The sequence below is a fragment of the Chelonia mydas genome, chromosome 1 (genome assembly GCF_015237465.2).
Source record: "Chelonia mydas isolate rCheMyd1 chromosome 1, rCheMyd1.pri.v2, whole genome shotgun sequence".
NCBI classification, from domain to species: Eukaryota; Metazoa; Chordata; order Testudines; family Cheloniidae; genus Chelonia; species Chelonia mydas.
In genome coordinates this window covers 8,699,913-8,821,808 of record NC_057849.1, presented here as the reverse complement: position 1 = coordinate 8,821,808, position 121,896 = coordinate 8,699,913, and the positions used below count along the sequence as shown (strand labels likewise).

General features: G+C 52.5%; 4 protein-coding genes across 14 annotated transcripts; 2 read left to right on the top strand and 2 right to left on the bottom strand.

Annotated features, from left to right (window-relative positions):
* Positions 1-1,044: 1,044 nt before the first annotated feature.
* On the top strand, positions 1,045-27,175 carry LAMTOR1 (late endosomal/lysosomal adaptor, MAPK and MTOR activator 1). Its single transcript, XM_037913095.2, has 5 exons — positions 1,045-1,300; positions 16,830-16,975; positions 21,900-21,977; positions 22,843-22,969; positions 26,402-27,175. Exons 1-5 carry the CDS (start codon positions 1,259-1,261, stop codon positions 26,492-26,494), a joined length of 486 nt encoding a protein of 161 aa, XP_037769023.1. The 5' UTR covers positions 1,045-1,258; the 3' UTR covers positions 26,495-27,175.
* A 6,172-nt stretch (positions 27,176-33,347) lies between these two features.
* On the bottom strand, positions 33,348-46,771 carry LRRC51 (leucine rich repeat containing 51). Of its 2 annotated transcripts, none has more exons than XM_037912999.2 (5): positions 46,631-46,771; positions 41,508-41,605; positions 39,689-39,894; positions 37,276-37,424; positions 33,348-35,919 (listed from the first exon to the last, which is right to left on the bottom strand). In XM_037912999.2, exons 2-5 carry the CDS (start codon positions 41,590-41,592, stop codon positions 35,778-35,780), a joined length of 582 nt encoding a protein of 193 aa, XP_037768927.1. In that variant the 5' UTR covers positions 41,593-41,605; positions 46,631-46,771; the 3' UTR covers positions 33,348-35,777. The 2 variants fall into 2 exon arrangements, with proteins under 2 accessions (XP_037768927.1, XP_043383043.1); XM_043527108.1 differs by having other exon boundaries at positions 46,580-46,763.
* Positions 46,772-46,919: 148 nt separating this feature from the next.
* On the top strand, positions 46,920-107,048 carry NUMA1 (nuclear mitotic apparatus protein 1). 9 transcript variants are annotated; one of them, XM_043526939.1, is made up of 28 exons: positions 46,952-47,045; positions 49,377-49,474; positions 51,280-51,338; positions 69,713-69,785; positions 71,681-71,766; positions 75,919-75,998; positions 76,880-76,962; positions 77,464-77,544; positions 78,189-78,273; positions 79,427-79,556; positions 80,715-80,872; positions 82,543-82,660; positions 83,650-83,767; positions 86,306-86,446; positions 87,475-87,597; positions 88,392-92,015; positions 92,887-92,928; positions 95,393-95,461; positions 96,072-96,182; positions 96,276-96,494; positions 97,410-97,567; positions 97,834-98,083; positions 98,680-98,965; positions 99,309-99,445; positions 102,544-102,756; positions 103,390-103,497; positions 103,778-103,951; positions 105,176-107,048. In XM_043526939.1, the coding sequence occupies exons 4-28, from the start codon at positions 69,744-69,746 to the stop codon at positions 105,209-105,211; spliced, it is 6,672 nt and encodes a 2,223-aa protein (XP_043382874.1). In that variant the 5' UTR covers positions 46,952-47,045; positions 49,377-49,474; positions 51,280-51,338; positions 69,713-69,743; the 3' UTR covers positions 105,212-107,048. The 9 variants fall into 9 exon arrangements, with proteins under 9 accessions (XP_043382891.1, XP_043382885.1, XP_037768229.1 ...); XM_043526956.1 differs by lacking the exon at positions 49,377-49,474 and having other exon boundaries at positions 46,920-47,045; positions 97,837-97,918; XM_043526950.1 differs by lacking the exon at positions 49,377-49,474 and having other exon boundaries at positions 46,920-47,045; positions 97,837-98,083.
* Positions 107,049-107,854: 806 nt separating this feature from the next.
* On the bottom strand, positions 107,855-119,714 carry LOC102945076 (interleukin 18 binding protein). Of its 2 annotated transcripts, XM_037912895.2 has the most exons (7): positions 119,151-119,714; positions 114,209-114,374; positions 112,893-112,955; positions 111,954-112,019; positions 110,908-111,037; positions 110,123-110,347; positions 107,855-108,418 (listed from the first exon to the last, which is right to left on the bottom strand). In XM_037912895.2, exons 3-7 carry the CDS (start codon positions 112,948-112,950, stop codon positions 108,286-108,288), a joined length of 612 nt encoding a protein of 203 aa, XP_037768823.1. In that variant the 5' UTR covers positions 112,951-112,955; positions 114,209-114,374; positions 119,151-119,714; the 3' UTR covers positions 107,855-108,285. The 2 variants fall into 2 exon arrangements, with proteins under 2 accessions (XP_037768823.1, XP_037768757.1); XM_037912829.1 differs by lacking the exon at positions 119,151-119,714 and having other exon boundaries at positions 114,209-114,487.
* Between the last annotated feature and the right edge of the window lie 2,182 nt (positions 119,715-121,896).

Here is a 121,896-nt window from a genome sequence, read left to right as displayed (position 1 = left end):
TCCGGGCCCCGTGTCGCGGATGGGGGGGGTTGGAACGGCGGGGGCGGGTCTGGGTCCCATGGCTGGGGGGGGTCGGAAGGGCGGGGGAGGGGGGGTCCGGGCCCCGTGGCGGGGGGGGGGTCGGAACGGCGGGGGCGGGTCTGGGTCCCGTGGCTGGGGGGGGTCGGAAGGGCGGGAGAAGGGGGGTCCGGGCCCCGTGTCGCGGATGGGGGGGGTTGGAACGGCGGGGGCGGGTCTGGGTCCCGTGGCTGGGGGGGGTCGGAAGGGCGGGGGAGGGGGGGTCCGGGCCCCGTGGCGGGGGGGGGGTCGGAACGGCGGGGGCGGGTCCGGGCCCCGTGGCTGGGGGGGGTCGGAAGGGCGGGGGAGGGGGGGTCCGGGCCCCGTGGCGGGGGGGGGTTGGAACGGCGGGGGCGGGTCTGGGTCCCGTGGCTGGGGGGGGTCGGAAGGGCGGGAGAAGGGGGGTCCGGGCCCCGTGTCGCGGATGGGGGGGGTTGGAACGGCGGGGGCGGGTCTGGGTCCCGTGGCAGGGGGGGGTCGGAAGGGCGGGAGAAGGGGGGTCCGGGCCCCGTGGCGGGGGGGGGTCGGAACGGCGGGGGCGGGTCCGGGCCCCGTGGCTGGGGGGGGGGTCGGAAGGGCGGCGGGAGGGGGGCCCAAGCCCCGTGTCGAGGATGGGGGGGGTCGGAACGGCGGGGGCGGGTCCGGGCCCCGTGGCGGGGGGGGGTCGGAACGGCGGGGGGGGGGCCAGGCCCCGTGTCGCGGATGGGGGGGGGTTGGAACGGCGGGGGCGGGTCCGGGCCCCGTGGCTGGGGGGGGTTGGAAGAGCGGGGGGAGGGGGGCCCAGACCCGGCCCGTGTCTCAATTCCCCCATCACGCGCTGCGGCTACGCTCTTCTCTGAGCGCTGATTGGTTCCCCATCCCCGCGTGACGTCAGGGAGCCGCTCTCTCCGAGCTCCGCCCTGTCGCTGCGGCCCTCCCCCCGTCCCGTGAGTGTCACTCGGCGCTTGATTGGCTCGCCCTCGTCACGTGCTCCGGGGGCCCCGGGTCCGCGCTCGCCATTGGCGCTCCGAGTCACGTGTCCGGAAGCGGCGAACGGGAAGGGCGAGTGAGCGGCTGCCCCCCTCCCTGCCCGCAGGGTTGTTTGTTGGCTGGAGGGGCGGGCGCCGCTGCTCATGTGATCGGCGCGGCAGGGCCCGAGCCGGACACCGTACCGCGTCCCTCCCCTCCCCCTCCCCGCAGACCGGCCCCGCCGCGCCCGGCCATGGGGTGCTGCTACAGCAGCGAGAACGAGGCCACCGACCAGGTGAGGGGCGGCGGGGGGGCCCCGGGGATGGGGCGGGGGAGGCCTGGCTGCCCAGGAGGGGGGGCCGCGGGTAGGGTGTGTGGAGGGCGGGCCCTGGGAGGGGCCAAGTGGGGGTCCCTGGGAGGCGGGAGGGGCTAGGCGGGGGGGTCCAGGGCAGGGGGTCACTGGGGGGGAGGGGCTAGGCGGGGGGGGGGTCCAGGGCAGGGGGTCACTGGGGGGGAGGGGCTAGGTGGGGGTATTGGGGGGGATCCCTGGGAGGCGGGAGGGGCTAGGCGGGGGGGTCCAGGGCAGGGGGTCACTGGGGGGGAGGGGCTAGGCGGGGGGGTCCAGGGCAGGGGGTCACTGGGGGGGAGGGGCTAGGTGGGGGTATTGGGGGGGATCCCTGGGATGCAGGAGGGGCTAGGTGGGGGGTCCAGGAGTGGGGGTCACTGAGGGGTCTTTGGGCAGGTTCAGGGTGTCAGGCGAAGCAGAGCTGTGGTGAGGAGGGGAGAGAGCAAGGGGCTGGAGGAGAAGAATGACCGGGGGCCACAGTCGCTAGGGAAGCAAAGGGTCAGAGAAGAGCTGGGGGTAGGGGTGGAGCCTGCTGTGGAAGAAGAGGGCCTGGGGAGAAGGTGAGTGAGGGTTGGGGAGAGGGTGTTCCCTTGCCAGGCTGTGACTCTCCAGATATGGGGTCACTCTCCCTGCCTATTGGGAGTCCAAGCGGCATTGTGTTTGCTGACTGGCCTGACCTCTTTCCAGGGGAGGAACCAAGCGGGGGAAGAAGGTCCCAGTGTGTAACAGGGAGTAGGGGATCTGGGAGAGTAGGTATTTCATAGGACGGGGGAAGAGAAGTTGCTTTCTGTCTGTCCTTTCCCCAGGTGGGTTTGGGTGGGGAGGGCATGGGAGTCAGGGTGTCTGTGGGGAGAGGGGTCCATTGGGAATGGTCTGTTACAAACCAGCTGAAGAATTCTGTGCCTGATGAGGATCTGCAACCATCCTTTTGGAAGGTTCCTGGGGTTGGTTCCCCAGCATCTGAACTCAAATGGTCCCTCTGGGGAAGGCAGAGGGCAAAGGCAGGACACTAACTGGTCTGTCCGGTTCCTGGGAAACTTCTTTGGTTCGTGGGCTCCTGGGTGGGGGAGGGAATCTGCCTCTGTCTTATGATTTGGCTTAGCTAATGAGTTACCAGTTCCAGGAAATGGGAAGCCAACTCTTTCCAGGGGAAATTACTGCCCTTGGGGCCATTTGTCACCCTGTTTGGACTGGGTTTAATGGCTATCTCCAGCCAGCAGCCATGGGTCTCCAATAGTACGCAGTCTCATACTGGTGATGGGTTGGGAATGAGTTACGGAGCCTTTCTCCTCCAAAATCACTAGTGCAAATTAGCACAGTCAGTCAGGTCCCATCTGGTGGTGGCTGGTTCGTGAGCTATGCAGAAGGCTTAGCAACCTCATTGAAATGTCCACTGGACTGCAGTTGACCTCCAAAAACCTACCAGCATAATTAATACTGTAACTGTTCCCCCTGCTGCCGGTTTCCGCAGAAAGGCCATAGATAGAATGAACCATGGAAACTGAATTTCCATCTCATGCTCACAGCTGGTTTTCCCAGATTGGAGCTGAGCCAGCGGGCAGGGTGTGGGACTGTGTCCCATGCTGTCTCCATTAGGTGGCTAAAGTGCTGTTCACCTGCCGCTTTTCACCATCTGGAAATGCACCCCCATGCACATGAGACTTTGGAGGACCACAAACAGCCACTCCAGGGGGTTTATGGCATGTCTCATTCTTTGGCCTGTTCCAAACCATAATGACTCAATCTCTGTATTTTGTCCATCAGTGACTCTAGATCCAATGTAACTGGGTACCAGGGTATCCCTTGGGAGTTTCTGTGTTGTTGAAACATTCATCAGTATGTTTTTGTAAGGGCCTGAGGCTAGACACACTTTTGGAAAGAAGTCACTAAAGATCTCAGAAAATGCTTGGTTTGTGAAGACTGTCTCTTGCCAGAAAGATGATAAAGGAGGGGCCTGGAGGGTGGGGTGAGAAATGGAAGAGATTCCCCACCCTGGGGCTGATTTTGTTGCCTGCAAAGCCAAGGGCCTCCATCATATTCTTAGGAAATGGGGCCTTACGGACTTGCAGTGAGCTCCCCACTAGGGGATGACTGGAGGGAGGATTTGGGCCAGGAATGAGGGCCAACCCTTGGGACTAGTGAGGGGGTGTGTCAAAAGGCATGGATGGAGCTTGGCCTCATCCCCTGGGCTTTAAAGGACATGGCTGGGTTATTAGGAGTTAAGATTTAACAGTGTGGGCTCAGAATGTGTTTGCTAACCAACATATTCGAGAACTTGCAGGGCAGGGCAGGCTTTAACACGTGCTACGGTGTTTAAACTGAAGTCTAGGCACTCCTCTAGGCTTCTACTCAACCAGCTTAACGCGCGCTAAGCACAGCTTGCCTTGCCTATGTTAGCGTTCTCGAGCGCGCTCGCTAAGACTTTCCACCAACAGCCCTTTAAACCCTAGTCTAGACAGAGCCCTGGCTGCTGATGTAGGGCAAAGAGATTCAGGCCTTGTCTCCGCTCAGGTGGTCAGTAACGACGTAGCTACGTCAAAGCCCTGTTGTGGGTGTGTTGTACTAGTGTATGCCCAGAGCAGCAGGTGAGTGAGGCTGTCCTGGTGTGGGAATGAGAACCAGTCATTCTGCCTTCAGAAACTTTCGCAACAGTGGACAGGCAGGTGCGACTAAAATGATCTACTGAATTCCACAGTCCTCTTCCGTCTAGCTCTGTCTCATCCCCAATTGCCGTTCATCGGTTCTCAGCCCAGGCGTCACTACACGCAGCCATCCAGTGGAAGCCAAAAGGTTGTGGAGTTGCCCGTAGGACAGCTATTAATAGATGAACTTTAGTGAAAGAGTCTCATCCTTGGCCACTGAGTGAGCAGCTGCTCCTCAGGCTTTGATTACTTCCCCAACTGATGCTCCCTGTCCCTGGGCCTTGGGGGTCTAAAGGGAATCTTCTGTTTTCGAGTGCGTGTTAAAACGGTTTACTTTTGCTGGGGTACACAGCAGTCACCTGCTGAGAATGCAGCAGAATCACCACATTCAGCCACGGAGAACTGGCTTTTTTGCAGTACATGGCAGACTGGATCTGAAATCAGGTACAGAAGCCTAGAAATAAGAGTAGAGGCTTATGGGATGCTTCATGCCCCACCTGCTCTGGTCAGTGTCAGATTATTCCCTGCAGTGTAGTTGCTCCCATCTTGCCCAGTCTAATCTAAGGGCTTGTTTTGAGTAGGATGTGGCTAGCATGTGTTGGCCAGAATTGGTCTTTTCCCTTAGTCACATGAAAACTCAATTGTCTCAAGCAATGGAGTTGTCACGGCTTCACCTAGGACACTAGTGTCCAGCTGACCAGATCTCCTCCTTAGGAAAGTTCTCCCTGAGATTCAGCGTAAATCTTCTTTCATGTCATTATTTTAGCCCTGAGGAATCACCATGGAAATGTATCCGGCCAGGCACTCACCCTTTGCCGTGATTAAAAGCCAAGGCAGCTTAGTTGATTGGTTGAGTCAGACGTGCCGGACAAATGGATGAGTAGAACTTCCCATGGCATCTTTAGTCTGGGGTTGTAACCCCAGGTGCCTCTGCGTTCCTGTCCCTCCTGGGGTTTACACCGTTCAAATAGTTGTTTTGCATTTATCATGTGAAACCACGGCAGACCACTCCCCCTTCCCCCCGCACCCTCTCATTTAGCCAAGCTGTGCGCACTTATGTCTGGCTCCTTCTCCCATTGAAGGAAATGGCAAAGCTTTCGTGAATCTGGCCTTTAGTCTTTGATCTCGCCTCATAAACTAGCCTCTCCCTTAATCACCTTGTTCTCCTCTCTGTCAATCTTTCCGGCGTTGTCCAGACCGGAATGCAATCTCATTGGAACTGTACAGACTGGGGTGCTGGGGACTAAGTGTAAGACGCATTAATCCCACAGGTACCGAATGCAAAATGCGGCACCAGCCGTGAACTAAGGGTGTAAACAGGTGCAGAGGACTAGCCAGGCAGGTGTCGACAGACTTCTCTATTGTTCTTCAGACTCTCGGCCTTCATCTCTAAAACAGACAAATCTCCGGCTGGGCAAAACCTCTCCAAACTGTGAGGTGAGCATTACAGATGTCTTCCTGAGTTTGCAGAAGGCCTGAAACAGGAGCTCTGAGGTGTGAGCTGTCCCAGGCCTATCTCAAGGGCCACTGGCACTTTACGGTAAGCTCTTTCACAGCTCAGCTGAGCATGGGAGGAAGGAGAGGGAGGAGCGTGCTATGAAGAGCTACACCAGTGTTTCGCAAGTGAGGAAGAGGAAAGCCTAGTTACAGAGGCACAAAGGAGGTCTGAGATAAGATGGGTAGGTCTAGTGTGGGGTATGATTGCTTCAAACCCTCTTCTTACAGGTGGCTCAGCTGTGGAAGCTTGGCCTTGGGGGCTGACCGGCTCCTCTGATGCTGCAGGCCTCTAATCACCCACTGGCTGCTCCAGACCAGGGATTTCTAAGGCGCCCGTTGCTGTGCTAAGGTGGTGCTGTTCCCTCCTCACGCTGGGATGCTGCCTGGGGACTGTGCTGCAAGCCTGCCTAGCCAAGGGTAGCTCAGCCCTGCTCTCCCATGCAGCACAGCAAAGCGGAGAATCCCCCGCCATCCTGAAGATGGGGAACGTGATGGCGAAGAGTTGCTGATGCGTTTGTCTGTAGTAGCTTGACAGCTGACACTCTGCAGGAGCCTGAGCTCGGCTGCCTGGTGGTTCAGAATCTTCCTTCTCCATCTGTCAGGTTCTTGGAAATAATTTGAATTGAATCCAGAAGTCAGTCCAGCCTCCAGGCTGGAGGAAGCTGACTCATGGGAATTAGAGCAGAAAAGGATCTAACAGTTCATCTGGTCCAACTCCCTGCAAATGCAGGACTGATCCCTACAGCATGAATTCCCCCTCTGACCTCATCCCTCATCTAACCCAAGTTCCACTGACCTCCCCGCTCCTTGGTGTCTACACCTCTTAGCTACCTGCCTCTTTCTCCCTTAGACATTGCTCAGCCAAGCTGATGTGTTTAGCTAGCTTCACCTTCCTTCCTAGGGTCCCTCCTGCTCTCTGATCACGTAGGCGCTCTTCTGCAATTTCAGTGGTTTCCTGGTAATGAGGTGCCCTGTGGTAGTTGCCTGCTTCTGCAGGGCCAATCCTGAACGAATGCCAATGCGGTGGTGCTGCTGGCAGTGGGCAGATGCCACTGGTAGCTAGCACGAAGCTGGAGGGGAAGGGAAAAAGACAAAGCTTGAAGCAAGGCTAGTCGATGCTATAGTGAGCTGTCATAGACCTGAAAATGGATATTCTTCTTACAGCTTGACTGTGGGGTTTGATTTTCCAGTTTACACTATGAATCCATCTGCAGCAGTATCCACTGAGCCTTAGAGAGGCGGAGAATATAATGCAATACCATGCTACCAGGTGGGGAAGGGAGAGGGGAATGTTCACCCCTGGACATTGTTTATGCTGACCATATAATATAGAAAGGAGTACTTGTGGCACCTTAGAGGCTAACGTGCATCTGATGAAGTGAGCTGTAGCTCACGAAAGCTTATGCTCAAATAAATTTGTTAGCCTCTAAGGTGCCACAAGCACTCCTGTTCTTTTTGCGGATACAGACTAACACGGCTGCTACTCTGAAACATATTATATAGAAGACATTAAATTCTCCATCTGCAGTATTGGACTCTGCACCCTGTGGCAGGGAGTTCCACAGGTAAGGGAGTTAGAGGCACATCTGCCTTTCTGTCCCTGGTTCAGAGGAGAGTCATGGAGTTCAGTAGCTCACTGTCTAATGTGAACAGCTTTTATTTTTCAGCTGAGATTCAGTTAAAAACAGAGATCCAAATTCTTGGACAGCAGTTCTCAACCAGGGGTCTGGAGCCCCTGGGAGGCCTTGAGTAGGTTTCCAGAGGCCCTCCAAGCAGGGCCAGCATTATACTCACTGCGGCCCAGAGCGGAAAGCTGAAGCCCCACCACCTGGGGCTGAAGCCGAAGCCTGAGCAATGTTGGGGTGGGGGTGGGGGCTCAGAAAGAAAAAGGATGAGAACCCCTGTTCTAGGACAGTGGTTTTCAAACTGTGGGTCGCGGCATGTAAGGTGCTGGCTTGCCTTGCTCTGGTCAGCACCGCTGACCAGGACATTAAAAATCCCGTTGGCGGTGCTGCCCGGCTAAGGCAAGCTAGTCCCTACCTGTTCTGACACTGCGCTGTACCCCGGAAGCAGCCAGCAGCGGGTCCGGCTTATAGGCAGGGGGGCCACGGGGACCTGTCCCCGAGCACCAGCTCCGCATTCACATTGGCCAGCAACCGGCCAATGGAAACTTGGGGGGACCGTGCCTGCAGGCGAAAGTAGGGCGGAGCCGCTTGTGCACCTCCACCTAGGAGCCAGACCTGCTGCTGGCCGCTTTTGGGGTGCAGCACGGTTTGTGGTGCACCCCGGTTGCACTGCTGACCGGGAGCCACCATAGGTAAGTCCACGCCCCAGCCCTGAGCCCCCAAACCTGGAACCCCTTCCTGCACCCCAAACCCCTCATCCCCAGCCCCACCCCAGAGCGTGCACCCCCAGCCCAGAGCTCTGACCCCCTCCTGCACCCTGACCACCAGCACAGAGCCTCCTCCCACACCCTGAACACCTCATTCCTGATCCCACCCCGCAGCCCTCACCCCCGCACGCCAACTCTCTGCCTGAGCCCCTCCCACACCCCAAACCCCTCATCCCCAGCTCCGGTGGGTCGCGAGCATCAACAATTTTCTTCAACTGGATCCTCAGAAGAAAAGTTTGAAAACCACTGGCCTGGGACACCTAAAATCAGGGAAGCTGTGCTGAATTTTTAGAGAAGTGCAAGCGCCCCCTTGTGGGCAATACTTCATCCGGGAAGTCTGCACTTTAATTGCAATTCAGCAGGGCTCACATGTTAGTCAGCTGCTGGGGAGAAGGGTGCTGGAATTTCTAGGAGGGCGCTTTCCCTGGGCTCCATCTCCTCTCTGCCTCTGGCTAGTCATTGTCTGATACCTCTGAATTTCTGCATGCCTCTAGTCACTGAAGGAGCTTTCTGCCTTGTCCTCGGCTACTTCCAGCAGGGTGAGAGGGGGTCTCATACTTGCAATTGGCTTTTCCAAGCCCTGAGCCGGAGATCACCTGTATGTATAATTTAGGGCACAGTGAATGGGACTCATCAGTGTCAGTGGTGAGAAACATGCGTAATGAGCCCCCCGGCAGTGACCTCCCAGGGACCCTTCCCAGCAAAAGCCACGGGGTAGGAGCTGGCTCTTCTAATGACTGCGGAAAAGGCCCTTTCTGAAGGCAGAGCTCCCTGGGGAAGGAGGCTGGGATAGTGCCAGCGTGAGCCCTCGAGGTGCTCCCGCTGTCTTATGCTAACAAGATTGAAACTGCGGAGAGAGGAAACCTGAGCACCCCTCTGGAGCAGGGTGCAGAAAATTCTGCTCCACAGAGCAGCTGCACCAGTTGGTTTAGAAACTGATCTAGTTTGTGTAGATGGAGCTTGAGGAAGCCAGGTGAGAGCCGGATGGCCCCCTGGGGAGGTCAGAGGAGGTCTTACGGGAGAGCAGGGAAGGAAAAACAGATGAGTGATCTTGTCCAGCTTCCCCTCCCTCAGAACACAACAGGCCCAGCCTGTCGCTGAGGATCACCCAGGTGTCCGTTCTGGGCGGAGGGACTGCCTCACTGACATCCCGATTGTTCCCTTGGTGGCTGCCCGCTCTGCCTCTGAGCTCCTGGGGAGAGGGAGCTGCTGCCCCAGGTGCTGTGAACACTGCACCTGGCTCCCCTTGCTGCTGCCACTGCCTGGCCAGTCTCCTTTTCACTCTTCTCCTTCCCCAACCCCAGCCGTGCTGTCTAGCAGCCGCAAGCTCGGTTGCTGGGCTCCCAGGGGTTTTGGCTTCCCTCCCTGAGTTAGCCCCTAGCTGCCCATTGCTTAATCCCTCCCTCACTTATCTCCCTTTCCTCACCCAGCAGTCAGTCTCCCAGCCCCAAGCAACAGGCCTGATCCCAGTGAGGGCTGAGATCTGGGAGTGAAGGATGGTTTGTGTGGGCACTGAGTTCCAAGTTGGTGGAGGAAGAAACTGGGGGTGTGGTTACTACACTGTCGGTCTCTCTGTCTGCCAGGGGAGGGGGAAATCTCCCCCTCCCAGATCTGAACACAGCGAGGAAGGAAAATTTTGCTGCATCGGATTTGATGGGCTGTTGAACAAATCGGACCACAGTCAACACAGGCAAAAGGGCTTGGATTGCATTCCACAGGAGCAGTTTGGCGTCAGTGTCTCTTCCCAGTGCTGAGTGGCCTTTCCTGAAGCCCGTGATCCGCTTGCTAGCGGGTGTGCGCAGCTCTGCCCCAACGGCTCTCGAGGCAGAGGAGTGTGTCCAGTTAGAACGGCAGCATGTAGTCTGACTCACTCTGGGTGTTTGATATCCGTCCCCAGAGACCTGGGGAAGCTTGGCGTGGGGCCTGAGATGGTGGTAATCCTGACGAGCAGGTTGTGCCCTTTCTTTTGGTGGTTGGCTCATCCGTCATGCACATCCTCGGTGGGATGTACTGTCATTACAGCTCCCCTTCTCCCCTTGCTAGGGGTGGGACATCTGCCCACAGGCCCAGTTGCTGCTGATTAACCTGGCTTGCTTCAACAAGGTCATCAGAACCTAGATGTGGGGCAGTCCCATCCCAGGCTGCCCAACTCCCAGTGGTAGAGGGACCCGAGGGGCCGGTATTTAAATTGTTGGTGCCGCTGGATGTGAACTATTAAGTTAGAAGTGGAAAAAGCCCATTGGGGCATCTCCCAGCGAGCGCCGGATTGTTCCATGCAGTTTGCTCTCCAGCGTCTTGTTCCACAGTCTCGGAGCTCAGGCTGACACATGCTTTACATTTCCCTTTCTTCAGTTTTTCCTCTACTCCTAATTACAGGTTAGTGTCTCACCCCAAATTCCATATGCCCTTCAGAGCTTACCAGTGCTTCTAGCTGGCTGTCTCCTGGCTCCATGTTGTTTTTGTGGGGCGAGGTACACGTCTAATCGTGTATTAATCAGATTAATTTGACACCAGCAGTACAGCTGCCTGTTCTGCCCTGTGCTGACTGCAGGAGTGGCCCCGCTGGATATTTACAAGGGTTTTATCCAGCCTTCTTTCAGCTGTCTCCATGCCTTGCCTTAGAAAGATGTTCTTCGCCATCTAAACTCTCTGCAGTGTAATGTCGGAAGCCCTGTCTAGACTAAGGAAATCAGTCATGTTTAAAACATAAAATTGTAGGACTGAAATGACCTCGAAGATTTCTTGAGATCCCGTCCCCTGCACTCAAGGCAGGACTATCTAGACCATCCACCGTGTTAACTAGCCCTTTTGAAACACTACTTTACAACCGGTGTAAGTAGTTGAACACCCTAAAATATGTTATCTGGTCATGGCTGACCCTAGGACAACCCTTCTCCCCAGTCTAGACAGGGCTGTCTTATTGCCCGTAACTGCCCTGGTCTGATTCAGATTCCCACCATGCATTCCCTTGCGTATACGTAGGCTTCTCTCAGATATGTGGGTGCCTTTGCTTAACCGTGTGATCTGCTTATGTGCATAAGAATTACAGGTCCCCGAGACAGCCTGTTATCTCCAGGAGTGGCTACTCCGACTAGCTGCATTCCTCGCTGTTATAGGCCTTGGATCAGCCAACAAGTGAGGCCCCCTCTCCCTGGGGGATACTTCCCCATTTGAATCAGTGGAGGAACTCTGGGGAGGGCCCCCACCTGCTGGCCCTGGGATGTGCTCTCCACAGCCTGCAAGGCTGACCTGGCAGGGGTGGCTGCAGGGATAGCAGGAAAGGGAGGCTCTTGGTTCATTGCTTGTTGGGATGGTGCTGTTGGTGGGTTGGGGCATCCTTACATTTTAACGAGTCGGTTCTAATTGAGAGTGATGGGCTGGTACCAATCAGAGTAGAACAAAGTAGCAGAGAGCAGGCATGCTGTTCTCGACTGCACAATCACTCCGGAGCAGCTGGCAAAAGACTCGTCATTTCTTTAAATAGCTGCTGGCCCATGTGGGGAAGCAGGTGATGTAACTGGGACTCTCACCAAACATGGCTGCTATCAAACCTTCGGAGGTTAGCAGAGATTCTTGGGTAGTTGTGTTCCCTAAAGGCCTCACTTTGGGGAACGGCCTACCCAGCTTCTGGACATGTTTGGGGAGCCAGCTCCTAGTCATGCTTACTGGTGGGGCACACTGTTCTGTATCCAAGCTAGAATGAGCCCAAGAAACAGGGTGGATTCATGTAAATCAGCAAGCAGGAAACTTTTAAAATCAATTTTAATCTTGCTTTGCATTTGTATTTTTGAGTTTTTTGCCAAAAGAGGCTGATTCTTGTTGACTGGTAGAACTTGGTACTTTTTGCTATACTCTCTCGACACACTTATTTAAGAACTTATGTAGACTAACATCAGTTTACCCTCTGATCCCACTGAGGGTTACCAAAAGAAACTACACCATCTGCTCAAGAAACTCCCTGAAAAAGCACAAGAACAAATCCGCACAGACACACCCCTGGAACCCTGACCTGGGGTATTCTATCTGCTACCCAAGATCCATAAACCTGGAAATCCTGGACGCCCCCATCTCAGGCATTGGCACCCTGACAGCAGGATTGTCTGGCTATGTAGACTCCCTCCTCAGGCCCTACGCTACCAGCACTCCCAGCTATCTTCGAGACACCACTGACTTCCTGAGGAAACTACGATCCTTCGGTGATCTTCCTGAAAACACCATCCTGGCCACTATGGATGTAGAAGCCCTCTACACCAACATTCCACACAAAGATGGACTACAATCTGTCAGGAACAGTATCCCTGATAATGTCACGGCAAACCTGGTGGCTGAACTTTGTGACTTTGTCCTCACCCATAACTATTTCACATTTGGGGACAATGTATATCGTCAAATCAGCAGCACTGCTATGGGTACCCGCATGGCCCCACAGTATGCCAACGTTTTTATGGCTGACTTAGAACAACGCTTCCTCAGCTCTTGTCCCCTTATGCCCCTACTCTGCTTGCGCTACATTGATGACATCTTCATCATCTGGACCCATGGAAAAGAAGCCCTTGAGGAACTCCACCATGATCTCAACAATTTCCATCCCACAATCAACCTCAGCCTGGACCAGTCCACACAAGAGATCCACTTCCTGGACACTACGGTGCTAATAAGCGATGGTCACATAAACACCACCCTATACCAGAAACCTACTGACCCCTATACATACCTACATGCCTTCAGCTTTCATCCAGACCACACCACAAGATCCATTGCCTACAGCCAAACTCTATGATACAACCACATTTGCTCCAACCCCTCAGACAGAGACAAACACCTACAAGATCTCTATCAAGCGTTCTTACAACTACAATACCCACCTGCTGAAGTGAAGAAACAGATTGACAGAGCCAGAAGAGTACCCAGAAGTCACCTACTACAGGACAGGACCAACAAAGAAAATAACAGAACGCCAGTAGCCGTCACCTTCAGCCCCCAACTAAAACCTCTCCAACGCATCATCAAGGATCTACAACCTGTCCTGAAGGACGACCCATCACTCTCACAGATCTTGGGAGACAGGCCAGTCCTTGCTTACAGACAGCCCCCAACCTGAAGCAAATACTCCCGAGCATCCACACAACAGAATCACTAACCCAAGAACCTATCCTCGCAACAAAGCCTGTTGCCAACTGTGTCCACAGATCTATTCAGGGGACACCGTCATTGGGCCTAATCACATCAGCCACACTATCAGAGGCTCGTTCACCTGCGCATCTACCAATGTGATCTATGCCATCATGTGCCAGCAATGCCCCTCTGCCATGTACATTGGGCAAACTGGACAGTCTCTAAGTAAAAGAATAAATGGACACAAATCAGATGTCAAGAATTATAACATTCAAAAACCAGTCGGAGAACACTTCAATCTCTTTGGTCACTCGATTACAGACCTAAAAGTTGCAATTCTTCAATAAAAAAACTTCAAAACCAGACTCCAACAAGAGACTGCTGAATTGGAATTAGTTTGCAAACTGGATACAATTAACTTAGGCTTGAATAGAGACTGGGAGTGGATGGGTTATTACACAAAGTAAAACTATTTCCCCTTGTTTGTTTCCCCTCCTACTGTTCTTGTAAACAGCTGGAAATGGCCCATCTTGATTATCACTACAAAAGGTCGGTCCTCCCCCCCCCCCCCCCCCCCCCCCCCCCCCCCCCCCCACTCTCCTGCTGGTAATAGCTCACCTTACCTGATCACTCTCGTTCCAGTGTGTATGGTAACACCCATTGTTTCATGTTCTCTGTGTATATAAAATCTCCCCACTGTATTTTCCACTGTGTGCATCTGATGAAGTGAGCTGTAGCTCACGAAAGCTTATGCTCTAATAAATTTGTTAGTCTCTAAGGTACCCCAAGTACTCCTTTTCTTTTTATCAGGTTATTCAGTGTCCTAGTTTTTACTCTGTTACAGTAGAAGATAGTGAATAACACTTAATTTTTTTTCTGTGTTGAGCTGCATTGGGATGGAATTGGAATTCAGTTAATTCCGTAAACAATATTTTCAAATTGTTTGTATTCAATAAAACTACTTTGAATGTCCTGGATACATAAGAGGAAAAAGTAAGTGTCAAAACCTCTTTTGCGCTTACAGCTCCTTTTAATGAAAGGAAATATGGTATTAACTGTAGTTACGGAATTTCACTGTTTCTGGTCACCCTGTTCTGCAAGTTTTTATAGCTGGCAGGTCTCATCTCTCTCACCTTGTTTCTGCTCTGAGATTGGCAGAGGGAAAACAAGCTTTCTGCCTTTTCAACCCCCAATAGGTTTCTGGACTTTGAATGAACTGGTCATTGAACTGCATTAGTTGAATGAGCTGAACTGATGAGAATATTCTCTGCATCTCCACAAGTGGCGACTGCTGTCAAAAACTGGTTTAATGCTTCAGCAAACTTTGGTTCCTGGTGCTTCGCCAGTGATTTCCACCAGTTCAGTGGTTTGAGTTTGGCAGCAAATGTGCTGTTTTTGGATATTTTTTTAATGCTTTGAACAAGTTTACATTGTAAAGTGTCATAATTTCACATTTAATTTTAAATAGGGTTATTTTTTAGTATTGAAATAAACATTTTTTTTTAAATCAGTGTTTGCCTGCCTAGGCAGTGTCAGAGGAAGGAGGAAATGTCTCCATGTGAGACAGTCTGTGCTTCCTAGAGCTGTTTTCATTGGCGAATGCGAGATCTGGGATTACGATGCAGTTTTGTATGCTGGGAGGGATCTCCCCTCCCCTCCTCTTGGGTCCTGTACAGTGTTCCCTCTAATTTTTCCCATCCATGTCCAGAATGAATTTTGTTATGTGCACCAATATGGAGGTGATATGTAACGCCTGACCTCCATATTGGTGTACATAGCAAAATTCATCTGGTGGGGATAGGGCCGAGGGGTTCAGAGTGTGGGAGGGAGCTCGGCTGTTAGGGTGCAGGGGTGAGAGGGCTCCGGCTGGGGGTGAGGGGTTTGGTGTGCAGGAGGGTGCTCCAGGGCTATGTAAAGGAGAAAGGATCCCCCGCCCCAACAGCACCTGGGCTGGGGGCGGGGAGACGAGGTCCCTCTCCCTACTGTGGCAGTTCCGAGGCTGGGGCCACAGGATAGGTGCCCCTCTCCTGGCAAGTGCGGGCCAGGGGAGGGGCGCCCCGGTCATGGCTGGGTCAGGGCTGGGGGCCAGGCTAGGTGGGCCACAGCAGCTTGGGGGCCAGGCTAGGTTGGGGCCGGAGGAGGGGCGCCCCTCCCCTGGCTGCAACAGGTCCCCCGGGCGGGTTCTCTGAGCGCCTCCGTGACGTGAAGAAGGCTGCTGCATGGCCGTGCAGCTTACAGGGAACTTGGGTCCTGTACTATTAGGGCTGCCAACCCCCCAGGAATGAAAGATTAATCTTGAATTCAAGATTATGTCCTGTGATGAAACCTCCAGGAATACAGCCAGCCAAAATTGGCAGCCCTATACTGGATACTGCTTCCAGATCACTCCTGCGCTGCATCCCTCTGAGCCTAGCAGGAGAAGGGAATCTGGCTGCTGGAGCTTTGGTTGTCGCTGTACAGGCTGGGACTCCCTGGCCAGCTGGTCTGTTCCAACAGGCTTTCCATAGAAGCAGCATCGGTGCCAGCAATGTGGCTGGCACAAGGACTGGACTGACGTGGGGCTAGTGGAGCTTTTCATTCGTAAGCCCCCAGCCCAGGTGCTCAATGAAAGTTAGAACCATCTGTTAGCTTAGGTGAAACAAGTTGATGATCTCCATCCAGGTGGGGACACATCCATTGAATCGGGGGACAGGGAGGCTTGCTCTCTTGATGCCCATGCTGTATCTGAGCTGTGGGTTCTGGACTTGAGTCTCCAGAGCTGTCAGCTGACCCCTTTTAGCTCAAATCACTGACTGAGACCGGGTCTACAATTGCTGATACAGTGATGTCTGTTAGAGGGGTGATGGGGTTTTTTTAAGCAACACTTCACACAGGCGAAAGCGCTAACATTGACCCAGCAAAAGAGTTGGGTGTATTTATACTGGCAAAACCCTCAAAGGAGTTACTCCAGATCACTGCCCCTCCTGAGTGGCTTAGATAAGCAGTGATCGTCTGTAACATCCCGTCTGGTTGGCCACGACCGCTCCTGTAGCCTCCTAGACAAATTCAGACTGGAAATAAGGCATAAATTTATAATAATTTATAGTGAGGGCGATTAACCATTGGAACAGTTTACCAAGGTACATGGTGTATTCTCCATCACTGGCAGTTGTTATATCAAGACTGGCTGTTTTTCTAGAAGGTCTGCTCTAGGGATTATTTGGGGGACAGTTCTCTGGCCTGTTATGCAGGCGGTCAAACTAGATCAGTGGTTCTCAACCTGTTTACCATTATGGGCCACATACGCAGCTCCCTAAGTTACGTGGGCCGCATCCACACAATATATATACTGCCTGTATGGCCCGGAGGATGTCACGTGGGCCGCAGCTGTGTGCTGATTGGGCCGTGGGTTGAGAACCACTGGACAAGATGGTCAGTGTTTATCAGGCCTGGGAGTGGATGAACCTCCCTGGGGACTGCATGGTTCATTACTGGCAGTGGGGGCAGCCTGTTTTTTCCAGTTGCATTGGTGTGGATTGCAAAGATCTTCAGGTACCCAGAGAGCATGAGGGTAGCTTTCTTCCTGCCACTGAAGCGGATCTTGGGGGGCTGCTAGAGAAAATGGCCCCGGCAGGAGGTAGGATGGCAAAGTGATTCTGGTGGCAAGGAGAGAGGCATTGGACGTGTTGGGGTGGTCGATGTAATCCATATATAAATGTCCTTTGTATAAAGTAACCCATTCAAGTGGCTCTGGGAGGGTTGCTTCAGGATCTAAGCTGTTACTCGCATCTGGAACAGGTGAGTTTCCTCTGAAACCAGAGCTGATTCTCCTACTCCCCTTCCTCCTCACCAGGAAGAGGAGACGAAGCGGCTGCTGGAGCCTGCTGTCAGCCCCCCGAACAAGGTGTTAAATGGAGCTGAACAAAATTATCACAGCCTCCCGTCAGCCCGCACGGATGAGCAGGCCATGCTGTCGTCCATCCTCGCCAAGACGGCCACGTAAGTCACAGCGTGGAGCCGCACCCCTGCTTGTGGGGTAGAGGTGTATGCTGGCTTGTGGGGCCGTAGTGGAGGGGCCTCTTCTGGCAGCAGCCAGGGCATGTGCCAACAAGGTGCTTTCCTCTGCCGAGTCAGGGAGCCTGAAGCTAACGGATGGCCGAGTGCTCGGACATTACTCCCATGTCTCTCTGTGGCAGGTTACTTAGTTTGGTGTCAAAATGCTATCAGGACACGTTATCCTAGCATGTTGTGGCCTGGTGGTTGGAGCCAGGACTGTAGGTTCTGGCTTCACCTCTGCCACTGACTTGTGTGGTCTTGAGTATGTCACTTAACCTCGCTGTGGCTCGGTTTCCCTGTGTAGCCAATGGGAGACGGAGAGAGGTTGCCACCTATAGGGGAAGTCGCATTGACTGATGAATAGAGCACTGGGCTGGGAAAGAACAGGTTAAAGACTAGTAAGATAAGTTAAATGTATTCATGTCGGCAGGGCCTGATGGAATTCACCACCGGGTACATAAGGAACTAGCTGAAGCAATCTCACAACCATTGCTAATCATCTTTGAGGACTCATGGAGGATGGGTGACATCCCAGAGGACAGGAAGAGGGCAAACATAGTACTGGTTTTCAAAAAGAGGAACAAAAATGACCTGGAGGATTATAGATTGGTCAGCCTAACTTCAATACCTGGGAAGATACTGCAACAAATTAATAAACAATCAATTTGTAAGCACCTAGAATATAATAGGATTATAAGGAATAGCCAACATGGACTTGTCAAGAACAAATTATGCCAAGCTAACCTAATTTCCTCCTTTGCCAGAGTAACTTGCCTAGTGGATAGGGAGGGAAGCAGTAGTGGTGATAGATCTTGATTTTAGTAAGGCTTTTGACACAGCCCCATGTGATATTCTCATAAGCAAACTAGGGAAATGTGGTCTAGATGAAATTACTATAATATGGGACACAACTGGTTGAAAGACCACACTCAGAGTAGTTATCAGTGGTTCATTGTCAAAATGGGAGGACTGGTATCTAGTGAGGTCTCGTGGGGTTCAGTCATCGGCCCGGAACTACTCAATATTTGCACTGATGACTTGAATAATTGAGTAGTGTGTATGCTTATAAAATTTCCAGATGACACCAAGCTGGGAAGAGTTGTAAGCACTTTGCGGGGCAGGGTTAGAATTCAAAAGGACCTTCTCAAATCAGAATTGGTCTGAAATCAACAAGAGGAAATAGAGTAAAGACAAGTGCAAAGTACTTCACGTAGGGAGGAACAATCAAATGCATAACTACAAAACAGAGAATAGCTGGCTAGGTGTAATACTTCTGAAAAGGATCCTAGAAGGTTATGGTGGATCAGAAATTGAGTGTTGTAACTGAAACACATTGTTGACTCATTCAAGAATTACATTAGCCTTTTTTTGTATGTAAGAGACAGTAGGTAATTGTCCCCCTCTACTCAGCAGTAGTGAAGCCTCAGCTGGAGTACTGTGTCCGCTGAAACACACCTGCTCAATGACAATTCCCCAGTAGGTCTCAAAATGTAACGAAGCAGTTTCTAATCCATTGAATGTGTACCGTGTTAAATTTTATATTGAACTAGTTTTGTAATCAAAATGTCGTGCGGCACAAAGTCAAAGGCTTTACAGAAATCGAAATATGTTATGTCAACATTATTACCTTTATCAACCAACTTTGTAATATTTTTTTATATCAAATTAGTTTGACAAGATTTATTTTCCCTGAACTGATGATTTGCATTAATTAAGTTACCCTCCTTCAGTTCATAATTAATTGAGTCCTGTATCAACTGCTCCAATATCTTACCCAGGACTGATGTCAGGCTGACAGGCCTATAATTACCCAAGTCATCCCATTTAGCCTTTTTAAAAATTGGCCCAACATTAGCTTTCTTCCAGTCTTCTAGAACTTCCTCAGTGCTCTGACTTACTGAAAGATCAACATTAATGGTCTAGCGAACTCCTCAGCCAGACCTTTTAAAACTCTTGGAAGCAAGTTATCTGGACCAGTTGACTTAAAAATGTTTGTCTTTAGTAGCTTCTGGTTTAACATCCTGCAGAGATACTAGTGGAATGGACAGTATATTATCTGCATCATCTGTCTTCCCCCAAATACAGAAGAGACATATTTATTGAACATCTCTGCCTATTCTGTATTAATATAGATAATTCTACTATTTCCATCTAGCAACTGACCAGTACCATTGTCAGGATTCTTTTTGTTCCTAATATATATTTTTAAAAATCTTTCTTACTGTCCTTAACTTTGCTGGCCATAGATTTCCCCTGTTGTCCCTTGGCTTCCCTTATCAATTGTCTACAATTCCTAACTTCTGACTTATATTCATTACTCTCAGCTTCCCCTTTCTTCCATTTGTTATATATACTTTACAGAAGCCCAACCTGCTCTGCTTCAGAATGGCATCCTTACTACTTTATGGAGGCTTAAATTGTGCAGAACACGGAAATTGTGCAAAGACCCTACAGTTCTCTGTAACTTCCCCTCTGACTGAAACACAGCCTTCCAAGCTGGGTCAGACCAAGCCCCTGGCATGTGTAGTGCCTGACTCTGATGATGACAAACACCTGTCCTCACAGCATATGCTAATAGGCTGCCGAGCTCCTTGAGTGTACGGAAGGGAGTTCTAACCCAGCAGAGGTGCCCATCTTTGTCTCAGTCTAGCTATAATGTAGTCTCCAAGGCGCTTTACCATCAAAAGCAACAACTGTAGACAATGCATCAAATATGACTCCATTGTGGGCTACAAAACTAGGGCTGATTTGGCTCATCGCACTGTGTCTGGAGGAGGATTTTATAGCTACAGAGCGTAGTTACTGAAGGTTCTAGACCATTTCTGCTTGGTAAGCAGGGTATACTTGCTTGATCGCCAGCTACCATGAGACCAGCTGCGGGGATAAGGCAGCAGAGTGGCTGAGCTTGGATCTGCGCTGTTCACACAGGCGCTCACGGTCCCCCAAGAGCAGGCTCTCTGCAGGAATCACTGGGCGGGATTCTCTGGCCTGCTTCCTGCAGGAGGTTGGACTGGATGGTCGTGCTGGCCTGGATCTGTGAATCTCTTCTACAGTCCTGGCCACGGTGCGAGAACTAACCAGGTCTGGGAGTCAGGAACCTCTGAGCCCCTCTGGCCTTGGCGAGTTGCTTAATTCTTCCCTACCCATCTGTAAAATGGAGGGAATCTGAAGATGGTCCTGGCTCAAAGGAAAGCTTGCACTGGGTTTAAAGCACCCCCACCCCCGTGCTGCAAGCCGCCAGTGTAGGAATGCAGGGGCCAAGGGGTGTAATATGGTCACAGGCTCCAAATCAGTGCACAGGCATCCCTTTGCTTTCCCCACTAGCTGCAGGTGGCAGAAAAGCCCTGTTAAGAGGATGTCAGGGACTGAGCCTTGGTACTGAGCTCCCTCTTAGTAAGGAACTAGATAATGGGAGCTCGTCACTTCCCATCTATACCTTAGCACCTTCCATCTGAGGATCTCAAAGCGCTTACTCCTCACAACCCTTGTAAGGGAGAGAGAAGGATCGCCCCCACTTTGCAGTTGGGAAGCTGAGGCAGAGGTTAAGTGACGTGCCCAAGGTTACAGCATTAGGCTGTGTCAGAGGCTGGAGCAGAACCCAGGTCTCCTGACTCCTAGTGCGCTGCTTTAGCCATCGAGGGCTGCAGGCTGAGGCTGACTCCAGAGCTAGTGAGAAGTGCGGTCAGCTCAGTGACGCATCCATGCAGTGAGCTCATGGACTGGAATGGGTCTCACTGTGAGTCAGCCACTTCCATGCCACTTGAAGACACTTAGCTTCATAGAATCATAGAATATCAGGGTTGGAAGAGACCTCAGGAGGTCATCCAGTCCAACCCCCTGCTCAAAACAGGACCCACCCCAACTGATGAGGTGGCTCTGCAGGCTGGGGTGTTTGGGGTGCAGGAGGGTGCTCCAGGTTGGGACCGAGGGGTTCAGAGGGCAGGAGGGGGCTCTGGGCTGAGGCAGGGAGTTGAGGTGCAGGGTGGGGGATTCAGGGGTACAGGCTCCGGGTGGTGCTTACCTCAAGCAGCTCCCAGAAGCAGTGGCATGTCCCTTCTCCAACTCTTATGCAGAGGTGTGGCCAGGCGGCTCTCCACACTGTCCTGTCTGCAGGCGCCAGCCCCGCAGCTCCCAGAAGCAGTGGTTCGCAGCCAATGGGAGCTACAGGGGGCAGCACTTGAGGCGGAAGCAGCATGCGGAGAGCCCCATGGCTGCCCCTATGTGTTGGAGCTGAAGCGGGGACTTGCTGCTGCTTCCGGGAGAAGCGCAGCAAGCCCCTGACCCTGCTTCCCAGCTGGAGCTCAAGGGCCAGATTAAAAGGCCTGACGGGCCGGATGTGGCCCATGGGCTGTAGTTTGCCCACCCCTGGTTTATACCTATCTCTGACACTGCTCCAGTCATGTGTGTTTCCCCACTCAGTCTCTGTTATTCCAGTCACATCCTAGTTCTTTGACTGTGCCAGGATGTCCAGTTCTTCCTGCTTGTTTCCCAGGGTGCTTGCGTTCATGTACAGGCACCTAGGATAACTAGCTGATTGCCCTGCTTTCTCATTATGAATCAGGAGGCCTCCCCTGTTGCACCCCCCTCCTTGTGTTTCCTCGCAGTATCCCACTTGCCCACTTACTGCAGGGCTTAGGTCACCGTCCCCCTTAGATCATCATCCCTTAATAGAACCAAGCTGGCCCTGCCACATCAGGGATGCTGCCCCCATCTTCAAGGGGGAGGGTATTCACCAACTGTGGTGCCTGGCACCGGCGAGTGTTTGCTCCAAGGGCGTGGGTGGGCCGCGATGGCTCAGGGAGTTGGGGCAGGAGACGAGAGCCACCCACTAACAGCAGCCGAACCTGCATCTTGTATCTTTCCCCAGTAACATCATTGATGTGTCGGCTGCAGATTCCCAGGGAATGGAGCAGCATGAGTACATGGACAGAGCCAGGCAATACAGGTAATGGACTGTTCCGGTGCGGGATGACTGGGGCTTTGTGCGAGAGGATCCCCCAGGGCTGCCCAGTTGTAGGCGGAAGAACTGGTGGTGTAATGCGCCCTGCGTTCCATCCATTACTTGCTCCCGAGGCACTGGGGGGAGCAGTGGGTGCCTGGCCAGGGAATCCCAGCTGCGTGTCCCGGGGCTGCCCTAGGGTAGTGGGGAGGCATCTGAACGTGCCAGCAAAACCTAATGTGTGACAGGAGACGTGGCACCTCGTGAGGAGTGGGGGAGAAGGTCTGCTCCCATCTAGCAACCCACATCCCCTCATGCCAAAGAAGCCAAAGATTGCACTGGCCTGCCTTCCTTGGGCCCCTTTACAGCGTGTTGTGATACTGGTGAGACCCAGGCCCTGCCGTCTTCCATCAACTGCTGTCCAACCCACTTCCGCAAAAGCTCAGCTCTACTGGTGTCTTCCTGATGGAAGCAAAGGCCCCAGGTTCCCTGAGCCATCTAGCTCTACCCTAATGAACTGGGTATTTGGCAGCTACGCTTGGCTGGCCCTCGGGACAGGCCTCGTGTGCCGGGCATTGGGATGTTTAAATACTGCTCCTGCGTGAATAATGTCTGTGTTCCCCGTCTGAGGGAAAGACGGGGAGGCTCCAAGTGGGCCCCCTCCACAGCTGGAAGGCTGGTTGGGTGTGCGATACCCCCCCAGCGATCCCCTTCCTGGGACTGTCCCCACATTGTGTGAGCACAGTCAGACTCCGTGTGACCCGCGTCCCTTTCCCTCGGGCTGCCCTGCAGGGGGGCGCTGACTGCACTGCAGGGGCCTCTGCCCGCTGGGAGCTCACTGCCGGCTCTCTCTGCTCTCCCCTGGCTCTAGCACGCGACTGGCGATGCTGAGTAACAACCTGACGCATTGGAAGAAGCTCCCACCTCTGCCGTCTCTGACCAGCCAACCGCATCAAGTGCTAGCGAGCGAGACTGTCCCCTATCCAGACTTGCAGCAGGTGAGGAGCCTGGGGCGTGCCCTCCCTCGTGCCAGGCAGGGATACCAAAGACCTTCGAGTGCCCTTGCCCGTCCCAGGGCCAGGCAGGCTGGCTCCCTGCCCCTTCCCCTGTGGTCTGTTCAGTTCTAACGCTCCAAGCACAGGGGATCGCCCTGGGAGATGATTCCTCTGTCCCAGAGATCTTGCTCTTGGCAAGCTTTCCCTCAGACTCCGCCTCAATTTTCCTTTGCTCGGTTTCATCCCATTCCTAGTTTTACTACATGAAAGCCAAACTTTCCTCTCCTTCCCGGCTGGTTACACCACCCCAGTACTGGGTGGTGGCCCTGCTCCTCTTTAGATGCTTTGTCCAAGCTCTACAGATCCTGTTTCTGCTCATCCCTCCTGTCGTTCCCCCCCCCCGCCCCAAACTTCAAAATGTGGATCTTCTGACTGTAAAAGTTGCACCGTGGCCTCAGGGTTCCTGTCCACTGCAGGTCAGATTTGTGCAGTTGAAAAGTTAGACGGCTCCGACTGCTGTCGCCACACACTGCCCTGGGATGGGAGCGCCAAGGTGGGCTGCTTGTGCCTCACGTCCGCTGGTGCAGGCTGTGCAGAGTCCAGGACTGTCAGTGGGTTTGCGCAGGTGTAACGGGAACTGGGCAAACGATTCTCTCGCTGATGCCCAAGAAGGAACAGACCCCAAAGCTGGATTGGCTCAACAGGACGAAGAGGAAAAACGCTGAGGTCGCTCGTCAGCACCTCAGACCTGCTCCGTGTGTGTGACTTGAAGCTGGCAGAGTTAAGGCGGTCCTGTTTCGGTGCCTTCCCAAACAGCATTTCCGTTGCTGTCTAGGTCAGAACACGAGAACCAGTGTGATGCGAATGCCGTGGTGGCAGCGCAACCCTCCATCGGCCACATTGGCCCGGCTAGTAAAGCACGTGGGGTTGGGCAGAATGACGCCAGCTGTCCCTGCACTGCCTGAGCCCAGCTGAGCGTGTAAAAACATCCTGGGTTTTAGATGGCCCCTACGGACACATTAGCATTTTAAACCACACGTGCCCATGCATCCGTGCATGGAGTAGTGGCACGCCAGCTGCCCCGGCACGTAGCGGGTTTTATTCCCTTCCCAGCTGGCTCAGTAAATCACTGTGCACTGCCGGTGCCCCCCAGCATGCCTGCTGCCTAGTGCCTATGGATTTCTCTTGATCTGTACTTGGGCACAAGCACACAAGGAGACCGCATAGTCTCTCCTTTCTAAGCCCCGCTGCTACTTGCCACCAGCTGAGGCTGGCTAGCGGGAGTGAGGTGCTGGCTTGTTAAGGGCCAGGGTTCAGGAATGTAGACACTTTCTTCCACCGAGCCCTCTTGCCATCAGCTCAGCTAAGCAATGGGCATGACCTCACTGATTAGCCGGGACTTCTAGAACTACAGACACGCTGAGTCCGTCCCACCTCGGGCTCTGCTCTAAGCGGATTTCCTACCTCACCAGGGTTTGGCCGGTAACTGGACGGGAACAAATGGTGGTGCCATCTTAGGAGATGGCATTTGTTGTGCGTCGGTTCTGAATCAGTCCTCCAGCACGGAGTAAGCGGCGCTGCTGGAGACGTGTCCTTGGGGATAAGTTAAAAACACTGCGGCTTTGACAAAAAATGGGCCGTGTGAGTGTTGGCGCCGATGTCCAGGGCGAATTCCAACTCTGGCAACTGCTTCCAGTTCCATTTGGATACATTGTCCCCTCCCATCCTGTGCTGTCCTGTGCAGAACTAAATAGCTGCCCCATCCCACTCCAGAGGCAGCTGCATTCTTGTCGTGTGTGAATGCACTCCCTGGGGAAAGCTTGTAAGTCGGTAAAGCCCTTGGGATGAAACGCTTAATTTTCCCATAGATAATCTTCCAAACTAAGTTGCTGCTGTTCCTTGGAAACGTAGCTCCAATGGAGTAGCAAGCTGCCATGGGATGTAGTGTCCATAGTGAGCACACCTCTTGAATTTGGTTCCAAGATCCCATCACCTTGGAGGTCTCTCTCCCTTTAGTGGTGGTTGGAGGTTCTCTAAAACGAGCCTCTGGGCACTGAACTGTCCGCTAGTTTTGTGTGATGTGGGGTCAGTGTGGTTTACCACTGGAGCTGTTGAAAAGCTCCTGCCAAAAATCATGATAGTCTGTTTTTTTTTTACTATCAACACAATGTCTTGCAGCAAATGTCTGCTTTCTGTGGGCAACTTCAGCTCTTGTTTAAAAAGTCAGAGACCTGAAAACCAAAACTTCCTATTCAGAAATGTCTAAACATGATTTGACGCTTTTTGATCAACACAGTGTTTTGCAATTCCCAAATCAGCATCTTTCTCTTAATTCTGTTTGATGCTAAACTGCATTCTTCTGAGCTCCCACAGTGTCTTATGGGAGTTGTAGTTTGGTGCCTTGTACCCCCATTTTCCTCTGTGGGCTGAACTCCTGGGCTGGACTACATTTCCCAAGATGCATCACAGGGGGGTCAGCAAGAGGGAAGACTGATGCATCATGGGAAATGTAGTCTCACCAGGCAAGCCAGACAATGGAGGCACCCAAACTGTAACTCCCATGAGGCTGTTCAGATGGACCCAGTCTAATGTCAACCTGACTTGAAACCAACCTGGCGATTTGGTGTGACAAATGGAAGTGTTTTCATTTGAGCTGACGCAATGGGATGTTCACTCTGGTTTCTGGCACAGCTGAATTTTTCCAGGGGGCAGGAGGGACGCTTGTTCTGACCAGCTCCACTAACCACCGGTAGAAGACTCTCAAACTGCTGCAAGCCCTAGAAGTTAAAGTGCGCGTCCGGTCAGCTTTGTGACTAATGCCTTGGGTGGGTTCTCCTTTCCCACAGTTCTAGGGAGCTCCGGAGGCCTCTTGGGCCGGTAGCCACATGGAAACCCTGCTTCAGTTGCCATTTCTGGAAGGTGGGGGATGGGGAGGAGCATACAGTGGGGCATCCCCGATTCAGAGCTTTGTGGGGCGATCCTGGCGTTGCCGTGGCCAATGGTAGCCCCAGGTTTGTTTGTTTGCCTTCACTGCGGCAGAGTGTGAATGCTATTGGATCGCATGCATGCGTCCGGAAGGGGAAAGGTGATCTCTGCGCAGGGAGCGCACAGCTGGGCTCCCTGCCTCTGGGCTGGAGCCATCTTCACGCCCGCTGGGGCCTTAGGCTTTCCAGTCTGTCTATAAATGGAACATCCCTGGGGAAAAGGTGGCTCTTTGTGACGGGGGCGGCCGGAGCATGGGCAGTGCCGACTTCCCCCGTGCTGCCCTTCCGGTGTGCCGCAGCCTAGACTGGCTTGCTCAGCGGCCCCTGCTGAGATGAAGATGGTGGGGGGGGGCTCTTCGGGACGGGAGCCAGTGGCTGTAATGGCTTTAGCTGGTGGGTGATCCCCCTCCGAGCTGTCACTCACGCTGCTGCCCCTGGTTCTTGCCCACAGGTCTCCCGGATAGCCGCCTATGCCTTCAGTGCGCTCTCGCAGATCCGAGTGGACGCGAAAGAAGAACTGGTTGTACAGTTTGGGATCCCGTGAGCACGCTCGCCCGAGAGCACCTCTTTCACTTGTTTTTTTCTTTGCTTTTTTTCCTCCCTTCAATCGGCGTCTCGCCGCTACGGAACTTGTACATAGCCCAGATGACCGACTAATCACAAAGGAGACAATAACCACCACTTAGGCCAGCCTGCTCCAGGCTTTCCCTTTCTCTTGTGTGGGTGGGGCAGGCCAGGCCAGCATAGATGGGTTGGGGGGAGGGGCTTTATCACATAGGAAGCCTTTATTGCACAGTGTTGACCACAAAGAGAAGAATCTCTCTAGTCACTGGAGCGGCCCTGGGGAAGGAGTAGGGGTAGCGCGGCCGCCTGGCTCTTCAGTCAAGGCAGATGGCAGTATTTGTACCTAGTTGCCACCTGTAATATTATCGGTTGGGGGAGGGGGAAATGGTTGCGTTCACGGTGACACATTGGAAATTCACCCTGCGTAGCATTGGTTTAAAAGCTTTCCCACGACGATCATGGTTAGTTTCAGGGGTGGGGCAGGACCGAGTTATATTTTTAAAGGACACACCGCAACAAATCGTGGCTGCCGGGGTCTGAGGCTCTGCTCGCAGGACTGGCTGTTTCTAACACCACTTGTTTTTACATGGTTGAACCTTTGTATTTTAATTTTTTTTTTTTTTTTTTTTTGGGCCATAATAGATAAAATACATTCATCCAACCCCCCAGTCTCCTCTGTCCCTTCTTTTCAAGCCACATCCCAGGAGCTTGTGTGGAGATCTTGGGTGAGAAGGAGCTGGCAGGGTCTGCCAGGAGGATCTGGTCTTGTCATCAAGCATAGAATCATAGAATACCAGGGTTGGAAGGGACCTCAGGAGGTCATCTAGTCCAACCCCTTGCTCAAAGCAGGATCAATCCCCAACTAAATCATCCAGCCAGGGCTTTGTCAAGCCTGACCTTAAAAACCTCTAAAGAAGAAGATTCCACCAACTCCCTAGGTAACCCATTCCAGTGCTTCACCATCCACCTAGGTAGTGTTTCCTAATATCCAACCTAAACCTCCCCAACTGCAACTTGAGAGCATTACTCCTCGTTCTGTCATCTGCTACCACTGAGAACAGTCTAGATCCATCCTCTTTGGAACCCCCTTTCAGGTAGTTGAAAGCAGCTATCAAATCCCCCCTCATTCTTCTCTTCTGCAGACTAAATAATCCCAGTTCCCTCAGCAATAATGGAGCTTGGAACCAGTTAGTGGCCTGGGTTGTGGTCACACACATGCGATGGGCTGTGATTTAGTAGAGGGGTGGAACAACCCAGCTCCATTGCCGGCACTGTCTGACTTGGTCTCCCTCCCTCACCTTGCACCGTTGACTTGTTCCCTGAGCTCTCTGCGATAAGCTCTTATAAACGCTAAGACTTCCAGCCGCATGGTGGTGACGAACGCCCCTGGTATAATTCATACTTGAGGCCCTACCAAATTCACAGCCATGAAAAACATGTCATGGACTGTGAAATCTGGTCTACCCCCATGAAATCTGGTCTTTTTGTGTGCTTTTACCCTATACTATACAGATTTCATGGGGGAGACCAGAGTTTATCAAATTGCGGGTCCTGACCCAAAAGGGAGTTTCAGGGGGATCACAAGGTTATTTTAGGGGTGTTGCCACCCTTACTTCTGTGCTGCCTTCAGAGCTGGGCAGCCAGAGAGCAGCGGCTGTTAGCCGGGTGCCCAGCTCTGAAGGCAGCTCCCCTCCAGCAGCAGCCCAGAAGGAAGGGTGGCAATACCAGACCAGGCCTCCCTCACTTCTGCACTGCTGCTGTCAGAGCTGGGTGGCCGGAGAGTGGTGGCTGCTGACCGAGGGCCCAGCTCTGCAGGCAGCAGCGCAGAAGTGAGGGTGACAATACCAGACCGGGTCTTTGCCTTTAGAGCTGGGATCTTGGCCACCGCTCTCCAGCTGCCCAGCTCTGAAGGCAGCACCGCCGCCAGCAGCAGTCAGAAGTAAGGGTAGCAGTACCACCACCCCCCCCCCCCCTTATACTCTGTGCGTCAGGACCCCTACAATTACAACACCATGAAATTTCAGATTTAAATAGCTGAAATCATGAAATTTACTATTTTTAAAATCCTATGGTTGTGAAATTGATGAAAATGGACCATGAATTTTGTAGGGCCCTATTCGTACGGAGTCCTTTCCTGCAGCCCTGTGTTCATGAGTGCTACTTGGCTCAGCTTGTATCAAATGTGAATTGCCTGGCAAAGATGTCTCAACTGTGTTGACCAAAGGTGTCAGGAATGGTCTCCCGTGCAGAGTGGTGGATCTCTCCCTGCGGCTCTGGGTCTTGCATTCCCACCCACGGACCAGCAGGACTTCTCAGGGATGTACTTGTCTCTGCTAATGCCCTAGGGGCGTGACTCCCTCGTAGGTACTGACCCAGGGCCTACCTGGGCCAAGGCATGCTGTGTGGCTGGAGGTGCACTCTCCCAGACGAGATGGCCACCTGTCACTGAAGAGACCACTGAGTGCACAAGAGATGAGTTAGTTCTGTTGTCCTGCCCTAAACTGTAGCTTGGCTCACTGCAACCTGCTTCTCTAAATTCCTCTGCCATAAGGTCTCCTCACTCTGCCTAAACCGAGCCTGCAACCTGTCACAGCTGCCCTTGCCCATCCTCGTTGAAGGCAAAGTGACCACCTGATGGGGGTACTTGTAGTTCAGAATTCAAGGCCAGCTTTCCCCTTAGGGCCCCAGTGCCTACCAATTAAATAGTTTGCCCTACTATTGCACAGCCTAGCTAAGGCTATCCAAGCAGCTTTCAACTCCCTGCATGCAGTAGGTCCGTATTAAACACTGTACAGAGGGGAAACTGAGGCACTGGGGTTTAAGAGACTCGTCCAAGCACACTGACTCCCAGTCCTGGGCATGATTGCCCATCCTCCCCAAGGACAAGTTGATGCCAGCTGACTTGCTCTGGTTTGTGAAGACCTCACTGAAAGTTCTTTCTGCCAATACGCTGCTCTAGGGAATCACAGAGCCACCCTGTCTGTAGAGCAGGCTGTGGGGCTGGATCAGCTCCCTGCATGTAAAACTTGTCTTGGGACAGTCTTTAATCTAACAGGCGCCCATTCTGGTCATCAAAGCAGGCAACTGTGGGCAATGTTAGTTTCTAGCACAGCTCTAGCCTTACAGGAAGGATTTTAAAATCTTCTCCTCTGACCCTGGCCAGATGCTGACTCTGGACTCTGTTTCCTTCTCAGCTTTGGGGAACTGCTTATCAAGCTGCCTCAAAGTAGCTCCCAAACAACCCATGCTGGCTTCTTCAAATGCCACCCTGGCTGCTGCTGCCTGCCACCAGAAATGAAGGGGAAGGGAGTCCAGGAGAGCTGGCTGTATTTCAAGGAATCCCTGTTGAGGTTACAGGGACAAACCATCCCGATGAGTCGAAAGAATAGTAAATATGGCAGGCGACCGGCTTGGCTTAATGGTGAAATCCTAGCGGATCTTAAACATAAAAAAGAAGCTTACAAGAAGTGGAAGGTTGGACGTATGACCAGGGAAGAGTATAAAAATATTGCTCGGGCATGTAGGAAAGATATCAGGAGGGCCAAATCGCACCTGGAGCTGCAGCTAGCAAGAGATGTCAAGAGTAACAAGAAGGGTTTCTTCAGGTATGTTGGCAACAAGAAGAAAGCCAAGGAAAGTGTGGGCCCCTTACTGAATGAGGGAGGCAACCTAGTGACAGAGGATGTGGAAAAAGCTAATGTACTCAATGCTTTTTTTGCCTCTGTTTTCACTAACAAGGTCAGCTCCCAGACTGCTGCGCTGGGCATCACAAAATGGGGAAGAGATGGCCAGCCCTCTGTAGAGATAGAGGTGGTTAGGGACTATTTAGAAAAGCTGGACGTGCACAAGTCCATGGGGCCGGACGAATTGCATCCGAGAGTGCTGAAGGAATTGGCGGCTGTGATTGCAGAGCCCTTGGCCATTATCTTTGAAAACTCGTGGCGAACGGGGGAAGTCCCGGATGACTGGAAAAAGGCTAATGTAGTGCCCATCTTTAAAAAAGGGAAGAAGGAGGATCCTGGGAACTACAGGCCAGTCAGCCTCACCTCAGTCCCTGGAAAAATCATGGAGCAGGTCCTCAAAGAATCAATCCTGAAGCACTTAGAGGAGAGGAAAGTGATCAGGAACAGTCAGCATGGATTCACCAAGGGAAGGTCATGCCTGACTAATCTAATCGCCTTTTATGATGAGATTACTGGTTCTGTGGATGAAGGGAAAGCAGTGGATGTTTTGTTTCTTGACTTTAGCAAAGCTTTTGACACGGTCTCCCACAGCATTCTTGTCAGCAAGTTAAGGAAGTATGGGCTGGATGAATGCACTATAAGGTGGGTAGAAAGCTGGCTAGATTGTCGGGCTCAACGGGTAGTGATCAATGGCTCCATGTCTAGTTGGCAGCCGGTGTCAAGTGGAGTGCCCCAGGGGTCGGTCCTGGGGCCGGTTTTGTTCAATATCTTCATAAATGATCTGGAGGATGGTGTGGATTGCACTCTCAGCAAATTTGCGGATGATACTAAACTGGGAGGAGTGGTAGATACGCTGGAGGGGAGGGATAGGATACAGAAGGACCTAGACAAATTGGAGGATTGGGCCAAAAGAAATCTGATGAGGTTCAATAAGGACAAGTGCAGGGTCCTGCACTTAGGACGGAAGAACCCAATGCACCGCTACAGACTAGGGACCGAATGGCTAGGCAGCAGTTCTGCGGAAAAGGACCTAGGGGTGACAGTGGACGAGAAGCTGGATATGAGTCAGCAGTGTGCCCTTGTTGCCAAGAAGGCCAATGGCATTTTGGGATGTATAAGTAGGGGCATAGCGAGCAGATCGAGGGACGTGATCGTTCCCCTCTATTCGACACTGGTGAGGCCTCATCTGGAGTACTGTGTCCAGTTTTGGGCCCCACACTACAAGAAGGATGTGGATAAATTGGAAAGAGTCCAGCGAAGGGCAACAAAAATGATTAGGGGTCTAGAGCACATGACTTATGAGGAGAGGCTGAGGGAGCTGGGATTGTTTAGTCTGCAGAAGAGAAGAATGAGGGGGGATTTGATAGCTGCTTTCAACTACCTGAAAGGGGGTTCCAAAGAGGATGGCTCTAGACTGTTCTCAATGGTAGCAGATGACAGAACGAGGAGTAATGGTCTCAAGTTGCAATGGGGGAGGTTTAGATTGGATATTAGGAAAAACTTTTTCACTAAGAGGGTGGTGAAACACTGGAATGCGTTACCTAGGGAGGTGGTAGAATCTCCTTCCTTAGAGGTTTTTAAGGTCAGGCTTGACAAAGCCCTGGCTGGGATGATTTAACTGGGACTTGGTCCTGCTTTGCGCAGGGGGTTGGACTAGATGACCTTCTGGGGTCCCTTCCAACCCTGATATTCTATGATTCTATGATTCTATGATTCTTGATATAAAGGTGAGACCCAGAGGCCTTGTGACTCCAGCTATATCTACATGTGCTGCAGTCAAACCTTTGGTTGCAGTGTAGACGTAACTGGGCTACTTTGATCCAGCTAGTTTGAGTAACAGGAGCATACTCAGTATCTCAGATGGGTTACGCAGTCCACGCTGCCACAGCTTTCCCCATATTGTCTGAGCTAGTGTGATCAAAGCTAACTCGGGTACATCTATATGGGCAGCAGTCATAGGTGCTGGAACAAGGGGTGCCGGGGGTGCTGCTGCACCCTCTGGCTTGAAGTGGTTTCTATCCTATTACAGGGTTTACAGTTTGGTTCGATGGCTCTCCGCACCCCCACAACACAAATTGTTCCAGCACCCTTGGCAGCAGTCACAGCTCTGAGTGCAGCAGGGACATACCCTCCATTGTAATCAAAACCCATGTTCTGTGTGGCACAATCGATCTAACAAGCATTCAGATTGTCGAGTTGATATGGATGAGCTGCACTGGCTTCAGATCAGATCGTCGGTGGAAACGATAGAACAACTGCATTTATCTGTAATACCGCTCCGGGATGGGCTGCTTTGCAATCTAGACATCATGTGACTGCAACAAAACAAGGGTATGAAACCGCACTTCCTCAAGGCAGCTGGAGCAGTCCCACCAAAAGCTGTGTAGTCTGAATTTTTTTCAGTCCAGTAAGCTTCTTGGAATGAAAAAATCCACGGGTTTTTCACTCGTTTGCTCTGCTCACAATTTGGATCCCTGAGATAAGGTGCCGATTTTTAACAGAGAGGGCAATTGGAACATCCTCCCTTGGGCTGCGGCGGATTCTGCACATCATAATCTTTAAACAGCCATTGGTTGGCTTTCTAAGGCTATGTCTACACTACCGCGGTAAGTTGACCTCAGCTACATTATTCACATATCTGGAGTTGTGTAGCTAAGGTTGACTTACCGCGGTAGTGTAGACATAAAGTCGACCTTAGCTATACAACTCCAGATACGTGAATAACGTAGCTGGACTTGACGTAGCTGAGGTCGACTTACCCCGGGGTCCAAACTCCGCTGGGTCGATGGGAGACATTCTCCCGTCGACTTACCTTGCTCTTCTCGTTTGGGGTAGAGTACCGGGGTCGACTGGAGAGTGATCTGCGGTCGATTTGGCGGGTCTTTACTCGACCCACTAAATCAACCCTGGTGCATCAATCCCCAGAGCGTTGATGGGGGGTGAGGGGGTAGTGTAGACATAGCCAAAGAGATGCTCTACTCAACCACATGTTACTGGCCTTGCTGTAGGACCACAGGGCGCAGTTCTCTAGCCAGGGCTGTGCACGTCAGCCTAGATGATCCGTGCTCTCATCAGGTCTGAGCCTATGGAAATCATGGAGCCGTGTCAAGAAATTGGACCACTTTCAAAAACTTGAAATTCCACGTGGGAAAGAGTTGACGTGTTTAATAGTGCGCCAGCAAAACTGGGGCAAGGACCCCTCAGATCATTAACCCCAGAGTGTCTCTACCACCTGCTCTTGGCACAGCTCGTTGAGTTCATTCCTGTTACGACGGCCAAGGGATGGGGATTTCCAGGCACAAGGGGAAGGACTGATGCAGGGTGATTGCCACCCCCAGTCACTCTGGTTTGTGGAGCTGGCCTGAGCATCCCAGGCAGCCGTGGTTTTGGGTGGCTGGCTCAGCAGCATTAACACATTAGGGTCTTTAGGGAGAGGATCACAACTCTCTCCCTCCCCCCCCCCCCCCCATATCATCACTAAAGGGGCTGTCTTAAACTTCTGCTTTAGCAAGGCTGGCAGCTGCTTGGGTCTTAAGTGCACTGCAGCCCCCGGGCAAGCACAAGGAATGTGGGGGCAGGGGCTTGTGCTAAAGGAGAGCTGGGAGAGGGCGGTGCGGCCTTGCCAGGCTGAATTTCACCCCTTTGCCACCATTTTTCCTCAGTCTGAGGAGACACTGTCTTCAGCAAGGCACATCTGCTGGGCTGCATGTCCCTGCAGGTGGGAGAGCCTTCAGGGGTGGAGAAGCAGGTTGTGTGCCACTTTGCCCCAGGGCAGAGGGGAGCCAGGCAGGTGCTGTGCTACACCCCTCCCTTGTGTGGCCAGTGGCTCCTTTGGCATGGTTAGAGGCTGGTGTCACTTAGAACAGCCCTGAGGTTGCTCTCAACTATGCCAGACCCAATGTAGAACTAGCCACAGATGGAACCCTGGCTCCCTCCCCACACTGTAGTTCCCGGAGAAGGGAGCTCCTGGGCCTGATCTGTAGCACCATAGTATCTACCCAATTGGGGCCTTACCGAAGCCTCTCTAGTCACTGAAGTGGCCCTGGGGAAGCAGTAGGGGCAATGAACAGCTGGAGGTGGGGGAAGATGCGTCTGGGAGGGGAATGGGTCTGACAGCACGGAACCAGTGCTAGTCCCAGGCCCTCACCTAGCCCACTGGGCATGCACTATCAGTTAATGGTCAGGGATCGGATTGCAGCTCTACCCTAGCGGCACCCATGCCTGGGCTGGCTCGAACATGCTTTGCCTCTTATCAGCCGAGCTTCTGATTTGCCTCTGGGCAAGCTCTGCCTCTGGGAAGACAAAGGGCGAGGTGACAATTTCCTGTTGTGGGGGAGGAGGGAGCGAAGAAAGGGGCTGGAGCAGTTGTGCTAGAAGCCTCTTGGGGAAGTGATGACAGTGGCAGGCAGGGACTTGCATGGGGATGACGTGACTAGCTCAGGACCCTGTGGCACAAGGGAAACCTGGCTGGCTCAGCTGGGAATGACTCTGAGCATTAAACACTAAAGCCCAGAGGGCAGGGCAGAGTAGCCCCAGAAGCTGCAGGCCTCATGACTGATGGGAGCCCATGATCAATCAAATGGTCACGTGGGACAGTCACTTACCAGCTTTCTTCCCACAAAGGAGCCAGGGGCCTTCAGGCTCATCCCACCCCTACCTGGCTGACTGCCTCCTCTGCTTGTTAGTAAGGAGACCGAGCGTTTGGAGGTGGGCTGAGCGCGTGATGAGGTCAGTGCCCGCAGGAGCGACTGGGCTCACGCTGCAGAGCCTGCCTGCTGGGGCCAAGGGAGGCAGGTGGCGTGGAAGATGGACAGTCCTGTTGTATGTAGCACTTTGAGCTGTTTGCCTCCCCGGGTAGGGGCCCCTCTCTTTGCCCCTGGGCTCTAGCTGGGGGCTCTGCTGGGACGGTTCTGTGACCTTGCTCCTGCCTGGCTGGCTTTGGGTTTGATGTGCTGGGCACCGGGGGTTGCACTTTACAGTCCAGCCGTAGAGAAACCCCGTGAGCAAGCCAAGCCTGGGGCCCGAGCCTCCGGGAGCGGTGCTGAGAAGGAAGCAGCCGGCGTAGGATCGCTAGCACCCCCTGACCACAGATGGACTCTCGCTGGCAGCCTCAGCAGGAGCTGGCTGGGGGGCGGGGAAGGGGCTGGAACATCTTAAAGGAGCCCAGCATGGCAAGGCCAGCTCATCCAGTGCTGGGGCCACAACCGGGTCTTGGTGTCAGACGCCTCCTGGAGGCCCAGGGCCCCATTTCTTCCCCACCAGCTGCCTGCCGATCACCGGAGAGGAGGAGAGGCATTTCTCAGCCCCTCAGGAGAAGCTGGTGGAGCGAGCTGAGCACAGACCCTCTGTGCCAACAATGGCAGGCGTGTACCCGGCCCGCTGCCATGGCAGCCCTCCCTGTCCGTTTCCAGTGATGACCGAGCCCCATTCCTCGTAGCGATTCATCGTCCTACCCCACAGAGCTCTAAGCCTTTATTCCTAAGCGAACACGCGGGCTTTCCGCCCCCACAGGCCACGGCCCTGGGCCCCGTTGAATGGTGCAGCTGCTGCTTCATGCCGTGCCTCAAAGGCCCCGTCCCCTCAGTAGTCATCCCGCCTTTTCTTGACCTTCTTGGGTCTGACGTTCATGCGTCTCCAGATGGTGGCGGTGGAGCGGTCTTGCTTCGTCACGCCACTGAAATCGAAGGACTTCAGCTGGGGCAGCACGGACAGCACATAACTCCTGCGGGAGAGCGGCCGGTCAGGCCCGAACGGCGTGGGCTAGCAGGCCAGGGCCACTCCCTGTCCTCTGGCCTCCCCACCACAACGCCCGGGGGCGGGGGGTGCTTCTCCTCCCCTTCCCCCAGCTCACGCTGTACCCCCCAGCTGGGGCCTAGAGAAGCCCTTGGTAGTAGATCGAGGCACTGCTTCCTCTCGCAAGGGGGGCAGAGCTAGCTGCTACAATCAGTGCTGCCCAGGAGCCCCTGGTCTGCCTCCTTGCACCTCTCTCCTCGGGCCAGACACAGCCCATTGTGTTTGATCGGGGCGCCTTTGAGATCATGTTGGCACTAGGCCCCGCCGCAGCTGGGCACTGGAGCAGAGCAGATTGTATAAAATCAAGGGCAAGACCAGCCACGCGCTTCCCGTGGGCTTCTCCCTGGCTGGGTGGATCTTGGCATCGATGCTATAAGAGACTAGACCTGAAGACCAGGCATCACTAAATTTAAAATCCGATTGGCCGGCCTACTCCGTCATGTGTCTCGGAGCGATGGCAAGTGACTCTCCGAGCGCCAGTCCAGAACCACTGCTTGGGGCCTACACAACTCCTGCGTGAGCGAGGAGACCGGGCAGGGACTCAGGGGGTCTGGATTCTCTGCCGCTGCCCTGCCCTGCTGGTGACCTTGGGTGAGGTCTGGGGACTGACTCTCACTATATGAATGTGCGGTATGCAGTGCAAGGGGACCCTGGTCCTGATGAGGGTCTCTGGCCCTGGCTGCCCTCTGGCACTGTGGAGAGGATCTGTAGACGCACATGGATGGGGCAGGCCGGCTCGTGAGCAGGGGGTGACAGGAGCCGGACCCACCCTTTTAAAAGTTTTCCCTTGGCATGGCCTGGTTTGTGTATCCCAGGAGTCTTGCTGTGGGGCCTTGGGCAGGGCAAGGCGCAGGGGCCAGGATAGAATGAGCCATGTGGGTTGGTGTCAATGCTACGACAGCTAGAGAGGGTTGCATGCGGGTCCTCTCTCTTATTCCCCTGAGCCTGCTGACGCTCTAGTGTTTGACACCATGCAGGTACCACTTTGCCCTCTGGGGGCTTGCCACGGAGGATCTTAAAGCACTTCATCCTCCCTGCGAGAAAGGAATGACCATTATCCCCAAAGGGAAACTGAGGCACGGTGTCAGGGCAAGTCAGACCCAGCTCCCATCAAAGGCTTTGGGAGCCTGCTGACTCCAGTGGAGATGGAGGAGGCTCTAAGCGAGCTCTCTGGGCGCCCTGGCAGAAGAGTGCAGAGAGCTGTTCCCCAGGGCTAGGCTCTCCTCTGCACCCACCATCCCTCCCTCTCCCCAAAGCGTTAGCTGGCTGAGCCCCTCGGCCCCACCTGTAGCCTTTCTCCTCCTCGATGGGGTTTCCGTGCAGGGTCAATGTGCGCAGGCACGGCAGGACGGCCAGCTTGTCCACCTCACTGAGGCTCTGGATGCTGTTCCCGTGCAGGTTGAGGGCCCGGAGCTGGGGATATGTAGTCAGCACCTGCAACCACAAAACCCCCAGCCCCAGTGAGGGAGGGAGCAGAGAGCCTGGAAGCAAAGCAAGCCTCTCCCCGGGTAACAGCTGGGCCATGAGACACCCCCCTGTCAAAAGCAGCCCCAGCCGGGCTTTGACTTTCCCTAGCCTCTTTCACCCCAGGATTTCACAGTGCTTCACGAGCATGGAGCAGGGACCTTCGCACAAACAAATTAGGGAAATACAACCTAGATGCAGCTACTGTAAGGTGGGTGCATAACTGGTTGGAAAACTATTCCCAGAGAGTAAAAAGAAAAGGAGAACTTGTGGCACCTTAGAGACTAACAAATTTATTTGAGCATAAGCTTATTTTCTTTTCGCAAATACAGACTAACACGGCTGCTACTTTGAAACTCCCAGAGAGTAATTATCAATGGTTAACAATCAAGCTGCAAGGGCATAATGAGTGGGGTCCCGCAGTGATCATTTCTGGGTCCCGTTCTGTTCAATATCTTCATCAATGATTTAGATAATTGCATAGAGAGTACACTGATAAAGTTTGCAGGTGATAGCAAGCTGGGAGGGGTTGCAAGTGCTTTGGAGGATAGGATTAAAATTCAAAACGATCTGGACAAACTGGAGAAATGGTCTGAAGTAAATAGGATGAAATTCAATAAGGACAAATGCAAAGTACTCCCCTTAGGAAGGACCCATCAGTTACACATATACAAAATGGGAAATGACTGCCTAGGAAGGAGTCCTGTGGAAAGGGATCTGGAGGTCAGAGTGGATCACAAGCTAAATACGAGTTAGCAGTGTAACACTCTTGCAAATAAAAAGCAAACATCATTCTGGGACATATTAGCAGGAGTGTTGAAAGCAGGACACGAGAAGTAATTCTTCCTCTCTGCTCCGCACTGATTAGGCCTCAACTGGAGTATTGTGTCCAGTTCTGGGCGCCACATTTCAGGAAGGATGTGGACGAATTTGAGAAAGTCCAGAGAAGAGCAACAAAAATGATTAAAGGTCTAGAAAACATGACCTATGAGGGAAGATTGAAAAAACTGGGTTTGGTTAGTCTGGAGAAGAGCAGACTGAGAGGGGACATGATAACAGTTTTCAAGTACATAAAAGGTTGTTACAAGGAGAAGGGAGAAAAATTGTTGTTCTTAACCTCTGAGGCTAGGACAAGAAGCAATGGGCTTAAATTGCAGCAAGGATGGTTTAGGTTGGACATTAGAAAAACTTCCTCACTATCAGGGTGGTTAAGCACTGGAATAAATTGCCTAGGGCGGAGGTGGAATCTCCGTCACTGGAGATTTTTAAGAGCAGGTTGGACAAACACCTGCCAGGGATGGAATGCATCCGATGAAGTGAGCTGTAGCTCACGAAAGCTTATGCTCAAATAAATTTGTTAGTCTCTAAGGTGCGACAAGTCCTCCTTTTCTTTTTTCTAGATAATACTTAGTCCTGCCATGAATGCTGGGGACTGGACTAGATGACCTCTGCAGTCCTACGATTCTGTAAGTGGGGCAGGACCACTATCCCAGCTCTGCGGAGTGGGAAACTGAGGAACAGGGAAGAACTGGGACTCACCCAAGGCCCCACTGGGACCCAGCTGGGAAAAGCAGCCTGATTTTGCCCAGAGCTTAGGGGACACACAATAGGGCTGTGATTTACAAAAGAGCTCACCATTGGCCTGTCAGCTCCCCTTGAACTCCAGGGGGCTTTTATAATGGCAGCAGAGTAAGGCCAACGCTGAGCCCTTCTAAGACCCCCACAGCTCCGACTGGCGGGGATCCCCTGAATTGCCTGAGCTCCCTAAAGGTGGCCAGGGCATCACCCCACTCCCCACAGCAATCCTGCCCTGCCAGCTGTTCCCCTCTGCCACCAGGCTGCACTAGTGCAGGGGCAGAGGGCAGACTGGACCTGACGGTGAGCAGCACTCAGGCTCTAATCAAAGTCCGGTGAGTCAGGGCTGCAGAGCAGTAACACCGGCATGGACTAAGCACTGCAAGGGGCTACCTGGGAGCATTTGCTTTTCCATCCCATGTACAGCTGCAGTGTGTAATCCAGCTGTACTCACTGTGGCGCTGCTTCAGTCGCACACCTCAAAGCGGGCGGAGGGGTATCACCACTATTTTACAGGTGGGGAAACCGAGGCACATAGAGGGGCAGGAATTTGCCCGAGAGCTCAGGGGGAGTCGGTGTCAGAAGCAGGGTTAGGAGCCTGCCCTGTTGAGGGCTAGCCCCCTGAGCCACCATCCCACAGTGCTCCCGTTCAGCCGTACCGGATCGATAGTAGGCAAGTCGTTGAAGGAGAGGTCGACCCAGGAGAGCTCGTCGGGGTACTCCAGCAGCTGCTCCATGGTGGAGGTGAAGTCGGTCAGCTCATTGATGGTGTTGTTATTCAGGCGCACAGCCTGGGTCAGCAGCCTCCCCCCGGCCGAGCGCTTGATCACCTTGAGGCCAGGCCGGGGCTCCTCTGTCAGCAGGTCTAGTGGGGAGAGTAAGGAGGGGGGTTAGAGCTGCCTTGGGAAAGAATCTTACCTGCTGCTGATTCGGTCGGTGGCAGAATACTGCAGCAGTGCCGGCTGGGCAGACACAGACCCGGTCTACCTGGGTTCTGATGTGGCTCCCATCACCGTAGTATCTGGGCACCTCCCTGCACTCTGGTTAACCCACCCCGCAGCTGTGCTGGGGTTCCCGCAGGATCAGACAGGGAGGGGGCTGCCGGTTCCCCGCGCTCATCGCCGGTGCCAGCACAGCCTGGTTCTCTACAGCAACAGTTTCTAGCCCTTGCTCCAGGCTCGTCTGCGGCGTGTTTTAGAGACCCATGTTGCTAGTTGCTCCGAAGCTGGTGGAAATGCTGGTCCTGTGGCTAAGGCAATGGGCTGAGGGGCAGTAGACCCAGCTTCTACTTCTGGCTCTGCCACCAGCTTCCTGGGTGACCACGGGCAAGCCACTCCCTCTCCCTGGGCCACGGGGGACAGGTCATGGTATGCCCTTCCTTCCCCTTGTGTCTGTCTTGTCTTGGGAGATTGCAGGCTCTTCAGGGCAGGGGCTATGGGTCCGTGCCACACCTCGGACAACAGGGTCGGGAGGCTGGCTGGGGACACTACCAGAGTTTTGCTAAGGAGGGGCCCAGGTTACCTGCCTGGTCACCCCAAATCAAAGTGGTGTTGCAACCTGGTGTACAGGGTCACCACGCCACTCCAGGCTGGCCTGGCCGGCCTCTGTCATGGCAGCAGGGAAGGGACTTTGCTGTGATGCCACCCAGATCTGGCCAAGGAGGAGGGCTAGCCCCCTGTTCCCTCCCCACTGCCCTATTGCACCCCTGAAAACAATGTTTCTTGACATTGTCCCTGCTGAGAATGCAGCAGAAGGGCTGCCAGCCGGCTAGGAGACCTGTGTGGCAGGGCAAACCCCATCAGTAACAGGACTGCTCTGGGAGAGAGCTCCCGGGATCTGACCCTCTTCCCTGGCTGGGTCTGTGAAGCCCCCGGCCGTGGGACGGCAGGGAGCCAGCTGACTAAGACTGAACCAGCTGCCAGCTAACGGCACCTTCATCATGCATAACTCAAAGGCTGGCCCAGTGACACGCCCTTTGCAGGGGAACCCCGACACTGGGGACAGAGGCCCTAAGCACGGCTGTGCGCTTTGCTTGCTCTGGCTGAATCCCATCACACGACAGGGGTGGCGGCAGTATTAAAACGTGCAGTTGGCTTATTTCCCACTTTGCTCTCTGGCCTTTTCTGGTCACTCCCGGTGCCTTGTGCTGTAGCTTGGGAAGCAGCGTTGAAGGGTTAAAGCAGGAGGCAGGACTCCCGGTTCTATTTCCAGCTCTGGAAGGGGGTGTGTGCTCTGCTGGTGGGAGAGGGACTGGGAGACAAGATGCCTGGATTCTCCTCTCACCTCTGCCACTGACTCCTCTCGTGAGCTTGAGCAAGTCACTGAGTTTCCCCAGTGGTAGACTGGTCCTTGCATGAAAAGGCCTCTCTGCTGGGAGGGACAGCTAAGGAGCCAACGAGCGACAGCTGCGGTTTGCCCCCCGCCCCGCCCCCCACCGACAAGTCTGTTCTAGTTTGCTCTGCAGAGTAAGAGCCGCACCTTGGATGAAGCTGATGCCTCGGAAGGAATAGTCCAGAGGAGGTGCCCGCAGTGAGATCTTACAGCAATCCCATCGCATGCTCATCTTTCAGGCCACGCTAGGAAAAACCACAGAAGAGGGATTTTAATAAAGAAACCAGAACAGCCCTAAAGGCGTCACAGCCACAGCCAGGCCACACCTCACAGCAGGACTAGAACTCAGCTCCTTTTGAGTCCAAAGCAGCCCCTTCCACTTGAACTAGCAGAGCCTCTGCCTTAGTAATGAGCAGTACAGGGCTCAGGACATACAGCTGAGTAGTCCTAATTCCATCCAGTAGAGGGCAGTGGTGCACAGACACACTAGCTGGCTGACAGCGATATTTTGTGCTGCTGAGGTAGAGCACAAATCAAAGGACATTTTTGGCTTCAAACCCCCAGCATCATGGCATTCCCCCCCTTAAGCAACCAGATGAGTATGAACAAGGCTGCCCGTGTAGCACCGCAAGCTAACAACGTGACAACGGCATCAGATGGCGCCATTCAACTGAGATGACCCCAGCAGCTTTCACATCCGTGCCTCTGAAGTGCAGCCGCCTCTGGGGTGGAACTGGCAGCTGTTTAACAGCACGAGGCACATGACGGGTTAGGGTAGGTGTGACGTTATTGACATAATCTGGGACCGTATAGATCATCGTTGCAACCAAGGTCCTGTAGTGGCACCAAATCTTATATAAAGGGGGTCAAATGAGGTGTCTAAGACAAGGTTATGGTTTGCTGATTATAATTATGCTGTCTGTATGTGAGTATCATTTTTGTAGTTGAAGTTATGAATATTGGCTCTATACTGTCTGTAAAAAGAAAAGGAGAACTTGTGGCACCTTAGAGACTAACCAATTTATTTGAGCATAAGCTTTCGTGAGCTACAGCTCACTTCATTGGATGCAACTGATGAAATACTGTCTGTATTTCAAATTTATGCTATGCTGCTGGGTGGCACCCCAGACAAGTTGGTGTCAGCTCTGCCTAGCCTGCTGGATGGCCCATTAAGGACCATTAGCGATACAACTGACCCATTGAGAGAAGGCAGACATGCCTTGGGACTCAGCAAGGCATGCGGGGACATGCCTGTGGACAGAACTCTAAGGTTTTTCCAGGCCATGGGATGGGCACTTGTCCTTGGGACAAAGAAAGAAAGACCACATGGCAAGAGAATATAAAAAACTGCTGCAGATCCTCCATCTGGTCTTCAATGGGACTTTGCTACACTGAGGCTCTAAACGAAGGACTGAATGACCCATCCGAGCTGTGGATCGACTCCAGAGACTTGATTTGAACCTGCAGTTTATTCCATCACTGCTACAAGCCTGAACCAAGAACTTGGCCATTACTGTATGTAATTGATTCCATTTAACCAATTCTAGCTCTCATCTCTTTTTCTTTCCTTTTATGAATAAACCTTTAGATTTTAGATTCTAAAGGATTGGCAACAGCGTGATTTGTGGGTAAGATCTGATTTGTATATTGACCTGGGTCTGGGGCTTGGTCCTTTGAGATCGGGAGAACCTTTTTTCTTTTACCGGGGTGTTGGTTTTCATAACCATTTATCCGCATAACGAGTGGCACTGGTGGAGATACTGGGAAACTGGAGTGTCTAAGAATTGCTTGTGTGACTTGTGGTTAGCCAGTGGCGTGAGACCAAAGTCTGCTCTGTTTGGCTGGTTTGGTTTGCCTTAGAGGTGGAAAAACCCCAGCCTTGGGCAAAAAGAAAAGGAGGGCTTGTGGCACCTTAGAGACTAACAAATTTCCGATGAAGTGAGCTGTAGCTCACGAAAGCTTATGCTCAAATAAATTTGTTAGTCTCTAAGGTGCCACAAGTACTCCTTTTCTTTTTGCGGATACAGACTAACACGGCTGCTACTCTGAAGCCTTGGGCAGTAACTGCCCTGATTCAAGCAATTTGTCCTGAATTGGCACTCTCAGTTGGGTCCCACCAGAACCAGCATCGTTACAGTAGGAACAAGAATACCGCATCCAATTAAAAGGGCAGGAGAGCTGAGGTTGGCAACATTTAACTTCATGTTTAATTTTGTGGAGTGCAGGTCTCTGAATTCACTACGGATGGACACAGCTAGCTGGTTCCTGGCCCAGGATGTACAGGCCTGCCCCTCGGAGTCAATGAGCTCAGCCCAGAATCCACATCTAACAATAAAGTTTTGTTCCCAGTTCTGCTACTCTCTCCTTGTGCAACCCAGGGCAAATTCCCTAATTCCTCCATGCCTAAGTGGAAATGCATGGCTGCCTTTGCCCTGGCACACTGATTTCACAGATGTTGTTTTATGTTCTAATAGCTGATTTTCTCATAGTGCTTTTCAGTCCCCAAGCACTTGACAAACTAACAACACGTCCAAAGGGCTCAAAGCTGTTTAAAATATTCATTCATTGAGCTTTCCAAGTGTTATGTTAGGAAGTCAGTGTGGTTGCCTCCATTTTACAGGTGCGGAAACTAGGTTAGAAATTTGCCCAAAGTCACACAGCGAGTCAGAGGGCGAGCCAGATATAGATAAGGAGTACTTGTGGCACCTTAGAGACTAACCAATTTATTTGAGCATAAGCTTTCATGAGCTACAGCTCACTTCATCGGATGCATACTGTGGAAACTGCAGAAGACATTATATACACACAGAGACCATGAAACAATACCTCCTCCCACCCCACTCTCCTGCTGGTAATAGCTTATCTAAAGTGATCACTCTCCTTACAATGTGTATGATAATCAAGTTGGGCCATTTCCAGCACAAATCCAGGTTTTCTCACCCTCCGCCCCCTCCCCCCACAAACTCACTCTCCTGCTGGTAATAGCCCATCCAAAGTGACCACTCTCTTTACAATGTGTATGGTAATCAAGGTGGGCCATTTCCAGCACAAATCCAGGTTTTCTCACCCCCCCCCCTTCCAAAAACCACACACACAAACTCACTCTCCTGCTGGTAATAGCTTATCCAAAGTGACCACTCTCCTTACAATGTGTATGAAAACAGCAGGAGAGTGAGTTTGTGTGTGTGGTTTTTGGAAGGGGGGGGGTGAGAAAACCTGGATTTGTGCTGGAAATACCCACCTTGATTATCATACACATTGTAAAGAGAAAAAAGAAAAGGAGTACTTGTGGCACCTTAGAGACTAACCTATTTATTTGAGCGTGAGCTTTCGTGCTCATAAATAAATTGGTTAGTCTCTAAGGTGCCACAAGTACTCCTTTTCTTTTTGCGAATACAGACTAACACGGCTGTTACTCTGAAATTGTAAAGAGAGTGGTCACTTTGGATGGGCTATTACCAGCAGGAGAGTGAGTTTGTGCGGGGGGGGAGGGGCGGAGGGTGAGAAAACCTGGATTTGTGCTGGAAATGGCCCAACTTGATTATCATACACATTGTAAGGAGTGTGATCACTTTAGATAAGCTATTACCAGCAGGAGGGTGGGGTGGGAGGAGGTATTGTTTCATGGTCTCTGTGTGTATATAATGTCTTCTGCAGTTTCCACAATATGCATCCGATGAAGTGAGCTGTAGCTCACGAAAGCTTATGCTCAAATAAATTGGTTAGTCTCTAAGGTGCCATAAGTACTCCTTTTCTTTTTGCGAATACAGACTAACACAGCTGTTACTCTGAAAACCAGATATAGATGGTGGTCTCCTGACTGCAGCTCTCCTGCATTCAACAAGGGCCCCTCCATTTTCCTATGAGGCGATCACTCTGCCTTTGAAATGCAGCCACCTGGCATACTGCACAAGAAGTGATGGTGTTAAAGGGGATGCTTTGAAAACGTTTACTCCACAAACAGCACCACTGGACTGGTAATGTCCTGCGTGCAGTGAGGCTCCTTCTGAAAGACACAGTGAGCTGGTCCCCGACGCTGGAGCCAGACCTCTTTAATAGAGATCTCTCTGTGTGAGCAAATGTCTTCGTTCTGGGGGCGCTCACACCCTTCTCAAGGCTGTGAAAACAACAAGCACAGTACAAAGGACAGCGCCACAGAGTGTGGGGCTGCACGGGTCTCAGCGAGGGCAGAATGTGGTTTGGCAGTTGGGACACGGATGCCAATTCTGCCTTTTGCCGGGGGCCATTTGTACACAGTCAACTTTCTGGCTACAAGCACTTTAAGGCACCCAGATACCAGGGTGATGAGAGCCATATAAGAACCTGGGATAGGTAACTAGAACCTGTCTTTCTTGGGAGCAGGGGGAGCTGCCTCAGTTTCCACTGAGCCATCCCGGGAATGGAACCCTCGGTTTAAGCGCTGCTTCACCGAAAGCGAGGCCCAGGGAACTGGGCGCCCACTGCAGCTGCACACCCTGGCTGCTGCCTGCCCAGACCTACACACCCAATTCATAGAGCTACACACTCAGTTCAGAGCTACACGCTCGGTCATATCACAGGTTTACATTTACAGTACCGTATTTTCACACTCAGCATGCCCTTGCAGAATTACAACGCTCACTGCCCGGCTTTCCGTGTACGCTGTGCTCTTGCATAGCTTTTCATACTCGTCAAGCAATTACATGGATTTCACACTCACCAGTGCCCTGCACAGATTTACACGCCCACTAGGCCCTGGCCCCTCTTTTCACACTCAATAGCACCCTGCACAGATTTTCACACCAACCTTCCCCTGGCCCCTCTTTTCACCCTCACCGGTGCCAGGCATAGATTTACACACCCACCAGCCCCTGGCCCCTCTTTTCACCCTCACCAGTGCCAGGCACAGATTTACACACCCACCAGCCCCTGGCCCCTCTTTTCACTGTCACCAGTGCCAGGCACAGATTTACACACCCACCAGCCCCTGGCCCCTCTTTTCACCCTCACCAGTGCCAGGCACAGATTTACACACCCACCAGCCCCTGTCCCCTCTTTTCACCCTCACCAGTGCCAGGCACAGATTTACACACCCACCAGCCCCTGGCCCCTCTTTTCACCCTCACCAGTGCCAGGCACAGATTTACACACCCACCAGCCCCTGGCCCCTCTTTTCACCCTCACCAGTGCCAGGCAGATTTACACACCCACCAGCCCCTGGCCCCTCTTTTCACCCTCACCAGTCCTTGGCCCCTCTTTGCACACTCAGTGCAAAGATTTTTCACACTCACCATCTCTGCTCCTCTCTCTCTCTCTGTCCCTCTCCCCTCACTAGATGGAACTCTCGGGGTAGCCATGGTAACCAGAACCACACCAAAAGCCCGACCCAGCCCCGACCCCGCACGGCATGCCGGGAAGTGTAGTTACCAGGGAGCTAATTGGGAACTACATGTCCCAGAGGGGCTCGCGGCGAGAGTTCCCCACCTGTCGCGGGATCTACTCCCGCCCCCACCCTAGGGCTCCTGGGAGTTGTAGTTCCCCCCCACGTGATATGCGTCAGATGACGTACACGCGGCCTGCAGCCAATAGGGAGGGGGGCATGGGGGGGCGGCGCAGCTGTTTGAATCGGTGAGGGCCGCGCTGCCGCCCAGGGGCCAAGGGGGGAGTCACGGGGCACCGCCCGCCCCGCTGCTTCGAGGGAATACGGTAAAGGGGGGCTGGGGCCTGGGGCCTGCCCCTGGCGGCGGCGGGCGGGGCTGCCGTGCTGGGCGTGCGGAGGGGACTCGCCCGGCCAAGGGGGGAGGGGCGGTGGCCGGGGGAGCTGGGGCCACGGTGACTGGGGAGGAGCTGAGGGGGGAGCTGGGGGGGCGGTGACTTGGGGGAGCTTAGGGGGGGAAATTGAGGGGAGGGGGAAGCTGGGGGGACGGTGACTTGGGGGGAGAGGGGGTGCTGAGGGGAGGGGGAAGCTGGGGGGACGGTGACTTGGGGGGAGTGGAGGAGCTGAGGGGGTGCTGAGGGGAGGGGGGAGCTGGGGGGCTGGGGGCTGGGGGGAGAGGAGGTGCTGAGGGGAGGGGGAAGCTGGGGGGGATGGTGACTTGTGGGGAGCTGGGGGGGATGGTGACTTGTGGGGAGAGGGGGTGCTGAGAGGCTGGTGACTTGGGGGGATCTGAGGGGAGAGGGGGAAGCTGGGGGGATGGTGACTTGTGGGGAGCTGGGGGGATGGTGAGTGGGGGGAGGAGGGAGCTGGGGGGACGGTGACTTGGGGGGAGCTGAGGGGAGGGGGGAGCTGGGGGGATGGTGACTGGGGGGACGGTGACTTGGGGGGAGCTGAGGGGAGGGGGGAGCTGGGGGGATGGTGACCAGGGGGAGGGGGAAGCTGAGGGGATGGTGACTTGGGGGGGAAAGGGGGGCTGAGAGGACGATGATGAGGGGGGCTGAGGGGACGCTTGATCTTAAGGAAGTCTATTTACCTGTCCCAAGACGGGTGGCTCCCTGCTGTCTGTCTCTCCTGTGCTCTGTACAGGACCTTGCTCGCAGAGCTAAACCGCTGCTCCAGCCCTGCCCTGCGGGTGCCTCAGGACAGAGGAGTCCTCGGTGCCAGCCTTGGGCAGCAAGTGTCTGACCTTGCCCCGGGCCGCAGGAGGGAGCGGGGAAGCTTCCTGCTGGCATCTCATCTGTGCGGGGCAGATGCTGGGGAGCCTGGGGTGGCTTGGTGTGTGTGTTTGTGCAAGTGTTGCCTGTGAGGGGGATGTGAGTGTTGTTGGGTATGAGTTTCCTGTAGTATGTGCATGGACACAAATGGACAGATGTTATCCAAGCTTCTCCTGTGGTTGTCCATGGTCTGGGAGGCTCCCATGTTTTCTTGAATAGCTCCGATTTAATCTGTTAAGCTGTCTGGCCTTGCTTTGAGCCGCTCCACTGCTGAAGGTGCATCTGTGGTTCACCTGAGGCTTATGTACGGATAGTCCCTCACCATTTCTCCAGATGGTGAGCACATCAGAGATGCCAAAAAGTCCCTGAGAAAGTGGCAGGCTGGCTTACCTGTTATCTCTCTTCCTAGCATGATTTTAATTACAGTGCTCGGCAAACTTCTTTTCTGCAGGGTGGATTTGATTTAGATCAAATTGATTTAGTCCAAAGGAAGAAAATATTTTATCTACATTGCTGTTAAAAGTGAGATTATCATTTCAAAAGTCTCTGAATCCAAGTCTTTAAGTGACCTTCACCAATTCACTGGTGTGACTTTTCTTTAAAACATCATCAGTAAACACATATTTCTTGAATGGTTCTTATTCCCAAACTGGGTCTCTTTTACGGCCTACTGCTATTACAGTTTTCCCTTCTAGTGAGAAAATGGTCTTATTTATTTAAAAACAATTTTCTGTTAATAAACATGTTATCGCTGGAGACACAAATCCGCGGTTTGAGAACTGCAAAACTAAGCATCTCTGACGGTATCTTCTAGACTGAGCACTGAGTCCCATTGGGTAGATAGAAAGAATAACCTAAATCTATACAGAAGCCCCTGGAATCCCATAAAATTTGGTCTCTAATCCATGAGCTATTGGAACTAATTTACAAAACTTTTCTTAAACATTACATGAATATATTGTCTCATACTATAGAATTAGAATTTATAATCCCTATTCCATGATGAGATATCTTTGATGTATCTTAAAATAAAATGCTTTTTGAGGAAAAAAATATCAAAAAAATTCAATTTTTTTTTAAATCATTGATTTTTATCTATCCTGCTTTTCTGTATCTGTCAGGAAATGCACCAAGAATTACTGTATTTTTAATGATTCCCTCACACACACACACACACTCACTTCATTGGTTGTGGTACTGCCTGCAAAGATCTGTGGTCTTGATCCCTGTTTGTGGGGGGTTCATTGGGGGGCAGCATAGCCTGACGTCAAAACACAGACATTTTAGGTTGACCTTTCTGGTGGTACGCTCTCCTTTCTCTTTAGTTTTGCCAGTCTTCTGTTATGTCTCTTGTTCCTAGCTCACTTCCATTCTTGACTTGTACAGGTTAGGCCTCTGATCCAAGAGTTACGCTGGAGACCTGGAGTCAGTAGGAGGCATTTCTGCTCGGTGTTGGTGTATTTCAGTGTCTCCTGTTGGAGGAGGTGGGCTCTCTAGACTTCCTTTTATGTTGTGGGGAAATTGTACATATTTAAAGCAGTATTCTAAGGAGGAGTTTTTGTGGAGGAGTACATATAGTATTAATACCCCATCTTTACTTGTGCCTGCTATGGAGATTCTACCCTTTTCATATCGAGTCCTAAAATCTTTTCTCCTCCCGTCACCCTCCATTTGTGTGGAAGATGATTGGCTGGGGTTATGTAAAACTGTGCGAGTCACCTTCCATACAGCCTAGATTATTGGGCAGGTATGTGCAAGATCCCTGTTTTAGTTGGGTATCTTCCAAGCAGCTTAAGGTCTGTCATATGTTGGTGTAGAGCTATTCAAGAAACATGAATTAATGGGTCCAACACTTCAAATGTGTAAGTGCCACCCGAGTCCAAGCCTGCCCAACCCCTTGGGTCCAAGTTTGGGTAGCTAGCCCGAGCTGCCGTCTGTGTCACAACTTCCATGCAGCTGTTTTTAGCTTGAGCTGAGCCAACGTGAGTCTGTGTACCTGAGCTGGGAATCTCACATCCAAGCTGCAAGGTAGACGTATTCTCCGTGCCTCAGTTTCCCCATCTACAAAATGGGGATAAGGTACTCCAGTGATGGGTGAGGATCTAGCTATCTCAGGTACTTAGCTGGCCACCATCACTGTAGTATCTGAGCCCCTCAAAATCTTGAATGTATTTTTTTTTTCTTCATAACACCCCTGTGAGGCAGGGCAGTGCTATGATCCTCATTTTACAGATGGGGGAATTGAGGCATGAAGAGACTTGCCCAAAGTCTCACAGGAAGTCTGTGGTGGAGTAGGGAATTGAATCCAGCTCTCTCAAGTGCTAAGCTAGTGACCTGACCACTGGACCACCTCTTCTTTCTCGGTGGCATTACAAACCCTGAAACAAAATATTGGTCTCCTCCCACGCCTTGTCTTGTCTTGTCTGGAGCAGGGACTGTCTCTTCGGCTATGTACACTACACAGCTTTGAGCGACATGGCTGTGTTGCTACAGCCGTGCAGTGTAGCCGCTGTTTGTCGGCTCTCCTGCCGACAGAAAATTTCCACCCCCAACAAGCGGCATTTGTGTTGTCGGCAGGAGCGCTCTCCCACCGACAACACGCTGTTCACACTGGCGCTTGTTGCGGCAAAGCTTTTGTCTTTCGGGCGGGGAGCGGGTTGAACACCTCTGAAAGACCCAAGTTTTGTCTTTCAATTGCCAGTGTAGACATAGCATTAGTCACGGCAGCTGGGAGGGGTAATGGCTAGCTTGGGCTAGCCGTCCGTGTATGCATATCTGACGGGATTGTATTCAGGTGGCTAGCCTGAGCCGCTGCCTGCACCACCATGGCCACGCTGCTATTTCTAGCATGCTCGCTTGATCGGAGTTAGCGCCTGTACGTCTACCCAGACTGAGAACTAAACCTCCCAGCTGCAGTGCAGGCAAACCGTTCCTGTGTGCGCTTACAGCGTTCGGCACAGCGGGGTACTGACCTCAGTTGTACTGCACTACAAATAACCTCTCTGTACAATTGTTTTAACTGCTATGTTGCAGGTAACACCTCAAGCTACCGTATAATTGAAAGCCTGCGCTTTGCCTAATCAGTCTTGCTGTTTCCTCTGTATAGTCAGCCAGCATCCCTGTTAGCTTTCATCTATCACAGCAAAGGGGGGAGAGATGCACTTTCCTGTGTTTAAAGAAATGTAATAGTAAAGCCGCAGAAATTGGAAGGGCAACTTGGTGGCCGGTTCTGGTTGCCTGTGTCTTTTTAAGCAGTTAGAGGCTGATCACGCTTTTTCTTTTGTTGTAGTGTTTTTATGGCTGGACCCATCTAAGGGGACTGCATTCCCTTTTGTCTTTCTCTCTGAGGTAAGTCTCCTTTATGTGTGTGTCCTCTGCATGTGTTGCTTCTTATTCCCAGTGACTACTTTCCCTGTTGTGTGTCATGCTTCTGTAGTATAAATATCATCTGTTTGAACATAAGAGCGGCCCTACTGGGTCAGACCAAGGGTCCATCTAGCCCAGTCCTGTCTTCCAACAGTGGCCAATGCCAGGTGCCCCAGAGGGAATGAACAGAACAGGTAACCCTCAAGTGATCCATCCCCGTCGCTCATTCCCAGCTTCTGGCAAACAGGCTTGCCAGCAGATATTGGGGTTTTCCATTAAAGTTATGTTCTGAGGTGTTCAGGATGCTGCAGCTTATCCCCTAGGTTAGAAATGGAGTGGGCAGGAGTTGGGTGGGATTTGTAGGCCTGACACTTCTTTATATCATGATATACCTTAAAGCTGTAGTGGTAAGAGGTAAGGCTGTCTTTTTCAGAGCCATGGCTGTGCTCTTGGATTTAACATCAGATTGTCCATGTGGGGGCTGAGCAGGACTTGAAAAAACGTATCCAACATAAAAATACGAACCCAAGGAGTAAATCGGCTAGCCAGGGTGAAGAATACCCTGTCCCATGCTCTCCACTAGGAATTGTTGTGGGGAAGTTCTGTGTCCTGTGTTATACAAGAGGTCAAACTAGATGATCACAATTATTCTTTCTGGCCTTGGAGTCCATATACTTATCTAGGGATTTGATGGATTCTCCATCTCTTGAAGTCTTTAAACCAAGACAGGATCCTGTTCTAAAAGAGATACTATAATCCAAACAGTAGTTATGGGTTTGATGTAGAAGTAACTGGGAGAGATTCTCTGGCCTTTGATGTGCAGGAGGTCAGAACAGACTGTCATAATGATCCCATCTGGCCTTAAAATCTGCAAAAATCCACCTCACGCTCTTCTGTGAATGCTTTCTTCCCCTGGGCTCCTCTCTGCCTCCCTGCACTTTCAATGGCCTGAAGCTTACACACCCATCCAAAGCTCACATTTGCCTGGTGAGTGGGATTTCAAAGTTCTCTATAAGACTGGGAATGGGCAAGGGGAGCACGAAGGATGAAGCTTGAGCAGAAATGTAGGTGGGAAAACTCCATGTTGGAAAAGGAAGGTGTTTGCTCAACAGTGTTTTCATCACATATTAAAAACAATAAACAGATTTAAACACACACTAAACATACCAGGAGTCACACATTTGGATTCTGTTAGAACTTATGGAGTCTTAATAATCCAAAGTCTTTCCAGGCCTTCCCCAAATGTTGGAGCCTGCCTTCGATAGAAGGTCCTTTCTGTTTGCTGGATTGGAAGGAAGACCTTGTGTCAGTTCAAACTCACTTTTTATCCCAAAAGCCCTTTCTTTGTTTGAGTCTCTGGAAAACCCAGGTTGCAAACCACACCAAGGGGTGGTACCTCTTGTGATGGTCCTCAGGGTACCCAGGACTGAGTTATCTTGTTACCCCTTGCCTCCCCTGAGCAAGAGTCTTGCCTATGCTGACTGGCACTGTGGATTGATGTAAATCACCAAGTGGAAAGCCTTGATTTAGATCATCAGTTGTCATCAATGTTTCCATTTGTGCTTCAGTTATTTTCTAAAGAAAGGTGTATTTTCACTTAGATTTACAGCTAAATAGAGCCTTCATACCAGATTTGGTACATCTTTTTTGCTACCTAGAAGGATATGCTATAGCTATATATATATTTAAGCAATTATATAGCTTAATATTTTCAGATTCTTATTAATTGTGGACTTTTAATATGTTAGAAAATGGTGAATGATATATTGCTTATATACTAGAAAATTCACTTTTTGCTCCTGATTTGTGTCAAGCTGCAGTAGGATGGTAACTGGAATTTAAACACACAGAAAAGCATATACCATTTATTTTTATTCAACCAAACCACTTTAAATGTTTTGGATACATAAACTTCTCATCAAACTGTGTTTCACTTTTACAACTAAATGATTTATTAAACGGAGGGATTAACTGTTATCAGTGAATTAAACTGATTATTTCAGCTCAGCAAATGATTCCCGTGAGAACCATGATGGTGTCTCCTGGGCTCGGTGGCCAGGTCCCAACCCCTGTGAGGACTCGGCCAGTGTGCTGCACTCACTAGCCGAACCCCTGGGTCCCCCAGAAGATCAAGTTCTTAACACACAACATGATCTGCTGCGCCATGTTTATAAAGCTTGGCCTCAAAAGTCAAATGTGTTTCCCTGATTCTTTGTATAGGAAACTCAAGTTTTAATAGAGGATGGATTCAGCATTTTTATTTAAATGTCTTACGAGATTATTATAAGTTTAGGCCTTGACCTATATTGCATTAGATTCCGCTTTCATTTTAAACAGATGTCTTTTTGAAATTGAAAGACTTACTATGATTTGAACAAAATAAAATAATGCATTTTTTAAATCAACATTTTGTTATCCACCCTGGTGACAGGGTATTAGCTCCTTAACATCACTAGCCTGTCAGCCACTCAAGCACTCCTCCAAGCTGTGCCAGTCCTGTCTTCACCTTGCAGATTAACAATAGGTGTGCTCCAGTCCTCAAGTGCCCTTGGAGTGTTCTCTTGTGATACCCAGCCCCTGACGCTGGCTCTTCACAGAAATCCTGGATTCTCTGCTCCCAAAGGAGCGGTGTACCGCAGTTTATCGGTTTTACCTTAAACTACCACTACTGTATAACATACAGCTTTTGTAATGAAACAAAAGAACGTTTATTTAAGAGAAATTCCACTAGAAACGAGTGATGGAAACAAATGGTTTACAATACAAAACAATAAAATGTGAACTAGGGCCTACGCTTATTAATATTTCCCTTTCCTGTCTAAGTAGGTTCCTTTCCTCCTCCCCCACCCGCACAAAGTTCAGTCTGTTGCAGAACTGGCTGGCCTGGGGGTGAGCCAGCGTCCACTCTTTTTCATGAAAAACGTACCGAGGGGGGCATGGAAGCAGAGGGTCTTTCTTTGCTTGCCATATACGGAGGCCTGATCTGTGCCAAAAAATTAAATTGGCTTAACTACATCTCTCAGGGATTCAGAAAACCCCCCTGAGCAGTATAGTTAAGCCAACCTAACTCACAGCGTAGACAGCACTAAGTTGATGGAAGACTTCTTCTGTTGACCTACCTACTGCCTCTCTGGGAGCTGGGTTACCTAAAGCTGACTGGAAAACCCCTCCCTTTTGTCTATGTAGTGTCTACACTGAAGCCCCAACAGGGGCACAGCTGTAGTGGTGCTCCTGTAGCATTTCAAGTGTAGACAATTTATAATGTTCCTTTTTACCTTCAAGTGGTTTTGATTGATTGTGGTTGTATTTGATGGTTTTCCATTGACTGTTCTGGGATGAGGCAATGGTAGGCAATTGAACAATGCATTACAGAATCACCTAGCCAGGTAGGGGTGGCAACTCCCTCCCCTTGAATGGGTCATCACCAAGACACATGATTCCCTGGTGACTAACTTCTACTCCAAGGTTAGAAGGGCATAATTTTCAATATAGTTACATTATTCCCTACATATTACCCATACACACACACATCATAATGATTATGGATATTGATAAATTATAAGCTTTCAGTAGAGACCTCATAAACTACCTTTGTGGATAAATACCATGCAAGCAGTGTATTAGGGTTAGTGAATTTGTCAGGCCTGAGACAGGAATTGCTTGTAGAGAACAGCAAACCTTTTGCCAGTTGACATCATTTGGCTTCTGTGTCACACCTCACAAGAGTGGTTTAGTCTCTGTGACTCGCCTTAATCACCCCCCACTGTTGGTTCTTGGAAGAACTGTGGTAACACAATCCTACATAAGTCGTTCATAAATGTAATACAATAGTCCCTCCAAGATGCTGCATTAGGTTGCAATATGTCACAGCGGCTTTAGGGGATTTTGTAGAGAAAAGCAGCAGAAGCAGTTAAGCACTGCTCTTGCTAGCAGGGTGATATCACTGTTCTCCAAGTCAGTGTGCACAGAAGCTAGCTATTAAACCATTATCCCAAACCATATTCCAAACCTGGGGACAGGGCACTTATACTGTCTGCCTGTGTCAGCTCTTAAGGTTTTGCTAACCCCATTTATGTCCAAATGTAGACAGAGGCCATCTACAAAATAATTGCTACTCCGTTGGGGAAAAATGACCTAGTTATGACGTGATTGTAAGGTAGTTGGGATCTAACTTGGTTCCTGAACCATAACTAGAGCCATATAAATATCCAGTTCAGAACAAGGTTAAATAATGGGTCAGTCCTGTGCACTGTGCAAGACCAAACCATTTGGAGGGATTACGATGCTGTGTGTTTTACCCGTAGGAATCAGTGTTGACAGGACCTCAGAGATAACGGGCAAACATTTATTATTTGTATTACTATTGCACCTCAAAGTCCTAGTTACGGACCAGGACCCCATTTTTCTAGGTGCTGTACAAACACATAACAAAAAGACAGTCCCTGCCCAAAGAGCTTCCAATCTCAGGATAAGACGAGAGGCAACAGATGGATACAGGACAGGTGGATACAGACAGAATGGGGATGATATTGGTCAGCAGGATCGGCTGTAGTCTCAGCACACCAGCAGCCTGACCGTTGTCAAGGGTTTTGTCAGCATTGCGGAAAAGGAGAATTTTGAGGAGGATAATGAGGAAAATCCAGCTGTGCGTTTCTGGTGAAGTACTATGATCTGCAGTGGAGAGTTGACCAGTGCTTGCACTTCAAAGCCTAAATGTTGATTTAACAGGCCTTTGGGATGATTGGAAGTTCTCTTCTCTAAGGGATTTTTGACTGGAGATGTAATACTCAGTGCTTGTTGGCCTTGTCAGTTCTACAGACGTTAAGTATTTAATCCTCCTGACACCTCTGTGCGATATCTCTATCTGTGGTGGAGAACAGTGGGACTGGCCTCGTGCTTTAGATTATGAACCCCTCAATAGATGAGGCATGCCCTTCAGTATCTCCTCCTTAGACCCACTACTATCATGTCTCGTCTTGTCTGGATTGAATTTTTCCTGGCAGGGCTGAAATTTGGTGACTAATACCACGGTGGCTGATGAAAGCATAGGTGGTCTGATCCATGAGTCTGAGGGAGACTGGCCCGAGTACTGCTTGCTATGTTCTCAGTGGCCTCACATGCTTTTGGGGTGGGGGATGAGAGACAAAACTGAGCCTTGTGGAACACACTCAAGAGTTCCTTGACCCCAGAGACAGCCAAAGTTGCCATGCCTCAGCCTTCGCAAACAGGGAATGTTGAAGACTGGTTGGTGTTTGCAGAGACTGCTAGCGTTGAGAAATAGACTTCATTTTGAAAAGCCAACCGCTGTCCCACGGTCTTCCCACAGAGAAGGGTGACAGGCTTGAACAATAATGGCCCCGCTTGATTTTTGCTATCAGTTTGCAAGCCAGAACGTGCTCCTGGGATCTCTAGAACCCCAGCGAGTGGACCTGTCAGATTCTAGTAGAAAACACCTTGTTTGTCCCCGTCAGATGCAGATTTGCCCCTACAAAGGAGGTCAAACGAACAGGCCAAAAGTGGTCAGCCTAGTGGGCTGATTGTGACATGGTGCTAAAATGTGGAAGCCTCATTCTTCTGTAAGCAGATGAGAGATGGATACTTAAAGATTTGCTCCTTGGGCTAGGATAGGGTCAGGTGCTGTGTATTATAAATAGTATTAATAAAGGGGCTGACCTGGGATTTCATGACTTCTAAAATTTTTGGCTTATTTTAAATTCTGTTCCAAGCCGATTTTAATGCCTGGCATTTTTAAATCGTGAAGTGCTACAGACATGCTAAGACTGGCATTCTTGTATCCTTACTCTATTGTGCACCTTAGCCTGTTGTGGGAGGCTTGTGAGAGCGGAGCTGCCGCGGTGGCTATTTTTAGTAACGCTCGCTTTTGGTGAGGCGTAAGAAAATCTCCCAATCAGATTTAGGAAACAGATTTAAAGAGACATTGTCAGATGAAAAACAAATTCAGAGGTTGAAAAAAAAAAAAAAAACCAAAAAAACCCAACCTCATCTACCACTAAAAAAAAAAAAAACCCCCACTGATCTTTCCATGACAGAAATCTGATTTACTCTTCAATATTGTGCAAGTTTGCTTTTTGCATTGCTCTCAGCTTGGACAAAAAAAAAAAAATCAACTAATCAATTTGCTTTTATTCTGTTCCCCTTCATTTTCAGATTCTTATATGCTGCCTCAGTGCCTCAATATGTTGTAAACACTTTAGGGGAAAACTAAATTGTTGGTTAAACTTACCATTGGAATTAAAAGGAGCAATCATGGAAACTATAGTCCTGATCTGTGTAAAACCTTATTCCTGTAGAGCCTAAATTTTGTATCAGATGTGATCTGACCTTTTAAAGAGGATAGGGGGGTGATAAGTAACAGTCAGCGTGTCAGCAAGAGTCAGTCAAGAACAAATTGTGTCAAACCAACCTGATAGCTTTCTTTGACAGGGTAGCAAGCCTTGTAGATGGGGGGAAGTGGTAGGTGTGGTATATCTTGACTTTAGTAAGCCTTTTGATACTCTCTCTCATGATCTTCTCATAAACAAACTAAGGAAATACAACCTAGATGGAGCTACTGTGAGGTGGGTGCATAACTGATTGGAAAACCGTTCCTAGAGAGAAATTATCAATGGTTCAGTCAAGCTGGAAGGGCATAATTAGTGGGGTCCCGCAGGGATCAGTTCTGGGTCCCATTCTGTTCAATATCTTCATCAATGATTTAGATAATTGCATAGAGAGTACGCTGATAAAGTTTGCAGGTAATAGCAAGCTGGGAGGGGTTGCAAGTGCTTTGGAGGATAGGATTAAAATTCAAAACGATCTGGACAAACTGGAGAAATGGTCTGAAGTAAATAGGATGAAATTCAATAAGGACAAATGCAAAGTACTCCCCTTAGGAAGGAACAATCAGTTGCACACATGCAGAATGGGAAATGACTGCCTAGGAAGAAGCACTGCAGATAGGGATCTGGGGGTCATAGAGGTTTTTAAGAGCAAGTTAGACAAACACCTGTCAGGGATGGTCTAGATAATACTTAGTCTTGCCGTGAGTGCAGGGGACTGGACTAGATGACCTCTCGACATCCCTTCCTGTTCTGTGATTCTATGATTAAATCTAGGGTCTCAAAACTTTGAGGATCAGGACATTGGACTTATACACATGTGTAAGTGTTTACCTAACAGAGTCCGAGTCCCTTGGAACATGGGTGCTGAATATGATGGCCTGTGAATAAAAGCATTGGACAAGAGACATGGGTTCAAGTCCAGGCTTAGCCACTGACTACCTGTGTGACCTTTTCCAAGTCACTTTATATCTCTGTTCCTTAGTTCCACTGCAAGGTAGGGTGTGGGGGATAAATTCAGCAAAGCTTGAGGTACTTGCATACTATGGTGTGTGGTGTGTCACTAAAATACCTAGACATTGGTAAAATGTCATTTAAAACTTGCTACATTTGTTACCCATCACAGTGACGACACTCTGAAAGGCCATGTCTGTACTGGATATCTTTTTTGCACTGGGTCAGCTACACTGATGTAAAGCCACAATGCAGATGTGCTGCACTGGAGTAAGATGGGGCTTACAGCAGTGATTTATTCTCATTGCCCCAGTGAAATGTTTAGCAATTTCCCCCATCTGAAGTGACTCTGATCTAACTAATCCACTTGAAAAGTCAAGTGAAGATAGGCACACTGCTTCTATCACACGCTAAGATGGTCAAGCTGAAGCCAAAGTTAGCATGTGTTAAAGTATACACTGCCCAATCTTAGTCAGATTTTTCAGAAGTGCCAGAATGTGTTCGAAGGTCACACCTCTAAAGTTTCAGTCTAGACAAGGCCCAACTGTTGTGAAAACTCAAGTTAGTTAGGGGGACAATGTCAACTTCAAATCTAGTGCTATAATTTGCACAAAATAAATGGGAAAAAGACTGTCTCCAGTCTTTCAATTATAGTTAGGCTTAGCAGAATTCAATTTTTTTGTAATTTTGATAGATAATATTGATTTTTTTAAAGCATTTTTTATTTATATTTTCACAGTTGTGGGAAATTAGGGGGTGGGGGTCCAGGCAATTATTTAATGGCTATAGATGTTGGGATTCAAAAAGTTAAAGATTTATAAACTGCTAAAACACACATTGTCAATATCACATGTCAAAATATACAAAGTAAATATCCTTAAATCAAAGCAAAATGGTACCTGTTTGTTCGTTAATCTGTTTGTAACAAGCCTAACTCAGAACCCTAAATCACTGGATTTTGACACTAAGAAGTTATCAGGCAGCATTTTTCTTACTTATCTATAACAGAAATATACAGATACTTTTTAGTCAGTTGCGTGTATGGTGAAATGGACCTTTACCAGCATTTACCAATAAAAATCGAATACTTCCAAGCCTAATTATAGTGATCTTGGGTGTTACTTGTACTAAGAGTAGGCAAAATGCTTTCAGACATTTGATTCTTTTACTTCTCAAGGGTGAATGGGACTAGAAATAGAGGGTGGAAATGGAAAGCTTTGTATGTAGCAGAGGCATTGTTGTAACGGGAGCAGGATTTGGACGTCTGGGTTCTATTCCGGGTTCTAGGGCAGAAACAGTCTTTTTTTTTTTTTGTTTGTTTGTACAATGCCTAGTCCAGTGGGGTTCTGGCCTATGTCTATGGTTCTTAGGGGCTAATAGAAATAATAATGGCTTTACCTGTGTGACAATGGGCAAGTAACTAAACTGTGCCTTCATTTCCCCATCTGAAAAATGGGAAGATTCTTGCTTCAGTTGTATCTGTAAGGCTTGATTAGGTGATGTCTGCAAAGCACTTTGAGATCCTCAAAGGACTGTAAAGCATTGTCCTTGCCCATACATAGTAAGAACACTCTGCAGCTTGTACATGCTGCTTTCTGACGGTCTTGAATACTTTACAGACACTGATGAAGTAAACCTCAAACCATCTGCAAAATAGGTAGAAGTGTCCTCACTTCTCGAGCTGGGAGAAACTGAGGGCAAAGGCTGTGACTTTCCCACTGTCATACAGTGAGTCATCTGCGGAACCAGAAGCAAGGTCTCATGTACCTAGTCCTGTGCTCTGACTGCAGGTCCACCCCAAAACACAAACTTCTGTGGACAGCTTTGTGTCTATTCAACCAGCCATGTTGGCCCTTCTGTCCCCCTAAAGTGTATCAGCAGCTGTTAAGCTCAGAGGCAAGTCTAGCTATACTCGGCTGAATTTAGAAAGGAAACTATAGATTGACAAGGTCTACAAGGCTTATTGTATCCGCCAACGTGCATGCAAGGCTGTAATCTAGCTTCTGGGTGTGCAGCAACTGTGCAGGCTAATGCGGTGGCCATTGTGCGCTTAGCAGCAGCTGTGGTATAGCTTTGGGCATCTGCTCCTGCTTTACTGACAGGGCACGTCCTGGGGCTGAAAGCTCTGCTGGGTTGGCTTCTGTTGCACATCCTGTTGGTATGCATTTGGGAGGGCCCTTCGAATAGCGGTAGGGGGAAAAACTCTAACCCTTCCCCTCAAATTCCCCAGTCTTTGCCAGAGTGGGCTGGCAGCTGGAAACCCTCTGGCCACTGCAGGAATGGGCGTAGGTTTCAGCAGCCATATTTCCAAGGGAAGGCTGGGGTGTACCCAACCCCAACAGAGAGGATCAGTTCAAATATGTGTCAGCGTACTTCAGTCAGCAGCAGGGAAAGGGTTAAACGCTGACCTGCCCAGGTTGAAGGGCACTTTTCACCCTTCGTGAATTTACAGATTTTTTTTTTCACATTAACTTCTTAAAGCAGCAATAACTGGGATGTTCATCCTGTTTTGTTTTTTTTTAAATCTGGTATCAGCTAGGTCCTTCCTGAGTCCCTGTGTCGTGGAGAATTAAACATGGAGCTCTAAAATTCACTTAAGCACAGTTCCAGCTCAACAGATTTCTGGTGGAATTGTGCCAGTCCACAACTGCATAAACCCCCTGTGCGCTTAAGGCTTTTCCCCGGCCAAACCATCTGAAAAGCCAGGTTAGCTGGATCTCTGGCTTAAAGTCTGAATTGCAGAGTATCCAGGCTCTCAAACACCAACTGAAAACGATTTTAATTTGGTGCTTGGGTCCCCAGCCCCCTTTTGAGATAGTAGTTGTGTTACAGTGGCACAGAGCCAGAGTAATCGTCTCTGTGAGCTGGCTGCCTATTTCTAATAGTGCCCCATCGCTAGCCCCACTCGAGTTCCAAGACCTTTTGGAGCTGAAGGTGGGAGTGGAATTGCTCTTAAATGGCTAAATTGAAAATTACTGGCCATGGGTTCGAGGGCCAGAAGGGACCGTTGTGATAATCTAGTCTGCCCTCCTGCGTAGCACAGGGCTTTATAGCAAAGTCCCCCAAATAATTCCCTTGGTAAATTGTTCCAATGATAAATTTTTAACTGTGAGCATAATTAACTCCTTACTTCCCGTCTGAATTTGTCTAGTTTCACATGAAGCTATGAAACGAACAAGGCTGCCTAAGGATTTCCCTTTAATGTCTGTGTGGCGCTGCATAAGTGCCAAGTCTGATCATTCCTTCTCTGGTGGAATGCCAGGGTATAAACTGGTTGCATCAAGCGTCTATATGTAGGAAAAGGTTTAATAGGGGCGGATCGGTTTCCTACAATGTGTCCATTTAGCATGACTCTCCATTTCTGAATTTGGTGGCAGCTTGCCACCTACTGAGGCTGCTCCTGCCCTGCGTCTTTTTGTGCCCTGTGCCTTTAAAGAAAGCAGACTCCTTGCTGTGACGTCTCTCTGGCTGTGGGCCAGGAAACGGGGGAACCATCTCCTGCCAGCCTGAGAAGAAAACCAACAACTTTTCTTTTGTGTGTGGTTACTCTCCTTTTTTTGGTCTCTTCCAAGGTTTTAAATGCTAATGGCGGATTAAAAACCTTACACAGATTGTGGCTTTAGAAGTCTGGTAAGGCCTCAGCGAAGACTTTCTCTATCTTCCTTGTTTGTTTAAACATGGATGGAGGGGGGCGGCATGGAGGGGGGTGTTTTTAAAAAAAAAAAAAAATCACCGTCTCCTAGCTCCAAAATCGGGCTGGATTATCGGGATTCTTTAAAATCAGCAGGATCAAGATCTCCTGCTTGCCCTGAAAGGTGCGGGTGCGAATAAACTCTGAAGCGACAGGCTAAGTTTGATTTGCCAACATCCGGGAGTTTTGGCTTCCCGTGGAGAGGGTGGGTTTTTTTCAAAATAAGTGTCTTTGTACTGACTGTGCTCAGCAGTGGGGGGGTTGCCCCTTTCATCAGGCCAGTGGGAGCTGGGAATAGAGGCAAACCTGATGGGGGAGGCGGGGGGAGTGGGAGAGATGTATGTGAAAGACGCTGGTGTTGGTTAATGACCCAAATGGCAAGCGCTCAAATTCAGACAAATTGCTGCGTGCTTTCTGCAAAAGGATCACGCCCACTGTTCCTCCTCTTTCCTCTAAATCCAGGCCGGAGCTCTGAGGAATAGGGAATCGGGGGGCGGGGGAGGGAAGAGGGAGAATATAAGCAAGCAGCTGTGCGTGGGGACTAGAGGAGTGGGAGTGGATTGTTTTCAGAATTGCTAAATCGAAAGGAACATCCTTGCCTAACGTGGTATTTTAGCTGGGTTAGCCACTCGGGTCAAACAGCGGAGCACAGTCCCTTATGATAAAAACAAACGGTCATGTCTCTGTCCATTCCTGCTGTAAGTCCCCTAAACGGACATGTATTGAACCTTCAGTGCAGCCTGTTCTGTCAAGGCTGGATTTTACTCCCCTTGTGTTCAGTCCAGGTGACGATGCTGCTTCCGCAGTGGTGTGGGGCTTTGGGTGCCAGTGGTACCTGCAGTTGTAAAGCACAGGTAGCAAGACGAAGGCTTTTGTTACATCGCTTTTGAAAGCTTCTATTCAGGTATCGCTAACACAGATTCCACCATGGTGAATGCGGCCTTGCAGCGGAAATTAAATTTTTCTTCCCCCTTTGATACTTTGAGCTGCTGACCTTTCTTCTCCATCCCTGTAGTGAGGGAGCGTAGGGGAAGACAGCAGCAAGTATGTCTGCCTAAAGCATGGAAGATCGATGGCTGACATGTCTCCTCCTCCAAGGGGATATATGGTCCCTGCTCTCCGTAAGGCGTGAGCCACTCTGCCAGGCATCAGCAGGACCACAGGCTAGCTGTGACAAAAGTGGTCTGAGCACCAGGCTGAGAGCGAAGAATGCTGGAGTTATAATCCCATCTTGGACACTGACTTCCTTTGTTCTTGGGCAGTTCACTTAACTTCCTATTTTATTATTTGCATTGAAGGGCTCACCCAGGTTCAGGCCCTATTATGCTAGGCATGCTACGCCATAAACGAGTTCATGCCCTAAAGAGTTTATAGTCTAAAAGGCAAGATGAGACGAACAAGTGGACAGGAGGAGGAAGGACTAAGTAGTAATAGGATGTTTCTCACTGTGCTTCACGCTTTTTCCATCTGGATAATGGAGCTAGAGCCTCAGAGGTGTTGCAGAGATCAGTTACTTAAGCTAAAAGTTTCAATCTTGTGTTCCAAAAGTTAAGTACCCAAATAAGAGGGGCCAGACTTTCACAGGTGCTGAGCATCCCATTGACGTCAACAGGAGCTGTAGGTGGGAAATAGAGCAGTTTACTGAGGGGCACAACTTAACACATTCAAGTTAGAAATATAGCAGCCTGTAGGCTTTTTAAAAAAAAACCCTGAATTTCTTGCAATCTCCAGCAGCTTTCACTGGCAAGTCTCTGCCCTGCTCCCACTGCACCTCAGTCCTGATTCGGAGAAGCTACCTCTAGCAACAGTTTCCCTGGGGTATTCAGTCTTCTGGCAATCTGTTGAAATTGCCAACAAAGAGTGCCAATTGTGATGGTAGTTTCTGTGATGTGAAAAGCTGCCTGCTAGGAATTAGACCAAGTCTGTTGAACTCAGGTGCACTAAAGATGCTCATCACCAGAGTATCTGGACTCTTGCATACTCTCTAGATAAACCATGACCCCTGTGAAGTTGGGAGCGGAACCCTGGACCTTCCGCGCTTGAATCTCTGCCACTTGAGCGCAAAGAGAATCAAAAAGCATCTCCCTTCATGCAAGTCACAGCAGCTATCAGAAGGTAAATGTTTGGCCCTGCCAACCTGAGCTAGGTTGGATGGAGTGAATCTGTGACCTGGAGGCAATAGGTTCTGTATCCTGTTAGTATTCCTTGTGTGCTGGAAGTTAGGTGGAGATAAGTGGTGTGTTTCCAGCAAAAAGCCATGGTTTGCGCAGACGTTCTCTGCTCTCTTCACCGGATGATGGTAGTGTGAAATGGCATGGTCTAAGCAGACCCTGAAAACTCCAAGCAGTCATTCAACCAGCAGCAAGAAGGAAATCTTCCCTGGTGACTGAGGGTCTAACCCATGACCTTCTGCAGCATCAATTAGCTTTTATCTTTTAAAGCATAAGTTCCAAGCCCTTGTGGCTGCAAGGAAAGCTTTCCCGAGGGAAAGGGGGTGTGAACTGATGCCATACTCTCTTTCAGAGCCTCTGTTATCACTGCTGCTGCCCCAGGCTCTGGCAAACAGCAGCTGAATTTAAATGAACCAGACTGGTCAGTTTCACTGCTGGTGTTTAGAACCTGTGGGTGACAGTGCCATGGACAAGAATCAGGTCACTTCGTGCTCCTGCTTGGGAGAGCTCTGAGGCGCTGCAGCTAACTTGGGAAGTGGAGTTATCCTGGTGAGGAAGGCGACAAAACAAGTCTGAAGGAGAGAATTAGTGAAGACCTGGCTTGCACCCCATAAAGAAGCCACAGAGCTCTGGAGTGCGGAGGAGAGATCCAGCTTTGCTTTTCCAACAGCAAGAAGGGGCCTGTGGACCTTCCTGTTGAGGCACCTATTAGCCAGAGGCTGATATGAGTGTCCCTAAGCAGCCAGTAGGGACAGCATGCAGGTAAAAAGCATAGCACCCTGCCCTTTCCTGGCAGCTGGGTTTGGAAGTGGGCCTGGACCTCACTTGTGGGTGCCCCTCTAGCCCCTTCTTCCTTACCTACTTTTGGCTAGAAGGTTTAGTCCTCTGGCTAGCAGGTGTCTGAACTTCCTCTGAGCACTGGTTATAACCACTTCTTCCCCCTCCCCAAATCTGAGTGGTAGCCTCCTTAGCCATCCGGTCTCCTTCAGCTCTCTACTGTAGTGCCTAGTATTACGCCTGTTTTATCTGCCTTCATTCTCTGCTGTGCTGTACCAGGGTGGCAACCCCACAGGAAGCAAAGGTCGCCGCGCTGCAGATGAGCTGCCATGTAACCACTTGAGACTGGGGTAAAGAGGCAGTCTAATCCAATGTGCTAGGAATAGGCTGTGGCACTGGGGACAGGGGGTCTCCTCTGCTGGTGCTTGCTGCCGCTTCCCTTGGCTAGAGCTCTGCTACTTGGAATCCAAAGTCTGGGAGTTCGATTTCATCCCCTCTAGCAGGTGGTTTGTGTTAGCTCCAGCCGTCAGAAGGAAATGGATCTGGCAGCTCTACAAGTGACTGGCTCTTAGGGCTCACTTCATGGTCTATGCCGTGAGTGCAGTGTCTCTGCTGCAATGGCTGTAGGGATAGGGTATCTCCCCTCCCTCCCAGGACAGTATTGGTGCTGCTGTGATTCCCCTGAAAGAGTTAACAGGAGACCATGGAGCAGAGCAAGGGGAGGAGTTTCTTATCATGGTGTTTGAAATGTGAGAAGGGCCCAGTACAGGAGCCCTTTCATCCTCCGGAGAACAAGCCTCCCCAGCTCTCTCCAGAACACCTCTTTCCAGGTCTCCGGCAAAATGGGGGAATCTGACGAATTTTATGAGGGTTTTTTTTTTTCACTCCCCAAAGGAGTCTGATTCTTCCAAAGAAACGCAGGCAAGGAAGAGAACCTGAAGAACCTTAAAGGGTGTGTTATAAAGCGCTGCTTTGGAAGCTTTTTAGGGGTGGGAGGCTCTGACGTGGCTAAGGAAAGTCAGATACGTGCAGGACTTTAGCTTTCAGCTCATGCCACAGCAAAGCACGCTCCGCCGGGTGCATTTCCATGGGCATGTCTCTTGGGTGTGGCTTTCCTGGGATTTCAGAGGAAAGGGGAGGAGCCTGGGTCCCGGGAGCTCTTGATCTCTGGCCAGCACTTGCTAAAGCTAGAGTTTGCCAACGGTGCTGATTTCAAAGTAATTCATTAACCTTGCTCTCCTAGCTGAGGAAGGACCATTGGCCAGGATCATCACTGGCAGGAGTGTAGCTAGCTCTGTGAACACCAAGAGTTCTTGCTGATACTTCCTTCCAGTTTAACTCCACCCATGACAGAGTGAGAATGCTAGTGTAGACAAGGCCTTGGAGTCCATGGAGTTTCACCAGGGAGAGATTTTGCCAAGTACACTGAAACCTGTGATCATGCTCACTACAACTCTACAATCCATTCCTTCCTTGGTCGTTGTTCCTCCGATGTTTCAGTGCAACCTTGGGGAGGAAGGAATCTCTCTTTTCAGATGAGATTTGAAAGTGAAGTCCTGACCACTTGCGGTCACTACAAGTCCCATGACTTTCTGTGAGAGTGTCCTAGTTAAAGTCTGGTTTGGTTAATTACATTCTGCCAACCTACATTCCCTCTGCAGTTCCAGTTGGCTACACTGTTCTGCTGCATTTCCTGACCTCTGGATTGTGTGGCGTTTTGCCCTGTGCTGTTAAACAACTGCTGTGTTTTGCCGCGTTGATGGTTGCCTTTCAGCAAAGGGGGAAATAATCCCGGTGCCCTTTGCCTACCTTAGCAGGCTGTTGTGAAGTGTCAAATTGCTCCCGCCTCTCCTGAAGCTTGGCTAACATTCAGAGGTCTCAGAGTTGAGCCACACTTTTTGCTTTGTTTCAGCTTAGCAGTTAATTTTTAGATCTCCCCTGGGTTTTCCTGGGATCCTGCTCTCTTCCAGACAGAGCAGCGTTGGTGCTTAGCAATGACATGAGGGCCATCACCCAAGCAGAATCAGCTGCTGCTGCCAGGTTGTCAGCTCCTATGCTGAGAGCCTGCTGGAGTGAAGAGAAATCCTCCCTCTGCTGTGATCTAGCAGAGCTGGGCGGAGAGGTGAAGAGAAACAGACAACAGCAGTTTAGTGGGGGAGGGGTGGGTAGGAAGAGCCAGAAGTAGCTGCTGCTGACCAGTGTCCTGCATCTATGCTGGATGCTGTTAGAAGCCCCCCTTCCCTGCCCCATAGCTTCCCGCAGTGGGCTCTCGGTCTCAGCAACTGGGTGTGGAGCTAAGAGGTTCCCTTCAAGGCGAAGGGTGGGAGACAGCAGCTGCCTCTAGCAGTGAAAGAAACCTGGCAGTCTGCTCCATAACAGGTTGTTTTAGGTCCTTATGCCATTGACTCAAGGGACGGATCTGATGGGGAACTGACTCCCTTCCCTTCTCCTGATGGTGGAGCCTTGGCTTTAAACTTTCTGGGTGGGTGGGGAGGAACCAGCCTGAGACGTAGCTCTCTAACAACCAAGCCCCTTGGCTGAAAGGCGATCTAGAACACAGTCTTGCTATAGCTGTCTTTGGGGTCTGAGTGAGGACATCCTGCACCAGTTAGCACGCACTGGCAGAATGACTTTCCATCACACTTCACAAACATCAGCTATTCCTTGCGATCCCCCTGGCAATCAGGCAGGCTCTAGCCCCACTGCCCAGATGGGGAGATGAAGGCAGAGTGTTTTCAAGGCCAGAGGAAGAGCTGGTCTCAGAGCTGGGTTAGACATTGGGAATCCTTGACCCCAGTACTCTGTTCAGTCCTGTACTGCTGTCAACGGACCTGCTCCTTAGACTGGCAGTGAAATGGGGGGTCAGACAAAGCTTAGGACTTGAAATAGAAGGCACTGCAGTGACTAGGGGGCTAAGGGTGGTGCGGGGGAACAGGGCTAGTCCAAAAAATACTTGATCTCTGCCTTACTGAGCCTACAGGAAGCTGAGCTACAATGGCAAGTCAGCGTTCTGAGTGGGGACAGCACACGCCTTTGGGTTCTGAAATACTCCAGTGTCTCTACTTGTCCAGGATGTGGTAATGACGCTTCTCCACTAGTCTTGGGCCGTACAACGGGAAGTGCCTGGGGGGATCCGGGGCAGCCCTGCTTGTGGGCCTTTGGACTGTTATAATTCGATGACTCCTGCCCTTACCCTAGTGCTTGTATCTTAGCAGAAGATCCCACAGCCCCGAGTAGGCTAGTTTCTTTTTTGGAACCCTGGTGCTACCCCACAAGCCGTCCAAGTGCTAGAGGAGGTGGCACCAAATGTTGTGGGGAAGGAGGAGATCCTGCAAATGGTTGCTAAATCTCAACTGGTGGCTAGTTTGGAACCTGATTCTGTAAATGGATATGGAGAATTAAATCCAGGCCTACTGTAACTCCAATTTGTGCTTACAACAGGGCTGATAGAGCTTAGAGTAAATCTCTCTGGTCTTCCCATCACCATGGCATTCACCACCTGCTCCCTACGTCAACAGTGGTGAGACACATTTAACCTAGAACCCCCGCTCTCTGCATAACTTACCATGCCCAGCAAAGATTAATGGTCTCTCCTGGGAGCCAAGACGGGATTCAGCAGACAGCCTGGCAGTGGTTTTCTTTAGAATCAGCTATTCTGCAGATTTTGCTTCCCCTACGCTGTGTCTCTCCCTATTTAGACCGATGCTCTTTGGGAAAGGGACTGTCTACTACTGTCTTTATCCAGCCCTAAGCACAATGGGACTCTGATATTGGTCGGTATCTAGACACTACTGTAATAAAATTGATTACGCCACAGAGAGAACAGCTTGGGGAGGTGAAATAAACACGCTGTAGAATTTTGAGTGGCTTTCAGCTGAGACGTAAACTTCAGGCCTCTCTCAGACAACATAGGTCCAAGGCATTTTTTAATTGGTATCTGAGCTGTTTCAACTCGGGGACTTAGGTCCTCAGACTACTACTTCACTGTGCATTCAGGTGGATGTGGCATTCTTTGCTACTCCTCCCAAACAGTTGTAACATTGTTGTGTGGCAGAAATGCATCTGTTCTACCCCAGAGGTGGCTGCACTTGTAAGCTGGATAAAGTGAATCCCTTAAGGAAGCTTGAAACGTGCTAAATAAATATCTGGCAATCTGGCAGGGGTCTGGAAGCCAGGAGACCTGGGGTGTATTTGGCTGTATCACAGCAGAACCACTTAACCTCTGCCTTCCTGCCAGTGAATTGGGATGCTGTCTTACCACTTCTGTAAACTGTGCAGAGATACTCGGAGGAAAGGGGCCGTAGAAGCAGAGTCGCCTTTCATTAGTTCCTCCCTTATCCGAATCAATGTCCAGTGCTGGGTGTACATGAATCTGCATGTTCCATTCAGGCTTTAACTGCTTTTTTTTTTTCTTGGCCCTTGTAGGTTTGGAGGGTAACCTGGCAGCGTCACAAAGATGTCTCTTCATGCTACGAGGGCCAGTGCTCTCCTGGCCTGGGTAAAGTGTCCATGCCTTACTTTTGCCTGCCTGCCATGTCATATGAGTGGATAGGCTCTTCTCCACTTGGTGCAAGGCCTTCTTAATTGCTCCTGCTTCTTTGAGCATGCACTTATCCATGGGGATGTGGGTAGGGAGCCGTGGGATGGGGAACCTCTTCTGCAGCACTGAGCAGGGATCAACCATTAGAGTGAATGCAGTTGAGTGGGCACTGGTTTGTGTTGTAACCTTCTGACCTGCTCTGTGTAAGGCTCTGAGTTCTACAGATTTTACCGGGCGGTAGGTGAGGGGACGTTTGCTCACAATTCCTGTTGATGAGTACAGTAACTACTCGCTTAACATTAGGTTTCAGAGTAACAGCCGTGTTAGTCTGTATTTGCAAAAAGAAAAGGAGTACTTGTGGCACCTTAGAGACTAAACGAAAGCTTATGCTCAAATAAATTGGTTAGTCTCTAAGGTGCCACAAGTACTCCTTTTCTTTTCACTTAACATTGTAATTCTGTTCCTGAAAAATGCTACTTTAAGCGAAACGATGTTAAGCGAATCCAATTTCCCCATAAGAATTAATGTAAATAGAGGGGATTAGGTTCCAAGGAAATTTTTTTTTGCCAGAAACAATTTAATACTGTACACAGCAATGATGGGGAAGCTTGGTTGAGGTGGTGAAGTCAGAGGGTGGGATATTTCCCAGGGAATGCCTTGCTGCTAAATGACGAACTAGCCCTCGGCTGAGCCCTCAGGGGTTAACACGTTGTTAATGTAGCCTCACACTCTACAACGCAGCAGGAATGGAGGGAGGGGAGACAGCATGGCAGAGAGAGACAGACACACAACAACGTGTGTGTGTGTGTGTGTGAGAGAGGGGTGCACATTGCCCCTTTAAGTACTCTGGCCCCACTCTGAGTACACTACCTTTTTAAGTAGATAAGCAAGTTGAGACAGCAGCTGCTGCCAGCAAGCTCCCTCTGTCCTGAGCCCTGTTGTGTCCGTCCCTGCCGCTTTGTGGAGATGGGGTAAAGGAGCGGGGGGCAGGGGGACATCCTGACATTAGCACCCTTCTTTCTCCCCCCCACCTCTCCCTGCACAGCAAGCAGGAGGATCCCGGGAGCAGTTCCAAGGCAGAGGGCAGGAGCAGCACAGGGCAGTGGGGGAGGGACAGCTGAACTGCTGGCAATTGGTAGCCTGCTGGGCAGCTGCTGCAAGGGAACTTAGGAGAGCTGATGGGGGGCTGCCGACTCACCCTGGTTCTAAACCCCCACCAGCTCGCTCCAACAGGGTGCTCTTTCTGCAAGCAGTGGACAAAGCAGGCGGCTGCCAAACGACGACGTTAGAAGGGAGCACTGCACAACTTTAAACGAGCATGTTTCCTCATTGATCAGCAACATGGCAACGAAACAACGTTAACTGGGACAGCGTTAAGTGAGAAGTAACTGTAACGGGGAACGCTGTGCCCAGTCAGTCCCGCCTTGGAAACTTGCCCTGAAACCAGTGCAGGGGCCATGAGTCTAGTGGCTAAAGCACAGCTGGAGGCCAGAAGGGAGTTTTTTTTACTGACGCTACCCTATCCGGTCAGTCTAGTTGTAAATGAGGCAGAATGTCCTTGGCAAACTTTATGCTGCCTCTGAGCATCTCTGGGGAAATGCATTATGAATGAGGCCCATGCTAATGTCTTGTCTTTGGCTGTGTGACTATCTTGTCATAGGGTGCAGGAGTCGTACTGGGCATACAGTCCACGATGGTGGTTGGGGGGTAGATTTAGGGCTGGAACTGGACCAGCTCCTGCGGTAGGATCTAAGCTTTCGAGGCCAAGGTCACCCAGTCAGTCACTAGCAGAGCTGGGTGATATGTGCTTGCTAGTGGGTTCCTAGTTTTTGACTGTCCTGTCCTGTCCCCAGGTGAACAGCCTGAAGGTCGACAGTCCCCTGAGTGCTCTGTCACAGCTCCAGGACTGCTGTGTCTTCCTCAAGATCATCGACAAAGTGTGAGTGGAAGCAACTATGGAGTTTCCCTTCAAACTGCCATGCTGGTCTCTAACCAAGAATTAGAGGGTTTTAGGCTGCCACCCATCACCATAATATCTGAGCGCTAAGCCTGTCTGCCGTGGGAAAGGGCAATGGGTCCTGAGCCTGCTTATCAGCTGGGGAGCATTAGGAAGAGTCCCCTGAAGGTCTGATGGGAAAGGTGTGGCCGTTACCCTAGTTCCTTTGTGCAATGTGCTCTCAAGTCCCTTGCTCTGCTGCCTGTTTGCTTTTCATTCACAGTAGTTTTTCCTGGTTGCAATTCCAGCTGCCCCAGCATTGAAGCACCTCCCCCACAGTAGGAGAGTCTGAATTGCCTGCACCTTGGTTCCTTAGATTATTACAAATCCAGTCCCTTCTAAAATGGAGTCTGTCGCCATGCTAACAAACCCTGTGAAAATGCAGCTCTGCCCTGGGAAGCAGAATGACACGGGGGTGGGAGGGGTGGGGGCCCTCAGTGCTGACTGTGCTTCCAATACTTCGGCATCAATCCTCTTGGTGTACGCTTTTCACAGAATGATCGCTCCATGTTTGACTTCTTAGCCCTCCCTCAAGGGAGACCTGCACAACACCTTCAGCAGACGAGCCTGGGAGCTTAAATTCCGAACTTTGCTAGACACTAAACATCATGGACTCAATAAAGGCACTGGATTTATGTCTCATTACAACAATCCGTAATTCACTAACCCCCGCCCTTTGTCCTGGACTGCAGAGGAGTTAACTGTTCACTTCACCTGGAATGGTCTCTTGCAACATGTGTTAACTCTTTAGGCTTAACAATCTGTTCCACCGTGTATTTAGCCGTGACACTCTGAGTGCCTTTCCCAGACCTGACGAAGAGCTCTGTATAAGCTCAATAGCTTTTCTCTCTCGCCAACAGATGTTGGTCTCCCCACCTTGTCTCTCTCATATCCTGTGACCGACACAGCTCCACCAACACAGCAAACGGAGTAAAAGGTGGCTTTTCTAACTGGCAGCCCCGCAGGTTCCCCTGGAATCCAGCAGGATTCTTTTCTTTCTTTCCTTCCTTTCTTTCTCAGACACTGTGATCCGTAGTTTAGGCAGGATTTGGCCGGCAGAACCTTAAGTGACACCTGTGCAGCGTAGTTGCCTTCATCAGGGCCGCACAGGTGTAACCAAGGATAGAATTTGGTCCTGCAGTTGGAACTCTGGTAGCTCCTCTAATGATGCACCATCCATAGTAGAGTCCAGTTCACCCTCCTGTAGCTGTTGGCTCTGAAGGGCTAATGGGAGTGTGTTTCCCACAAGGGCACTCCACCTTTACCCTTCCATGCGCTCAAGGCGTAAGCCTGTTAATTTTGGCACCCCCACCCTTTCCCAGTTGCTAGGGCTCCGAGCAAAAGCCGCGCACCTTTACCCAGTTCCTAGGGCTCAGGACCTAATCTTCTACAGGTTTGCAGGGCCTTTTGCCAGTGAAAGAGCTTTACCCAGTAATATTCTTAACCTCTATTTATTAACAGTTACCAAAACAGAATACACACACTAAGCGTACAGTGCTCACCACTCCCAACAAGGCAGACCAACTTTTCCTGGTGGCCAGTCAGGATCAGGTTGTCCAGGGCTCCTCCAGCTTCTGTATGATATGATTAGCAGGGTGTTGAGGTCTGACAGCTCTGATCTTGGGCCGTGTCCTGGAGTTAGGTTCCAAAGAGCTTCCTTCTGGACCCCAGTTTATATAGTGAAACTTGAGGTTTAAAATGATTGGTTAAGGCATAGCTAAGCAGGACTCAGGAACTACAGTGTAATTCTTTGACCAATCCTAAAATCCTGTGAAACAATTCTTTACCCAATCGTGCAAAATTAGCTATGCAACAGACAAACAACCAAAGAACCAGACAGATAAACAATAGAGAAATAGGGACCGTATAGGGAAAACAAAGTACACATTTCACAACCACAACTGTCGATAAGTGATTCCTTGCCAGACAGTTGAAGATCTGTTTCTTTATCTGGTGTTGGTGGGTAGTATTAGGACAGGATCGCCGCCTTAACAGCCCGAGATTTACATTGTTTTGATGCAGTTGTGATGGACTGTAAGGATCAGCCTTTTACTTCTTAGCTGGTGGCTGCTGCTGTCCTAATGTGGCTGCAGAGAAAGGCCTCCGAAGTGTGTGAAAGCTGCTAAACTCATTCTACTTGGTGAAATGGACACGGGTGAGGCTGGAATAGCACAGAGCAGCTCTGTGCAGTAAATAGGAGCCGCGTCCCATAGACACTCCTTATTCTGAGCTGCACCATTCCAAGGCTGGGAGCTCCCGTGTCAATGCTACGTGGAAGGGAGTAACTTGGGGAAGCCCTGGCAGTGGTGAGGCTGTTCTCCTCCCAGTGCCTGCCTTGCTGCCCCCTGGGAACGTCAGGCTTGCTTCTGTGTATCTGTGCAGGATTGGTAAATCCCCCCTATCGCAAAGGGCTCTATTCATTTCCATAAGTGAGGGGTGCAGAGGCCTGTGGGGGAGGAAGTGGTGTTACTTTGGGGAATGGGTTTGTAGGAGTAGCTCTTTTGGGAGCAATGTTCATTGGCTGCGAGTTGGAGTGATCGTGTCAAACCTAATGGAAGCTGGAATAGTAGAACTGAGCGTGCTCCAGGATTGAGTTCTTTGTCATTATTGAACTGGAAAGGAGTCTCTGGTAGGAGAGTGTGTAGTGAGACTCATTCACATTCAAACATTGCACTGCATTTCAAATCCTTCCTTCAGGAGTCTTTGTGGAAGCGTGTGATCTATAATTATCTCTCATACTGCATAAGGAGAGCCCACTCTGGAGCTGGGATCTGATTGTGTCCTGCAGGGGATATATTTAGTCAGCCCTGGTTAATCTCCTTCATCTGCTTTCTAACTCATCTTAACAAAGCAGCGCAAGGATCATGGGCTGTATGTACTGACTGGGCCTGGCCGTAGGGGATCATAAAGGGAAGGTGTTGTGGGACCTGCTAATCTGCAGGTGAACTCACTGAAGTATGAGGAGACTCGTTTGAAAATCCCAAAGTGCTGACGCTCCACATGCACATTACAAAATTTCAAACACAATATCGGCGTCCAACATTCTTCTTCCCTATCGGCCAAGCCCCTGAGTTCAAGGACCTCGGGTTTCCCCTGCAAGGGCAGAGGACGTCAGACAAACCCGACACTAGCAAGGGTTGCACGCATGTGAGCAATTCGAGCAGGAGCTAATGCTCTTGTAGGGGAAACGTGGCGTCTTGAACTGGGCCTTGGCAGTTAACTCCCAATTCCCCGTTAAAATTTGGTGCAACTTAAAATGCAACTGTCTAAGACTGAACTCAGACTTGGTGTAAGAGTGCATCTCTGCTGACTCCTACTGGTGTATGCAGCTGCATTTCCATGTCAGAATTTGGCCCGTAATCTGTTCATGTTTGGGTTCTTAATATAAACCTCCTTTAAAGCACCAGAACGGTCAGACCCATGTGAAAAGCTCTGAGCCACTAGCTCTAGCAGAGCTGTGTACCCCAAGTAGGGACACTTGAAAAGTTTTCCAGGGAGCAAGAGGCACTTTCCAAAGTAGATCCTATTGTGGAGCTGCGTCCAAATGGCGCTAAACGGCAAGCTGCTTCCCACCAGGTTAGAAAGAGCTGAGGGGTAAATCCACTTCCTCATTCATTTAGTGAAGAAATATATATTTGAGAGCTCCCTCTGCTGGCTAGTCAGCAGCAGTAACATTAATTCCCAGAGCTGTGCTGTCTGGCTGGTTCACGAATAAGGAAATAAACAAAACTACAGTTAATGTCAAGTTCCTGCACAAACAGGGAGGGGCGGATCTGTGTTTACCAGTTGGACCTAGTTGGAATCTGGGGTGGCGGTTGAGAAGCACGTGTGTTTCATGGAGGTTGTAGGTGGTAAAGGGCTCCAGCCATTGTCAGGGTCTGTAACCTGCATGATTTGGGTGCACTGCCCCAATCCTTGCGGGGACTCTCCAATCTTGGCTAGGCTTGTTACTTGAGCTGGCACAGGAAACAGGCTAGGCTTGTGGTCTATTGCATAGCAGCCAGCCTGTCTGTAACAAAGCAACACGCCCCGTATAAGCAGCATCTGCCTCACTTGAGCCCTGAGTATTAAAGTAACCCGTGTGCACTCTTTCAGCCATGGCTCTGAAGAGGGACAGTCTGTTCTGCAGCAGCCCTTGCCGGAGAGGATCGAATTCATCCAGAGCTTTCTACAGAGTAAGAATCTCGCAGCTGTGTCTGAGCTCACCACCTCCCCTGCACATTCTACCCCTGTGCTTGTGGCCTAATTCCAGGTTCTTATAGGTAGAATAGGTCAGAGTCATCCATGTGGCCTAGGCCCTTTGGATGTAAGCAGTGCTACCCTGAATCCATGGCATCAAGCGGCAAGTGCTTCTAGGGGGCACCTGCAAATGCACACCCTAGAGGCATCCTGCTGGGCAGGCTTCCAGAGGCCAGGGTGATGGTGTGCTCCAATGGCCAGTGCCAAACACGAGGTGCCAATGTTTGGTGTTCTAATGCCAGCTGGCCCACTGATTGGCTGGCCCTTTGGGACATGTCAGTGACCTCCTTGTGCCTCAGCCAAACCCAGCTGGAAACCCTGTGCCGGCTAGCTGCTGAGCTGAATCTCCGCAGGGGAAGTGGGGACTGAGCTCAGAGTTGATGGTTTGCGGGGAGCTGGTGGTAGAAGACTAAAGGGAACAGAGGGATCCCAAAGATGGTGCGGGGGACTTTAATTGGAGGAGTGGGTTGTAGGAAGCACACTAAAGGATGAAGCAGAGGGATTTTTGGCAGGGGATGGCCGGGTTACCGGTGCTCTAGATATGAGGCCTGGCTCTGTCAGTGAGCCTGCTGCCATGTTTCACACTGCCTATGGAGCAAAGGCAGAGATTCCTTTTTCCCGGGGTTTCAGCTCAGTGGTGTCTTGTTTACACTGCCCCTCACTCTAATGGTGGGTGAGCAGGGGTTGGGGTGGGAGGTTGGCCCACAATGGCGTTGGAAACGGAAGATGAGGGAGGAGACCCGAGGTCCGGTCTAGTCCATCCCCCAGGGGTCAGTGCAAGGATGTGTGCCTAGAACTCTCTGGATTCTCGTTGCAGAGCACTGCAAGCACAAGTCAACCATGGAAAGCCCCGTGTCCATACCAAAACTCTTGGAGGGGGAGGAGCTGGAGCTGGCCAAGGTACCTGTCTTTTCACCTGCACTAGCACTCAGTAAAGACAGGCCTATCCGGGGATGACAAGTCTTACGGGACCTTCGGCGTCACAGCCATCCTATCTAAACTTAGCCCTAACGGGGACCCAGTAGCCCCCTGAAGAATGTATGCACTCCAAGGGGCACAGAGCGCAAGGTGGAGGTTCCAGTGCACTGGGGAGTTCCTGGTTGGAGAGGAACAGCTTAGCATTTCCTTCCCCTCCCAGAGCCACTCTATGAACGGCATCTCAACCCGCCCCTTGTTCAAGAACGCTTGGGGTATGAATCTTAGCGGGATTGAGAACTCTGGTCAGGGGATCCTGCCAGATGCCCCTGAGCAAAGGGGTGAGTGTCTCTGGCGTCTCCAGACACATCTCTCCCAGCAGCCTAGTAAAGGCAGCACTGCTGGGATAGTGGAATGACTCTGCATTTGAACGTGTGATTTGTGAGGCTTGTTTCCCCTTTGTGACGCTGCAGTGTCTGTTTGCAGGTGACCATGCTGCTCCTATACCACGCCTCCATGAGCACCAAAAGCCCCAGGGACTGGAACGAGTTTGAGTACAAAATCCAGGTAGCCCTCGCCAGCTGCATTCAGACCCCCGCTGTAGGCTTTTGCGTGATGTCCCCCTTCCTCTGCTACTATCTGGTTCCCGGTTGGGTTCTCCCCACAGCCACTGCCCAAGCAATGGGCGTGAAAGGGGGGAAGCATCCTCCCATCTGGGCTTGCCATGTAAGCTGAGAAGGATGGCCTTGTGACTAAGGCTTGGGGTTCTAGTCCTATCTCTGCCATTGAGTTGCAGTGTGACCTTGGGTGAGTCACTTCACCTTGGTTCCATCATCTGGAAAATGGGGCTAATAATGACCTGCCTCACTGAGGTGTTGAGATGGATGGACTCAAGGGAGGAATCTTTCTCCTTCTCCCCTTCCAGTGGATCCACAAACCCCTGCTGTTGGTGGATAGACTTGGAGATGGACTTTGTGTTTCAATGCACGGAGAAAGACCCCCTCAGATCTGACCAGGCTTTAACTTCTGGGTCACAGTGTCAGCTCCCCAATACTTCCCCTTTCCAGCACAACAGATTGGGGTATGGGGAGCTGGCATCCTACTGAACTGCCTTCCCAGTGCTTGCACAGTTGCTAAGCAACAGCTGCTCCTTTTGAGGATGGGGCTGCAGCCACAGCATATCTGCTAACACTGATGGGTCTGTGTCTCAGGCTGAGCTGGCGACCGTCCTCAAGTTTGTGCTTGACAACGAAGAGAGCCTGAATGAGAACCTGGAGCTCTTCCTGCAGAAGAAAGGTGAGTGCTTTGTGTATGAAGGTTTAACAGCAATGAATCATTCAGGCTGGCTTGGATGGAGTCACGTAACACAAAATAGCATGCATTGCTGGCACGAAACCTTAATAAGCAGCCAAGCCCTGGGTAGGGGGCAGTAGTCATTGGACGTAATGTCAACACCACGCTGGCATATCTCCAGAGCCTCACTAAGTCTGAAGGTTAATAGAAAGTGATTGGCCTTGATGATGATAGCAGCGAGAACCGTTCCTGAATGCCCCAAGCCTTTGGCACCTTCCTCCCCGAATGTAACCCCCTATGTTAATACTGTTGCTTCTAGTCAGTACGGGAAATGTTTTCTAGCAGGATAAAAACCTGACGTGCTGAAACTGACGAGCTGCTGCAGTTCAAGAGTGAAGTAGCTGCAGTGCAGACTTCCCCAAATGGTTCTGATGCAAGCCCGTGACGCAGGACGGAGCCCTGAGATGGCAGGGTCTGCCATGCATAGTCACGACTCCCTGTCTGCGCTCTGTTCTAGTGACCTCTCCTTCCCTGGGGTCTTGCACTGATGCATAATGCTTTTACGGGGCCTTTCCTCTCGGGGAGAGCGTCACTCCTTGTGCTGCAGCAGTGCAGGCCACAGCTACCAAATCTTCAAAGAAGTGGCGCTGTCTGTATTTCCAAAACCAGAGCTCCTGGCTGCCACAATCACAGGCAATATAGAAATCACTGACCCAGCGAAGCGCTGGGTCTCTGGCCGGCTCTGAAAAGACTAGACTAGTCTGCACGGCCACCTCGCGTTCTGGTGGATTCCAACCGTTTCGCAAACAGCACAACAGACAGTGCGTCTAAAAGGCAGCCACCTCTGGGAAGGTAGCTAGGCGGGAAGCCCACAGGACAGCAGTGGGGGAAGGGGACGTTTTGCCTCAGCCACCAAAGCAAGCAGGGCAAACCCCTTCCTCTTGGATTCCCATGTAGAGCGACAAGACCATGTGGGGAGGAGAGGTTTAAGGCCTTATCTGGAAACCCCACAGTAACCTGTTTGGAAAGACGAAGGGTTGGGCTGACCTGTGGTTCCTAGAAACGTAGACGTTTCAAACCTGAGGCTTTATGCTTCAAAGCCATCCCCTCTGGCGCTACAGCCGGCAACTCAAGGTCTCACGTTTGCTCTCCCCAGTGCCGCTGTCATCCTCCAGCATCTCCAGCACGAGCTCCGAGGAGCAGTCCCCCGTGTTCTCCCGCCAGCACAAGCGAGAGGTGCGCTTCCTGGAGCTGCAGAAGATCGCCTCCTCATCCAGCATGAACAAGTATGTTCTCCGCCTTCCTGGGGAGACTGGCTTTCACGGGGATAGCCCGGCTGTAACGGCGTCCTGGGGCTCTAGGGCAGGGTGCTCAGCAGATTAAAAACTCCTTCCTGAGAGGTGGGCCTCGGAACATAGTCATTGCCAGATCAGCTCAAACCACTGGTCCGTTTAGCCCGGTGTCCTGTCGCTGATAGCCAGTGAACAAAGCACATCCCCCTGGAGCAGCAAGTTCTGAGAGTCTGATCAGCCTGTCCCCATGGCAAAGGCCAGTCTGCAGCATCTTGTGAAAGGCTGGGAGAGCAGCGAAGATCAGAGACAGCCCAGCGAGAACTAAGCTAAAATCTCTCTCACCCTGGTGACTCTGACTGCAGTATTAAGGGATATGGAGGGGACTTGTCCTGGACTGGAAGGTATTTCTGCACACACTCCAGGCCTGAGCCCCGTTCAGTGAGTGGGATAGAAGTACGGGTCCTCCTTTTCACACTGGTGTACGGTACTATGTGGTCACTGTGATAGCCATTGTTACCATAACAGGTCTGAGATTCTGATAAGGCAGAGGTGGGCAAACTACGGCCCGCAGGCCGCATCCGGCCAGGCCCATGAGCACCTGGCTAGCCCCTGGCCCCTCCCCTGCTGTCCCCCCTCCCCTGCAGCCTCACCTCACTGCGCTGCCAGTGAGCTCTGGCCCGCCGCACAGCGCATGCGGCATGGCTGGGCGGCGGGGCTGCCGGTCCTGCTGCTCTGAGCAGCATGGTAAGGGGCTGGGGGTGTTAGATAAGGGGCGGGGGGGCAGTCAGGGGACAGGGGATACGTGTGGAAGTCCCGGGGGGGCTATCAGGGGTGGGGGTGTGGATAGGGGTCAGGGGACAGGGAGCGGGGGGGGGGGAGGGGGCTTGGTTAGGGGGTGGGGTCCCGGGAGGGGGTGTTGGATGGGTTGGAGGTTCTGAGGGGGGCAGTCAGGGGGCGGGAAGTGGGGCGGGGCAGGCTGTTTGGTGAGGCACAGCCTTCCCTACCTGGCCCTCTGAACAGTTTTGCAAAGCTGAAGTGGCCCTCGGGCCAAAAAATTTGCCCACCCCTGTGCTAAGGAGTAAGCGTGAGGGACTGCTCCTCCTTCTCTGGCCTGTGGTATCATGTGTTGTATGGCTGGTGCTTTCTTTACAGCTTCCTTCCTGGCTCGCCTGCCTCCCCCATGGGCGACATCATGCAGACCCCGCAGTTCCAGCTGAGACGGCTGAAGAAGCAGCTGGCAGACGAGAGGGAAAACCGGGATGAGCTGGAGCTGGAACTGACCGAGAACCGCAAACTCATCACAGAGAAGGGTCAGTAGCTATCGGCGTAATCTGGGGAATCGGGGGGGATCTGGCTGACAGTGTATATTGGAGCACCCTCTTCCGGCTGCAAGTACTGCCAAGCCCACGGTGTTGGTGCCATGGATCTGTCTTGTTTGGAGGCTGAAGGCTTGCAAGTCTTGGGCATCTCTGCTCTCCAGTGTTGGAAGGGAGCCCTAGAGGGCTACCCAGTCCCTTTCTGTACATGGTGGCTGCACTGTCTGTTCCAGGAGCAGGCCCTCAGTGGTGCTGGCTGTTTGTCAGGAGCCCATTGAACCTGCCTGTGCAGACCGTCAGTACGGCCCGTGGAGCAGGCACGTATTGGAGAGGACGTGGTGTGACGCTTCCCGAGGGTACTCAGCGTTGCGAGGCCTTGCTGCCTCTTACCACCTGCCCTTCGCGTGAGGAAGCCTGTCTGTGCCTGCTGTGGGTCAAGCTTTTCAACTCCACTGGCCACAGGCAACACTAGCATTATCTAGGTGCTGCAGGCCCCGCTGCCTCTTTGCAGGTTAGCAAGAGGCACCCTCGAGCCGTATGAGCGTTTCCCCAGCCCTTGTTCCACTATATACTCACGGCATTTACAGGTTTGCTGCTTCCAAAGTGCACCTCTGATCCCACTCCACTTAATACAATGCACTTGGTTTCTAGCAAAATCGAGTATAAATTTGTTTTAACAAAGCACAGAGATTCAAGCCAGTAGCAAAGAGAAGTATTGGAAACAAATGATTATGTATAAAATAAATCATAACAAGCATTCTAGAGCTTAGACTTCATTAACAAGATATCCTTATAATTAATCAAATATAGCTCATCCCCAAATCCTTGCAGTGTTGTACAGCCTGGCTGGCTGTGACTCCCTTTTCATGAAGCAAACACGCTAACCATTTCCCTCCTCAGTAGAGGATCCTGTGTCTCCTTGCATTCCCTGATATACCCTAACAATCCTTTGTTTTTTGTCACAAACAGCATGACACTCGCTGATCGTTTCTTTTCTTGTAGGATTTGCAATCTTTCAACCAGTATCCGGTTTAGTATGCGAACAGGTCTCCGTTATAAGACATACTGTATGCATGTGGCCAGACACAGAGATAAGCATCTGTTGCCTCCTACCTGAAAAAAACCTGTCTGAGGTTTATCACCTGCCTGGTGGCCAGGATTTTAAGAACATACTTTTCAGTCTAGATCTATAACTCCTTAAATATTATCCATAGAGACCTCACATGCCACCCTTTGGCGCACTGTTATGCGTATATCTGACCCAGGGGATCCGTGTAAAAACCCTCTGCCAGTTGGTTCCAAGGGATCCAGTGGTCACATGCAGGTTCTCCCCTTCCAAGCTCTGACCAGAGCAAATAGGTGACACTGCACCGTCTGTATTTGAAATGAGCTCAACATCTTGGCAGCTTTCCCTGTTGGCTACGTGGGCTCTGTATGATGATGGTTCCCTTCGCTATGTTACCAGCAACAAAAAGCTGCTCCAGCACAGGCATGCACGTAATCCGACTCCTCCTGGGTATGGGAGTCAAGTAGCAGCTGCAGGCCACGCTCGGGGCACCCCTGTCCTGAGTCTCCTCCTGGTATGATCAGTGCTGGTATGATCAGTGCTTGTCGTTTAGGCTTCCAACCGGCTAGTAACAGCTGCTTCTCTTCCTCTTTCCCAGAGACTCAAATCACCATGATGCAGCAACGGATAGACCGCCTAACTCTTCTCAATGAGAGACAAGCGGCTGATCAGCTGGAGCCAAAGCAGCTGGAAGAGCTGCAGGAAAAGAATGAAAGGTAACTCCTCCGAAGTAGCTTCTTTCTACTAGGGCTCCTGCTAGATTGGTGTCCAGGGCTTGTGGGTCCCTCAGATAGGTGCTGCCTATCATTTATGTAATGCATGAGCCAAGAGTGATTAGAAAACGTTGCCCGACGCCCTACTCTGCATCCTCTGCTATGGCAGATACCAGGGAGGAGGTGGATCTCTGTCACTGTATATTTTTAGTGTGTCTGTTCCTTGGACTGCTCATGAGCGCCCCCGCATACATGTGCTGTAATCAGACTCACGCTGAATCTGTGGGGAGGACCTGGGTCCTCACCAAACCCCAAGACTACTGTTGTCTTCCTATCCTGCCAGAAAACTAGTCCTCAAAAGATTGTGCATCAGCTCCTCAGTGGGCGTAAATTGGTGTTGACTTACCCCAGTGCTGTCTCTAGGGAGTGAAACTCAGTTCCATGAACAGCAACTTCTCCCTTTGCGGGGCATGCACCATCCGTCCGGCGTGACCAGAGAGAGGAAGACAAGGCTAGTGACTGTGATCCCAAACTCCATGGCATGCTGCCTTATCTCTGAAGTCCTGGCAGATGCTGCTCACTCTACAATGGTACATTTAGGCTGAGGAATCTGTCTTGCTTCAGCCTGGAAAGGGTGATCCCTGCTGGGGTATCTACCAGTAGGAATCCTGCAGCAGCCTCTAAGCTTCCCCTTCAGAGTAGGCATGATATGTTTCATGGAGGTCTGAACATTGACTTTTGCTTAGCCCCATCTCCATTCTAGACTTGGCTGTCAAAGTCTGGCTGTGGGGCTGGGAGACAGGAACTAAACCAGGCTCTGACCTTTTATTGTGACATTGAGGTGCCACGAGAATACGGGATGTGCCTCGTTTTCCCCATCAGCGTCCTCAGGAGGATTATGATGATTCTCTCTTTGAGAGCAGCTTCCCAGCTCCTCTCTCAAGTCTCTCTCCTGCTAGGCAGACAGTGTAATGCCATCTTCTCTCCCGCAGCTTGATCCTGCGTTTGCATGAGGCCCTAAAGCAATGTCAGGACCTGAAGACTGAAAAAGGCCAGATGGACCGAAAAATCAGCCAGCTCTCCGAGGAGAATGGGGACCTCTCATTCAAGGTACGGGGCACCCCTTCTTCCCCGCAGTAATGGTACAAACCATTGCAGTCAGAGCATGGGGTAGCAGCGCGCATTGCACCTGTACTGTAGCTGCATTTATAATGGCTAGTTTTATACCCGGCCTCTGTTTTGGCCTGACCTTGCCCTGACAGTGGTGTCCGTTTGAGAGTAAATTTGCCATACTTCATTTGAATCTGCTGGTACTGGATGCTTTGCCATTCAGGTTCTTTTTATAAAACGTTCCTGTTAGTAAGGAAGGGTTGGCAGCGTAGGTTGCATTCAGCTGACCCCTCAGTAATGATGCTTTTGGGGAAGAACGTGGGCCAGCTGGTGATGGTAAAGCGCTGGACTGGGATTCAAGAGAGTTACCAACTCTGCCACCCGCTTCCTGAGTGATTTAAACTACCCTGCACCTCCATTCCCGGTCTGTAAACTGTGGCTAATACTGATCTTGTTATGCTTGGTTTCTTTTGTTTGTTTAGATAATTCCCTTTCTTTTATTTTAACTTATTTTAGGGTATTTTTGAGAATGTCTAACTGGCTTTGGACCCCAGTGGCCAGTGTTTTTTGTTCAGATACACTGAGTTTATCATGTGTTCTCCTGGCAGCTAGCCAAGTGAAGGAATGTCTTGGCATGCTTCCCACGATAGCCAGATTGCAGCCGAGTCTCTCTTTAATGGGGTGGATAGCCTGTAGACTAACAGATATTTTGCCAATCTATCTTCCAAACCAGAGATTGTATGGACATCGGCTAATGCTTGTTCGTTCCATGGGCTGTGCCCAAACTTTTGCAAAATTGTCTTAAAAGGAGTCATTTCCTGTATGAATGTCAATTTTTTCTGCTCTTTTTGAGCTTTGTTTTTAGGGGACTCCTTTCACCTAAACGTATTTCTTTATGAATTTCTTTTACCTTTATAACTTTTTTTTGTGTGCCCACGCTCATGCTGGGACTTACAAAACACAAAAGTCAATACACACTAAAAACTCTGCCTGACAGAGCAGGAGGAGGAAATGCTAAGGCTCTACCTTTTGGGCTTGATCCTGCTACGACCGAGGGTATGTTCACCTATATAATTTTTTCCCTGACAGTGAGGACTCTAATTCTCCCCCTTATGGCCCGGCACCTCTATGACGGAGGGGTGTATATACCTAGACAGTTTGTATATATCTTATTTGTATAGTTGTCCCCGATAGACGGGTCGGAACGAGGACTCTAATCCTCCCCCTATTGCCTGGCACTTCTGCGACCGGGGGTATGGTTGATCACTTTATACGTGTGGTATACCTTTTAGCAATATTTAGCAGTATGTTCAACAATCACAGCGCATGTCTTCCCCCTTTTGCAATTCTCCAGCAAAAATGTTATGCTTATAAGAAGCACGTGGGATCTTTTTCAAGGGAAAAGGCAATATGCCACATTTAGTGAAGATACGATTAGCATATGCATTCAATCACACCACACACATGCATTGTCCCGCCAGTCGATGTTATAGTTACCAGTCCAGATCAATCTAGTGGCCAGCAAGGTTGATCCCGGGTAGGGAGGAGCCGGGTTCCGTTGATCACAACACGATGCTCCGGGGAAGTCTTGGCAGGATGAACCCAAAGTTTCATGGCAAGGCACCCTGTTTCTATAGTGATTTTTCCTTCCTTGGGACCCATGAGTTCTGCACCGTCATGCTGTCATCAGTTGTTGTTTGACAAGTGCTTGTTTTCTTAAATTGTCCTTCTCATTCTTGTTCTTTTATTAAGTTCCTCAGGGAGTTACCCCAGGCTCATTTTGATCACAGCTATCTTGTCCCCATTGATAGGTGCCTGTCTCATTTTCAGAGTCCTCAATCTGCCCTCCTCTGACATTTCAATAGGGGCTTGTTGCAGCCTCCTGGTGCCCTTGCATCTGTCTCCCGTTCCTTCCTAGACCATCTGGCTCCGCAATGGCCTTCACGCTTATTTTTTAACACACACATTTCTTATTCACACACAAAACAGAATTAATTTACACACAACATTTTGAACAGGAACATCAAGTTGCAATGCAAAAGAAAACAATCATGGCATTCTTTTACTTGTTTTAAAATGCTAACCCTACAACAAAACGGTGACTCTCAAAGGTCTGTTACGGCCTTGAAATTGGTCCAGACACAAAGATGGCTGCTGCATCTCTACCAATGGCATACTGGGCCATTCCTTTCTGCTATTCAAAAAGGGTGGCTGACAGAATACGGGCAAATCATACATCAATACATTTAATACATGTTACATTATTATCTCATTTTTTATTTTTCATTCTAAATTATACAAAATACAAACATAAAATCCTACTAGTACAATCTCCCGCCCAGAGGGATTGAGAGAATAAACGAATGTGTGCAAGGCTGCTGGATACAACAGTGACAGGGGGCATAAAGACTATGGAAAATAATCCCCTGTGTGCTGCTGAGCACAAGGCTCTTGTGTAAAGGAAGGCTGAGCTGAACAGCCCGCTCTGCGTGCACTTGATAACCAGGCGGTGTTTGGGCATCTTTCATTTTGGTACAGCTGCGGGAGTTCGCCAGCCACTTGATGCAGCTTCAAGAAGCTTTGAACGAGCTCTCCGAGGAACACAACGCGGCGCTGATGGAGTCGGGGGAGAAACAAGCCCGCCTGGAGACTGAGCTCCACACCGCCCTCCACGAGAAGGTAGGGAATGTTGTGCGTTACGCCCGACAGAACCAGGCAACTCCTCTACATCACGAGTCCTACTGGGGTGGGTGATAGGGATCCAGCACTCTGAACTTGGTTACCAAGCTTGTGCCCTCTGGGCTAACGAGTAGTGTGGAGGCAGCTTGTCTGTCTCTGAGGGAGGAGTGCTTTGGGTGGATCAGCAGTAATACCAACACGCGGGTTGTGCGTAGCGTTAGCTAAGAGTCCATTCTATCCTCCTGAGAAAAGATGTCAGCAGTGCAGAGTGTGGAGGGGGGTGGGGCTCTGGAATCCCAGCAGTGGGAAGAGGAGCCTTGGGCCTTTATCAGTTAGGGTGAGACTTTAGCTGCTGGAGGTGGAGACCAGGAGACCAAAGAAGCACCAAAAATGATCAGAGACTTGAGAAAACCTGACCTATTAGGAAAGGTTAAAAAAACCTGGACTTGAGAACTAAACTGAGGGGGGACCTGTTAAGTCTTGGTATATTAAGGGCTTTTATGAAGAGGACAGTGATCAATTGTTCTGCATGTCCACTGAATGTCCACTGAAGATAGGACAAGGCTTGGTATGCAGCAAGGGAGAGTTAGGTTACAGCTTAGAAAAAATCTTCCTAACTCTCAGGGGAGGTGAGCTCTGCAATAGGCTTCCAAGGGAGGTTGTGGAATCTCCAAAACTGGAGGTTTGTAAGACCAGGTTAGACAAACACCTGTCAGGGATGGTCCAGGTTTACTTGGTCCTGCCTCTGGACACGGGGGTAGACTATATGACCTTATAGATTCATAGATATTTAGGTCAGAAGGGACCATTATGATCATCTAATCTGACCTCCTGCACAACGCAGGCCACAGAATTTCACCCACCACTCCTACAAAAAACCTCTCACCTATGTCTGAGCTATTGAAGTCCTCAAATCATGGTTTAAAGACTTCAAGGATTAGAGAATCCCTTCCAGCCCCACATTTCTATGATTGTTTGTTCCCCTCCCACTTTTGCTACCTTCCTCACTCTTCTGTCTTGTTCCCCAGAAATGCTTGGAAGAGAAGATGGAGATTCTGCAGGGGAAGATCTCTCTGCTGGAAGACCAGATGACAAAGCTGGGGGAGAATGCCACGCAGGAGAAGGGAGAGGTTATGGGGGACATCCTGAAGGTATGGCTTCTTGCTCAAGTCAAAGGAGGAGCTACAGTGGCAGCAAGTGTAGAGGACTTCAGAAAAATACCCTGATCTATTGAGGAAAGCAGAGCACAGGAAGCCCTGCCTAAATCTGTGTGATTCATAACCAGCCCCTTGTTTAAAGAGTGTCTGCAGCCAGCCTGCTAGCATAGCAGCAAGAAACTAAAGAGCTGAACGCTTGCATGCCGAGGAGAGCCCCAGTCCCTTTGAGAGTGATTCTCCATTTCCCAGCTCAGAAGCAACTGATAGCTCTTCTGACTTACCAAGCAGCATTGGCAGGGACATCTTTCTCCCGGCTGGGCAGGGGGAGTGGTAGAAGAGTGAGGCACTCCTGGTTATGGAGGGAGGATACAGATGACTAAGGATAGAGGATAAAGATGGCTAAGCAACAGTTCTCTCCTGCTGCCTGGCATGGTAATGGGCATTCTGAGGGTGAGAGATTCCCAAGCACGATCCCTTTCTGCATAGTACGTATTTCAGAGGGTGGCCCCTGATGTGCTTGCTGGCTGTGGTGGTCTCCTGTTACCCTATAGTGGCAGTGCTGGGGGAGGTCTCAGCTCAGGAAAGGCAGCTTTTGCTCTGGAGCATGGCAATGGTGGGAGAACTAAAAACACACAGGAGCCAGGTCGAGTTAACGAGCGTTGGGTTCGCCAGGAATATGGTGCTGCTGGTGGGGAGGAAGAGCTAGCAGGTCTCTGTGGGGCAGAAGTGTCTAGATCTCCTGAACGGTTGTGGAATACCACTGATGAGTGTTTCCTTTCTCTCATCAGCTTGAAGACTTAAAGCAGGAAGTGGCCAGCCTCTCTGCTAAAGGGATAGAGCTCCAAGCCACAATCCTGCAGCTGGAAGAGGAGAAGGGCCTCCGTGAGGCAGATCTTCAGTCCGAACGGAGCTGCTTTGAAGAGGAGAAACTTCAGCTCACGGGCCTCATCGCCAACCTCCAGAGCTCAGTCTCTGAGCTCCACCTGGCTAAAGAGAAGCTGGAACAGGACTCCAGAGTGCAGGAGGAGCGCCTGTCCGCCCAGGTAAACACACTCACCGCAGAGATTGCTAAGCTAAACAGCTTCCTCCTCCAGAGGGACCAGGAGCTGGTGACTCTTCACGAGCAGGTGGAGGAGGAGAGGATTCAGAAGGGACAGCTGGCCGAAGATCTCCAGAAGCAAGAGCAATCCTCCAGAGAGACCATCCAAGGACTGAGCGTGCAAGTGGACCAGCTCAGTGACACCCTCAAGCACAGCGAGGAGAAGCTGGTGCAGTTCACCCAGCAGATGGAAGCTACAAGCAAAGGGAAAGCCAGACACCTGGCATCTTTGAGAGAAGAGCATGCGAAGGCCATGCAGGAAAAGGAGTCTGCCCTGCGGCAGCTACAAGAATTCCAGCAGGAACAGGAAGCGGAGCTGGCAGCCCTGACCGCTCAGCTGCAAGCTTTGGAGAAAGCCAGAGATGCTAGCCAGGCCTCTGCCATAGAGATACAGAGGGAAAAAATTGAATTGAGCCAGAGGGTCCAAGAGCTGGACGCCAGAGTCCTTGAACTCACTGCCCAGTGCTCGCAGGGCGAGGCCCAAGCAGCAGCTGCTGAGTCACTGAGAGCCCAGCTCCGAGAACTGGAGAACAAGCTGCAAGAAGGTCAGCAGAAATTCTCAGACAAGGAGAGGCTGGCCAAGGAAAACGCCCAGCTCCAAGAGCGGCTCCTGTCCATGGAAGAGTCCGTCCGGAACACAGAGGGGATCTTGGAGGATGAGAAGAGGAGAGCTTCAGAGACCCTTGAAGGGAATCTTAAAAGGATAACTGAGCTGGAGTCCCAAATGCAGAAGCTGGCAGAGCACCGAGATCAGGCTGTGCAGGAGGTGGGCGAGGAGCAAGCTAAGAGACAAGCGCTCAAGCTGCAGGTGCAGCAGCTGGGAGATGAATACAGGGCAAAGACAGAGAGGCTGCAATGTCAGCTGGCAGAAATGTCTTCGGCCGCTAAAGGGGGTGAAGGAGAGCGTGAGAGGCTGGAGGAGACAATAAAAGCTCTGAGTGGAGACCACAAACAGGCCTGCCAGCAGCTCCAGGTGGAGCAGGGCAAAGTGGCGGAGCTGGTGGCGCAGATGAAGTGCCTGACCACAGAGCAAGAAGAGAGGCTGGCACTGCTTCAGACTGACCTCTCCAACGCCCTCGCCCAGGTCAAGAAGAAGGAGAGCGTGGAGCTAAAACTCAGGGACGATCTCTCCTCTCTGCAGGAGAAGACAGCAGTGTCCCAGCAGGAAGCAGCCCAGCGCCTAGCTCGGCTGGAGATGGATGCACAGAAGGCAGCTGAGGCACTCAAGGTTGTCACCAAGGAGTTGTCCGATGAAAGGCTCAAGACAACAGAGCTTGAAGCTACGGTGAAGCGTCTTGGAGAACAGAAGCGTGAGGAGCTAACAGCTACGGAGTCTGATCTCTCCAGAGCAGCGTTGGTCCTGAAGGAGAGAGAACTAGAAGCGGAGAAACTGTCTGGTGAGGTTAAGCTGCTGAACGCCAGGCTGGAAGAAACCCTGCAGAAGCAGAAACAGGAGCTAGCTCTTCGAGACACGGAGATGAAGCATCTGACAGGGGAGATGGAGCAAGCCAAGGCAGGCCTCGCAGCAGAGAAAGCCAGCAAGGCAGAGCTGGAAGTCCAGCTGCAGAACTCCATCAATGAGCAAAGGGCCGAGCGTTCTGCTCACCAGCAGGAGCTGGCCAGGTCCCTGGAATTGATCGAGGAGAAGGAAGGGGAGCTGGACGAGCTCCGTCTGAAAAACGTGTCTCGTAACGAGGAGCTGAGAGACCTTCAAAAGACTGTTGTCAAGTTGAAAGGGGAGCTTGCCTCTGTGGAGGCACTGAAGGAGCGGGCGGCCAAGATGGAAAATGAGCTGCAGGGCTTCCTGGAGGTTGCCAGGACCCGAGAAGCCGAGATTGACAGCATCAAGTCCATTGTGTACTCCAAGGAGATGTCTCTCAAAAGCTTGGAGGAGAAGATCCGACACACGGAGCAGGAATCCAGCTCCAACCAAGATCTCTACCAGGAGAAGCTGAAGGAGAGTGAGATGCTCCACTCTGAAATGGAGAAACTGGAGCAGAAGTGCAGGGAGCAGCGAGAGACCATTGCCAGCCTGGAGAAAGCAGCAGCTCAAACTAAAGCAGCCACTTCGGAGCATCAGGAAGCCCAGCTGGAGGCCCTGAGGGGAGAGGTGACGCAGCACAAGCAGAAGGTGTTGGAGCTGGAGAAACTCCTGGAAGCCTCTAGGTCAGTACAGGCTGGGCAAGATGGCACCATAGAGACACTGAAGAAAGAGCTCTTGGATAAGGGGAGAGAGCTGGTCCAGAGTAAAGACTCCATTGCTACAGCAGAGAAGGAGCTGGCATCTCTGCGCTCTTCAGTTCAAGAGAAGGGCAAGTTGGAGGACAGCTGGAAGGAACAAATGTCCCAGTGCTGTCAGGAAGTGGAGAGGAAAAACAGCCTGATTGGCAGCCTGGAGCAGGAAGTGTCCATTCTCCACCTGCAGGTCTTGGAGAAGGAGGGAGAGAGCAAGGAGCTGAAGCGCCTGATCATGGCGGAGTCGGAGAAGAGCAAGAAGCTGGAGGAGAGGCTGCGGATGCTCCAGACTGAGATGGCCACTGCCGCTTCTCGAGCAGCAGAGAGATGCGCTCGGATGAAGGCCGAAGTGCAGGCCTACCAGGAGGAGACAGAGAAGCAGAGGATGTCCATAGAGGCCCTGAAGAGGGAACTGAGCGCCCAAGGTGAATGCCAGGAGGAGCTCCGCCAAGAGGTGAAGGCCTGGCAGGAGAAATGCTTCCAGAAGGAACAGCTCTTGTCCTCTCTGCAGCTAGAGCTCACGAATGCCCAAGCGCTGGTCGGGGAGCTGATGCCAGTGAAACGCCTCTACCAGCAGCAGCAGGCTGAGCAGTCCTCCCTGGAAAGCAAACATTGCAAGGAGCTGGAGCAGAGGCAGAAAGCAGCCAGTGCTCTGGAGGCAGAGCTTGCCAGAGCCAAGCTGGAACTGGCAGAGCTCCTCTCCCTCAAGGAGAGGCTCTCCGAACAAGATCGCGCTGTGCAGAGGCTGCAGGGGGAGAATGCCAGTTCCGCAGAGCGGCTTGCTGTGCTCCAGCGGGCCAACACCCAGCTGATGGAGGAGAACCAAGTGCTCAGTGAGCAATCCAGCCAAGGGCGGCAGAAGTTTGATGCCGAGCTCAGCCAGGTGAAGGAGAAGCACAGCCAGGAGATGGAGGCCCTCAAGGTGGAGTCTGAGAAGCTGGTGGCTGGGAGCCAGCGAGAGGCTGAAGATGCAGTTAAGAAGCTGGAGGCCATGACCAACAAGTACGAGAACGCCAAAGTCAGGGTCCTTGAGGAGAGGCAAAAGTTCCAGGAGGAGAGGCAGAAGCTGACGGCTCAGGTAGGGCACCCGCTACGCGTTCTGCTTGGCTTGGGCTTGCCCGGGCCGACAGCAGGAAGGGAGAAGGCTAGTGACTGAGAAGGGAAGGGAAAGTCCTGACTCGCCTACTAGGGCTCCAGCGGTTTGGACGTGAAACTGCCCTGGGTAGGACTCTGTCAGAGAGCTTTGGGGTCTGCTGTTAAAGGCCAATTGTACCCCCGCCCCCCAGCGAAGTGCTACGCAAGGGTGTCAGGGCTGCCAGTTGGGAGTGGAGAAGGGAAGCAAGTTTCTCCAGACCTGCAGCAAACGGTGCCCCTAAGCCTTTCTGGCCCCCATGAACAGCCCACTGATGCCTGCTGGGCAAGTCCTTTGAAAGGTGGTTGACCTGGCCAGCTAATTCCACTACGTGGCCAGCTTGGCTGGTGACTTTGGCCTGGAAAGCAGCATTTCTGCTCCCGAGAGTTAATCTGTCCCTGCAGCTGGTCAGCTCAGCTGTGCGATAGGTCAAAGCGCCTGCTGAACCAGTTGCACGTGGACGTGATTTCAGAGGGATGGGGCCATCGGCACAGCAAAGCAGTCACTAAGATCGCAGAGAGGCTGGTCCCCTCAATCTGATCCGTAGGGCCAGCAGGGCTGCTGGGATGAGCTAGGCTGACCTTCTGCACGACACAGGCTGGTTGGGATCTGGAGAGAGAACAGACCGGCACCCCTCTTGAGCTCCAGGGGCCAACCACCCCTTTGCCATGGCACCAAGTCACCAAGGAGAAGGGCGCCGTGTAAATCCTGCCTGAGATCCCCCTTGTAGACTCTTAGCAGGCGGGATGGTCTTTGTCGTGGGTGCTCTGTTTCTGGTGTGTTCACTTGTGTCTTCGTTGCTCGCCCCATTGTACAGGTGGAGCAGCTAGGGGTATTTCGGAAAGAACAAGCTAAGCAGGTAACGCATGCGAAGTGCTGGCTGCTTAAACGGTGACAGTGCATGACTCTAGCTGCTGCCGCTTCCCGCCACAGCTGCAGTCTCCTGTTAACTGTTTGCAGTGGGGACTCTGGGCCTTCCCGGAGAATGAGCCACGAACGCTGGTTTGCTCCACTGGACTGCCTTCCCCTGAGCTGCACGTTCGCTCCTGGGGGGGGAGGACCCAGGCCATGAAATCTCTCACCAAAACCTACCCATGTCCCAGCCTAAAACGCTGCAGGGAACGGCACTGTGCACAGGTCAGCCTGTCTTTCGTTCCCTCCTCTTCCCTTCCCTGCCCCAGTAACAGCCACGGGCTGCGCTGCGATCTGAACCGAGCAGCCAGGCATCCGAGTGGGTGTTCTCCACCCCCAGCAACAGCCTCTAAGGAGTACTGGGACGCTCCGTGTCCTGCGCTGGCTGCTCCCCTTCTGCAGGCTGGGCATCAGCTCCATGGTGCTCCCACCCCTTTCTGCTCTCCCAAGCAGTGAGGCCGAGACGTGGATCCTACACTTCAAGTGAATCCAAACTGCTCAGTCAGGCACTGGCTGGAGGTGGGGCTCTGAGAGCATCTCCCGCATGAGGCCTTAGCGCAGATCTCCTCTGAAAAGTGACTACAAATGCCCCTTCCTGCTCTGTGTGCAGCGTCAGCTTTGCGGTTACCTCTACCTGTCAGCACGCTATGAGAGAGGGAGCTGGAGTCCGTACCTCCGTGTGCACCACCCCAGAGCTGTTACTGAGCTTTAGGCCTCCCGAGGGCAGAGGTGTAACTTGGGGCAGGCTGTGACCCTGCAGAGCATGTAGTCCTGGTGCTGATGTGTGAGCAGGAAAAGATCGCAGCGTGGCTCTCCCGCCCCGGGGCGGGTTGCAGCGTGGCATGTAGGAAAGAACATGGGGAGACAAACATGAAGCCCCTCCCATAGTGCCATCTTGGTCACTTTTCCGGGTAGAATTGCACCGCCAGCCCTGCATACTTTGCTTGAGTGCTTATACGTTGCATGCTAAGGGATTGCATGGCCCCTAGGCGTTTGTTTCATAGAGGAGGGTCTCTGGCTGCTGGGAGACAGGGCTGGGTCTGGATCCTTGGCCCATATCCTCTGGACTGCTATGGCCCCCTTTGCTACTGGGCCACGCACCCTCCCCTGTTAACAGCTGCTGATGCTGGGCTCCCTCTGTTGGGGTCATGCAAGTTACCTTGATGTTTATGCCAAGTCTTAGCCTCTTCAGCCCCTTCTTGACTTGGGATCTCTCAGCACGGTGCTGTGCAAACCAGAAGCAGCTTTCCTCCAATACCAGCACCTCGGAGAACATCTCCACGTGGCTCATTTCTCCTGATAATCCACAAGACACCCAAAAAAACCCCATTGATTTGGGTTCAGGACAAATGCAAGGAGGAGAGCTCTTGGATTCCAAGGCCAGAAGGGACCACTGTGATCACCCAGTCTGTGTAACACAGGCCAGAGACAATAATTCGTAGAGCAGATCTCTCACGAAAACATTCAAGTGTTGATCTTGATTTTAAAATGGTCAGTGATGGAGACTCCACCATGACCTTTAGTAAATTGTTCTCGTGGTTAAAATGGCCTTGCATCATCCCCTCCTGTTGGTGCTTGGACAGCCAACAGTTGGCAATGGAGACAAGTGCTGGAGCTTGGAGCCACAGGGGGCGCTCGGGGGGGTCATCACCTGTTTTTTTTTCTTACATCTAATGCTTTCGTTCCTTGCACGGGTTTCCTCAGACCCCTAATTGTCTTGGCTTAAGTAGCTGCTCTCCTGCCTGCATAAAGCAAACCCTTTTTTCCATGAAAGACTAACTGAAGCCAGGTGTGAGCTGTCTGCTTGGAGAAGCCACTAACCAGTGTTGGGGTTGTGGAGGCCTGCGCCGGGGGTTGCTTTGGCTGGACTGTGAGGAGTGTCTGTGCTGGGTTCTGAGGGTGGCTATGCTACCTCTGCTGGGGAAAGGGTGGGAATAAGCATCTGTAAAGGACTTGGGGTCTGGGACTAAAGCAATGCCCCTGAAACATTCCTCCAGGGGGGATTTGTTGAAGGAATATGTCCACACCATGGCCAGTGCTGACCATGTCTCGGAACGCTGGTTAATCCCTGGAGCTGTTCTGTGACAGGCGATCAGGGAGGTCAGGACTAAGGAATAGAGGTGATAGCACTAGCCACACCCTCTGCTTTCCTCCTCTTTCGAGATCTAGCAGGACCTCAGGTCTCCTCAAAGCTCACGCAATGAGGGTTTCCGTTGCTAGGTGTGTTGGCACCTGCTTTCCCGATGGGCATTAAGGCTCAGCTGTCCAGAGGCACTACAGTCCATGGGTTGCGGGAAGTGCATTGGTGCACTGTGGCAAGGAGGGGAATCCTGGACATCTGAAGGGATGGTGCTGCCTTTAGAGGGAAGGCTCCCAGCGGCTGGTGTAACCACTCTCCTGTTCCCTGCTAGGTGGAGGAGCTGAATAAAAAGCTGGCCCAGAACGAAAAAGCCACCCGATCCCAGGAGGAGAAACTGAAGGTAACGTGGCATAGGCGGGAGGAGGACTGCATGGCCTGGGCAGTGTTTAATCTTGGGGACCAACCTGCCTGACTCCAGGCCACATCGGGGGGGCTTGCTGGGATTCCCAAGGGCTGCACTGAGCTTGTGTATAATAGAGAGGGGCTGACCACAGTCTGCTCTAGTAAAACACCTGCAATGTGCCGTCTAGCTGACCAGAGGAATACAGGGGACCGGTGCTCGGTGGCCTACCCCCAACAACACAGATGAGGGTAGATGCACGGGACAGCTGCAGGAGCCTCATGTTGGCTACATCTGCCCTGTAAAAATTCACTGCCATGGCAGCCCGTCTTTCAAGGGGAGGACCGTGAGTGCCAATGGGCTGCATCTGCTGTCGACCTTCTCTGGAGGTGTGCAGAGGCCGATCTGGGAGTTTGGATTGTGCTGCTGGTTCACCGAGTCCATCAGTATCCTCCTCAGGAAGCAGCGGCTCCCCCCTCTTCGGAAGCATGGCCAAAGAGCTGTCTCCATAATGCAGGTGGAGCCTGGGCTGAACCCTTCATGGGGGTGACTTAGAAGCAGTTAGGCTCCATTAAACTCTTTCTCTTCCCATCTCCCGCTGGCTCCGCAGGTGCGGGAAGGGGAACTCCAGGCAGAGGCTGATCGCCAGCAGGTGAAGATATCTGAGCTGCAGGAGCAGCTGGCCCAGAAAGAGAAGGCTGCAGAGCACTACAAAGTGCAGGTATGGACAGCTGGCTCCCTCCTTAGGGGCCCATCATCATTTTCCATGGACGCTGGAAGGCGGCGGTGGCTTGACTGTTTCCTCTCTTCCCAGGTGGAGAAGGCAAAAACTTTCTATGACGCCAAGAAGCAGCAGAACCAAGACCTGGCGGAGAAGCTGAAGGGGATGGAGCAGCTGCAGAAGGAGAATGTCGAGCTCAAGGCTGAGTCGGAGCGGCTGGCCAAGGAGCTGCAGCAATCCATCCTGCAGGCCAAGGAGTCGGAGCTCAGCTGCAGGAACCTGACCAGCCAGGTCCGCAGCTTGGAGGCGCAGGTACGGGGATGCTGCACCTTGTGGGGAGTTGGGGGGGGGGGGGTCAGAGATCTGGCTCCCTTCAGTCCACCCTTACAAGCACCCCAGTTTAGGAAGGTTGGATGCAGATCTGGAGCCCGTCCATCACTGGTGGGGAGAGTGGTGGATGGTGCTTCATGCTACCCTACAGGACGAGCCGGGAAGCAAACATGCTTGTTACCCAAGGTGTTGGCTCAGCAGGGAGCCGGGGTTTTAATGGTGATGGAGTGTTTTGTTGGGGTACTGTGGCTGTCCAGCTTCCATCTTCACCCCGCTTCTCAAGCAACAACTGCCTACGGTCTTCACTAACTTCCCCACTCTGCTGGAGAATCCTCTCTGCTGCAGAGCTATTGCAGCCATCACCCAGGAGCGATCAGCTGGCCCAGCTAATGTTGCTGAGGGTGGGGAAGTGACAGCAAAGAGGGCCAGGCTGATAGCGGTGGTCCCACCGCTGCACAGGGCAGGGCATGGCACTCACACAAGAACCTGCGCATGCAGCGGGAGACCATAATGCAGTAACCTTCCAGCCGGTCAGCTGGAGAGCTCAAAGCACTTCACAAACTAGTGAATTAGGCCTCATGACTGAGAGGGGGAAGATTTGGCGTGGGGGACTGAGCTACAGAGGGGAAGTGATTTCCCTGAGGTCACCCCGAGCTGGAAATGGAACCCAGCCCCTTTGAGCCCCAGCCCGTTGCTTTTAACAAGATCCTCCTTTCCCCTTGAGTCAGCTGTGTTCCCCAGGGTTTCTTGCTACCTCTCCAGAGTCCTTTCCTGGAGCAGAAGTGGGTTTCTATTGCACGTGTGCTGCATGTCCAATCCGACTCTTGGCCGGCCCTTGGTCCCCCAGCTTCACCCGGGCGGTGCAGCCTGCCTCACCGTGCCGTTCCTCCCCGCCAGGTGGAGTTTGCAGATCGCCAGTTACGGGAGCTTGGCAGGTTCCAGGTGGCTACGGATACGCTGAAGAGCCGGGAGACCTTCCGTCAGAACCTGGCTGACGTCAGCACAGACAGCCTGGACCTGAGCGGGGATGAGATGCTGCCGCTCAACTCCACCAGGTACCTCTTTCCCCCACCCCGGGGCAGCCGAGAGTAGCTAGGCCCAGGCTCTGAAGTTCCCAGGGCCTCCAATGCGGGAGGGAGTTAGAGGCGATACCCTTCAGCTGGGATCCTTCCTGCCCAGCTCTGCAAGTTCGATCCCTGGGCCAGCATTTCTCAGCCAGCCTGGTAAATGCAGGTCAGCTGTCCATGCCTAGCTTGTGCTCTGAGCCATCTGAAGCGGACAGGCACCATGACATGCTGCATTCACCTTTACCCTGTTTCAGCAGGAAGCCTAGCCGATCCCAGTCGGAAATCTCGGCCATGCCGGGCAGCGTGGAATCGCTCACATCCCAGCGGCTGCCTCGTAAAGTTGAGTCTCTGGAGAGCCTCTATTTCACCCCTATCCCCACCCGCACGCAGTCCAAACTGGAGAGCAGCATTGGCTCCCTGGACGACCTGTCCATTGACTCGGGCTGCAAGACCCGTTCGGCTCGCCGGCGCACCACGCAGATCATCAACATCACCATGACGAAAGTAACCCTGGGTCCTTGGCGAGGGGAGGGGGGCAGGGCCCTCCGAGCCCAGTGGAGTGAGGGCTCAGAGCTGCGCTGCGGACAGATGCATCTGAAGATGCTTCTGCTTCATCACGCCCTCTGCTCTTCCAGCTATCCACACCAGAGGGGAAGTGGGACATCTGCTGAGGCAGGAGGCCCATGGCATGTTAGCATGGGAGCTCCTCAGACCTCTTGGCTCCAGAGGCCAACCCAGACATCGGGCCCTCATCCCACCAGGCTTGGATAAGTACAGCCCTGAGCTGCTCTTGGCCTCCTTACAGAGCGGGGGCCCTTGAATCATGGCCCCATGGTCAGCAGCAGAGGAGCTGTTTGAGTGCGGAGCCCTCCCTTGTACTGAGAGGAAGGGATGGAGTGGTTTGTCGGTTCCTCTTCCCACACCCCCCTGATCTCTCCCGTGCCCACCAGAGGCTGGGGAGGCAGCTGGGTCCATGGCAGATCCATGCTGGGGGGCTGATGCAGGCTGTCTCGAGCTTTGCCCACCCACCCAGGTTGAGGGGGCTCTGCGTCTGGGGAGGGCTCGAGGAAGCTGATCTGCCTTGTGTTCTAACACGTCAGAAACAGGCCGAGGAACCAGACAGCGCCAATGCGTCCTTCTACAGCGTGCAGTCGGCCCAGGCCCACCAGAACGCCCCTGCACAGAACCCCGCCAGGAGCAGGCTGCGCTCGGCTGCCTCCACCCGCACCGTCACCAGCTGCCGCTCTCAGGAATCCCTCGCTGGGCTGGGAGCTGCCTCCCCCGAGGAGACCCTGGGCAACCCTGCACTGCTCAGCCTACCCGGCTACCGGCCTGCCACCCGCAGCTCCTTGAGGCGCTCTCAGGCGGGCAGCAGTGCCAGCCTCAGTGAGTTCATGGCCTGGGGGGCAGGGGGTGGGGTCAGTGCAGTGAATGAGGCAGGCAGCCTCTTTCTTGGCTACAGAGCACGTTTATCCATTTGAGCCTCTGCCTGGGGGAGTCTAGTCTGGGCGGGGGGTGCAGTAGGGTGCAGGGGCTGTGCGGGGTCCAGGGCTGCGGGGCAGGATCAGGATGCACCAGCAGAGCTGGGAGTGGAAAGCTCTCCTGGTAGTCTGTGCGCTGGCGCTCCCCTGCTGTGAAGTTAGTGTGGCCCCGGGGTGGGGTCTCCCAGGGGGCCTTTCAGCTCAGACGCACTAATGCTCCCATCTCTGCCCCCTGCCCTGGTTTTCAGGCCGCAGCAGCTTCTATCTGGGCACCTGTCAGGATGAGCCGGATCAGCTGGACGATTGGAACCGCATTGCCGAGTTGCAGCAGCGTAACAGGGTGTGTCCCCCCCACATGAAGACCTGCTACCCCCTGGAGTCTAGGGTAAGAGCTGGAGAGGAGATCGCAAATCCCCTGCCTGAGAAACAAACAGCTGACTTACCTGCCCGAAGATCCCTCCGCTCCAGGGCCAGGCGAGACCACCTGGCTCCCCCTGCTGCCCTCCCCCTGCAGTTGGCGTGTGTGCTCCCCCAGCGATGGGCACTCACAGCCGTCTGTGGACTGTCAGCGGTCTGCGAAGAGCCTTTCCTGGTAGGTCCCCCATGGCAGTGGGTCTTGAATGAAGCAGTGGGTGGGCGGGGAGGTTGGAGGCCCATGAGAAGTAGCAGAAATCTGCAGGAGGGAAGAGACCCCACCACGCCCTACCGCCACCCCACTGATCAGGCTCCGTGCTTAGCACTTCCTTTCTTACCCTCGGCGGCTGGCTCGAGCTCCCTTCCTTTGGTCAGCGGCTTCCCCCAGCTGGTGCTTGTGGCCTGTAGCCACGTTCTTCCAGATCGCGACAGTTCAGTGCCCTTTGCCTCTCCCCGTTTGGAGTGCTGACCACTGACCAGTCCGCCCTCTCTCCCCGCTCTGGGGGTAGGTAGCTGTTAGCCCATTGTCAGAGAGGCCCGCTGGTTGGGGCTGCAGCTTGGGATGCAGGACACCTGGGTTCTATTCTGAGCTCTGCAATGAACTCTGTGACTGTCTGTGCCACCGTTCCACGTCTGTGTAACAGAGTGATATGATGTAGTGAGGCTGGAGAAATCCATTAATGACTAGTGCTCTGATACCATGGCTCCCAGACTTTAAGAGATGTGGCAGGAGCTGCGAAGTGACTTGGCCGAGATGTTGGGTCAGCATTGGAGCAGGTAGCTGAGCTCTGGCTCTCAGACCTGGACTTGGATGACAAGCCCACCACTTATCCGTGAGCCTCCCTTCAGTGCTGGATTTATCAGCAGTCTGAGCACCTGCAAACTGGGTCGGACTCGGGCAGCTGACGCTGGGATGGAGACTAAAGAGAATCTAGGCCTGGCCCAACACCTGAATGAATACTGTGCCTCGGTTTTTAATGAGGAGCTTAGGGGTAGTGACAGGGCAGCTAATGGAAAAGAGGAAGTAGAAATTACCACATCTGAGGTGAAAGTCAAACTCAAACAGTTTAATGGGACCAAATCAGAGGCCTAGATAATCTCCACCCAAGAATATTAAAGGAACTGGCATGTGACATTGCAAGCCCAATAGCAAGGATTTTTAGTGACTCTGTAAACTCAGAGTATCATAGAATATCAGAGTTGGAATCATAGAATATCAGGAGGTCATCTAGTCCAACCCCCTCCTCAAAGCAGGACCAATCCCCAATTTTTGTCCCAGATCCCTAAATGGCCCTCTCAAGGATTGAACTCATAACCCTGGGTTTAGCAGGCCAATGCTCAAACCACTGAGCTATCCCTGCCCCCCCCCACCCCCCCCCGTGACCTGAGAATTGCTAATACAGTACCTATTTTTAAGAAGCAGGGTGGTGGGAAGGGATCCAAGTAACTATAGGCCCATTAGTTTGACATCAATTGTATGCAAGGTCTTGGAACAAATATTGAAAGGGAAAGTAGCTAGGGACATAGAGGCAAACGGTCATTGGGATAAAATACAACATGGGTTTAAGAAAGGTTGGTTGTGCCAGACCAATCTGATCTCTTTGAGAAGAGAACTGATTTTTTAGACAGTGGATCTACTGCATTTCCTGTCTACCTGGCTGTCAGCAAAGCATTGGATACAGCTCCACATGGGAAATTATTAGTTCAATTGGAGAAGATGGGGATTAATATGAGACCTGAAACATGGGTACGGAGCTGGTTAAAGGGGAGACTACAAGGGGCCATACTGAAAGGTGAACTGTCAGGCTGGAGGGAGGTTATTGGCAGAGTTCTGCAAGGATCAGTCTTGGGACCAATCTTATTTAGGCTTTTCATTCATGACCGTGACACACGTGTTGGAGTGTGCTAATAAAATTTGCAGATGACACAAAGGTGGGAGGTATTACCAGTACGGAGGAGAACAGGAGTATCATATAAGATCTGGACAACTTTGAAAACTGGAGTAATGGAAATGGAATGAAATTGAATAGTGCAAAGTGCAAGATCATGCACTGAGGAACTAACCAGAAGAATTTTTACTATAAGCTGGAGACGTATCAGTTGGAAGTGATAGAGGAAGAGAAAGACCGTGGTGTATAGGTCGATCACAGGATGACTATGAGCCACCAACGTGATGCGGCTGTGAACAGGGCTAATGCAATCCTAGGATGCATCAGGCACGCTATTTCCAGTAGAGACAGGGAAGTGTTATTGCTCTTGTTCAAGGCACTGGTGAGACTTCATCTGGACACTGTGTGCAGTTCTGGTCTCCCGTGTTCAAGAAAGATGAATTCAAACTGGAACAGGTGCAGAGAAGGGCTATGAGGATGATCCGAGGAATGGAAAACCTGTCTTACGAGAGGAGACTCAAGGAGCTTGGCTTGTTTAGCCAAGACTGTTGTTCAACTGTTGACTTGTTTAACGAAGGCTGGAGGAGATATGATCGCTCTCTATAAATACATCAGAGGGAAAAACACGAGGGAGGGAGAGGAGTTATTTAAGTGAAGCGCCAATGTGGACACAAGAACAAACAGATACAAGCTGGTCGTCAACAAGTTGAGACTCGGAATTCGATGGTTTCTAACCATCAGAGAAGTGAAGTTCTGAAACAGCCTTGCAAGGGGAGCAGTGGGGGCAAAAAACCTAACCGGCTTTAAGACTGAGCGTGATAAGTTTACGGAGGGGCTGACTGCTTACAGTGGCATGTGGCCCATCTGTGACTGCTAGTAGCAAAAATCCCCAATGGCCAGGAATGGGACATTAGATGGGGAGGGCTCTGCGTTACTCCAGAGAATTTTTTCCCACGTGTCTTTAAATCAAGATCTGAGCAGGTCAGTGACTCAGCCAGAGGTTCGGGGTCTATTACAGGAGTGAGTGGGTGGGTGGGGCTCTGTGGCCTGCGATGTGCAGGAGGTCAGACTGGATGATCACGCTGGTCCCTTCCGGGCTTAGTCTGAGACTGAGCTGCGTGAGAACGTGTTCTCTGCAGGCAGTGTGTCACCAGTCTCCTGTCTGTGCCTGTTTCCCCAGCCCTCCCAGTCCCTGACCGTCATCACGGACGAGGAGATGAAGACGGGCGACCCGAAGGAGACGCTGCGCCGGGCCAGCATGCAGCCCTCGCAGATCGAGAGCGCAGCCGCCCGTCGCAGCACGCTCAGCACCGGCTGGGCAGGAGGCATCGCCACGCGGCTGCAGAGGAAGCGCAGTTCAGACGAATCTCACCAGGGCCCAGACACCCCGGAGGTGAGTGGCAAGCTGAGCCCTGCCCCACTCGCTGCATGAGTGAGCCCAGGGGACAGTGCGGGTCCGTTGACTTTTGTGAGCACGCCGCACTGGAAGGGGTGAGGCTGCGATGGGCTCGCTGTGGGGGTTCAGGTCCTGGGGGTCAGGACTGCATAGCTGGCGGCATGTAGGGCACTCCTGCTGATGCTGCTCAGCGTGGCCGCTAGCTCCCTCTCCGAGCGGGCCCAAGCCAGGGGAGCTCGCCTTTCGTGCGCACACCCATTTAAAAAGCCTCCCCCCCCCCAAAAGCACAGGCGGAGCGGAGGGACCGGGGGGGTGAGGGCTGCTCTGGGGTGGGAACGCTCTTCCTGGGCAGGCAGCTGATCGGAGAGATCTCTAGCAGGAAATACAAATACCAGCTGGGGGATTCCCATGCCCTGGGCCTGCTGCCTGCACTCCGGCAGCCCTGCAGGATCCTCCTCGTTCCTCCAGTCGCTCCCCCTGGAGCACGAGGCACATACAGGTCTCCGCCTGGCCTGGCCTGGCTGCACGTCCGTGCCGCAATAACGCGCACTCTCCTCTGCCCCTGCTGGGCTGGGGGTGCTGGCTGGGGAGCAGCCAGCCAGGATCCCCACTCTGACTCTCTCCCTCCAGTCCAAGAAGCCAACCAGCTGCTTCCCACGGCCCCAGACGCCCAGAGAGCGGAACGAGGAGCGCAAGCGTGGCAGCAGGAAGGGCGAGCCCCAAGCGACCGGCAAGCAGGTGAGCAACTCGTCCGTGCCCCCGGGGCTGACACAGAGCTGGCTTGAGGCCCGGGGACGTGGTTGAGCGGCTCTGGTTAGCAAGGGGGGCTCGGGGTCAGGATCGTGGGCGTTGTCCCAGCTGGGGGGGGGATGGGCCGCCCCAGCATGCACTGCTCCAGACTCCGGCCAGCAGCTAGAGTATCCGTCCTGGGCATGAAGTGACTCTCCGGGCCGGTGGGGCTCTGCCGTGCTGTGTGGAAAGCCGCAGCGCTCCACGGCTCCGCTTTCTCTCCCTGCAGCCCGACCGGCGCCAGTCGATGGCCTTCAGCATCCTGAACACCCCCAAGAAGCTGGGCAGCAGCCTCCTGCGCCGGGGCGCCAACCGGAAAACGACGCCCAAAACCTCGCCACGTGGCAGCGCTCGGCGGTCCCCCAGGATAGCCACAGCCAAGTCGCCCAAGGGGAAGGGCAAGGTATGGAGCAGGGCGTCTCGCCCCCACCCCACCCGGCTTGTGCTGGCTGTCCCTGTAGGCCGTCCGTTGTTCATGGCCAGGAGCCATTCGGTTTAGCCTGATCTCCTGCAGACCCCAAGCCAGAGCTCGTCCCCCGGGTACCCCTGTACTGAGCCCTGCCCGTTAGAGCCCAGCTGGGACTGCGCAGAGCCCTGCAGGCCCCCAGCTCCCTTGGGAGTTAATTGATATGCAGCTGCTGGCGAGGTGCAGCTGGAGCTGTATCAGAGCATCCCCCGCTGGGCACAGCGCTCCAAAGCTAAGAGCTGCAGGCCGGGGGCTGAACGGTCTGTCCCCGGGAGGTGACAGTGCCCGGACACTGACCGGGGAGCGATAGCGTCTTGGGCTTTCCCGTCATAGACAAGCAGCCTCACGGGGTGCAGGGCTGGGTTAGCAAACACGGCCAGGAGATGGCTGTCCAAACAGCCCCTCGGAGCTCCCAGCCCGTGTCATGTGACCTTTAACAGACCTTGGCGGCTGGTCCCGTGGCAAGGCAGCAAAGCCACCTGTCTCCCTGGGTGTTGCAGGACTCCCAGGCTGCCTGAGCCGCCTGCCAGGCTAGAGGTGCGGTGAGGGGCCGAGCTGCTGATTGCAAGCACTGTGCGCAGCACCGTCTCTAGGGGACCCAGTGGTCACTCATCTCCCCTCCCTCTCCCGCCCCAACGCACTAGAGTCTGGCTGATGGTGTGTGGGGAGCATGTGGGGGGTCTGCCCTTGTCATGTACAAGCAGCCAGGCGGTCGGTCCCTCCCTTGCTGGGCTCTCACTGTGGGCTATGGTGACACTGGCTTAAAGATGGACTCAGCCCATGGACCAGCTGGTAACTCGCTCCCCTGCTGCTGACCCTGCCTGAGGGGGAACCTCTCCTTCCCAGCCTGCCCCTGCAGCAAACCCAGTCCGCTGCTGGGGGGCTGCGGGCCCTGGGGTGGCCCATGCATGGATCCCTCTGCCTGGAGCGAGGGGAACTGACCTCTCCTGGTTTTCCCTTTACCCTGCATCCGCCTGCCAGAGGAGACTTTGGCTGGTGAACATTCGTGCCTAGGTCTCTGGCTGCCTTACCCTTTAACACACCTGCGCTCTGTCCTTTTGGCTGTCCCCCCCGAAGGCCTGCAGCTGGCACACACCCCTGCAGTTGCTCTGGACCGGCCCCCCCAGTGCTGAGACTAACTAGATTGCCTGTTCCTCGCAGGCCAGCCGCAAGTCACCCAAGAACATGAAATTCTAACTCTCTCCTGGCTGAGCCCCACTCTGCTGGGTCTGCCAGGGGCGAAGCTGTCCCGAAGGCGCCATTGTGTTAGGAGCTGCTCCATCAGCCACTTTGGATCGAGCTTTTGCCCTTTCTCTCCCTCCCTGCTCTGGAGCCAGCGGTGTGCTCCCATGAGACCCCGAAACCCAGGGCAGAGCTGGGCAGCGAAGCTGGTACCTGAGTGCTTGGGGAGGACTGCCAGGGACCGAGTCTGCGCACTGGGCATGCTGACAACGGAGGAGCTCTTCGGAGCAGCCCCAGCTGGGGCAGGAAAACCCGGGCGCTGCCCTGCGCGTGGTGAGCTGGCTGCGGAGGCGGAAGGGGGATCCTGGAGAGAGCTCCCCAGCGAGCCCCGAGCAGAGCCTGAGGGAAAGGAGCCCACCCTTCGACGCGCGGCCACATGCTGTCTCCTGCCGTAGGCCAGCTGGGGGGAGTTCAGCATCCGCGTCCCCCTTCCCGAACTCTTGATGTGCCCTCTTCACCTGCACGCTGGGCTCCCCTTCCCCTCTCGCAGCCCATGGGCTCCCACATCTCCCCACGGCCGTCTGCACTAAAGGAACCGCTCGGTGGGGGTCGCTGATCTGCTTGGGGGTGCACAGAGCTAGGATTCTGGGGGTGGGAGGCACCATTTGCTCTTCATTGGCTTAGTGGGGATTGGGGGTTCTTACGGGGTCTCTCTTGCGTATAACTCTAGTTTGGGTTGTTCCCTGCATGGGGCTGCCTTCCTCAAACACTAGAATCCAGCGGGGGGAGGGAAGTGGGGACCGCAGCCGCGTGGCACTAGAGGTGTGTTTCCTATGGGGTTTGGGCACGAAGATTATGTACAGCGGGAATTCCTCCATATCATTTGGATTATACCCTTCGTGGGGGGTTGCACAGGTTCTGCTTGGCTGGCAGCTTCTTGTAGGCACTGTACATAGGGAGGGCAGCCAGGGTCTCTGGCACGGGGGGGGGGTGCTTCCTCTACTGTACAGACAGGGTGGGGGTAGCAGCAGGCACAGCATCCCCTTCCCCTTCGCTGCGTTGCTTTGGTTTGTATTCTGTGTAGCAAGCTGGGTCTCCCCTGCAAGGTGGGAAATCTGCCAGGGCTGAGGCCAGGAGGGGTCCCCACAGGCTAGGGCCAGCTGGCGTTGTGGGGGCTGTGGGTACAGCCCAGCTGCCGGGGAGCTGGGCGTGTGCAGCCCGGGGAGTTGGACTCTGACCCCCGCAGAGCTGGATTCCCCGTGTCCATCGCAAGGCAGGGCAGGGTTTTAGACTTGTCTCCCAGGGCTGAGATCTCCTGTATCCCCCTGCAAAGCCCCCGCCCCACCTCACCTTGCGCTCAGGCCCCTCTTCCAGCTCACCTCAAATTAATGAACTGGGGCTTGCTTCCTGGAGCCCCAGGTTACAATGGGCTGGTCCTCCACAGCTGTGTTAACCCCCCTGCCCCCCGGTTTATCATAGTTGAAAGCTGCTCTTCTGAGCCCTACAAAGCCTCAGGCAGCTGCAAGGAGCGGCCGGGCTGCGTGCGCTCCGGGAGCGGGGCTGGAACTAGCTGCTTCTGGGTTGGGTCAGTGCTGGGGGAGAGGGGGGCAGCTCTGCGGGGTGCTGGCTGGGAGGCTGCGCCCACTGCCCCGCCTGGCTCTGGCTCCCTCATTTTTACAGACTAAGTAAATTTGGTCTCAAATCCTCTAGGCTTTAACTGCAGAGAGCAGGTCAGGGGGGTCTGCACAAGGAGGGGCCCCGCCGGGTGTTCACCTGGGGTTGTCCAGATGTCAGTGAAACGTGTCATTTTTAAACCCTTTCTACGTGTAAATAAACTGTACTTTTCTCCCGATGCCCGTTTCCGAGGCCCTGTTTTGTCTCCAGCGGGTTCCTGCCCTCAGAGCAGCCCCTGCCTGTGGCCGGGCAGGCCCAGAGAGCCACCGGGCCAGGCGTGAGCTAAGGGCTCGTCTCCCAGCCCCAGCAGGACTCGGACGGAGCTATGGGGCCAGCTGGCTGCTGGACCCTGCAGGCAGCTTCACCAGCGCCGAGGGCTGCAGTCTGCTGGGGCCACACTGGGTGAACCCTGCGGGTGAGGGGGGCACACAACCCCCTCCACGGAGCGAGCGGCTTCTGCATGTCGGCAGCCTGTTTGCCCTCCGACTGTGCCTCAGACGTACCTCCTCTCCAGCCAGTCCCCCCTCCAGGAGCTCACACTCACAGCCTGTCTACCCTCCCCGTCAGACCCCAGCCACCAGCACCCATCCTGGTGGCCCTCGCCTGAGTCTCAGGCCTTCTGCTTCTATAATGGCTGAGTTAAGGAGCCCTCTCCTCACCCAGCTGCATCTCCTCCAGCCCCTCCTCCTGCACCCTTCCCTCTGGCTTCCCCGTACCCCTTGCATTGTCCCAGAGCTGCCCTCTGGCTCGCTCCATGGGCTTCCCCCTCTCCATCCCCTTCAAGCTGGTCCCCTTCTCTGGAAGGCCCCCTCCTGCTCCACCCCTCCAATTGCCCTCCTGCCCCTCTGTTCCGCAAGACTTCACCTCCCCCCCATCTCTGCCCTGCTGCCCCCCCCATGCCCAGATCAGCCCCGTTCCCTGACCCATGAGGCCGCTCCCCTCTCTGCCTCTCCCTCCGAGACGGTGCCTGAGATGGCTACAAGAAACAGAGCATTGTGTTTTTATATAATCAAAACAATGTGAAGTGGGTGGAGAGCTGGCAGCGAGAGGCCCCGGGTTACTGGTCTCCCAGCCCCTGCCCCAAGCAGGTGCTGCCCTCCTGGGCATATAACAGGCAGAGCATTGCTGGCTGCCCCCTTCAGTCATAGGCTGGGTTGGCAGCAGGGGGCAGCTTTGGTCACCCCACTTCACTAGGGGAGAGAGTGACACTGCAGATGGGGGTGGGGGGCAGCCCTGTTACTGCTGCTTTGGGCCCTCGCCCAGAGGGCAAGTCCTGCGGGAGCCTCCCCCACCAGCACCTTGTGCCTGGGGTGGGGAATGTAACAGAGAAGCTGAGGGCTGGGGCTGAATCTGGCCTTCCCCCTGCCAGGCTGCAAGCGGACACAGGAAGAACAGAGCGGGTGGGGGAGGGCAGCTCAGCTGTGTCGGCCGTGGAGGGAGGCTGGCATGGCCTTGCCAGCGAAGTGGCACTTGGCAGCCGTAGGCACAATATCGCTGCCTCTCGCGGGCTGGCGCTGCTGTCCCTGTGCTCCGTCCATGCTCTTGGCCCTGGAGAAAGCCAAAGTGCGGTTAGTGCCAGGCTGGCAGGTGCTGGCCGTTCCCACACAGCTGGGGCCTAGCTGGCCCTGGGGCCCTGCAGAGGATCTCACTCTCACAGCGTGACCGGGCCCAGCCTCCGCGCCCCATGCAGGTATTACCTCCCTCTGGGCTCCATCAGGTCTGGGGGTGCAGGCTGATTCCCTGCACTCTGACTGAGCCCCTTGCTTTGCCCACTGGTGACATGCAGCTGTCACTGGGGTGGAACCCAGTAGCTCTCCAGCAGCTCCCGGGGCAGAGAAGGGGTGGGGCTCCAGGGGCAGCGGAAGCACTAGTGTTGAGCTCGTGGCAGCTCCCCCCCCCCACCTCTTGGGAAGTGCTGTACAGCTGAGAGTGAGGCGGGGGCTCCAACCCCTTAAGAACATAAGAACGGCCAGACTGGGTCAGACCAAAGGTCCATCCAGCCCAGTGTCCTGTCTGCTGACAGTGGCCAATGCCAGGTGCCCCAGAGGGAATGAACAGAACAGGGAATCATCAAGTGATTCATTCCCAGCAACTTGCAAACAGAGTCTAGAGACACCATTCCTGCCCATCCTGGCTAACACCCATTGATGGACCTGTCCTCCATGAACTTTATCTAGTTCTTTTTTTAACCCTGTTCTAGTCTTGGCCTTTACTACATCCTCTGGCATGGAGTTCCACAGGTCGACTGAGTTGTGTAAATAAATACTTCCTTTTGTTTGTTTTAAACCTACTGCCTTTATTTCATTTAGTGACCTCTCGTTCTTGTGTTATGAGAGAGTAAATCACACTTCCTTATTTACTTTCTCCACACCCGTCATGATTTTATAGACCTCTATCGTATCCCCCCTTAGTTGTCTCTTTTCCAAGCTGGAAAGTCCCAGTCTTATTAATCTCTCCTCATACGGAAACTGTTCCATACCCTTAATCATTTGTGTCATCCTTTTCTGAACCTTTTCGAATTCCAGTATATCTTTTTTGAGATGGGGCGACCACATCTGCACGCACTAGTCAAGATGGGGGCATACCATGGATTTATCTAGAGGCAACACGATATTTTCTGTCTTATTATCGATCCCTTTCTTAATGGTTTTTAGCGTTCTGTTCGCTTTTTTGGCTGCCACTGAGCATCGAGTGGATATTTTCAGAGAACTCTCCACAGTGACTCGACGGTCTCTTTCTCAAGTGGTAACAGTTCATTTAGACCCCATCATTGTATCTGTATAGCTGGAATTGTTTTCCAACATGCATTACTTTGCACTGATTAACACCGAATGTCATCTGCCACTCTGTTGCCCCGTCACCCAGTTTTGCGGGATCCTTGTGTAGCTCGTCACAGTCTGCCTGGGACATAACTATCTTGAGCAGTTTTGTATCACCTGTGAATTTTGCCACCTCACTGTTTACCCCTTTTTCCAGGTCATTATGAATATGTTGAACAGCACTGGGCCCAGCACAGACTCCTGGGGGACCCCACTATTTACCTCTCTCCCTTCTGAAAACTGACCATTTATTCCTATCCTTTGTTTCCTGCCTTTTAACCGGTTACTTACTGATCCATGAGAGGACGGTCCCTCTTATCCCATGACTGCTGAGTTTGCTTAAGAGCCTTTGGTGAGGGACCTTGTCAGGGGCTTGGCAATGTGGCCAGCCCATGCCCACACGCCCCTCCCCATAGCCATTAAGGGCTCTCACCAGTCCACGCTGGGGGTGGTCTCCGGGGTCTGGACGTCCTGCCTTGTCTCCTGCTGCGGCTCCGCGACCTGGGCTGGCTGCTCAGGGTCCCAGTGGACAAGTGCCTTTTCCAGCCCGGCTGGGTTCCTCACCACGCACATGAAGGAGGTGCTCCTGTCCCGCTGGGAGAAGGAGCAGAAGTGCAGCTCCCGGGTCAGGAGGACCCCGGTGCCCCTGGCCTCCGTTCTGTGAGGGAAGAGGCAGGGGCTTGACTGGGGGTCAGCAAGGGCACTGGAGAGCTGTCATTGGCCTAAACAGCCACCAGGTGTCGCCCTCTCCCCACCCCAGAAACAGCTGCAGGGGCAGGCTCCCAGGGCATGTCTGCAGGGGAGCGAGGGGGTGAAGCCAGGGTCACTGCACTGCACCAGGGCTCTGCTTCTCAGCTGCTGCACAGCCCCCTCCTCGCTGTGAACCAGAGGGCCTCAACGCCTCTGCGAACCAGGACAAAGGCTCAGTGCCGCTGGGCACCTTCACGGGCAGGCCTGCACGCTGCCGAACCGATTCTCCTTTAGCTCCAGGGGGCAGGACGCAAGTCCTTGGACTGAGATTCTCCCTCCCCAAACTACCACGGCCCTGAGCCTGTCCCTGCCAGAGTCCTGGATCCGAAGGGGTGAGCTGCTGGGGGAAGGGTCCGGATCCAGAGCCAGGCCACCCAGCCAGCCCTGCTGCAGGCTCTCCACCCTGGGAGCGGGGCAGGTCAGCGGACCTGGGGGACCCACCCCCCCCAGCTCGGGGTGTTTACTCACACAACGTCCCCTTCGCACACTGCCAAGTCCAGGTACTGGTCCTCCACGAAGGAGCCGTTTGCCAGCCAGTAGATGAGGGTCATCCCTGGGAAGGGGCTCTTAGCCTGGCAGCGGAGACTGAAGCGTTTCCCTGGCCAAGGAGGCAAAGCGACAGGAAGCGGCGATGTCAGGGGCCAAGGCAAGGGCAGGTCCCCTTCAGGGCCTGGCTTTGGGGTCCTCTGGTGGCAGTGGGCCAACGGCCCTGCCTGCCAGAGGAACATCGCCATGGGAACTGCATCCCTGCCACGGGGGAACATCGCCATGGGAACTGCATCCCTGCCACAGGGGAATATCGCCATGGGAACTGCATCCCTGCCAGGGACGGGGGGAACATCGCCATGGGAACTGCATCCCTGCCACAGGGGAACATCGCCATGGGAACTGCATCCCTGCCACGGGGGAACATCGCCATGGGAACTGCATCCCTGCCACAGGGGAACATCGCCTTGGGAACTGCATCCCCACCAGGGGCAAGGGGGAACATCGCCATGGGAACTGCATCCTTGCCACAGGGGAACATCGCCAGGGGAACTGCATCCCCATGGGGTGGGCCCCGCTGCTGGAGGGAATGCCAGCCGTGCTTAGAGATCCCAGTGCCCCCCAGGGGCTGGACACGCTCAGCGCCTGGACACCCTTGCGCTGCTCAGACTGGGGGGCCTCTCCTTTAGCCTGGCAGGGCCTGCATTGGGCTGGGGCCTGTGGAATTGCTACAGGTGCAGAGTGTCTGGTGTGCGAGGGGGAGTCACGGCTGCTGGCCTCCCCCCCGTGCATGCTGGCCGTGCCCCAGGCCCTACCCGCCCCCAGCACCTCGTTGGCACTGCACCGGGGCGAGTGAGCATGGTTGGGAGCCGGTGTGAGGCGTCGCCCTCCCTCCAGCTCACTGTGGCTTGAATAAAGCTGGGGGACGACAGGGCCAGGTGTGCTACCAGGACCTGCTGTGATTGATTTCCCGCCCCCACGCCCACACAGTGCCTGCAGTGCGTAGCTGGACAGAGAATGTCAATTACCCAAGGCGGGACTTTTCACAGGCTTGAGGGGGGTGATGATCTCTGGGCGCAGGCTGGAAGCTGCATCTGAAAGGAGAAGGGTTTGGTGAAAGGCAGTGAAGGGGGGGGGGGGGGGCTCCCTAGGACACAGACTGGCACCTGGGTAGTGCACACAACATGGAGGAGGGCAGAGCACCTGCTACACACATGGGGAAACTGAGGCACAGAGCGGTCAGGTGACCAGCCGTGTGGGGATAGACTAACTCTGGCAGAGGCAGCAGTAGCACCCTCAAGTCCAGGCTCCCAGCCAGGCCTCAGGCCGGTGGCTGCTGTACCTGTTACAGGGATCCCAGCCTGCCGCACAGCAAGACACAGAGCTCAGAAATGATGAACGTCACCCTGGGACAGCAATATGGGCACAACTTGGAGGGGCAGAGGGGGAACTGACCCTTCCTTTTAAAGCCAATGAGCTTGTCCCTCAAGCCCCCACTAGTTAGAGTGTTGACCTGGAAGTTACTTTTTAACCTGTGGAACTCACTGCTGCAGGAGATTATTGATAGGAAGTCATAGAGTTTTAAGGCCAGAGTTTTAAGACCATGTCTGCTCATCTAGCCTGCCCCCAGCCACCCCCAGCTGACACAGCCCAGAGAGCTCACCCCTCACATCCCCTGCACTAGCCCAGTAATGGATGGCTCACTGAGGGAGAGTCTCGATTAGCCTCCAGGAGATGGAGAAGGCCAACAGGTTAGACAGCTCCAGTAAAAGCACCACACTTCGGGGGTGGGGGGGGGGGAGGGTAGCATCTGCAGCGGCCTGGGGACCTTGGCTGAGTTGCAGCACACGGCGAGCTCACACCGTCCGTCTGTCCCCACCCCACTACACTGGAATGGGGACAGAGCTGTTTGTCCCACACGTTCATGAGCACAAGGACCCTACGCTGTCCGGCCGCCCTCGCCTTACCTGAGCTCTGGAAGTGGCCGCAGAGGAGGACTAGAGGGAGCCAGGGAACAGCACCCATCACACCTGGGAGCACAAGAGAAGGCAGCATTAGCATGGCTGGGGTGGGGAATGGGAGCAGCCCACGGGGAGCTCCGAGTCACAGCTCCCCACCTAGAGCCAGGCCTCTGCTACTGCTTGGCTGTGTGACCCTGCCCCTCACGGTGCCTCAGTTTCCCCATCTGTACAATGGGGTAATGATACAACAGTGGGCTCAGCTTGCTAACAGGTACCCATCAATAGCTTAGGCCCCCAGCCCTGCATTCACCCTGCTGCTCCTTTCTTCTACCTCACCCCCGCAGGCTCCGTCCCAGCACTGTGCCCGCCCTTCCTCCGGCTGCCCCAGGCTCTTACCCTCCAGATGTGGAGGCGAGAGACACAGGACAGGCTGCAAGGGCCCAGAGCCTCAGAGGACCGAAATCGATGGCAGCTCAGGCCCTGAACCCCTTGGAGGCTCTGGGCCCATGTAACCAAAGCAGCCACCTGCCTCCCGCCCCGACACCCCCCCACCTCTATGGCTGTTGTTCCTCACGCTCGGGCCACGTGAAGGGCAGGGGATGGAGGAGATCTCCTCGAACGCCTCACAGCTGAGCCCATCCTGCAACCGCAGGAGCAAGGGGGACGGGAACACTTCCCACAGCCCCATCACTTCTGCCCTTCGGAGGAGTTTGGCACTGTAAGATTTCCCTGCCGGCCCCACTCCCCCATCTGAACACAGTCACTGACCGCTTATGATCTCTCATGTCACACAGAGGGAAACTGAGGCACAGCAGGACAGGAGACTATGACTAGAGAGCTGGGCTGTCAGTCAGGGGGTCTATACCTGTCTCTGCCCACTCGCTGCCCCTCTGTGCCTCAGTTTCCCCTCCCACTTTTCTTGGAAGCTCTGCGGGGCAGGGACCAGGGCATACACCACCAAGCGCAACCACGGCACTGACCCCCCTCAAGTAATTAAGTGCTGTGGCAAAGGTCAAAGCCAGGCAGAGCCCGCCGGCTCCCCAGTCCAACCCCAACAGCGCCCGCCCCAGCCCGCCCGGCAGCGAGACAGAAAGTCACCAGCCCATGTTAGAACCACTGGGGGATTTTTGGGGGGGAGGCGGCTCTGTTCTGGGGACCCCCCCAACACCATCTCATGTTGGAGGGGGGGTTCCCAAGAATGGAGCCCCCAGCAAATCAGCCTCTTTGTGGCAGGCTGACAAAAAAGCTGTCCTGAAAGGAAACATACCAGCTGCCTCCCCCACCCACCACCCGTGCCCCACGTGCGAGCAGCTGGGCCTTACCTGGGCGCCTGCAGGCCGGGGCTGGGTCTATCCTGCCAGGCTGGGCTGTCTGCTCGGGAGCCGCTCGGGGAGGAAGTATTTATCATGTGGGTCCCTCAGCAGGGGGAAGTCCCCAGCCACTCCTGGCAGGAAGGGGGGTGAGTCAAAACCAAACTCCAGCAAGAGACTGTTGAATTGGAATTCATTTGCAAATTGGATACAATTAACTTAGGCTTGAATAGAGACTGGGGGTGGCTAAGTCATTATGCAAGGTAACCTATTTCCCCTTGTTTTTTCCTACCTCCCCCGCCCCCAGACATTCTTGTTAAACCCTGGATTTGTACTGGAAATGGCCCACCTTGATTATCATACACATTGTAAGGAAAGTGATCACTTTAGATAAGCTATTACCAGCAGGAAAGTTGGGAGGAAGTATTTTTTCATGCTTTGTGTGTATAAAAAGATCTTCTACACTTTCCACTGCATGCATCCGATGAAGTGAGCTGTAGCTCACAAAAGCTTATGCTCAAATAAATCGGTTAGTCTCTAAGGTGCCACAAGGACTCCTTTTCTTTTTGCGAATACAGACTAACACGGCTGTTACTCTGAAACATGGAGTGTGTGTGTGTGTGTGGGGGGGGGAGTTCCCTGATCACCTTTGACACAATCCCCACACAGTGGTATGACCCCCCTGCCCCCCAGGACCTAATGACCTGGTAGCTGCCCTCACCCAGCTGCTGAGCACTCCTCACCTCTGAGCCCCCCCCCAAGCTGCTGAACCCCCAACTGCCCTGAGACCCACTCCCCTGGACGCTGACCCCCCCCCCATCACCCCAAGACCCACCCTCCCCAGCTGCTGACATCCCCCCCCCCCCCAGCCCTAAGGCTGACACCTCCCACCGCCCAGAGACCCACCTTCCCTGGCTGCTGACACCCCCACCCCCAGCTGCTGACCCCCAACTCCCAAGACCTACTTCCCTGGCTGCTGTCCCCCCCAACCACTGCCCGGAGACCACCCCTCTGGCTGCTGCCTCCCCCCGCCTCCCTGAGATCCACTCACCCAGCTGCTGCACCCCCCCATCTTCCTGAGACCCACCCACCCGCTAACCCCCCCCCCCCCCCCCGAGGGGCTTTTACTGGGTTAAATACAACAGCGGATCTTGGGTCAGGCCCATGTGCCTGTTCATTTCATAGTCAGTGCTACTGATGTTACCCAGTCCCTGCTGGTGGGTTTCTATGTCCACAGAGCCACGCACTGAAAGCTCAGAATTACCATTGGAGCAGCTGTCGGGGGAGGGAGGAGGTGGCGTTTTGGGCAGTGAAGCAAAACGCATAAAAGCATCTTGGGCTTATGGGCTCAGTCCATATAGCTGGATGGTTCTGCTAAAACTCGTAGCAGTGACACCGCTAACCACGGTGAGAGGGGGAGTAATCATTAGGTTTCAGAGTCAACAGTCCAGTGACATGAAAGAGGATAGCGCACACCTCTCACAACTCATGTTTCAGGCTGGCGGCAGACAACACTGCATCCATTACATGGGGGGAAAGGCAGAGGTTTTTCCTCCCAACCATTGATGGTTTGAAGTGTAATTTTTAAAAATTAAATCAGGTGAACTGGATACAGGGAGCCCAGGGCCAGACCAGCGGGGCGAGGGGGTGGCCGGGGTCACGGGGGATCAGCAGGGCTGTGTGTACGTCGGGAGCCCACGGCCGGACTAGCAGGGTGAGGGGGTGGCCGGGATCACGGGGGAGCAGCAGGACCGTGTGTACGTCGGGAGCCCACGGCCGGACTAGCAGGGTGAGGGGGTGGCCGGGATCACGGGGGAGCAGCAGGACCGTGTGTATGTCGGGAGCCCGGGGCTGGATTAGCAGGGCGGGGGGGGAGGGGGCTGGGATCGCGGGTGACCAGCAGGGCCGTGTGTGCGTCGGAGCTCGGGGCCGGATTAGCGGGGGGGGGGGGGGGGGGTCGCGGGGGACCAGCAGGGCCCTGTGTACGTCGGGAGCCCGGGGCTGGACTGGCAGGGTAAGCGGTCAGCCAGGATCGTGGGGGATCAGCAGGGCTGCATAGATGGAGCCCGGCCCGACAAAAGCCGGGGGCTGTGGGTTAGGACTGACCGAGCGGTGTGGGGACTCCACCACTGGCCCCATAAAGGGCTGAGCTTTGCCACAGCGGGGTGCTGAGGATCTGGTGGCTGTGGCTCGTCCCTGCAGCTGCCTGGGGGCAAGACAACTGCTGACTCATTCTTCCCTAGAAAGCAGCGGGGCCCACTCTGAAACCACAGCGGAGCCTTTCTCTCGAGCCCTGCCCAGCACCGGGCTCCAGGGAAAGCCCCCAGCCATGCTGAGCTAGTAAATTTTAAGAGATCGTAAGCACGAAATAACAGAACAAAACACATAAAACACGCATACTAGGCTTAAGATCTTAAAAGAAACCGTCCCTAAACCTCTGACTGGCAGAAGCTGGGGGCGACAGGGGATGGACTTGGTGATTCCCTGTTCTGTTCATTCCCTCTGGAGCCCCTGGTATTGGACAGGTTTCAGAGTAACAACCGTGTTAGTCTGTATTCGCAAAAAGAAAAGGAGTACTTGTGGCACCTTAGAGACTAACCAATTTATTTGAGCATAAGCTTTCGTGAGCTACAGCTCACTTCATCGGATGCATACTGTGGAAAGTGTAGAAGATCTTTTTATATACACACAAAGCATGAAAAAATACCTCCTCCCACCCCACTCTCCCGCTGGTAATAGCTTATCTAAAGTGATCACTCTCCTTACAATGTGTATCCTTGTACACAATGGGGATGGATGGGGCGGGGGGGGGTGATGAGAAAACCTGGATTTGTGCTGGAAATGGCCCAACTTGATTATCATACACATTGTAAGGAGAGTGATCACTTTAGATAAGCTATTACCAGCAGGAGAGTGGGGTGGGAGGAGGTAATGTTTCATGCTTTCTGTGTATATAAAAAGATCTTCTACACTTTCCACAGTATGCATCCGATGAAGTGAGCTGTAGCTCACGAAAGCTTATGCTCAAATAAATTGGTTAGTCTCTAAGGTGCCACAAGTCCTCCTTTTCTTTTTGGTATTGGACACTGTCAGAAGACAGGACTGGGCTAGATGGACAATTGGTCTGACTGAGTGTGACTGTTCTTATGTTTGAAATTGGCCCATTTTACCAAGTGAATCCGTTCAAAAAAGAACTAGATAAGTTCATGGAGAATAGGTCCATCAATGGCTATTAGGCAGGAAGGGCAGGGATGGTGTCCCTGGCCTCTGTTTGCCAGCAGCTGGGAACGGGCGACGGGGATGGATCACTTGATAATTGCCCTGTTCTGTTCATTCCCTCTGAAGCACCTGGCATTGGCCACTGTCGGCAGACAGGACACTGGGCTAGATGGACCTTTGGTCTGACCGAATATGGCCGCTCTTCTGTTCTTAGATTCCTCTGCATGATGGCCCTGTCCCCATCGTTTACCCCTGTGCCAGCGTCTAGCAGCTGCGAGTTTTATCAACAGTGATTTTAGATGCACTTCCAGCTTGTCGAGGAAAATGCCGAGTAGGGTCAGGAGGGTCATCGCTTGCTGCAGAAACCCAGTGGAAACACCCCCCCTTTGATGGTGAAACCCCATGAACTTCTCCAGGAGATCTGGCAGCTGGCCGCTCCATTTAACATATACTTTACTCATACTGGAGAGGGCTAAATTGTTGTTAATAAACTCATATTGCTCAGCTTAAGAAGAATGGGGAATGAAAACCCCCAGGGGCCGGATTTCTGCATCACAAACAAGAAAGGGCAAGTCCTGCTCATAGCCATGCAGTTGATCCTCCTAGAGGAAGTATTTACAACTCTGATAAATTCTGAGTAAGAGCAGTTACACAAATACTGACCCTAAGTATTACAAGGGGACAGGAAGGGTTTAGTGTGGTTCAAGGGGAGAACAGGAAATACAGGATTAATATCAGAAAGATCAAACAAACAGACTGAGGAATAATCCCCCACAGACCGTGGTGGAAGCACCATTGCTTGAACAGAGTATCTAGCCCTTCTGAGGGTTGTGCCTCCCCTCCCTCTGTCCAAGCCCCCCTGGAGCCAGGGCCAGGAGAGGGGCTTTGACTGGGGGGACAGGGGAAAGGGGACCCAGGCTGGGGCCAGGGCCAGGTGGGAAGCTGGGGACGGGGTGAGGCACAGGGCCGGGGCACACCCCACAGTTCGGGGACCTCTGATCTAAGCACTTACAACAGCATGCAGGGAACAATCCTGCATGGGGAATGGAACCAGGTGACCCAACTGGTCCTTTCCACCTCCCCTTTCTATCGTCCCTGTCAGCTGCTGCCTTGCAGGTCCTGGTGGAAAGAGCGACTGAGATCCCTGCCATAGGGCTGGGAATCTGGGCGCCTGGCTTCTTTTCTCAGCTCTGCCGTGGCAAGCATCCAACTTGGGCAAGTTGCAGCTTCTCTGGCTCAGTTTCCCCATCTATAAGAGGAGGAGAATACCTCTAGGGGGGACACAAGGCTTACCAAGTATACCGACTACTGGAAGCGGAGAGCAGTGGCACTTGTGAGCGTGTTAAGGATTTGCTTCTGCTTGCACAAGAGAGCGGAAAGAAGGGGAACAGTCATGAGTGCTTAATGACATTGCAGAGGCACAGCAGCTGGGGGCCCTCAGCAGGAATTTGGACACAGATCTGTTCTAGGGCTGATTTATAGTTGGCAGGGGATAGATTCTGTCTCTCTCCCTTGAGACATCCCATCTCCCTCATCCCTGCAGTGTGTTCTCCCTGCTGCACTAGGGCTTCCCCCATTTCCTACGGGAGATATTCCACGATCGCACCACTTGAGTCCTTTCCGGTGCAGACTCTACGTTTCCCATGACTCATTTGCATTTCCAGCTTCCTGCCCTGGACTCATCCTCAGCAGTTCCTCTCCCCCGCTGATGTTGACACACTACAAATATGTTTACTTGTTCTCCCCTTGATTAGCTCAACTGGAATTTAAATTTCATTCTTCCGAAGTCAATTGCTCTCGCCTCCTCTGCAGCTCCACTCCTCTTCTCCAAACTCCGACCGGCTTCCAGGAAGACGAAACCAAAAGAGAAAACAGGTGGTGTTCCAGGTGCAGTTCTCATGTCATGGAAGAGGAATGGGGATCCTGGGGCAATCCTTCTGAAAAACAGAGCCCCATTCTGGCCTTTCCCCACCACCCTACCACTGCCCCTTCACAGAGCAAACGAGCTTGTTGCCCAGTACCGCCATCCCGTGCCTGCTTTCCTCTTCTGCACCTAGCCCCATGAAGTAAGATGAAAGGCTGTGGCTTGCGTAGACCCCAGCTGAGTCAAGTGGTCACGTCACGTGGCTACGGAATACTTTACTACTTTCCACCCGTTATGCCCACACCCTAATAACCTCTGAGGCTAGGACAAGGAGCAAAGGGCTTAAATTGCAGCAAGGGAGGTTTAGGTTGGACATTAGGAAAAACTTCCTGTCAGGGTATGTAAGCACTGGAATAAGTTGCCTAGGGAGGTTGTAGAATCTCCATTATTGGAGGTTTTTAAGAGCAGGTTGGACAAATACCTGCCAGGGATGGTTCAGATAATACTTAGCCCTGCCATGAGTGCCGGGGACTGGACTGGACGACCTCTTGAGATCCCTTCCAGTGCTGTGATTCGAATGCTTCATGCCATCCAGTCGTTGTGTCAGGAACTGGAACCGGGTTAATCATCCTCCAGAAAAAGGCTCCCGCTTCTCATTGAGCACGGGTCTGTCACCGAGCTATTTAGGGGTTTGCACACAGGGTCACTGTGCAGGAGGGAATGAAACCTGCTAACTGCCATTGTTTGTAAGCACCCCAATCACTTGTTTCGTAGCAGCACAGCTGCTCTTCCCCAAACCCTCTGGCTCTCCTCCACTGCCTGCAAGACTTTTCAATAGTCATTGTTAGTAGCAGAGGGGCCGTCACCTACGACATGGCAGAAGACTTGGATGCAACTTCACCTAAGAGGACAAACTATGGAAGAGGAATGAGGGGGCGAGGAGGAATATCCTCCCCCTATGTCCCCCACAATTGCGTTGCACCTCTAGGCTATGTTCAAATCTGGCTAGCTCTTCCTCCAGAAGATTTCTAAGAGCAGTCGTCTTCTGCCTGGCCAGACGCTATCGGCTGTGATCTTTAGGTGCTACTGTTTTACAAGTGGGAACAAGACCCTGTTGTTTTAGGTGCTGCAGAGATACATAGTAAGAGATGGTCTCTGCGCTGAAGAGCTAGACAAGACAGATCGAGCGTGGGAGGGGAAACCGAGGCAAGGGAAAGGATGTGTCCCAGGTCACATAGCAGGTCTGGGGTAGAGCCGGGAATAGATCCCAGGGCTCCAATCTCTCCTAGCCCCAGACCCCACTGCCTCTCAGATAGCTGACGCTCACCAGAGCCACCTCCTCCTCTCCCATCTCGGTCACTCCTTCCTCTCCTGCTTCCCATTGCAGGCTCATACAAAACACAGCTGCCAAAACAGGTCTTCCTCCCTGACCTTGGCTCTAGTCCCAAACGACCATCCTTTGAGGAGCTTGAGGACACTCTGAAGAGCCTGTAGCCTGCTGCAGTCTCCTGTGGGCACACACCCACCACTGGGTAAGTCAGTCCATAGTTTAGATGTGAGTCTGGATTCCTTGCGGACACTAAGCTCTTGCATTCTACCTTTGCTGGTTGGCAAGAGGACTCCATCCCACCCTGGTGGACAATGACCTGTCTTGGGGATACGCAACTCTCTGCTGGACCACAACAATACAACGTATCTGGGCATGCAGCCATTAGCCCTTAGGAAACTCCAGCGAATACTGAACATGCTCCAGGGCAGCTCCTCAACAACACACCTACACATCACACCTGTGCTCGGCCATCAGCACTGGTTTCCCACAGACCGAGTCAAGCTCAAGGTCTCGGTCCTTATCTCCAAGGCACTCAACGGCATGGGCCCAAGCTATCTAAACGATCGCTTGAAGCTCTGGGACGAGGCCCCCGGTCAACATCTCCACTCTTCTGGCACAATGGAGCTGTCGACTGCAAGGGGAGAGCCCATTCGTGCAAGACACTGAGCTTTCCTTGGGGCTAGTCCCCAGCTGTGGAATAAATTCCCACAGGTGCTAAACACCGCCTCAAGCCTCATCACTTTCTGTTCTACACGCAAGATACACTTCTTTGACCAGGTCTTCTGTAACAAAACCACATTCCCCAGCAAACACAAAAGAAATCAAGTTAATTAAAAAACCCTCAGTTTTCCCACTGGAGAGAAAGAATCAGACATGACAAAGGCTAATCATGACACTTAACACACTTCTGGAAGGGGCTCAGATACCAGGGCAATGAAAGCGGTTTAAGAACCTGAGTAGATGGAATCCTGTGCTTTACATTCCTCTGGGTCAGGTCCCTGGCCTGGCCAGTCTGTCTGGTGATGCCCATCTTCAGTCTGGTAGAAGGGGGCTACATAAGACATATGCCAAAATATTCAATTCAACTTAGACATTTATTAAGACTGGAGTTGGAATAAAATTCAAGCTCGGCTCACACCACCGGCCTGAGATGCACATGGTTATGATGTCCTGTATTTAGCTCCATTCTCCCATTTGACCGAACTGCTCTCCATGCCTATGGGTATGTCTACACAGGCAAGGGGTGGGCTTCAGAGCCAGAGCTCCAGCCCAAACCCTATCTATTCA

Coding starts and splice junctions, on each gene's coding strand:
- LAMTOR1 (XM_037913095.2), top strand. CDS start 1,259: ATGGGGTGCTGCTACAGCAGCGAGAACGAGGCCACCGACCAG. Junction 21,978..22,842: donor GACAGAGCCAGGCAATACAG/GTAATGGACTGT, acceptor CCCTGGCTCTAG/CACGCGACTGGCGATGCTGA. Junction 22,970..26,401: donor CCTATCCAGACTTGCAGCAG/GTGAGGAGCCTG, acceptor TCTTGCCCACAG/GTCTCCCGGATAGCCGCCTA.
- LRRC51 (XM_037912999.2), bottom strand. CDS start 41,592: ATGAGCATGCGATGGGATTGCTGTAAGATCTCACTGCGGGCACCTCCT. Junction 39,895..41,507: donor AGGCATCAGCTTCATCCAAG/GTGCGGCTCTTA, acceptor TCTCCCCACTAG/ACCTGCTGACAGAGGAGCCC. Junction 35,920..37,275: donor GAGGAGGAGAAAGGCTACAG/GTGGGGCCGAGG, acceptor GCTCTCCCGCAG/GAGTTATGTGCTGTCCGTGC.
- NUMA1 (XM_037912301.2), top strand. CDS start 69,744: ATGTCTCTTCATGCTACGAGGGCCAGTGCTCTCCTGGCCTGG. Junction 86,447..87,474: donor ACACCGCCCTCCACGAGAAG/GTAGGGAATGTT, acceptor CTTGTTCCCCAG/AAATGCTTGGAAGAGAAGAT. Junction 95,462..96,071: donor CCCAGGAGGAGAAACTGAAG/GTAACGTGGCAT, acceptor CTGGCTCCGCAG/GTGCGGGAAGGGGAACTCCA.
- LOC102945076 (XM_037912895.2), bottom strand. CDS start 112,950: ATGGGTGCTGTTCCCTGGCTCCCTCTAGTCCTCCTCTGCGGCCACTTC. Junction 111,038..111,953: donor TGTGAAAAGTCCCGCCTTGG/GTAATTGACATT, acceptor CTCCTTGGCCAG/GGAAACGCTTCAGTCTCCGC. Junction 108,419..110,122: donor ACCACCCCCAGCGTGGACTG/GTGAGAGCCCTT, acceptor GGCTTTCTCCAG/GGCCAAGAGCATGGACGGAG.